We start from the raw sequence: 143,118 nt of genomic DNA, 5'->3' as shown, positions 1-143,118 counted from the left end.
ACACTAAACTCTACAGGGTAATCAATACAGAGGAGGACAATTTTATATTACAGGAGGATCTATGTAAACTAGAAGCTTTGGCTGATAAATGGCAAATGAGCTTTAATGGGGATAAATGTAAAGTAATGCACTTGGGCAGAGGAAATAAAATGTATACTTATATGCTTAATAGTAAAACACTGGGCAAAACTGTCACTGAAAAAGACCTGGGTGTATTGGTGGATGACACTCTCATTTGGTGGCCAGTGTCAGGCAGCTGCTGCAAAGGCAAATACAATAATGGGAAGCATTAAAAGAGGCATAGATGCTCATGAAGAGAACATAATTTTACCTCTATACAAGTCACTAGTGCGACCACACTTAGAATACTGTGTACAGTTCTGGTCTCCGGTGTATAAGAAAGACATAGCTGAACGAGAGTGGGTGCAGAGAAGAGTGACCAAGGTTATTAGAGGACTGGGGGGTCTGCAATATCAAGACAGGTTATTACACTTGGGGTTATTTAGTTTGGAAAAACGAAGGCTTAGGGGGGGATCTTATTACTATGTACAAGTATATGAGGGGACAGTACAAAGACCTTTCTACTGATCTTTTTACTCTGAGGCCTGAGACGGGGACAAGGGGGCATCTTCTACGTCTGGGGGAAAGAAGGTTTAATCATAATCATAGACGCGGATTCCTTACTGTAAGAGCAGTGAGACTATGGAACTCTCTGCCGCATGATGTTGTAATGAGTGATTCACTATTAAAATTTAAGAAGGGCCTGGATGCCTTTCTTGAAAAGTATAATAATACAGGTTATATATACTAGATTCCTTGTTAGGGCGTTGATCCAGGGAACTAGTCTGATTGCCGTATGGAGTCAGGAAGGATTTTTTTTCCCCAATGTGGAGCTTAGTGTTTGCCACATGTTTTTTTTTTATTGCCTTCCTCTGGATCAACATGTTAGGCTATGGGTTGAGCTAGATGGACTTAGTCTTCCTTCAACCATAAAAACTATATTACAAATACAAACCGCATAGTAAGCCATATAAAAGATCAAACGTGCTTACCAATATAAAGAGACAGATAAGGAACTGTTGCATGGAGTGTGGTGTCTAACCGCATGTGACATTTCCAATAGCCAGTGCCATACGGAAATGACGTCGTGCTCAATACTCATAGGACCGGATGTGTGGCAAGAAGAACGCTCAACACTGGACGGAAGTGGGGCAAGAGAAGCTGAGGTGATGTCATAATAGAAAACAAACTGGATGTGTGACAGAAGGAACATGCAATGCTAGACTGAAACAGGGCAGAGTGGGAGGACAGAAGTGGGGCACTAGGAAACACCAAGGTAGAATTATAAAAATAGGGGCAGAGTAAAGGATAATAAGGAAACCAAGGGAAGTAAGCACTTGGGGAAAAGAAGTACAACTTAAATATAACCTAAAGTAACGACAGAACTAAGTAAAAAAGAATCAAGCAACTTGTGTGATGAACGTGAGCAATGAAAACATGCTTGTGAAAAAACGGTATCTTTTTAATAGAGCCTGTCACGTCATAAACACATAGTGACATATAAACATGAAAATACATATAAAATGAACATAAAATTATATACATATTGCGGCTCACTCGGCTGCCCATAGAGGTAGACACAGGTTAACTGTCTCTTTAAATCTTCCGCTGGGTTTATTAAGAATACTGCATAAACCGTGGCAATGTTAGCAAAACAAACACGGCCTTCCCAGCCTAACTGGAAAAACAAAGCATAATGTATGGCACAGTCCTTGTTGCTACGAGAAACCGCCCGCTTCAGGAACAAACAACACAATACAGCTCCAGAGCTTTCACCTCCAGGCCCACCCCACACATACTGCTCTAGAAAGCTGAGTATTTATCCTCTGCACTCCTCCCACTCTACAACTGTTCAATCATCCTCGCACTAAACATGGCTGATTAACCCCTCTCAGCAATTTGTGTGCAGGATCATTTTTCCTAGGTTTATATTACTGAAGCTAACAACCTCAGTGCTACACATCTCCCCCCTACTACTTTGCTGTTGATTTTGTCACATATCCCACACACCTCTTCCCAAAGGGGATTTAGGCACCTTCATTCACCAAACAGGGAAGTCTAGACAGGGCTACAGGACTTCAACTTTCATGTGAAACACAGGCATTGGAAGCTGCACAGTAACGCAGATGTCCTGAGTTTCAACTCTTGGAGCGCCATCTCTGCTTCAAGAGACCATTTGGCCATTGACGTCTTTGTGCCCGTAAGAAGATCGGTCAGGGGTGCGGCTGTCATGGCGAAATTCAGGATACACCACTGATAGTATCCCACCATTCCTAGAAATGCCCAAACCTGTTTCTTGGAGACTGGTTTCGGCCAAATTTGGATTGCCTATTCACTTGTAACTTTACTTTGCCTCTTCCGACGATATAGCCCAAGTATTTTCCCTTCTTTTTCCCCATGGCACACTTCTTTTTGTTTATGGTAAATGCCCACTTCATCAGCTCATCCAGCATGGCCTGGACCTTCAGCAGATGACTTCCCTAATCCGAGCTGAATATTACAATGTCGTTGAGGTGAGCTGCTGCGTACTTTTTGTGAGGGGCTAAGATCCGATCCATGGTTCTGGAAGGTAGCTGGGGCTCCTTGCAGCTTAAACAGAATTCTGGTATACTGGAAGCAACCATCAGGTGTAGAGGAGGCCGTCTTCTCCTTTGCACCTTGAGAGGATTTGCCAGTAATCTTTTGTTAGGTTCAAGGTGGTGATGTATCTGCCTGTCCTTACCTTCTCTATGAGATCATTGATGTGGGGCATCGGATATACACCACATTTCGACACCACATTTAGTTTCCTGTGGTTGTTGCAGAAACGCGACTCTTCCCCAGGCTTCCGCACAAGGACAGTGGGGCTGGACCTGCTGCTCTTTGACTCCTCGATGACGCCTAGGTTCAACTGTTTCCTCACCTCCTTCAAAATCACCTTGTGGCGGGCTTCAGGATTTCTATATGGCTGTTGGTTCTTCTGCTCATGTGGTTTCGTCAGGATTTTATGTTCAACCACCTGCGTACACCCTGGCAACTCTGAAAACAGGTTCCGCCAGTGACAGTGTCTCTGCCACTGTGACATCCTCAGTGTCCCTTTGTGGTTTGTCCAGCCCACATGGAGGTTCAACGGGATCCCTCTGTTGCCCTGCCTAGATGGATATCGGCATGAAAGGATTTTGGAAGTGAAAGGCGGTAGCGGTTAACTGGCAGTTGGGACAGGACTTGCAATATCTTAGGATTTCCCAGTGACATCTGGGCAAATAGAACCTCCGCATGACCCGTTCATGAGTTTTGCCTACCCCCAAATGGTCTCCTAAGACATGTCAGTGGGCCATGTCCAACACCGTTTGTCTATAGGGTCCTGGTACCAACAATTGCTGCACTATCTCTTCCCTCACCTTGGTAACCCGGTACAATAAGTCCCCACTGAACATGAAATAGTGAAACCTGGTGTCAGCCCCCGACTCCTGTACTATGCCGTTTATGACAGTTTCCTTATTGAACACTTCTATTAGAGGTACAGTTGAAACCAGAAATGTACATACACTATATAAAAAGACATATGCATGTTTTTCTCAATATCTGACATGAAATCAGAATAAACCTTTCCCGTTTTAGGTCAATTAGGATTACCATAATTTTTCATATTTGCCAAATGCCAGAATAATGAGAGAGAGAGAGAGAGAGAAAGAGAATGTTTTAAGGCATTTTTATTACTTACTGAAAAAACAAAAGTTTACATACATTTAATTAGTATTTGGTACCATTGCCCTTAAACTGAATGACTTGGGTCAAACGTTTGGGATATACTTCCCAAAGCTTCTCACAATAGTTGGTCAGAATTTGGGCCCGTTCCTCCTGTCAAAACTGGTGTAGCTGATCCAGGTTTGTAGGTCACCTTGCTCGCACCTGCCTTTTCAGCTTTGCCCATACATTTTCAATAGGATTAAAATCAGGGCTTTGTGATGGCCACGTCAAAACATTGACTTCCTTAAGCCACTTTCTTACGATTTTGTCAGTATGCTTCGGGTCTTTGTCCATTTGGAAGACCTATTTCCGCCCAAGCTTTAACTTCCTGGCTGATGTCTTGAGATGTTGCTTCAGTATTGCCACATAATCTTCTTTTCTCATGATGACGTCTCTTTTGTAAATTGCTCCAGTCCCTCCTACAGCAAAACAGCCCCACAACATGATGCTGCCACCCCGTGTTTCACAGTTGGTATGGTGTTTTTAGGTTTCCAAGCTTCTCCCTTTTTTTCTCCAAATGTAACAATAGTCATTATGCCCAAAAACTTCAATTTTAGTTTCATCAGACCACAGGACAAGTCTCCAAAAATAAAGGTCTTTGTTCCTGTGTGCATTTGCAAACATTAATCTGGCTTTTTATATGTTTCTTTTGGGATAATGGCTTCTTCCTGGCAGAGTGGCCTTTCAGCCCATGTTGATACAGTACTCTTTTCACTGTGGATATTGACACAATCTTACCAGCTTCTGCCATCATCTTCACAAGGTCTTTTGCTTTTGTCCTTGTGTTGATATGCACATGTTAGACCAAAGCACGTTCATCTCTGTGACACCGAACCTGTCTCCTTTCTGAGCGGTATGATGGCTGGACATTTCCATCTTGTTTGTACTTGCAAATAATTGTTTGTACAGATGAATGAGGCACCTTCAGGTAGCTTGAAATTGTACCCAAGTATGAGCCAGACTTGTGCAAGTCCACAATTGTCTTCCTGATATCTTGGCTGATTTCTTTAGACTTTCCCATGATGCTACACAAAGAAGCAGTGTGTTTCAGGTGTACGTTAAAACACATTCACAGGCGTGTCTCTAATTAACTCAGATGTTGGCAAAAACCCTATCAGAAGCTTCCAAACACATGACAACATCATATGGGCAGTCTAGAATTATTTAAAAGCATAGTAATCTTAGTGTATGTAAACTTTTGACTTTGCAGTAAGTATCAAAATGCCTTAAAACATTCTCTTTATTCTGGCATTTGGCAAATATTAAAAATTATGGTAATCCTAATTGACCTAAAGCGGGAAAGGTTTATTCTGACTTCATGTCAGATATTGAGAAAAACACTATATAAAAAGACACATATGCATGTATGTAAACTTTTTGTTTCAAATGTAGGTCCCTATGTTGGGTGAACCCCAAATTTTCTCTGGTCACCCTTATCTCAGGAATGCCTGCCTCAGAGGATACTACTTTCTCCTCTTCTCCCATTACACAAAAGGGAAACCTGTCAGACTCTGTGGTTAGTGAGACTTTTTTACGACCAACCAGTTTCTTACCAGAGCAATTGAGGTCTCTGCTCCTCCCCCACAAATTCCAAATCAAAACAAAGTCCGAACCTATGATAATTGGGTGCAACAAATCTGGGGTCACGCCGACCTCATGGGACTCAGTACCTCGAGCCATCTCAATGAGCACTCTGGCCACCAGATGGTCTTTAGCATCCCCATGAATGCAGCGGACGCTAACTTTCTAACCAGAGATCAATTGGAGAGGGAGGCTAGTAGTCCAGTCATTTGCAGGCCATTCACTTACAGTACAAGCTTGGGGCCCCTTGCCAGTTGCGAGCTGGATATGCATAAAATTATTACTGGCATCCCCTGCAACTGTCCATTTGCTCGGTGGTCATGGGACAATGGCCAGCCAACATTGGGGGTTTCCTCCTTATTCATTTGTTTTGTTATATTTTTCTGAATCATAACAGCGACTTCATTTCAAATTGGGGCTTTTTAACCTATGGATCAGTTTTCACGTTTACTAACTCTCAAATTTGTTCTATGGAGGATACCCATGACAATCGATTAAATATGTCTCTTAATTTGTTCTGGGATCTGTAATAACTATTATTACAAAGATTACACACATGGTGGGATGCCACCACACTTCAGAAATATGTGGACCTTAACATCATCCCTAGAGGGAGGATTGAGGATAAAAAAGAACTGTACTACAACATTTAATGGTGATTTTAAAAAAGAATGGTTTGAAATTCTAAACACTTGCTCCTCGCAGCTTATTATTAAATATGAACAAATGAAACTGAAAGACTTAGAAATCACCATTTCCAAGCAACAGGAATGTGTCAATAAATTTGCTTTGCACTGTGACTTTTCTAAACTTAAGGCTAAACTGCAAAAAAGTTTAATTGAACATTAAGAGAATCACGACAATGAAAAAACAAAAATTCAACAGGGATTTACAAGAGTACAAAAATGACTCTGTTTATACTTTATACTTGGCAACAGGAACGCAAATCAAACACACCCAAATCTATCATCAAAACCCACTGTTGCCATAGGAGACAACACCCTTCCCATGTCAGCTTGAGTTGGCCTGAATTGGATCCTTCAGATGGAGCCTTTGACAAAACAGACACCAGCGGGTCTGAATTGGATCAATCTTCCAGCATGATTAAAAATAACAAAGTGTTTAATCCTGCTCTGCCCCATTACCTTCAACAATTACAGTCAAAAAACGACCAGGGCATAGAGCAGGTAAGAAACACAAAAAGACCCCATTCATACCACACAAAGAGAAAGAAATACTAAAATTTGAACACACCCTCTCTTGATGTGGATTACTTTCTGAGTTTGTCTGTTACCATCATTTCTGATTAACAGCTCAGTGTTCTGGCAAAAGGTCTAAGTTTTGTTCCAACGAAGGAAGCTGACTTATTTAATATGCTGCTGGACATAAACAAATTTATGAGACTACCTACAGTCAAGAGACATTTTTTTGATTCTCGCAATGTGTGTACATCTGATGTCTTGGTTCCTATGAATGAAACTGTCAATATCTCCACCATGTCTACTTCTACTTTTATTTTCAGCCAACAATGTGCTGTTTCTGCTTTGACTGATCTTTTGTCGGATAATATTTCGGATACTTCAAGACCCAAATCCTCGATTTTACCCTATGCAATCTAGGGTCCCTGATATGGAAAGAGACCTAACGAGATTATTGACTACAAAAAGGGCCCATCAACATAATATCACCTTCGAACAAAAATGGGCCATCACACAATTGAATGATAATTGTAATATAATCATCCGACAGTCGGATTAAGGTGGGTCTATAGTCCTTGGATAGGATGTTACACCACAAGCTGGTCATGGAAATCCTTTCTGATGAATCGACATACAAGAAAGTCAGGGGTGATCCCACTGGCCGAGTTATGGCTGAGATGTCATGTTTACTACAGGATGGTTTATCGGAAGGTTTTATATCTATTAAAGAAAAGGACTATCCCTTGGTTGACAATTCAGTAGTTTCTGTCTTACATTCCCTGCCTAAAACACACAAACGACAGTTTCCACCTCCTCTACGACCAATTGTGGCAGGAATACAATCCTTTACATGAAATCTTTCTTTGTGGCTGGACAATTTTCTCCAACCCCTGGTACTAACTACGTTGAGCGACATTGAGGACACAAAACACCATCATGGACCATCTCCATGGGAGACCTATTTATAACTGAGTAATGAGTGATATTGTAGCTCTGTACCCTAGTATTCCTCACAAGATGGCATTAGAGGCCATTTCTTATAATTTACAGCGTTAATCCTGGTTTGTTTAATGATTTTATTTTAAAGGTGGTTTCTTTTTTGTTCAAAAATATCTATTTTTCTTTTGATAACAAATTTTATTTCCAAACACTAGGTTACCCAATGGGTGCCAGCTTCTCTCCATTGCTTGCTAACCATTATATGACATGGTGGCAGGAAATGGTCCTATATCTACCTACCAACCCATTTATATCTAACATCATTTGGTATGGCAGATATATTGATGACCTGTTTATTTGGTCTAACAATGGAAATACACTTAATCAGTCAGATTTTCTTTCCTTCCTCAATAACAACACTTTAAATGTATGTTTTACTGTAGTCTTTTCTGGTTTGCACACGCAATTCCTCGACGTTTTCCTTACTGGTAACCCTGCCAATAATTCCATCCGCACAAAACTTTACATGAAACCGACAGGTGAGAATTCAGTCCTACACGCTACCAGTTACCATCCTCCGTCATGTAACAAAGAAAACCCTTGTGGGGTGAGTACGCCAGAGCCCGTCGTGCTTGTTCCGATGATTGTTCTTTCAGGGTGGAATGTGCAATCATAAGCAGAAGATTATCCGCGAGGGTCTATGGTAAGCCAATTCTAGCTAGGGCTAAGGGTATAGCCACATCAAAACCACGTAATGATTTGTTAAACCATTCACATTCCATCCACATAGTGAGACCTCTGAGACAGTCACCCTTGTAACTGCATATAGTACAGATTACCAGGCCATAACATTTATTTTTAATAAAAATCTGCCAATACTTTTTCAGGACAACAAATTGGCCACTATACTATCATCTGGGGTCAGAGATTTTGCACGTAGAGCTAAATCCCTGGGAGATATGCTGTACCCCAGCCTTTTTTGTCATCGTTCCTCTATTCAAAATACTTGGCTGTCTTTTAAACGCAATTTTAGATGTTGTGTGTCTAAACATGGAATATGTAAATATATGCTAAAAATATCATCCTTTTCATCTTATAACACTCTGGGTCATTATCGCATAAATTCCTTCATTAATTGCAATACAACACACGTTGTTTATTTGTCTGAATGTAAAATATGCACCAAACAATATGTGGGGTCAGACTGACAGAGCACATTTATGATGCCACACCCACCTCCCTCAAAATTAAACGATCATTGTCAGACATCTCCAGACATTTTTTAGATGTACATCAGGGCAATATGACGTCTTTGTCAGTGACAGGTATCGAGAGGGTTAGCCATCCATCAAAAAGGGGCGACGGGAAGAACGAGCTCCTAAAATGCAAAGCTCATTGAATTTTAAAACTCCATATAAGATACCCCAAGTGTTTAAACTATAAAACAAATCTTTTGTATTTACACTAAATGCTTCCTATTTGTCATTAGGATGCTGTTATTCTATCCTATGCTAATATGAACACAATCCTTGAATTTAATTTGCTTATGTGTGTTTGCTAGAAACCCATGAGTGTTTGTTTTTTTTCCATGCCTACTCTGTGCACATGCTCATTATTATGCAATTAATTCAAGGTCTGTGTCTAAACACATGACGTGTTTCATTTGTGTTTCTTTTTTCTCTTCCTGTTCCCTATATATTCTCCTGAATTGGACGCACACATTGTCACGATTAAGAACGTTCAGCTCGAAACGCGTAGACCTATGTCTACATAGACCTGTGTCCCCCCTCCTTTTTTCCCCCACTTCTCCCCCTCTTTTTGTCTCCCCGATTTTATTTAAATGTTTTGTTCTTACATATTTTAAATAATGCAATTAAAAGTCATCTTTTAACATTTCATACCATTGCGGATGCTGGAATTTTTCTTCTCTACGTTGCTCTCTGCCCAGAAGCCAGTCTGGAGTCCATGCACTGCAGTTTTTGAATGAGGCTTTCCTTCCACACTTGGTGAGCTGAACCACCTCTCCCCTTCTCCCAAATTTTCTTTGGATTCAGTGGAGCAATGTCCGCTTTCACCAGGGAATCCCTACGATTTTTGCTACGTTTGTAGCAGATTAAAGGGAATTTTTTTTTATTCAGAAACCTGTGGATATGACAGAGATAGGATAGGCCAATGTCCACGTAAAATGGCATTAATTCTGGGCATAAGAGGATGATAAGTGTTGACAAATTGTACTCTGGAAGAAGGAGAAAGTTGCTGGTGGTTTGGATTAGATGACCTATCTAGTAAATGATGTAATGTGGATAAACGGTAAGCATAATTCTGAAACAGAGTACTCATCTCATTAAGACATATTTTCTTAGTGGAGCAATCACTCACAATACGATCTACTCTAGAAAATTGGGACCTTGGTAATGAAAGTTTAGTTGCTTAAGGATGACTTGTTAAATATAAGTAGACTATTGTGATCAGTAGGTTTTCTGTAAAGCTCAGTTATCCAGGAGCCAGCCAACTTTTTAATCACTAGGACATCTAGAAAGTTAATCTATGTGGTGTCAATATTCTGAGTGAATTGTATATCGGGATCACACAAATTAATGAAGTTAAAAAATTAATTAAATAATTGTATATCACTGTCCCAGATGCTAAATACATCATCTATATAGCGGAGCCATACAATGGCATGATGAAACAAAGGATGGGTGTGGAGAGACGAGGGTCAGTGGGTGCTCTCGTCTGCTGGCTTGGCTGTGTTTAGAAAGACCACAAGGACCAGGGCTCATCTCACTGAATGCCCGCACTCCTTTCTCGTGGGCAGAATACTAGTCAGACAAAAGAGGGTGGGGGTAACACAATGCGGTGATACTTTATTGGATCACCAACAGTCATTAATATATAGTACAGTCCTAGCACGTACATAAGATGGTGCAAATGACAGAATCTCACCTGTCCGCTGGCTCACTGGGAATTAAAACATCTGCGACTTCGAGGCTTCCAGGGCCAACTACCCCAACCAGTGGCACCCCAATTTTGGCAGGCACCCACAGAGAGGAGGTAGCAGCAAGCTTAGGAACCTAACAGTTCATTGAGGTATGTGGCCAGGTGACCTGATTGTCCCTACCTGGGTTCTCTAAACGTCTCTGTGGGTTCAGTGATGGTCAGTGGATCAAATCTGTATTCCTCCAGTTTAAGACATGGTTCCTTGGCTGCTGTCCTCTAGAGTCTTTATGTAGAAGGATAGAGGTCCCTTTTTATACCCACAGCTGTCCTTGGGGCCATTATCCACAGGTTTGGGGGAGGTGGGAGGAGGTCATCTCTCATTGTTCAAGTGTTGAATTAACCTGCATATTTTGTCCTTCAATGTTTGCAGAACAACAAGCTGCATGGACTGATGCAATAGGTAGTCAGCAGGTATTCACCAAATTAACAAACATCAATTGTTCAATTAACTTGCACCTTTGTCCCTCAATGATAGTAGAATAATAAGCTGCAAGGACTGATACATTAGGTAGTTAACAACCATTCAACAAACATCAATTCAACCAATAACAAGAGTCAACGTTCAAACTCTTATGAACAATAGCTCATGTCCCTGGGCCTACTGAACAATATGTCTGGCGTAATTGAGAATAAAAGCTGTGTCATCACAATGGGTATAGACAAACTCATTTTCAAAATTAACCATAAAACAATTTGGATAGGACTTTAGATCTCATAGCTGTTCCCTTTTTTTGAAAATAGAATGCACATGTGGGTGAAGTGGTGCCAAGAAAAAAAATGAAAATTCAAAGAAAAGACAAAAATTCAAATTTTAAATACTGGAGTTTCAATCAATAATCATGAACTATTATTTTGATGGTACAACATATTTAGCCACGTTCACACGTTCAGTATTTAGTCAGTATTTTACGTCAGTTTTTGTAAGCCAAAATCAGAAGTGAGTGAAAAATGCAGAAGTGGTGCATGTGTTTCTATTATGCTTTTTCTCTGATAGTTCTACTCCTCATTTTGGCTTACAAATACCCATGTAAAATACATAAGTACTGAACGCATGAATGTGGCTTCATGGTGATACCTACAGACCTACAGATTGATGCCATGCTATTCCATGTGTTATGTTACTATTTTTTATTTTTGTTTGAGAAATGAGAATATTAATGCATTCATCTAAAATATAGATTTCTTTAATCTCTAAGAACAAAATGAAGCCTTTCTAATTTTAGTACATTTCTATGCAAAATAAGGAAAATATAGCTAAATCTTCTTAATACACCGAGAGGAGTATCATATAGCAATATTGTATTTGGTGGTCAGCAATGGTGCAGATTAAGCAAACTTCTCAAAAGGGTACATGTTATAATAAATTTAGTGCAACTTGGTTTATCAACCAAATGAGAGATAACCATCTGTAATAGGAATAACAAATTACAAGGAAAATAGCTTATTTTCATAGAAAATATAGTATATGCAAAAAATATATTAGTTAATCAAAATTAAGAACTTACCTATAGAACAAAGAACAGTACATCTTTTACTTTTGCCACTCAATTTTACCTTATGGGGAATACTTTGTGTCTTTAAAGGGGTTGTCCACTATTTTCGCATTGTTGCCCTATCCTAAGGATAGGGCATCAGTGTGAAAGTAGTGGACAACATCTTTAAACATCAAATAAGTCCCCTATTAACTGTTCTTCTGAAGTTTCATTACCTCATTGTTGCATGGCACTGCTGAGTGCTGTGAATATTGAGAAGGATGCCATTGCTACATTATTACCTTACATTAGGCCTGCACCACATATGACTCTTGGGCCGCAGGTGGCCCGCCAAAGGGTTTGTTGCGGCCCACAGAGCTGTCACAGAGACATTGGCTTCGCTCTCCCTCTGTTTACATGTATTTGCGTCTTTCAGGTGCCGGCACTAGGGCAGAGGAGCGCCAGTCAGTCCCTGATGTGCAGCAGCGTGATGAGGTCAGCACGATGCTGACCTCATCACACTGCTGTCGGTGCGGCAGAGGCAACGGACACTGCAGGGACTGGCAAGGAGGAGTTGAAGATTAAATGTGCTTTCATTTTTTTTTTTTTTTTTTAATATATAATTTTTATTAACTTTTTCAAAAAGAAACAAAACATACCAAATTAAGGTAATAATCAGATACCTGTTTGCAGACTGGGTATAAAGAGATAGTACTTACATATTTGATTGCTAAAGCAAAACAATATAATATAAGAACTTAATAACATTGTAACTTACATCAGTTTAATTAATATGCAATCCAGTTGACACTCTGATTTATTGAAGCCGTCTTGTTAGATTAGACTACCTATGTTAGTATTATAGACCATCACCAAATGATCCCTCCATTCCACTCTCTCACCCCCCTCCCCCCTCAATCCAGGTGTAATGGACCTAAGCTATCCCCAAGATCTTCCAGAATGTACCACACTGTGGAAGTGAAGGGTTCCACCATTTTCTTTTTTTCATTTAATGAGCAGCAATTTACAATAAACTGTTTCCATTTCGGAAGAAATTTGCCAGCTTTTGTTTCCTTATTGCTAAGGGCACCTTGTTGCTCTATTCCCATAAAATGTTTCATTTGAGCTGTTAACTCTTCAATGGAGGGGGGGGGTGTTGGCTTCTAGCCAATATTTAAGTAATTGTTTTTTGCCGGGATAAGTAGGGTGTGGAGCAATTTCGGAGGGTTTCCCCTCTTCCCCTCAGAGTTTTCTGTGTTGTTCCAAAAATGTAACAAGGCTAGATAAGGGGAAAGATAATAACTCAGACCCCTAATGGTGTAGATCATAGCTGATACTTGTCCCCAATATGAAACTGAAGCCGGGCATGACCATAGGCCGTGCATGAGTTCAGAGAGTGAAAGGTGGCATTTAGGGCAAGCTGTTAGCCTGTTTGAAAGCGGGTCTTTTTTAGGTATGTTAAATGCATAGATGGCGCCATGCATGATTTTATATTGTGTTTCTCTTCAAGCTTCATTTATAATGTGTTTTCTTAGTAAATTCCAGCCTGACCTGATCTTTTCAGAGATTTCCACATCTTCCATCTGTTGTCTCCAATATTTGAAGAAAGTATCTGGGTGAACTCCAAGTAGATTGGATCTCATTGCAGAATAAAGGACAGAAATTGAAGGGGTACCCATTGGAGACAACAGAATGACATCCAAGACATTTTGGGAGACCTCAAAGGTCACATGTTTTAAATTGGCCATAATGGATAGTTTGATTAGTTCATATTGGAAATAATGTTGGGGAGGTAGATTGTATCTGTCTAAACACTCAGTACATGTCATCCATCTTTGCTCACTTGAGTAGAGAAGATGGGATGCGTTGTCTACACCTGCCTGCCGCCATTTCAGAAATAGTTTATTTTCATTACCCTGGGGGAATTCTGGGTTTTGCCATATCGGGAGATGCTTTGAAATCCTGAAAGAAAGTCCGTATTTTGTTCTGACTGCCGTCCAAGTGGAAATAGTGTCCCTAAGGATTGTTGACTTTTTAACTGCCAAGGGAAGGGAGGTAAATCGAGAATGAAGGAGGGCAACCAGGTCAAGGGGGTATGCATAATCTGCTTCCAACGTTTAGTCAGAATATGTGCGTCTCTTATGGAACCAGTCTATTATATACCGGAAAAGGCAAGCAAGATTGTAATTTCTGATGCTTGGGAAATTAATGCCTCCGTCGTCTTTGTAAGCCATAAGTTTGCTCATACTAATCCTGGGACGTTTTCCATTCCAAATAAAGTGACTGAAGGCTCTACTGAGTGTAGTTACGTCCGTGTGTTTCAGGAGTAATGGTAAGGTTTGTAGTTGGTACATAATCCTGGCTGTACTGATCATTTTTACCAAATGTGCCCTACCCATAAAAGCCAGAGGCAAATCTTGCCATGACTTTAATTGGTTGATGATTTTTTTTTATAAGAGGAGGGTAGTTTAAGGTGTTTATAGATGAAGGCAAATGGCCTATTTTAATTCCCAGGTAGGTGATATGTGAGAGTGCTAGGGATATACCATTTAAAGACCCATCTGGGCAGAGTTTTGTTCCCTTTTCGGTTAATGGGAGTATTTCACATTTTTTAACATTGATTTTAAACCCTGAGTAAGAGCCAAAATTTTGAAGTAAGTCTAATACTATAGGTCGATGTTGGGTGGGGTCAGACATAAATAAAATGACATAGTCAGCAAAGAAAGCCGCCTGAATTGATTTCCTAGTAAACTGAATACCTGTGAAAGTGCTTGCACCAGACAAAATGCGGACTAAGGGCTCCATAGCTAAGTTGTAGAGGAGGGGGGACAACGAACAACCCTGCCTTGTTCCTTTTTCAAGGGGGAATGAAGTGGACAAGAAACCCGGAGTGTAAACCTGAGCCCTTGGAGATGAATATAGATTACGAATGTAGTTAAAGAAGGGGCCTGTTAGTGACATTTTTGTTAAGACCATATACAACCACTCCCAATTTATATTATCAAAGGCTTTTTCCGCGTCCAAGGAAACAATCACTGGGGGACCCTTTACATCTGGTAAGAAGTGAATTTCATCTAGTAACAGTAGTACTTTTCTGATACTTAGAGTGGCCGAGCGACCTTTTACAAAGCCCGCCTGGGCAGGAGAAATGAGATGGGGTAAGATGGAGGCCAGTCTGTCAGCCATAATTTTAGATATGATCTTAATATCAGTATTAATGAGAAAGATTGGTCTATATGAGCTAGGGAAAAGTGGGTCTTTTCTGGTTTTAGTAGTAATTTAATATACGCTGTGTTTGCAGAAGGAAAAATGGGGTCTCCTTGAGATAGTTTATTAAAAATGTATTCCAATAAAGGGGAAATTTCCTCTCTCAGAGATTTGAAAAATTCATTTGTGTAACCATCTGGGCCGGGTGCTTTGTTCGGTTTTAGGTTCTTAATTGTATTCGTGACCTCTTCCAAAGAGATAGGTTTGTTTAAAATAGCTTTTTGTTCCTCTGAGAAGATTGGTAGCTTAACTTTATCTAAAAGTGTAATTGAGGAGGAAGGGGTTTGCCTTGAATTTTTGTAGAGGTCTTTATAAAAAGAACCTAATATCTCGTTATTGTTTTAGGGTTGGTATGGATTTCCCCATTGGTACTTTTTAATTGAAAAATCCCCTGTGGTTTTCTCATCCCCTTAGCTAAATTAGCCAACATCCGCCCCAATTTATTTCCGAATCTATAAAAATAAGCTTCAGATTAGGATAAGTGAAATTTTTCCCTCAAGTCTGCATATTGATTGAATTCCACTTGTTTTTGCGATCAGTGTTTTTTATTTATGGTGGAGGGGTCAAGCAAGAATTTGGTGTAGGCTTGTTTTAAGTCAGTAGAGAGTTCCCCATATCTCTTTAGAACTTTTTTTTGTGGGAAAATGTATACGCCAAAATTTTCCCCCTGAGCACCGCTTTGGCCGACTCCCACAGTAATATTGGGTCGTTTTGGTGTTCCGCGTTGTCTGAAATAAATTCTTGCCACCATAATTTGAGGGAGAAGGTAAAATAGTCATCTTTATAGACGTAATTGGGAAATCTCCATAGAAAATCTGTGCCTCTGGAAAAAGACTGTGATAGTTCCAGAATTACTGGAGCATGGTCCGAAATAGCGATATTGTCTATGTGTACAGAGATCAATTTGGCCAACAGGGAAGGGGAGACAAACATTTATTGCTAGGATTAAGGAACCTCCACGAGTGACATGTGGACATGAGAGGTGATAGCATCTTATCATGTGTAGTTGTTGACTGTATGATGCCTGTAGTATTTTTCCTGTCTTCATGTACCGACACTACTGAATTGATGCCCCCCCCTACTATTTTATTGGAGTTGGGGTCTTGCAAAAGTCTAGTTTCCAACTGTTTGAAAAAGGATTTATTTCCTACATTAGGTGCATATACATTACAAATGAATAAAACCCCACAGGGCGTAGATATTGTTAAGTGAACCAATCTACCCTCACTATCTATTTGTTGGCTGAAGTGTTTGTTGATAAGAATTAGGACCCCAGCCTTTCTATTCACTGAAGAGGAACCATAAACGGCGCCCACCCATAACTTCTTCATCCGAGAGAAATCTTTCTCTGGAAGATGTGTTTCCTGAAGGAGGGCTATGTCGGGTTTTAGGCGTTTTAGATGTCTGAGGATTTTCATACATTTTTGGGGAGATCTCAAACCCTTAACGTTCCATGACACAATATACATAAATAGAAGTAATATGGTTAAATCAAATTGGTGGGGTGTTTGTAAAATAATGATGGCAGTGATGGCATTCAACTGGAATAAAGAAACGGAAATCATTCTCAACATTATATACCAAAATTGAACAATAAACATTCAAAACAGTAGAACATATTAGTCCTAGTATGAGCAGAGGCATTTCGTCCCAGCTCGCTAGGAGAACCTTTCCCCTGGGCTTCACTTCTGCCCGACCATGTGTATAAGATTTTCAAATAAAATCTCCCCTGTTTTGTTATTTTCATTTTTTTTGCTTTTTCCCCTCATTTGCTCCCAGTTCTATCCCTCCTCCCCCAATTAGTAAAACATGTCATTTACTGTATTAGGAGTCCAAAGAGAGAGAAGGAAGGGCGGGAGCTGCAATTTCCAATTGGCCACTCAAATCGAGGCGTCCCATGTGTAGAGAAGATAATTTACTGAATAATTAACTTTTTTTTGTTACGTTTTTGTTAGGTCTCCGTTCGCCTTTACCTGTTCGGCTTCCGAATCTCTCTGAGGTTCTTGGACATGAAGTCTCGTTGTCATCTTGAGGGGTCCGATCCGGGCTGACCCCTTGGGCACAGCAGGTTGTTGACAAAAGTTTTGGCTTTGTCCGGAGATATGAATTCACGAAAAGAGCCATTTGAGTCTTTCAATCGTAGAGTAGCTGGGTAGCGGAGTTGAAAGTGGACCTTTTCTTTATGGAGTCTAGTGCAGCTGGAGCTAAATGCTTTGCGTTTTCTGGTCACCTCAATGGAGTAATCCTCAAAGAGCAAAATTTTATGACCCTGAATGACCAGCGGATGATTGAGTTGTTTATAAGCTTTTATAATGTCTGCTTTATAGTTAAAATCCAGGAATTTCATGATAACCTGTCTAGGTCTGGATGTGTCGCGGTTCGAGGATGTTGAGGGTGGGGGGCCAATCCTGTGTACTCTTTCCACATTTCTGCCCTCAGGTAATTTTAGAGCCTTTAGGATATCGTTTTCACATAGTGGTTTCAGAACACTTTGGGGATATGATTCCAGTAGTCCCACCAGATGCAAGTTGCTCCGCCGGCAGCGACTCTCCAGGTCATCAATACGGTCTCTCAGGATCATGTTTTCACGAGCAATAGCTGTCACTTTTGCTTGGTCCTCTTTTGAGTCATCCTCAATGGTCGATACCCGCGATTCTAAATCAGTCAGCTGTTCAGCTTGTTCATCTTGCCTAACCTGTAAGTCCATCAGTGCAGAATTAAATGTAGATTGAATGATAGATTTAATTTCCGGTAGCAATTTAGCTGTAACCTCAGCTGCCAGTTCCGATGGGTCCATTTGTGTGTCCCCTTTCTTTACCGAAGAGGTGCGGGATGGTCTAAGGGAGTGGCATGCCTCCTCGTCACCATCTATTTGAGAGAGTTGTTTCTCTTGATCAAGAATTGAGGCCATCTTGGTATGATTAGAAATGTCAATATGATGAGAAGAGGTGGGCTGGTTTTGCCCACTACGAAGGAGGTAGCGGTCCATAAACCCAAAAGTTGGTATTTAAAGATAGCCTTCAGCTAGGTGACGATAACAAAGACCTTGAGGGTTCTGAATGTGGGGATCAGATGGTTAAATGGGAAACCATAGGGGAGAACATAAGCAGTTAATTAGAATTCACATGGTCGGCGCCTGAACCGGAAGACTTACAGATTCATATTTTACAGGTTGTTCTTATTTCATGGTCATCAGAGCAAACTGCCTATTGTCCATTTATAGATTTTATTCCACACCGTGGCTGGGTATTAGAAGGTAGCAGTAATAAATCTTGGATGCAGTACCAGGTTAAGACTGGTTATGGTGTTATTTTGCATATATCCACAAGATGCTGCCAGAGACTCTGCGATGGTGATATTAGAGAGCTTCTGTATATTAGGAAATGGAGAAAAGGAGCCCACTGCAGGATTTTCATGTGCACATGCTTTTTTTTCACCTATAGAGCAGTATCTATGTATCTATAGAGGTTTTATAGTGGAAAGGTGATGCCACATATAGTTCTATTGGATTGCCAAGTGTGGATTTATTGTGGCCCCAGTCAGAGTCTGTGCTGCTAATAACCAGCTTCTCCTCGGGTCTCACTCTCCCCAAGATGGCAGGCGCTTCTGTTGCGAGAAACCCCCTCAGGCAGCAGATGCGGCTCAGGGTCTTCCCCTACCTCCGCTTTGGATCTTACCGGACAGCGACTCTCTCCAAATCCTCCTCAAATGCTCAAAACTTGGTTCTGGTAATGTATTAATATACTGATGGTGTTTCTGGTAGTGTATTTATGTAAGTACCCCTTTATATTTTTTTGCTGCCCTTGAAATTGGCTCAGTATGGCAATGTGGCCCTTGGACCAAAAAAATGTTGTGCACCATTGCCTTACATGCTATGGTCAATAGCGACTGCAATATTGAAGTGGTTGACAGAGGCAGGAGGGTCTGTTTGACAACCTTTGGATGCCCAGCAATGGGGTATTGATTGTTGGCATGCCAGACGGGACTTTAGCAAAAGATCTTAGGCCTGCCATAGCTATTGTGCTATGCACAGTCTAATATACTGCCTGTCAGTTTTACACTGGCGAGCAATAAGGCTTTGACATACTGAAACACAGAATTCACTCAGCTCACCACACTCTGTTTACTACCAGATAAAATTCACCCAATTATAACAAAAGGTCAGCACATCCATATGGATAAAATAACTTTTTTATCTCCATGTAATTTTAAAAGACCAGTCCATATACTGATGCATTTCCAAAGCTCTCCGCGTTCTTAATCTTGACGTGACATTATAGCCGGCCGAGCACGTTTTGAAAAGGATAAAAAAAAAAAAAAAAAAAAAAAAAAAAAAAAGGGAACTGCCATTTTGTTTTGTTTTTTCTTTGTGTGTTTTTGGGCATGCACCTGTTTTTCTTTTCCTTTCTCCCTTGGGTATGGGTTCAGTTGCAGAGCTTGCAGAGAAGAACAAGGACAGGGTTATCTGATTGGTGCTCATATTCGTCCGGACCTTCAGTCGCTTGAAGGGTCTTGGTTTCCAGGTGACACTGTATAGGTGAATGGATGAACCCTATGGGTAGGGCAACATGGATGTGGAACAGCGGATTCATTTAGTGGGACCATATATGGGATCCTCAGCGTTTGGCAGGCGGTACCATCTATTGGACCACAAGAACACTAACTGACATTCACTTTTCCGACTTTTTTAAAACTTCTGATATATCTGTTGTTTGAATATTAATATTTTGTTTATTATGTTAAAGCACATGTCACTTTTTATGTATGGTAATATGTTTCACTTGCCTTACTTGCTATTGTACATTTGTTCGTAAATGCTATTTTGTTTAATCACAGGGATCACCATGTTTACCCTTATAGTTCCGCATCTCAGTGGGGACATATATATAGGGTTAATTGTATTTGAGCTATATAGCATAATCTTGAGCTGTATGTTCCTTTTCCATTTCTTACGCACATTCACTTTCCTACCTGGCGGTACGGTATCTTAGAGTAGATATACACACTCTTCCAGCATTTACCCTGCCCTGGACAGAGCGCATGCGTCACCTTCCAGCCTCCGGGGACTCCCTATGATGCACTGTTCCTCACACGCTTGCGTCCCACACTTGAGTGTCAGAGAGCGTCCCCAGGAAGTCCCGCGTACCGAAAAGGCGGGCGGAGATGACATGCACCAGTTACGTCATGGGTGGGCGTACCTTATGATTCACTGATGGCACCTATTAGACTCTCTATAAATTGGTCACTGCCCCTCACCTTGACACCCCCCCAGAAGAAGCTGGCGGCGAAACGTGCATCGGGTTGAGGGGCCATTGGAGAACACTCAGGACCGCGGCATCCCCTATCATTTGGCATCTCTTGTTGTTTGGTAAGCATTTATCTCCCATACATTTATGTTAGGGTGTATTCGTCCTGGGTATTTTGCCAGTTATAATATTATGTTGGGGTTACTTACCTTGAGCAGTCAGACACTGGTCTATTGGATTGAGGGGACTGTGTATTTCAGGTGCCTTACATTGGGGCTTATTATACATATTATTTAACACGTCTCCTATCTAATCGTTAGTGAGGTGTATAATTAATGATTGCACAGGTCACTTTATTTGGATCGCTGCTATATATTGTTATTATTCACTCTTAGCATGTTAGTATATTGTCCTGATAAATTATAATATATATATATATATATATATATATATATATATATATATATATATATATATATATATATATATGTTAAGGGAGGTCACAGCACCAATATTACCTTACTTGGTTTATTTCCCTAATTGATTATTTAAATATTTTGTTCCTATGTCCCCATTATGGTACTTTGCTTGTTTTATAATGATTTTAATAATTTTCAATAAGCATTGGTTATTTTAATGATGGATCTCTCCATGGCTCTTGCTTTAATATATTGAGTTTGAGCATTCTGTTGTTGGAATTTATGTTGGAGTGCCATTTTTCTTTACATACAGACAATGGAGTTTATTTACAGTCTAATATATTGCCTGTCAGTTTTACACTGACGAGCAATAAGGCTTTGACATACTGATACATAGAATTCACTCAGCTCACCACACTCCTCATTCTTTCATTGTCCATGAACGACATTTGCCAATCTTCTGTTTACTACCAGATACAATTCACCCAATTATAACAATAGGTCAGCACATCCATATGGATAAAATAACTTTTTTATCTCCATGTAATTTTAAAAGGCCAGTCCATATACGGATGCGTTTCCAAAGCTCTCCGCGTTCTTAATCACAGTCATCAATGGGAGTGTCAGAAAAACTTTTCAAAACCACATAAACCAATCACGTGTGAAAACATCATTGCAAACATGTTTAAGGATTATATATTGCATTGTTATGAAAAAAACTTTACAACCATCATTTCAATATACACAAAAGATTGTGCGTAAAATTAATTCTATTATCTATAGTGTGTAAGCCCAATATCCATTTAGCTTCTCTCAGATGCACATTCCTTTTCCAATCTCCACCACTTAATGGATGCTTAACTCTTTCTACAGGTAAGAAATGAAAACTGCCCACACTATTTCTGTGCACCTCCACAAAATGTTTCAATGCCCCTGGATATGGTTTATTACCACTGGCTATGTTGGACAAATGTTCTGCAATATTTTTTATGTCTCTAGTTGTAAAACCCACGTATTTTATACCACATATTTCACAATTATTTATTTTTTTATACCACATATTTCACAAAATTTATTTATAAATATATATAAATATATACAGTATACGTCTGAATAAAAGTAATATTTATTTTATGGTGCATAATAAAAGGTGATAATTTAAAGCACAGATAAACAATGACAAAATGCAGTCGTCGTCCCCCCAAGAAAAAGTAAGTAAAAGTCAAGAAATTACATGTATCCCAAAATAATGCCATTAAAGAGAACATATATTCTTTAAGAAAATAAAACATTTTTTTTATAGACCTAAGTTATCGCCCTAAGAATGTGGAGGCACAAAACATTCTGCCAAAGTGGGGTTGGTAAAGGGGGTGGGTAAAAACTCCAATATTGTAGTGGTTAAATGTGATGTCCACTGCTGGACGACCCCTGGTTAATCAATTCAGGACCCCAATTAAGATGAAAACAATGTATACTCACCTACTGCAGTGGCGCCTTTCTAGTAATGTCAGTGCCGCTGTTCTCTACGGCTGATATGAATTATGTAATGTGCCCGCTGCACTCAATGAGTGGCCACTGTTTGACTGCAGCCTTTGCTATTTTGTCCAAGCGGACGTCTGCGTTGATGGAATATTAATGAGCTGCAGCCAATCAGCGGCTGCTCTTTGGCTGTAGCGTGCGACTTCGCTGTAATGGTGCTGCTGTGGTAGGTGAGAATGCACTGCTTTTACTTTTATTTTGTCCCTCCGTTGATAAAGCAATGGTTGTGGACCACTCAGTTAAGGAAAAATGCTGAAGAGGTGGCTTTCAAGGTGTAACAGGGACAGTTCAAGTATTACAATATTTAAAAAAAAGTGCATTATTTGTGACTTCTGTTTCTTATGGCAAAGTATGAATTTTGCTGATGTACTCTATAGCATTGATAATGTTTTTTTTTTCTTCAGATTTTCATTACTTTTTAGACATAAACTTGCTTTTAAATAAGCAGTAAGGCTGTGTGCCCACGATGAGTTTTCTAAGCGTTTCCGCAGCGGAAAAAACGCTGCAGAAACGCTTAAAAAACGCTTGGTAGAAGGTCTGCCATGTTCCCCAATGATAACCCGCATGTGCTGTGCACATGCTGCGGAAATTTGCGCTGTGGGTTATCATTGTGGAAAAAATTCAGCATTACCAATTATTTTGCGGAAGCGCTGCGTTTTCGCCGCCATTGACTTGCATTGGAACGCATGGATTCCACATCACTGGATCTGTACATGCGGAATCCATGCATTTCAATGTGCGGATGGTACTCAGGTCTGGATGAGAGGAGACTCTCCTCCGGACCCGGGTACCATAGTACCTGTAAAAAAAAGAATAAAATAAAAAAGAATAAAATAAAAAATAAATATTATACTTACCTTCTGATGGCCCCCGGTCTACTTGTCTTCACTTGCCGGCAGATCACGGTAGACTGAAGGATCTGTGCTGACGTCATAGTCATGTGATGGCAGGTCCTTCAGTGTACCGCGAGCTGCCGGCAAGACAGGACGGATCGAATCAAGACTCCGGGGGCCATCAAAAGGTAAATATAGATTTATTTTTTTATTTTTTACCATTCTTTCGGTCACACTATATAAATCCATGCCGTTTGCATGGATTTATATAGTGTGACCAAGTTGTCAAGCACTTTCCAAGTGATGCTAAAATCTCTTGGAAAGCGCTTGTCAACCCGCATGCAGAAATGCAAGTGAAGAACGCTTCACTTCCGCATGTCCCTGGCAGGAAAACGCATGTACAATCTGCATGCATTTTTTCTACCAGGGAGATGCAGAAACGCTCAGGAAAAAATCCAGAGCATTTCTGTATCGTGGGCACATAGCCTAAGAGTTTTAGGGAGTAATCAAGTTTTACAGTTCTACAATCTTTTCTACTGCAGCTTTTATGCTATTCTATAAGAATATAATAGAGATTAACTACAGTTCATTTGGCAGAATTGATGCATGTAAAAAACATACACAAGGTCTCATTCAGGCATGTCCATATTCCAGATGCAATTCTCTACAGTTCTCTCGTATTAAATGTGCCACTCTATTGGAGAGTCTGAATGAGGTCTTACAATCATGAATTTCATTTCTCTAATATGACATTTTATATTTGTTGGATTTATTACACATAATTTTCCAAGGTGATTTGATATATTTTATTACTTCACTTGAGGCACATCTCTTGTTTGGGTCTGGTACGAGCAAATTTTTCAGCATTTCTAGAGCCTCTGTGCTAAAGGTATTCCACTGGTTTGGAAGCCGAAATATCTTGCTGCTTTTATGCCACTTGGTATATTGAACAAAATTTTTATCAGCTGAGACTGCTGAGGTCCATGGAAAATATCCTGTCAAAATGCAAAAGAGAAGTACCCCAAATCCCCAAGTATCCAAGCTTCCTTGCACATTAAGCTTGTCTGTTAATCCTAAACGGCACATCTCGGGAGCTGTATATGGCAAATTTTCAGACATTGATTCAACATATGTTCCTGCTGTGCATGAAAGACCAAAATCTGTCAGTTTAACCTTGCGACATTCTTGATCAAAGATTAGAACATTTTCAGGCTTTATGTCACGATGAACAAGGCCTTTCGTGTGCATATACTCTAGAGCACTGGAAAGTTGGATAGCACACCGTTTAACTGTATTTTCTGGCAATCCAATCTATGAATGACCAAAAAAGTAGAATATGTTACACAGTAAACAAAATGCAAATGAAAAAACATAGCATTTTTATGGCTATACTAAGCACTTCCTGAACATAAAATATTGCAGTTGGAGCCTTGCATAAGAAATCCATAATTTTAGCCTTGCATAAGAGATCCATAGTTCTAGTCTTATATAAGAGATCCATAGTTCTAGTCCTGCATAAGAGAGCCATAATTCTAGTCTTATATAAGAGATCCATAGTTCTAGTCCAGCATAAGAAATCCATAATTCTAGCCTTATATAAGAGATCCATAATTCTAGCCCTGCATAAGAGATCCATAGTTCTAGACTTATATAAGAGATCCATAGTTCTAGTCCTGCATAAGAGATCCATAATTCTAGCCTTATATAAGAGATCCATAGTTCTAGCCCTGCATAAGAGATCCATAATTCTAGCCTTATATAAGAGATCCATAATTCTAGCCCTGCATAAGAGATCCATAATTTTAGCCTTGCATAAGAGATCCATAGTTCTAGCCTTATATAAGAGATCCATAGTTCTAGTCCTGCATAAGAGATCCATAATTCTAGTCTTATATAAGAGATCCATAGTTTTAGTCCTGCATAAGAGATCCATAATTCTAGTCTTATATAAGAGATCTATAGTTCTAGTCCAGCATAAGAAATCCATAATTCTAGCGTTATATAAGAGATCCATAATTCTAGCCCTGCATAAGAGATCCATAGTTCTAGCCTTATATAAGAGATCCATAGTTCTAGTCCTGCATAAGAGATCCATAATTCTAGCCTTATATAAGAGATCCATAATTCTAGCCCTGCATAAGAGATCCATAGTTCTAGCCCTATATAAGAGATCCATAATTCTAGCCTTATATAAGAGATCTATATTTCTAGTCCTGCATAAGAGATCCATAGTTCTAGCCCTATGTAAGAGCCCATAATTCTAGCCTTGCATAAGAGATCCATAGTTCTAGCCTTATTTAAGAGAGCAACACAACACAGAAGCTAGGCCAAGTTCCAGGCTGGCTAGAAGCTTAGAGAGAGGGAGACACGAATCATGAGGCCTTAGGCTATGTGCCCACGTAGCCGATTTGATGCAGAGCTTTTTTGTCTTTCTCTGGCAGAAAAAAACGCATGCAGATTTACATGCGTTTTTTCTGCCAGAGAGAAGCGTTTTTTCAGCGTTTTTACATGCGTTTTCGCATGCGTTTTGTCAAGCAGTTTTCCAAGCGATTTTGAGCATCACTTGGAAAAGTGCTTGACAAGTTGGTCACACTATATAAATCCATGCAACTGGCATGGATTTATATAGTGTGACCAAGTAATAGTTAAAAAAAAGAATAAGAATGGTAAAAAATAAAAAAAAAAGATTATACTCACCTTCCGATGTCCTCCCGGTGTTTTGTCCACACCTTTCGGTCTCTTGCAATGCTCGCGGTGGTGTGAAGGACCTGCGGTGGCGTCATTGAGTCATGTGATGGGTCACATGACTCAGTGACGTCATGGCAGGTCCTTCACAACAGCGCGAGCATTGCAAGAGACCGGACGGCGTGGACAAAACACCGGGAGGACATCGGAAGGTGAGTATAAACTTTATTTTTTATTTTAAATTCTTTTTTTACAGATTCTATGGTACCCAGGTCTGGATGAGAGTCTCCTCTCCTCCAGACTTGGGTACCATCTGCAGATTAGAACGCGCCAATTACGCAAGTACAGATGCAGTCTTGCAGAATTGGCACGTTCTAATGCAACTCAATGGCGGCGATTACGCTGCGTGTCTGCAAAATTAATGGACATGCTGCATATTTTTGAGCGCAGCATAAACGCTGCGGAAAAATCCGCAGCATGGGCATTGAATGTGCGGAATTGCATTGGAGACCATGGGGGAAGGTTTACCAAGCGTTTCCCAAACGTTTACGCTGCGGAAATTCCGCAGCATAAATGCTTGGAAAATGCATCGTGAGCACACAGCCTTATACCCGCTCACTGAGGAGAAGTCCTGAAGTGCACCCTTCCTAGCAAGTACCCTGGACCATACCTGCCGTTACACCAGTAAAGGTACTGAAGTGAATCCCCTGTGTGCGTGTTCGTCATTCCCCCTGACCTGGCCATCTCTCACCTGCATCCCTTCCATCAACCCTGCCCCGGGGGCTCGCTCTGCCTGTGGGGAGCGGAAACATCCCAGCTGCCATCTCATCACCTACGGAGGTCTGCAGCAGCGCCGGTAACCATTACCGGAAACCACAGGTGGCATCACGAAGCAAACTGTTATTAACCAAAAACCTCTTTTTCAAGAGAGACCCCAGAGTACGGGCTCGGGAGCTGACTGCCGTGACATCCTAAGCAAGGTAAAAGGCCCGGGTACCGAGTCCCCTATATCCCCCTGGGTGAGACATCTCTCTTCCTGGCGTCACGAACAGGATTTCGTGCCCGTTGCCACCGGGTACTGTGTGCCGTATTTGAACTGTGTTTAAACTGTGGTCAACATTGCCGCCATTACCTTATACCATTCTTCGCCGCGCGGGAAGAAGAGGGGCGTAACCGCGGGAATCAGAGAGGCGTGACTGCTGGAAGCGTGCGAAGCTCAAGCCCCGCCTCGCGCTCTGACGCAGCACCAGGAAGCGTCAGGTCCTGGAAGGAGACCGTCGTCTGCGGAGCTGCGGCCTACCCGATTGAAGAAACAGGAGGTAGGCTACGGTTTACTAGGGGGGGCGCAACCATGGCCGACGACCAGCAAGACGCCAGAGCACCGGATAACGCTCTCGATGCTCAACTTGCGCCCAGCGCTGCTCAGGCCAGAGCGGCCGTCCCACCAGCAGTGGTCGTGACTCCATTGATACCCATGGCCCTGCCGTATATCCCTGGAGCGAAATGGCTTCCCCAGTATGACGGCAAACCAGACACCCTGTCTGGATTCAAAACGAAAATATGCGGTGTACTGGATATGTACTCAATGACTGGTAAGCAGAGAGCCGCTGTTGTGCTGGGACAATTGACTGGTGCCGCAGAGCGGGAAGTTGAAACCTGGCCAGCCGCAGACCAGGAATCAGTATCCATTATCTTTAAGAGACTGCAAACTGTCTTTGAAAACCGCACTGAGACAGATCTTCGGATGAGGTCCTATCACTGTACCCAGAAGCCTGAGGACAGTATCCGGGACTACGCCTGGCGCTTACAGGAAGCCTTGCGGGCACTGAAACAGGTTAGTCCAGCAAGCATACATGATGAGAACAAAATTCTGACAGAACAATTCATCCGGGGGTTAAGGTCCCAGGAGGAGAGCAGAACTGTACGGTAGTGGGCCTTAGATCATCCAGATGCCACCTTTGACGCCCTGAAGGACATGGCTATTAAGGGTCTGCAGCCCCTGGAACCATCAGATACTGCTATCCAGCATTACCAGGGTGGGGCCACCCCAGTGCCCGCAGCACCCAATGCTCCTTCATTAGCGGCTGAGACAAAAGTGCAAACAGCGCCCCCTAGCGAGCTGGACAGCCTGCGCTCTGAAGTGCGTCAGCTAAGTAAAACCCTGACCACTGTTTTGAGCGCCCTGCAGCTACGGATGGAGCCCGAGCCGGAAGGAAGGATCTTACTCGCCGACATTCCTGAGGATGTCCCCTGGATGAGGAGAAGGAGGACAACGCCACCCCGTAGGAGGACAACGCCACCCCGTGGGAGGACCAACGACCAACGTCACCCTCCAGGAGAATTCATCTGCTACCGTTGCCACAAGGCAGGCCACACCGCGCGGAACTGTCCTTTAAACGGGCAAACCTGGGGCAAAGGGCCGACACCCAGGAGTAGATCAACCAGGCCCATCAAGCTGGTACGACTGGTTTGTAGGAGGAAGGCCTTTCCTGTCCATCGTGCTGGACGGCATAGCAACACCTGCATTACTGGACACCGGCTCACAGGTAACTATCATACCTGATGTCCTCTACAAAAGGTACTGGTCCATAGATGAACTCCACCCGCCAACCCGAACCTCTCTGTGTATGCCTCTAACGGCCTTCCTCTTAACCTAGTAGGGGTTAAGGATGTGACAGTGAAGGTGGCGAGAGTGGAACTAAAGGACCAAGGATTAATTGTCATAGAATCTAACCCTGGTGATACCAATCCGTATATGATACTTGGTACAAATATTGTTGGTAACTGTTTGGGAGAAGTGTTGTTTTTACTCCAACAGATTGCTGACACTGCCAAACCAGGGCAGAGGAAGGTGCTCCAGAAAGAAATTCGAGCCCTACTGTACCAGCAACAGGTAAAGCTAACAGGTGGTGAGATTGGTAATGTACGGGTGACCCGATACCCATTGTTATTCCGCCAATGAGTGAGATGCTGATTTGGCGTAGGGCAGCAATAGGTCTCAAGGGACAGAACTACCAGGCGGTAATGAAGCCCATTAGCTCAGAGCACAGACCTACACTTCTAACTGCTAGAGGGGTAGTTGATGTACGCAATGGGAGGGTACCTGTACGTCTCCTAAATTGTGGGGAGGAGGAAGTTAAATTGCCACGATACGTCACTGTTGCCAGATTGTATACTGTGAATAATGATGCCATACACACAGTGGAATCCTTGACCCCACCAGATACAGTGGAGGACAATGGCTCTGAACCTCAGCCAGAGGAATGGTGTCAACAGCTCCATGTTGGGACTAACGCCACCCCTGTCCATCAGAAACACGGAGTTTACAGAGTGGTTCAGGAATATGAACAGGTGTTTAGTAAACACCCACTTGGTTTTGGAAGGGTTAAAGGGGTACAACACCACATACCCACCGGTAACCATCCACCCATTAAGGAGCATTACAGACCCATACCACCAGCACATTACCAAAAAGCCAAAGAAATGTTGCATAACATGAAAAAGGCGGGGGTAGTAAGGGATAGCTGTAGCCCCTGGGCAGCTCGCCTAGTCCTAGTCAGAAAGAAGGACGGTAGCATGAGGATGTGTGTAGATTATAGACAAATGAATCGAATAACACATAAAGATGCATACCCTTTGCCCCGTATAGAGGAATCCCTGGCTGCACTAAAATCTGCCAATTACTTCTCTACATTGGATCTCACTAGCGGGTACTGGCAAGTCTCTGTTGCTCAGGAAGACCGGGAGAAGACAGCCTTCACCACCCCGATGGGACTGTGCGAATTCAACAGCATGCCGTTTGGACTCTGCAACGCACCCGGAACCTTTCAGAGGTTGATGGAGTGTTGCTTGGGACACCGGAACTTTGAGACAGTGCTACTATACCTGGATGACGTTATCGTGTACTCGAGGACGTATAAAGACCATCTAAAGCACCTGGCGGAGGTATTTGAGGCATTGTCCCTGTATGGGATGAAACTAAAACCTTCTAAGTGCCACCTGCTCAAACAGAAGGTTCAGTACCTGGGACACGTAGTCAGCTCAGAGGGAGTAGCACCAGACCCGGAGAAGGTCACTGCCATCCAGAAGTGGCCTGAACCAAGAAACATCAAAGAAGTATGGCAATTCCTGGGACTGGTCGAGTACTACAGGAGGTTCATAAAGGACTATACCAAAAAGGTAGCACCTCTACAAGATCTCCTGGTAGGACAGTCCAAAAGAGGAAAAAGTCCCCCATTCCAGTGGGGCAAAGAGCAGACAGAGTCCTTTGCATCAATGAAGGAAGTCCTAACCGGTGACGAAACCCTGGCTTACCCTGACTACAGCCAGCCTTTCCTGTTGTACACCGACGCCAGCAACGAGGGACTGGGAGCTGTGTTGTCCCAGAAGCAAAATGGCAGAGAAAAGGTAATTGCGTATGCCAGTAGGAAGCTTCGCCCTACTGAGAGGAACCCGGAGAATTACAGTTCCTTCAAGCTGGAGTTTCTGGCCTTGGTCTGGGCTATCACTGAAAGATTCAAGCATTACCTTGCCTCAACTAAATTCACAGCCTTTACTGACAATAATCCCTTGACACACCTGGAGACAGCCAGGTTGGGAGCCATGGAACAGTGTTGGGTGGCCAGGTTGTCGAATTATCAGTTCACAATCAAGTACTGGGCAGGTCACAAGAACACCAATGTCGATGCCCTGTCAAGAATGCCCCACCAGTCAGACACCGAGGATGAAGTGGATGACCTAGAAGAAGTTGAATTACCTGCTTTCAACAGAAGTGGAGTGGTCCACGAGCAACACGCCTCTAGAAGACGTCATGGTAGGACACAGAATCCTTTACCTCATCACAGTTGGAAGGAGACCCAGGACAGTGACCCGGTTGTCAGCCTCATCAAAGGACTGATAACCCAAGAAAGTTCTCACCTGGAGAAGGATGCTCCTCCGCAAGCCAAACACCTGTGGAATGAGTGAAGCTGGCTGTTCATCTACAGAGAGAAGCTGTGCAGAAGGTATGTCAACCCCAAGACCCATGAAATGGTGTGGCAGATTGTTGTACCCAGGACGGATATCCAGATGGTGTTGGAGGCCTACCACGATCAAGCAGGTCATTTTGGCTGGAAGAAGCTGGAAACCTTGTTGAAGGACCGATTCTATTTGGTTGGAATGCGGAGTTCCATAGAAAGGTGGTGCCGGAATTGTGGGCCCTGTAGCCTCCGAAGGAAAGACTACGGCAGCCAGAAAGCACCCTTGCAGTCCATCAAAACAACCCAACCCCTGGAGATTGTCGCTCTGGATCACGTCAAACTGTCGCCCAGCAGATCAGGTTATTCCTATGCCTTGAACATGGTGGATCACTATTACCAGTTCCTGGTGGTAGCCCCTGTCAAGGACCTGACACCAGGAACTGCAGAAAGAACGTTCCAAGCCTACTTCTGCAGACCCCATGGATATCTGGAAAAGGTGCTCACAGATCAAGGCCTTGCTTTCGAAGCTGAGCTATTCAAGGAATTCTGCCACCTGTATGGGTGCAAGAAGATCCGGACTACGCCATATCATCCGCAAACCAACGGTATGTGCGAGAAAATGAATAACATCGTTATAGACTTGCTAAAAACCCTACCTTTGGAAGAGAGGAACCAGTGGCCAGAAAAGCTACCTGACCTAGTGGACCTGTATAAACACATACCTGTGAGTTCTACTAATTGTGCCCCAGCGTACCTCATGAGAGCAAGACCTGGAAAATTGCCAATGGACTTGGAGCTCGGAGTGGTAGAACCTGCTGCAGATACGTCCACTGAAGATTGGGACACAAGTCTGCAAGAGCAGTACAGGAAGGTACAGGCCTGTGTCGAAGACAGTCTAAACAAGGTGAGGGAAAGACAGGAAGAGCAGTATAACAAATATGCACCAGCAGAACCCTTGGCACCTGGAGAGATAGTGCTAAAGCGGAAAAGAAGAGGTCACAAGCTCAATGACCAGTGGGAAAGAGAGCCGTACACCGTGTTAAACTCCAGATTTGACAACAGTAAAACCTGCCTGATCAGTAAGGATGGAGGTAAGACAACCGCAACAGTCTCAAGAGACCACTTGAAAGTGTGCCCAGGTCTACTGAAGACAACGGAAGAAGAAGTACCTCTTATAGCACCGGAAGAACCCAAGGAAGATGTGCTTCACACAGTTCTAGGAGATTTCCCTGCGGATTGGCCTCAACTTGATGGAGCAGTTATTATACCAGTAATACACTTCTATCAACCACAAGAAGAACCTATGAGCGCTCCTAGAAGAACCTGCTCAGGAACAGGAAGAGTCCCTAGTCAGAGGAGGATCACCCGTTGAGGCAGAGCCTGAAGGCCCAGTAACCAGTGCACTTGCCAGTCCCATAGAGAGATTGAGGCAGTTTTATAATCTACCAGCACGTACACCTGATAGGTTAACAGAGAGTGCATGCACAGACACCAGTATCACCACAGTGCTACGAAGGTCCACACGCAGCACACAAGATCAAATCCCTGCCAGGTATAGGGAATAAGTACAAAGGGCCTACATTGTAAATAGTTACCCAGTTGGGAATTGCCTACTGCTATTTATTATGTGAACTGAAAATAATATGTGCCTTTAGTTACCCGTAAGGGTATAAAGACTTGTAGGCTGAGGACTGTGAGCAGCCAAAAACTGTCCTTGTAAATAGTTGCACTCATCAAAAGTGCCCCCTTATTTGACCATTGAACAAAAACCCGTTTGGCGTGGCCGAAGACGTGGTCCAACACCTGGATCACTTATGCCCTGTAGCCACGCCCAAGGCCTACATTGAGGGTTTTCAGGCGGGTCCCTCATGTTACTCCTTTTGCACTTTCATCGGTGAAATGAACACTGGGTTATGGGACTTACTGTAACTTTATTATTGTTATTGTTATTATAATTATTGTTACTTGTTGTTATTTTAATTAATTATTATTGTTACTTGTTGTTACCTGTTTAAATGCTTCAGTCCAGGAGTACTAAATTGTACTAGGGAGGAATGTGGCACCCTGCTACCACAGGTACTACAGGACCCAAAAGGGTGCATGGACGGACTTCTCCACAAGAGGCCCTCACTACAAACAGACACCTCCACCCTTCCACCTCATACCACCAGAGGGAGCCCGTTAGGGATATATATATATGGAGGGTGGAGCCAGGTAGTCAGTTAGTTGTTCAGAGAGTGTGCTGCCACTGAGAGCAGTGAAGACGCAGCACGTCTGCTGCTGAGTTGAGGGCCCCGAGTGTGGCCGGAGGCAAAGAGGAGAGAGGAGTTGAGGGGGCAGAGGAGCATCTGAGGCTCAACCCAAGATACAAACCGGACACCGGGTCCGCGCCTACAGGGTCCTCTAAACCCAGTAGGGACTACCGGCTTACCAGGAGGCTTCCAGACCCCGGGTCATCCTGAAGCTACCAGCAATAACAGGACTAGGAACCACGAAGGCCCTGGCATCCAGGGATAGTGGTTGCCAAAGAAAGGTCCTACTACCAAGCGGTCAGGTGAGACAGCAACACAACACAGAAGCTAGGCCAAGTTCCAGGCTGGCTAGTATCTTAGAGAGAGGGAAACACGGATCAGGAGGCCTTATACCCGCTCACTGGGGAGAAGTCCTGAAGTGCACCCTTCCTAACAAGTACCCTGGACCATACCTGCCGTTACACCAGTAAAGGTACTGAAGTGAATCCCCTGTGTGCGTGTCCGTCATTCCCCCTGACCTGGCCATCTCTCACCTGTATCCCTTCCATCAACCCTGCCCCGGGGGCTCACTCCACCTGTGGGGAGTAGAAACATCCCAGCTGCCATCTCATCACCCCCGGAGGTCTGCAGCAGCGCCGGTAACCATTACCGGAAACCACAGGTGGCGTCACGAAACAAACTGTTATTAACTAAAAACCCCTTTTTCAAGAGAGACCCCAGAGTACGGGCCCGGGAGCCAACTGCCATGACATCCTAAGCAAGGTAAAAGGCCCGGGTACCGAGTCCCCTATATCCCCCTGGGTGAGACAGTATGTCTACTGATGCTAGCTGATGTTTTAAATGTGTCTTGGTACCACGGATGTTGTAGCAAGCAAGCTTTTCAACCATCGGCAAATGTGAGTTTTTTGTTCAACTAATATTGGATCTCCGATTCTCCACTCTATTCAACATCAGTGGGTGCACCACACAGCAGCATCCAACCATAAGGGAAACACTACAGCCAAGTATCTCCCCTACACATTTATTGTGTCTACCTGTCACTACTCTTTTAGGATATCCCAGGGCCAGGGGCTCCTCCCCTGTCCCTGACGCTAGGGGCACCCTAGCTATTCCTGCTCCCCGGATTACTTTGGCGAAGATATCGGGGCCACAAACCTTGCTGGGCTTCTGAATCGACCCTTAGTCTGTTCCCTCCCCCACCCAGGGCAGATGGGAGTAGTAGTGTATGGCAATACAACAACCAGACTTACAAGTTAATACGTACGAAACACCGTGTCTGCAAATTGAGATTCTGATTTGGCTTTTATCCTAAGTCATATTGCACGACTCGTTAAAGGGTTGATTGTGACTTGTAGGATTGATACTTCACAATAGGTGGCGCTATAGAGTACAAGTCCTCTTTTTCTCTGAAGAGGCAATTTGCATATTAAATTTCCCAGAGGAGCATTGCATGGCGAATAAGCCTACTTACCTTGACATGCGAGAGCTGATGTGTCACTCTCCATGAGGAGAAACGCTACCCCTTAGACCTCAGTCCAGAGCCTCTCACCTAGCCAAATCAGTTCTCATACTTTGCACTGACGAGGGCCAACAGCCTGAAACACCGTATCTGCAAATTGAGATTCTGATTTGGCTTTTATCCTAACTCATATTGCACGACTCGTTAAAGGGTTGATTGTGACTTGTAGGATTGCTACTTCCAATAGGTGGCGCTATAGAGTACAAGTCCTCTTTTTCTCTGAAGAGGCAATTTGCATACGTACAGAGATAAAGGAAAATACCAATCGTACAAATATTCTCTCACAAACAGAGGGGAACACCGAGGAGTGAATGAAGGGAAAAATCAAAGTAGGAGAACATGAGGCTTTGCACACAACCAAAACCAAGCAACAGTCTTTAGATAAATCCACCAAATGCCTCCTCAAATAACAAAACTCGACCTACTCCTGAACCATGCAGCATGATGCTAGCTCTGGCAATGCCTGCTTGCCAGAGGCGAGTATATATAGGAGAGGGGAGTGGCCAACACTGAACAGCTGAGAGCATCAAGCAGGTATGCTTCCAGGAGCTCTCAACTGAACAGATTAACCCCTGCATTGCTAGAAGAAACCTACAATGTTTAGTATGAAGGTGAAGTGCTTCTAATTAGTGCAGGAGTAGGAGAAATCAGACAGTGCGGTCTTCAGGCTCCTCTCTGTTGCCGTAAACCTGTGACAGTACCACTGCCTCAGTTAGCTAGGTATTGGTAGAGGTGAGTTATGTGGGCAGCCAGACCCACCCATCTCTTACAGCTGCTCGTAACCCGGCCCCAGGTGCACCAAACAGTCCCCTTAGTGCTTAGGCGCACTAGAATAATTTTCCGGGTTACATCACAGAGGTCAGCCATCTCTGTGATGCATACATCCTATCAACTATGTGTCCGTTAGCCACTTTACATACCTTCCTCTCTGTCTAGTGGTAGGGCTTCGCACCTACTACTAGACAGGGGATTCTCAAGAGGGCATCGGCATTACCATGTAGCTTCCCTGCTCTATGTTCTACATGGAAGTTGAAATCCTGTAGGGCTAAAAACCAGCGGGTGACCCTAGAATTTCTTCCCTTTTTCCCTCATCCATCTGAGTGGGGCATGGTCTGATACCAATTTAAACTTTCATCCCAATAGATAGTACCTTAGTGTGTCCACCGCCCACTTTACGGCCAAGCATTTCTTTTCTATGACAGCATAATTCTTTTCACACGAAGACCGGCTCTTACTCAGGTAGAGAACAGGGTGCTCCTCCCTGTGTATCTCCTGGGAAAGGACTGCTCCTAAACCAACATCTGAGGCATCTATCTGGAGTATAAACTCTTTGTTGAAGTCGGGGGCAACCAGAATCGGTTGCTTACACAGAGCCCCTTTCATTTCTTGAAAGGTCGTCACCCCCTCTTCAGACCATTTGGCCATTGCTAATTTTGTCCCCTTAAGGAGGTCAGTCAGGGGTGCGGCCATCATGGTGAGGTTTGGGATGAACCTCCTGTAGTATCCCACGATCCTTAGAAAGGCTCTAACTTGCTTCATCGAACGTGGTCTACTTTACTGATTTGGGGTTTGATCTCACCTCTACCCTCTACATATCACAGGTATTTGGCTTCTTAACCCATGGCACATTTTTTTGGGTTTATAGAAAACCCCGCCTTTCTTAGGGCATCAAACACTGCATGGACCTTTTCCAAATGACTTCCCCAGTCTGGGCTGAAGATTACAATATCGTCCAGGTATGCTGCGGCATATTCCTTATGGAGTGCAAGGATCGGCCCATGGCCCTGTGGAAGGTGGCCAGGGGCCTTGCAATCCAAATGGCATCTGGACATATTGGAAGCATCCGTCCGGCATAGAAAACGCAGTCTTCTCCTTGGCTACCGGTGACAAGGGGATCTGCCAATATCCCTTTGTTAAATCCAAGGTGGTTATGTAACTTGCTGGCCCAAGTCTCTGAATCAGCTCATAGACATGCGGCATCGGATATGGGTCGAATTTGGAGATCTCATTCAACTTCCAATAGTCATTGCAGAATCTCCATTCGCCATGAGGGTTTGGGACCAGGACAATCGGGCTCGACCAACCGCTCTTGGATTCTTCAATAACCCCGAGTTTAAACGTATGCTCCACCTCCTTGGAGTTCAATTCTCGTCGGGCCTCCGGAATTTGATAAGCCTTCAAGTGTACGCGCACATGTGGCTCCGTCAGAACTTTGTGTTCTATGACTTTTGTGCACCCCGGCAATTCCGAGAACAGGTCCCTGTTCTTCTGCAGCAACTCCTGACACTGCTGTTTTTGGACCTTCGACAGTGTCTCCGCTTTGGTGACATCTCCAACCTCGCCTTCTGGTTTGCCCAGCAAGCACGGAGTTTCAGCCGGCTCTCTGTCTTGTCATGGCTTGATGAGGTTGATGTAGTAGATCTGGTAAGGTTTCTGTCTTCCTGGTTGATGAAACTTATAGTTCACATCACCAAGCTTCTCCACCACCTCATACGGCCCTCGCCATTTGGCCAAGAATTTCCTCTCCACAGTAGGAGTTAGCACAAGGGCTTGGTCTCCCAGATTGAACTGCCTCACTATGGCTGACCGGTTGTAGACCCTGGCCTGAGCTTCTTGTGCCTGCAGGAGATGTCCTTTTACAATGGGCATCATCTACGCAATCCTCTGCTGCATCAGTGCAACGTGCTCGATGACACTTCTGTGGGGCGTGACTTCAGCTTCCTGCTATATCAAGGAGACCCTTGTTGGCCATACAGGAGTTCAAACAGCAAAAACCCCATAGTGGCCTGTGGAACCTCTTGGATAGAGAACAACAGATACTATAGGAGACAGTCCCAGTCTCTACCGTCCTTTTTTATGGCTTTCCTAGCATACTTTTCAGCGTTTTATTAAAACCTTTCTACAAGGCCATCTGTCTGAGGATGCATAACTCCCTCATCACCTTACTCATAAAAGGTGTTCCCTGGTCGGTCAGGATCTCCTTTGGTAAACCTGTCCGGGAAAAAACGTGGACCAATTCACAGGTTATACTCTTTGCGGAGAAGTTTCTTAAGGGGGGGATTGCTTCAGGATAGCGAGTGGCATAGTTCAGGATGACCAATATATAATATATGCCCACGAGCAGATTTAACCAGGGGACCGACCAAGTCCATAGCAATTCTCTCGAACGGCACTTCACTAATGGGCAATGGCATGAGGGGACTTAGAAAGTGAGAGGTGGGGGCGGTTAACTGGCACGTAGGCAAGGACCTGCAATACTTTAATATTTCCTGGTGACATCCAAGCCAATAGAACCTCTGCATGATCCATTCCTATGTTTTTTCACGTGAATGGGCCATGTCCAACACCCTCCGTCTAAAGGGACCCGGCACTATTAACTGTTCCACAAGCTCCTCCCTCACTTTCGTAACCTGGTACAACCACTCCCCACTCAACATAAAATAGGGAACTCTGGTGTCAGCTCCCGGTTCCTGTGCAATCCCATTTATGAAGGTGACATTGTTATAGGCTTCCCTCAGAGTTAGGTCCCTATGTTGGGCGGTCCTAAAATTCTCGCTGGTCACCCCTAACTCCGGAATGTCAGACTCAGGGGACACTACCTCCTCATCACCCACCAGAACACAAAAGGGAATCCCTTCCAACTCTGGGTGTGGTGATACCTCTTCAGTGTTAACTGGTTTCTTAACCGAGCCAGCAAACCTTGAACTCTTCCCCCACATATCCAAAAACAACCAAAAGTCCCGGCCTATAATAATGGGGTGCAACAAGTCCTGGATGACGCCGACCTCATGGGACTCAGAACCGTGGGCCATTTCAATGTCAACTCTGGCCATGGGGTAGTCCTTAGCATCACCATGAATGCACCGTACGAAAACCTTTTTCCCTGGGATCAGTTGGAGAGGGAGTGTGGCCCTCCCAGAGTCTAGCAGTCCCATTACCTGCCAACCGTTCACCTTCACGGGACATGCTTGTGGCCCCTTGCTAGGTGGACAGTTCTCACTGCAGGCCGGATACACAAAGTATGAACAGCGGCGTCCCATGCTGCAGTCCATCTGCTCAGGAGTCAGGGGATAATGGGCGGCTATATGGCCTGGGCCGTGGCACTTCCAACAAATGACATCACCTTAGGGACCTTGGGCATTACCTCTCCCGCCCCTTTGGACCTTGGACGTCCCACCAGCTTTTGGTCCCACCATTGTTAGGACCCCCAGTATGGCGGTCAATCACCACCCGCTCTACCATCTGTGCAGGCATAGAGGGCTCCGGCTGCAGCCATTTTTGGATCAGGTGCAAAAGGTCAAACATTTGGGAGCGAGGGGGTTTGTCCCGGTGATACGCCCAATGGTGGACCCGCTGTGCCCTGACAGACATCGTCATCCCCAAGTGCACCAGAAATTTGGTTTTGAGTTTGCAATACTCCTCAGCATCCTGCAAAGCTAAGTCATAGTAAGCTTTCTGGGGCTCCCCCGTCAGGTATGGCGCCAGCACCTGTGCCCACTGCTCTGGCGGAAGTTTCTCCCTCTCAGCAATCCTTTCAAATACAGTCAAAAATGCTTCCACATCATCCCCAGGGGTCATCTTCTTCAAGGCCCGTCTTACCGCCTTCTGGACGGGGGAGTCATCAGCCGGACTCTGGGTTGGGGCGCTCGTCCTGTCCTGGATGGCGGTTGCCAGAAGCTGCATCTGCTGCTGCTCCTGCTGGTTCTTCTGGATCTGCTGTAACAACAGCCTGTTGGTCTCCTGCTGGTGCTGCTGCCACTGGACCAGGTGTTTCAGTAGGTCCTCCATTTTGTCTGGCGTCGCTTGCTGGGTGAAGTCTGCTTGCTAGTCTGGCAGACTTTACCCAGGACATGCAGTCCTTCCTGTAGCAGTCACACGTATCTGCTGGGAACGCTGCCCACACCGCTAATACCAATTGTGGGGGTTCTACTCACTCAGGTGCGTCAAGAGGCAAACAGGAGGCATGTTCCTTTAAATGTCCATGTCGGTTTATTACTTCATAAACCCAGGAAAAAACAAAAGGAAAACAAACAGCCTTCTGTTCAGGCAAACAAAGTAAAGAGTCCTTTAGGCAAAGTGTCTGGTTAGCCAGTCCTGTGGACACACAGGCTAGGTAGCATCCAGTACACTGGCTCAGTCTGGAGACAACAACACAAAGGATGCCTTCTCCCTCCAAACACAGACCATGTGCCAAACATTGGCCTCCATTTTATATTTTAACCACACCCAGAGGTGAGGTATGTGGGCTGCCAGACCCGCCCATCTCTCACAGCTGCCCGTAACCCAGCCCCAGGTGCACCAGTCCTCTTCGTATATAGGTGCACTAGAGCAACATCACAGAGGTCAGCCTTCTCTGATACATATCTCCCATCGACTGTGTCCGTTAGCCACCTTACAGAGCATTGAAGATGGGTCATGGCTGGGTCTTCTAGCATGACAATGACCAAAACACACAGCCAGGGCAACTAAGGAGTGGCTCCTTAAGAAGCATTTCAAGGTCCTGGAGTGGCCTAGCCAGTCTCCAGACCTGAACCCAATAGAAAATCTTTGGAGGGAGCTGAAACTAAATTAAAATCCTGTATGGCTTGCAACGTCCCCTTGCTCATGCCAGCTGAAACTCAATGTTGCCCAGCGACAGCCCCAAAACCTGAAAGATCTGGAGAAGATCTGTATGAAGGAGTGGGCCAAAATCCCTGCTGCAGTGTGTGCAAACTTGGTCAAGAACTACAGGAAACATCTGACCTCTGTAATTGCAAACAAAGCTTTCTGTACCAAATATTAAGTTCAGTTTTTTCTGTTGTATCAAATACTTATTTCATGCAATGAAATGTAAATTAATTATGTAAAAATCATACAATGTGATTTTCTGTAAGAGTCCTACTTCATATTTCAGGTTTTGTTTAGGTTTTTTTAGTTCTCATCTTTTAAGCCAAAACAAGCCATGGATTCAAAAAGACAAGAAAATATACATGTATTTGCCTTTTATGATTCATACCTGGTTTTAACCTAGTTAAAACCTGATCAAAACTTAAAATTTGTATTAGAGCCCTTAGAGTATATTCACACTGAGTCTTTTTGCAGTTTTTTGTAGTGGAAATTTAGCCCATACTCCCAGTTTAGTAATGAATTTTTCAGGAGGATTTTGAAGAGTTTCCGCTCAGTTTCTGGTCTAAAAAGTCTTAAAAAAACCTTAGTGTGAACATACCCTTATTGAGTCAACAAAATAACAGCAAATTGTACATTTGCTGTTGCTGGCGCTGTTGATGCATACAGTTTGCCACTGGTTGGCAGCTTGCACTTGGCATTCCCATTGTTTCAAATTGCAAGTACTGTACAGGTGCAGCTCAACAATCAAGATTAAACTGTGTGGATGCTACATATAATAGAACTATAAGGGTATGTTCACAGTGTCGTTTTTTTTTTTGACATTTTTTTTCTGCATTAAAAATGCTGCATTTTACCAGCAAAGTGAATAAGATTTCAAAATCTCAATCACATTCTGCATTTATTTTCTTTGCGTTTTTTGAGCTGCTGGGCATTTTTTTCAAATCTGAAGCATGTCGATCCAATTTATTTCACCCAATCAAATAACTGGAGAAAATACGCAAGTTAAAACACTGAAAAATGCACATAAAAAAGCGGCAAAAATGCAGCGCAAACACACATATTGTACTCAATGTATTTCCTGTTTACCACTCTGGAATTGGTGCAGAAAAAAATACTGGAAAAAAAAATAAACCCTATCTAAATTACAATGATGAATTTTTGGTGAGATTTTGCCCCCGCATATTTTTGCTATGCAAAAAATGCAGCGACTTACAGCTCCAGCACCGCAGATGGGATTTATAGAAATTTCATTTCTACTGTGGCTTTTTATGCTACATAAACTGACCTGCGGTGCGTGTGCTAAATCTGCATCTTGTCAATTTCTCTTGCAGGTACGCTGAGTTGTATGTGCAAATTTTCTTCATAAAATTGCATCAAATGTGGAAAATCCACAGGGAAAAACGCATAAGAATTTAAGTGTGTTTCCGCTGTGGAAAAAATGCATTTAATGTGTACATAACGATCAATAAAGTTTTATCAAAGCCAAATTCCAGGAGGTATCAAAAACAAAACCGCTTTATTTAAAAGATGATACATCAAAAAGAGAAAAAACGCAGCATCAAAAACATGTAAAAAAAACGCACTAAAAAAAGCAAATAATCTTAGCTAATAGGTGCAGAAATGCTGCCGAAACTCTGCAACAATGGAAACGCACCAAATACTAATGATGGAAACATGACCTAAAACATCTTAAAACTTTTGCAACCACTTTTTTTTAATACATACCTGAGGTTTCAAAATAGAGAAAAGATTATCATGTGCTATTTCTTGTGCAAATATGTAATGTCTCTCTGTCTGAAAGGCAATTCCAAAAGTATTGATAATGCATGGATGAATTGATAAGCATAGTGAAACACAATACTCAATGAGGAACATGTGAAGATCTGTCTTGTTCTTTTGCATGAACTTCAGAGCCATTAAATTCCCTAAAAGTGTAAAAAAAAATTCATTATTTCTTTCTTAGGCTATGTACGGTATGTAAAATAATATTCAATGTTATTAATACTATTAAGCACAAAACATTACAGAGAAGACAATTAAATGTATATCGCCATCTTTTTCATGCCCATATTTTCTTTTTTCATGCACTTTAAGCCTTATTCACACGTCCACATTTAAACAAGCAGGTAAAAAAATGGTACCATTGTTAACAGCGTGTGGTCAATGTGTCAGTTTTTACTATGAGTGCGTCAGTGATTTTCACTGATGGATAAATAAATTACCAAGCTTCTTCTATCCTTTGCTGTGTTAAAGGGGTTGGCCACTACTTGGACAACCCCATCTTGAACTTAAAGTTTGGCCGCAATAAAATAAAAAACCTATACTGACCTCCTGTTCCAGCGGTGTTGGCACTCGTGGTCCAGGGTCTGTGATGCGGTGGACTGACATGTGATGCAAGGAGCCCAATCAGCGCTGGCGCCACTGTCCCCGCCTCCTGTCGAAATAAATATGAAGAGGAAGTCAGCTGCAGCCCTGGCTGCTTCTTCACGTTCGATTTGTCCAAAGATGGGGACAGGGACGCCGGCGCTGATTGGGCTCTGGGCATCACGTGTCATTCCACCACATCACAGCCCCAGGACCGACAGTGCTGACACTGCTGGAATGGAGTCGGCACGGGAGAGGAGTATAGTTTGTTTTATTTTATGATGGCCGAACATTAAGTTCAAGAAGGGGTTGGCCTAGATTGTGAGAAGCTTGTGGAAGGATATCCCAAACGTTTGACCCAAGTCATTCAGTTTAAGAGCAATGGTACCAAATATTAATGAAATGTATATAAACTTTTGACTTTGCAGTAAGTAATAAAAATGCCTTACAACATTCTCTCTCTCTCATTATTCTGGCATTTGGCAAATATTACAAATTATGGTAATCCTAATTGACCTAAAAAGGGAAAGGTTTATTCTGATTTCATGTCAGATATTGAGAAAAACATGGATATGTGTCTTTTTATATAGTGTAGTAAACTTCTGGTTTCAACTGTATGTATCAGAATATGATGACTGAAAAATAATTTTTCTTTTTAAAGTCATTTCCTGTGCAAAAGTAGCAAAATATGATTGAAAACCTAAATAAATTTGGTATTACTGTGATCAAATAAACCCAAAGTATAAAGCTAATGTGAGAAATATGGTGAATGGTATTTACAAAAGATGAACAAACATAGAATTGCTGTTTTTTGTTCTTTTTACCTCCCAAAGAGTAAATAAAAAGTTATCAAAAAAGTGACCTGTATGACAAAATGGCACTAATGAAAACTACAGGCAATCATACAAAAAATAAGCCCACATTCAGCTCCACTGGCAGAAAATAGTGACCCTTATGGCTTTCATATAACAAAATTGTTGTTTTGTTTATATTCCTTTCCATACAGAGTTAATAAAAGTATAGTTATATGTACCTCAACATGGTTATGCCTTTGATAAATACTTCTCATTACGGAAAAAGCAACATCTGATATATCTGCCTCCAAAAACATAAAAAGTTATTGATCCTAGAACGTGAAAATAGAAAAGTGAAAAAAAAATGGTCTGGAATAAAGGTAAAAAACTGGCTCTGACGCCAAGGGGTTATAATAAGAACAGAGTCCAAAAACAAATAAATATTTCTAAAATATTGCTTACAGTGTGTAAAAATAGCAAAGCATACAAAAACAATATAAATCTGGTATCGCTGTTTTCTACTGAGTGGATGAACAAATTGGTCTTATCACTTTTACCGCACGGTGAACCCTGCAAAAAAAAAACTGAAAACAATAATTGAATTGCTGGGTTTTGTTCATTCTGCGTCTAAAAATTCTGAAAAAGTGATCAAAAAACATTATGTTCCCCACAATGGTATCAAAAAAGTCTCCAACTCGTCGCGCAAAAAATAAGCCCTCATACAGTTCTGTTCCCCAAAAAATAAAAAAGTTGCTGCTCTCAGAATATGGGGACAATAAATCCATTTTTCTTTAAAAAAAGCATTTTTACTGTGTGACAGCAACAAAACCGAAAAAAAAACTATATAAATCTGGTATCGTTGTAATCGCACTGACCCGGAGAATAAATCTGCCTTATCACTTATACCGTATGGTGAACCGCGCAAAAATAAAAATAAGAACTATTCGTGTACTGTTTTCTATTTGTTTATTCTACCTCCCAAAAATTGGAACAAGGGTCAGGTCACATTAACCCTGCGCTCTCCGTTGAGTGCTTACATTTGAGTTTCCATGTAGATCATAAAAAACACAACTCAGACAAAACCCTGGATGGAACCTCTCACTTGTGAGACAGATGGAGCTACTTTGGACTGGTCTGTGTTCCGGCGGTGTCCCATCATTTTAGGTGTCTTTTTAGCGCACAAGTGTGGACCACCACAATTCTGTGAACACCTTAAAAGATGGATACCATCAGAACCGGACGGCAAACAGGAGTCCAAAGCATCTCTATTTGTCTCATAATAATGAGTGGTTCCCACGGGGTTTTCGTCTTAATCACATTTTTGTGGGATTTACGCGGAAACCCCCTCATAAGTGCTCAGCACAGAACACAAGAATCTGATCCCAGCCTTATACTGGAAGCGATCAAAAAATGTTATGTTACCAATAAAATCTTAATTTATCCCACACAAAACCAGCTCCCACTCAGGTGCGTCATCTGTCACTGAAAATATTGGGGATTCCACGTTACTGGTAGAACAAAGACTCTGGAAAAGCGATACAGCTCCCATTCCCCCCCCCCCCAATAAAATCCAGTGCAATTTGTGCTCCCAAATCCCCCTCCTCCTGAGCCCCACTGTGCCTAAACTGCAGTAAGAGGCCACGTGTTTGGCATTATTGTAGCTGGGAAAGCACACTTAAAGGGAACCTGTCACCAGTTTTTTAGTATCCCAACAAATACCACGATCTTTTTCTGCTGTTGTTATGCATTCCACAAATGATTACATAGCCTCTTGACTCCCCCTGTACACCTCAAAAGTACTACTGCAGGCACATGCATTGATGTGCTTTGCGCTGCCTGCAGTAGGTAAGAGCAAAGTGCGCCTGCGCGGCCGGCGAAGCTACTGCGCAGGTGCAAGACTTCGTTCAGCTATGTGGATGATGCAGGACATGTCATCCACATCAATCAGTGCCGGAGGATGGCTTTTACTAGCAGAAAGGAGGAACAGGCGCCGCAAGAAGGATGCCCATCTGACTGGACCAGCCTCATTTAAATACAAAGCGGGACAAAATCAAATTGCATTTTTGAAGTGTACAGGGGGAGTCAGGAGACAATGTAATCATTTGTGAAACACATATGACTCGCCCCCTGGGCCGTGGGGCACTCGGAACCGGGCTTCAGTGCAATGATGGGGGTAGTAGTGGCAACCCGATCCCGTGGCTCAGGGTGGTCAGACCAATTGCTGTGGCAGTCTATTTGTAGGGTTCTGAATGTCTGACTATGCCACCCGTGGATTGCGGTCAGGGAGGACCGCCGCTGCAAGGCAGACCGCTGATGTATATATGCAGCACAGGGATAGGATAACTCCCCACGGGAAGAGTGTAGCCTCAGGGCAGTGTAATAGGATGCTGGGGGTGATGGTGCAGGCGCAACAGAAATCACACAGAGTCCAATAATGCAGTCCAGGGTCTTTTACTGCAGATGTTATCACTGACCCACCAGGAGTACAGTGTAGGAATGGGCCTGGGTGTCTGAGGGCATTCGGGTGAGCCCCACTGGTCAGGGTGAGTGGGTAGGCCTACCGTTCCCTCTCTGCCCTTGCTGACTATCCCCCTTTTCATGGTGTGATAGCCCACGTCCCTGAGCTGGCCGTGTACTACGCCTGTATAGCTTGCGACTCGGGCCTTAGGTACCTGTGGATTCTCCGTGCTGTACCGGTCCCTCTGTGTGGCGGAGCCTCCAGGCTACTCAGGCCAAGGGACCTGAAATCCCTCGCGGGTTGGTGATCTTTTGCCGGGCTTGCAACCCTGTCAGCCTCGGACCCCAGTGTCTGGTTGTGTAGTTCTCTCTCTCAGCCAGGACCGGCTCTCGTTGCCTCAGTCCCTGGCTTGCTGTTCCTCCTATGCCTCCCGGACTCCTCAGCTGCGGCTGACCTGTCCCTCTCCTCTGGGAACCCTTCTGGATGCTTCAGAAGTGGGTCCTGGTCTCCCTAAGCCTGCCCTCAGTTCCAGCTTTTATAGGGGAAGCCTGCTCCCCCTACTCACCTGGGACAGGAGGTGCTGCATGCTAATGGTCCCTGACCAGGGAACCTCCCTCCTGCTCTCAGACACAGCCTTTAATGTTTGTGGCATCCAGACCTGGGGTGACACACATAACAACAGCAGAAAAAGGTGGTGGTATTTGTTGGGATACTAAAAAACTGGTGACAGATTTCCTTTAACAATTCACGGGGTGCGTGTCTCCAGAAGCACAAGCTGGGCATAATGTACGGGGGCGCTACAATAGATGGGGTACACTACACTGTATGGGCACACAATGTATGGGCACTAAACTGGCATATTTGCAATTCTCTAGAAAAAAAGTGTGGATATTACAAAATAGTTGCTGCAGCCATAGATGAATTCAAGGGACACCTTTTGTGGTTTTTCTGCTGTTCTGACACATTAAGGGCCCCGCAAACGTCGCCTACAAACTATTCTAGGGCTCTAAAAGCCAAATAGTGCTCCTGCCTTCTCAGCCCTGATGTGTGGCCTAACTGTAGTTTCTGATGACATATGGGGCATCGCAGCACTTGGGAGTAATTGTGCAATAAATTGTGGGGTCCATTTTTGCCTATTAACCCTTCTGTAAGTGACAAATTTGCAGCAAGTAAAAAAAAATACTTTTTACCACTAAAATGTTATATTTCCACTTCTCAATGCTATAAAACTATGTGAGGCACATGTGCGTTCAAAATATTCACTATTCCCCTAGATGAATTCCTTGAACGGTGAAGTTTCCAATATGGAGCCACTTGTGGTGGTTTTTGCTGTTCTGGCACCTCAGGGGTTCAGCTATTGGCGCCCACAATCTATTCAAACAGTATCTGTGTTCTATAAGCCAAGTAGCGCTCTTTCCCATCCGATCCCTGCCGCCGTGTGCTCAAACAGTAGTGTACAACCACACATGGGGTAATGCTACGTTCAGTAAAAATTATCTAAGAAATTTTGGGTTCATTTTCTCCTATTACTCATGGAAATTATAAATTTGGTGCTAAAACAGTATTTTAGTGGAAAAAATAAGATTTTTTTTTCACATTTAAATGTTATAAAGTTCTGTGAATCACCTGTAGGTTAAAAATGCTGAGTACACCCTAGAAGAATTCCTTGATGGGTCTAGTTTCCAAAATGGTGTCGCTCATGGGGAGTTTCAGCTGTTTTGGCATGTCAGTGGCTCTGCAAATGCGACATGGCATTCACAATCTATTCCAGACAAATTTATGCTCCAAAAATCTAATAGCGCCCTTTCCTTTCCAATCCCTGTCATGCGCCCAAACAGCAGTTTTTGTCCACACATAGGGTATTATTGCAGTTGGGAGAAATTGTGTAACAAATTTGGGGGCTAAAACAACATTTTAGCAGAAAAAAATACATTTTCATTTCCACATCCACATTTTAAAATGTTCTGTGAAGCACCTCCGGGTTCAACTAGTTCAGCACATCCCTACATCAATTCCTTGATGGGTCTAGTTTACAAAATAGCTTCATTTGTAGGGTTTTTGCTGTTTTGACACCTCAGGGCCTCTGCAAAATGAGACATGGTGTTTGCAATCTATTCTAGCCAAATTAACATTCCAAATACCAAATGTCGCTTCTTCCCTCCCAAGCCCTACTATTTGTCTAAACAGTACTTTTTGACTGCAAGTGAGGTATCGAAACGCTTAGAAGAAAGTGGGTAACAAACTGTGGGGTCCACTTTTTCATGTTACCTCTTGCACAAGTGAAAAATTTAGGACTAAAGCAACATTTAAAAAAAATGAAATAAAAGTTTTCAATATGATGACCTACAATTTCTGTGTAGTACCTGTGAGTTCAAATTGCTCACTTTACCCCCGGATCAAATCCTGGAGGGGTGTTGTTTCCAAAATGGGGTCACTGCTATTTGTGTGCCTTATGGGGCCGTGCAAACGCGACATGGTGCCTGCAATCTATTTCAACCAAATTTGTGTTACAAAATTCAAATGGTGCTCCTTTCCTTCCGAGCCCTGACGTGTGTTCAAACGGAGGTTTATGACCACATGTAGGGTATCAACACGCTCAGAAGAAACTAGGTAATAGTGTTGAGCCACCCCCGTAGTGTTCGAGTTCGGTTCGTCGAACACCTTCGAACACCGTTAAAACCAATGGCAGGCAAACAAAAACACATAGAAACACATAGAAAACACCTTCAAAGGTGTCCAAAAGCTGACAAACTGCTCAGAAGACACAACTAACACATGGAAAAGTGACAAGTACATATAGTCATGCGAAAAGAAAAGAGGTGGAGGAGTAAAAGGAGGGGGAGACACAGATATAGGCATGTCATGCCCTTCTAAAATCCAAAAAGTGAGAAGCCGACACGTTCAGTCCGCTCCTGCCCGTGCCACCTCCGCGTCGCCGGGTTTGTGCCAGAGCCGCGGTGAACCCTGACGGCCAGCCCCCCTCTCCCAATACTGGTGCCTGTCCGCTGGTGGGTCGAGCGAGCCCCCCTGTGGTGGAGGCAGCTCTAAGCTTTTTAATTTAAATTGTCTCTCTAATTTGAATGAATACACTTTAAATCCATTTACAAGGATCTATTGGAGGGCAAGTCTCATGCCAGCAGCCGCGTAATTCCAGCTCCAGTAGCGTCCACTAAAGCTGCTGCAGTTAAAAAGCTTTTATAAGGATCGAGCTCGGCTGTCCACCGCAAGGCATCCTACTGCCAGTCCCAGCCCCTATGCCTTGGGGTGCCTCCTGATGCTCTTCACTGAGTATCCCGTGGTCCCGAAGCATTTCCTTTGAAAAAATTAAGTGTCCAAACTACAGGTGGTGTAGCTTGGTTAACAGCCGGGATAATCCGCTGACTAGCAGACACTGCTACTAGGCACAAAGTATTTCCTGGGCTAGATGCAGTTAAAAATTTGTAATTAGATACTCTCGTTGGATGCTGAGAAAGCATTCCATAGAGTCTCCTGGCACGCCATATATGATTCTCTTAAAAAGCTTGGGGTAGGGGTCTAGGGGACCCTTTTATAGCCAAAATCACGGCCCTGTATCGCAATACGTCACCTAGGCTGAAGATAAATGGAACTGTAGCACCCTGAGGGCTCGGTTGCTACAGAGGTATTGCACCTCACCCAGAGGTGTGATATCTCACTCTCAGGTAAGGATGTAGTGTGGATCAGGACCCGACACCTGCATGCATTACACCACATTGCCGTGGGGCAGGGCGACCAATATGCCCCTGAGATGGGCACGACAGTCCCTGTCCCTGGCTGGAGTGGGGGGAGGGAACACTGAGGAAGGGGAACCCTGTAGTGCAGGAGCAGGGAGGAAGCAGTTCCTGGGTGCATTGAGAAGGGAGTATAAAAGGTGGGCACCATCTTAGTTCAGTGCAGAGAAGTCTGAGCAGAAGTGGCAGGGAGCAGGGGCTCTGCATGAGCTCTGCTCCGGAGGCGGGCCTAGTAACAGAGACCCAGGCCTGGAAGAGGGAGAAGGAAGGAAGAGGAGCGGAGAAGGCTCCAGGAACGAGGAACGAAGGGATCTCAGGGGTGCGGACGGGCGAGTCGCCACCGCACGCCCGAATCCACCTGCGTGGAGGGGTCAGGCCAAAGGGGGAGACCGGTCCCCGAAACTAGTGGAGGCAGGAAACGACCCTCAGCTAGAAACAGGAGGCTGTGACATTTTATGTGGCGCAGCCCCTCGCTACACCCGCTAGGAAGGCACCACATAGGGTCAGGGAAACTGGCGCCAAGTTTACCAAGAGGAGGCCCGAGGCAGCCGGACAGAAGGGTTGGTAAGAAAGGCCAGACAAAGGACACACAAAGGGGGTCCTGTGAAGCACTCCAAAGTTATCTGGGAGTTGTCTGAGCCCCTCACCTGGTGAGCACAGTACGACGTGGGCAGCCGTTACCTGCAGACGTGGTCTGGATAATAAGAACTGTGAGTAAAGGCCCTGGACTGCATCACTGACTCCGTGTCATTACTGCTGCTGCCCTGCACCATCACCCCCATCCTCCGCATACACTGCCCTGAGGCTATACTCCTCCCGTGGGGAGTTATGCTACGCTCTGCTGCACCCACAACACCAGCCTCAGCGGTCTGCCCTGGAGCGGCGGTTCACTCTGACCGCAATCCACGGGTGGCGTAGTCGGACATTTAAACATCAAAACCACATAAATAGTTCCGCCACTGGTTTGACTGCCCTGAGCCACGGAACCGGGTTGCCGCCACGAAGACTACAACCACCAGCATCCACCAAAAAGGGTCCGGCTCCGGGTGTCCCAAGGCCCAGGGGGCGCGTCAGAACATTTTCATCACCTTTCACAATCACCAATGGGACAAGGCAGGGATGTTCTCTGTCCCCTCTCTTATACATCCTAGTGACGGAGCACCTGCTCTCATCAATTCGCCATAACCCCAATATTAGGTGGATTGAGGTGGGAGGCACCGAGTACAAGTGCTCTCTATTTGCTGATGATGTCCTAGTATATATCACTCAATCACATATATCCATCCATGCTGTTATGGCTGAAATAGATCACTTTGTTACATGGTCAAATTTTAAAATCAATGCAGCGAAGTCTGAGGCCCTCGATGTCTCCCTCCCCAAATCCATATAGGATTCCATCCAGTCCAACTTTCCCTTTGCCTGGCCCTCACAGGGTATCAAATACTTAGGAATTCCTATTCATAGAGACCTCTCCCATCTATGTTATCTTAATTTTGGGCCCTTTATTGAACAACTCCATACAGACCACGGTTGGCAAGTTAGAACTGTAAGATTCACTACGTGAACCACTGGTGTTTTGTGGAAAAGCACATGTACACTGTGTTCCAAATTATTATGCAAAAAGTGTTTAGGAGTGATAAGGGAAGAATTTGTTTGTTTGTCAGTTAAACTCATTGATGGTGATGTGTGTCAGGGCTCTTTATATCACTGTAAGCAATTGCAGACACCTGTGCTAATTAGTTTGGCAGGTGTGTCCAATGAAAGGCAAGACTACTTAAGAAGGCTGTCTCACATTATTAAGCAGCCTACATTTTCTGCCAAAATGGGAAAGAAAAAGGATGTGTCGGCTGCTGAGAAGCAACAAATTGTGGAGTGTTTAGGTCAAGGCATGACTACAATCAACATTGTGCGATGATCAGGATGAAGTGTCTTGGCAATCAAGAAGTATGTAGCTGATTCACAGTACACACGTGTGCGTGCTGATAAGGGCAAATTGAGGACTCTTTCCTACAGGCAATTACGTCATGTTGAAAGAGCAGCGGCAAAAAAGCCTTGTCATAGCAGCAGACAAGTTTTTGAAGCTGCTTGTGCCTCCAACGTCCCCCGAACAACAAGATGCAGGGTCCTTCAGAGGTTTGCAGCTGTGCATACGCCATCCTGTCGACCTCCTCTATCCACTTCACACAAGCAGAAACGTCTCCAGTGGGCCAAACATTACATGAAGACTGATTTCAAAACTGTTTTGTTCACGGATGAGTGCCGTGCAGCGCTCGATGGTCCAGATGGATGGAGTGGAGGATGGCTGGTTGATGGACATCCCACGCAAACACGGCTACAGCGCCAACAAGGAGGAGGTGGAGTAATGTTTTGGGCTGGAATCATGGGGAGAGAGATTGTCGGCCCCTTTAGGATCCCTGAAGGCGCTAAAGATGAACTCCATAATGTATGTGGATTTTCTCAAACAGCACTTCCTGCCATGGTTCAAGAAGAAGAACCGTGTATTTCACAGCAAGATCATTTTTCTGCATGATAATGCACCATCTCATGCTGCACATAAAACATCTGCATCTCTGGCTGATATGGGCATAAAAGGGGACAAACTTATGGTGTGACCCCCATGCTCCCCTGACCTCTACCCCATTCAGAACCTTTGGAGCATCATTAAAAGGAGTGTCTATGATGGCGGGAGGCAGTTCACATCTAAGAAACAGCTCTGGGAGGGTATTCTGTCCTCATGCAAAACAATTGAAGCAGAAACCATCCAAAACCTGACAAATTCAATGGACGAGAGAGTTCAGAAGCTCCTTTCGAACAAGGGGTCCTATGTGAAAATGTAACATCACCTAGAATAAAGTTTTGAGTTGAAAACTGATTGATTTCAGTTTCTAACAACCTGCTAATGCTTATAATTTCAAAAATGACCATTTTTTTGGTCTTTATTAAAATGAAAAGGTTGATCGAAAAGTTTGGGGGATCTAAGAGTGTGGCAACCCAGTAGTCATGATTACTTCGAATTCTGACAATATGAGGGTCATGCTGCAGGTAGTGCAGCAAGAAGGCACTTATGTGTCTTGCGCATCTCGGAGCCCCAAAATTATTTTCCGGGCTAGATGCAGCTAAAAATTATTATTAATTTTAAATCTGGTGAAGCTTTAGTATAGATGGCCTAATAGGATCAGTGCTGCACACTGCTACAAAGCCCAAATTATTTTCCAGTCAAGATACAGATAAACATGATTAGTAATTTTAAATCTGGTGGAGCTTATTATAGATGGCCTAATAGAATCAGTGCTGCACACTGCTAGAAAGCCCAAATTATTTTCCAGCCAAGATACAGATAAACATGATTAGTAATTTGAAAGCTTAAAACGGTTGGTAGGGTGATTTTAACCAATCATCAAGCTTTTACTCTCCCCAGGATGACACAGGGGTAGAAAAGTCGTTTCGGATCCATGATTTGTTCATCTTTATGAACGTGAGTCTGTCTACATTATCAGTGGAGAGCCGCGTGCGCTTATCTGTCAGCACACCACCAGCAGCGCTGAACACACGTTCAGACAGAACGCTGGCTGCGGGGCATGACAAGATCTCCAAGGCGTAAGTGGCTAGCTCCGGCCATTTATCCAGATTGGAAGCCCAAAAAGAGCAAGGGTCCAGTGACACAGTCGTGGCTTCAATGTTTACTTGGAGATACTCCTGTACCATCGTCTCTAGGCGTTGACTATGTGTCAGACTTCTTGTCTCCTGTGGCCTTGCAAAGGATGGGCTAAAAAAGTGGTGAAATGATTCCGCAAAATTGATGTTACCAGCAGATACTGTGGTTCTGTTACGGTTTGAGTGCTGAACACTTGACGGTCCCACGGTTGGCAAGTTGGAACTGTGAGATTCACTACGTGCACCACTGGTATTTTGTGGAAAAGCACATGTAAGATTCTGCAACAGTCTCTGCTGATACTCCTGCATGCGTGCATCCCTTTCTATGGCAGGAATAATTTCTGCAAATTTACTTTTGTACCAGGGATCTAACAGTGTGGCAACCCAGTAGTCAGGATTATTTCTAATTCTCACAATTCGAGGGTCATGTTGCAGGTAGTGCAGCAAGAAGGCACTCATGTGTGTTGCGCATCCAGGAGCACCAAGTCCCTGTTGTGTTGGTGGCGAGGTAACAATCATGCTTCCTTCCTCTGTCCTCTCCCCCCAACCTCGCACAACAGAAATGTGATCAAGGTCTCCCTCATCTGATGAGAAGGGTGCATAGGTCCCTGATCTGAGACCACTCCTCCAGCGTGATTTGCCCCACCTCTGGATCTCGTTGGCCCAGGCTATACGTCAGAACGTATTGCACCAGGGCTTGTCGGTGCTGCCACAGTCGCTGCAACATGTGCAGAGTTGAATTCCACCGGGTAGGCACATCGCATTTTAGCCGGTGAAGTGGCAGGCCCAACGACTTCTGTAGAGATGTAAGTCGCTGAGCTGCGGGATGCGAACGGCGAAAGTGAGCACACAGCGACCGTGCCCTCTGCAGAAGGCCATCTAGTCTGGGATAGTGGGCTAAAAATTACTGGACAACCAGGTTCAACACGTGAGCCATACAAGGCACGTGTGTGACATTGCCCCGGCGAAGGGCCGCACCCAGGTTTGCAGCATTGTCGCACACGGCCTTCCCTGGTTTCAGGTCCAGTGGAGACAACCATTCATGAAATTGGTTCTCCAGAGCTGACCACAACTCCTCAGCTGTGTGACTCACATTTCCCAGACATTTCAATGTAAAAACCGCCTGATGACGTTGAGCCCTACTGCCAGCATAGTAAGGAGGTGTGCAGGATCCCTTCTGCGCAGTTAGAAAGCTTGTGGCATGACCAGACAGGCTTTGGGTGCAGGTGGAAGACCGAGAGGAGGTTGAGGAGGCAGAAGCAGTGGAGGAACTTTGACATAAAGAGGATTGACGCACAACTCGTGGGGACGGCAAGACTTGGACAGCAGCCCCTTGTCCTGCTGTCACCATAGTTACCCAGTGCCCAGTCAGCGACATGTAACGCCCCTGTCCATGCCTACTCGTCCAAGTGTCTGTGGTGAAATGCACCCTGTCACACACAGAGTTTCTCAAAGAAGCGGTGATGTTGTGTGCGACATGCTGGTGGAGCGCAGGCACACCTTTCTTTGAGAAGTAGTGCCGACTGGGCATCTGGTACTGGGGCACTGCGACGGACATAAGGTCTCGAAAATCCTCTGTGTCCACTAGGCGGAAAGGCAGCATTTCTGTAGCCAAGAACTTGCAGATGGTGAAATTCAACCTCTTAGCTTTCTCATGGCTAGGAGGAAATGGTCTTTTACTTGTCCACATCTGAGGGACCGAGGGCTGGCTATTGTGCTTAGACGGGGTTGATAAGGGAGTCCCCGGCAAACTGCCGGTCTGTGAGGAAGATGCAGGCGGACATGTTAGGTTGCCTTGATCCAAAGGTGGTGCTATCGATGTCGGACAGCGCTCAACACCAGCTGGTGTTACCACCTCCAAAGAAAACGATGACCTGCCAATCACGCTGGCTGTTGCGGGTAAAGAGGTGGCAGGTCTGCGCCCCAAAACAGGTGTGACTGCTGTCCCCCCAGTCACAGAGGATGAAGAGGCCGCGGATGCACAAGATATGGCAGACGGTGGTTGGCCCGGCCGGCTAGGCCGCATTGTAGCACACTGAGCTTCCCACTGCAACTTATGCTTCATGTCCATGTGCCGGTTCATGCATGAAGTACTCAAACTATGTATTTTTTGGCCTCTACTTAGCTTTTGCTGACAAATGTTACAGATAACACGAGTTGGGTCATCTTTATCGATCTGAAAAAATGCCCAGGCTATGCAAGGCTTAGATGCAGAAAAAAATATATTCAGTTTGCAACCTGATGGAGGTCAGTATAGATGGACTAATACAACAAGTCCCACACACAGCTAGAAGCCCAATATTTTTTCAGAGGTAGATGCAGAAAAAAATATATTCAGTTTGCAACCTGATGGAGGTCTGTATAGATGGATTAATAGAACAAGTCCCACACACAGCTAGAAGCCCAATATTTTTTCAGAGGTAGATGCAGAAAAAAATATATTCAGTTTGCAACCTGATGGAGGTCAGTATAGATGGACTAATACAACAAGTCCCACACACAGCTAGAAGCCCAATATTTTTTCAGAGGTAGATGCAGAAAAAAATATATTCAGTTTGCAACCTGATGGAGGTCAGTATAGATGGACTAATACAACAAGTCCCACACACAGCTAGAAGCCCAATATTTTTTCAGAGGTAGATGCAGAAAAAAATATATTCAGTTTGCAACCTGATGGAGGTCTGTATAGATGGATTAATAGAACAAGTCCCACACACAGCTAGAAGCCCAATATTTTTTCAGAGGTAGATGCAGAAAAAAATATATTCAGTTTGCAACCTGATGGAGGTCAGTATAGATGGACTAATACAACAAGTCCCACACACAGCTAGAAGCCCAATATTTTTTCAGAGGTAGATGCAGAAAAAAATATATTCAGTTTGCAACCTGATGGAGGTCTGTATAGATGGACTAATAGAACAAGTCCCACACACAGCTAGAAGCCCAATATTTTTTCAGAGGTAGATGCAGAAAAAAATATATTCAGTTTGCAACCTGATGGAGGTCAGTATAGATGGACTAATACAACAAGTCCCACACACAGCTAGAAGCCCAATATTTTTTCAGAGGTAGATGCAGAAAAAAATATATTCAGTTTGCAACCTGATGGAGGTCAGTATAGATGGACTAATACAACAAGTCCCACACACAGCTAGAAGCCCAATATTTTTTCAGAGGTAGATGCAGAAAAAAATATATTCAGTTTGCAACCTGATGGAGGTCTGTATAGATGGATTAATAGAACAAGTCCCACACACAGCTAGAAGCCCAATATTTTTTCAGAGGTAGATGAAGAAAAAAATATATGCAGTTTGCAACCTGATGGAGGTCAGTATAGATGGACTAATACAATAAGTCCCACACACAGCTAGAAGCCCAATATTTTTTCAGAGCTAGATGCAGAAAAAAATTATATTCAATTTGCAACCTGATGGAGGTCAGTATAGATGGACTAATAGAATGATGCTATGCCCAAAAGATTTTACTTCACTAGGTGCAGTAAAAAAATTGGTATTCTATATACAAGTGGTATATGTTGCAACACAGATAGGCTACTCCACTGACTAACACACTCTGCAATAGGCCAAAAAGGATTAGCTTTGCTAGATTCAGCCAAATGCTGTGAAAAAAACTTGCACAGCACTGGCACAGACCTGCCTGGCAAAAACTGATAGGAACTGATGTAACCTAGTCCTGAAAAGGACTCCAATTACAATTAGTCTTTACTCCCACAATCTATCTATTTAAGAGCACAGACCTGCCTGATAAAAGTCGTAGGAAATGCTGTAACCTAGTCCTTAAAAGGACTGCAATCACAACTATTCCCTACTCCCAAGCTATCTGTAGATTTGTGCGAAAAATTGGCTTGAAATTAACAAGGTATAGCGCACACAGCAACAGCGGTGCCGTCTAACACGCAGCTGCAGCAGTGAGAAAATGGTGGCGATGGGGAAAATGGCTTGGTCTTATAGGGCAAGGACATGTGACATACACTGCCAATGACACATGCCCTTGCTTGTGTGAAAAAAAGCACTTCGCTCCGTGTGTGCGCTGCTGATAGGCTGACAGATTGCACCTCCCCACTGTAAATGCGGGAAAGAGAAAAAAAAAATGGAGATCTTCATTGTTCCTGCAGAGATCCATCCCCTGCCCCTCCCCCCCACCCCGCTGTACACTCAAACTGCGTATTAACATTAATTTTCATCATTACTGAGAAAAAATCCAGTTATGATTTTGGTGCACGAACAGTTATCGAACATAACCTCGAACAGCCGAATTTTTCTCAAATTGTTCGTGTTCGCCGAACGGCTCGAACATCGCCCAAAACAGCTCGAATTTGAGATTGGCGAACAGTTCGAGTAGAACAACGCTCATCTCTACTAGGTAACAAATAGTAGGATACATTTTCTTGTGCTATGCCTTGTAAAAGTGAAAAAAATATTGGGCTACAGAAACATTTTTAGAGTAAAAATTCGATTTTTTTTTTCATTTGACATTTTAGTAATTCCTGTGTAGCATCTGAAGGGTTAAAAAGATTCCCGACAGCAGTTTTGAAGTATTTGAGGGGTGTGTTTTTAAAATGGTATCCCTTTTTAGGAAGTTTCCAATATATAGGCCTCTCAAAGTTCATTTAAATCTGAATAGATCATTAAAGAAACAGGTTGGTACATTTCTTGAAAAAATGAGAAATTGTTGCTAAACTTTTAACCCTTCTAGCATCATAACAAAATAAAATTATGTTTTGAAAAGGATGCAGATTAAAGTAGACATATGGGAAATGTTATTTATTAATTATTTCGTACAACATGACAAACTGGTTTAAGGATATAAAGATTGAAAGTTTGAACATTGCAAATTTTTCATTATTTTCACCAAAATTCTAATATTTTCACAAATAAATGTAAAACACATCAACCTCAATTTACCATGAATATAAGTACAATATGTAATGAAACAACATTCTCAGAATCACGGGGATACGTTGAAGCATTCCAGAGTTATTACCACATGAAGTGACACTTGTCAGATTTTAAAGATTTGGCCAGGTTGTTAAAGTTAAAAAATTGGCTTGGTCACTAAGGGTTTAATTCCCGCCGGCCAAAGGGGACCATGTAAATCAAATGGAGATAGGAACACTGCCTAAAATTGCTGTAACAGACCGACCATATTATAGTTAGTTGTGTGATGTACCCATTGCCAAACTGGAATATTAAAATAGGAATGCAAAAAGTAAACTATTAGTATCTGTTTATAATTTTTTGCATTTTTTTTATATATTTTTATTTAAAATTCTCTGCACTTAACCAAAATTACTTAACCCTAAAAAGCTAGGTTGCTACATAGGTCCATACACAGAAAGTAATTTACGGAAAAAGCTAGCATTATTGTTGTGGTTCCTAGCAATTTTAAATGCGACTAACAAGACAGTTGAAAAACCTTAATCCTTGTATTTTTTATATATACACCCCCCTTTAATAAAAATGCAATGTAACTTATGTAACCCTAAAATGCTACAATACAATGCAACTATACTTAGGTTCACAACATTCAAAAGCATGCAGTGTGTCGTGTGGTGTACAGTTGATACATTGGACAATTAAATCAGGTGTTCAAAAGCTAAATTGTGATCTTTCTTTAAAGCATTTCTAAAAAAAAAAAAAAAAAAACAACCCTTGCCCACATTCCTTAACAAAATAGGATGCAACAAGAAAAACTAGGTAGATTAATGTCCTAAAAGCAAGCACCTGCAATAGGCCGATGAATTTAGGTAGCGCGTGTATGGGTCTAATACCGTACTATTAAAACAATGAAGTGTAAAAAACACACACTTTGTGAGGTAGACAGTGGTTTAGATTATGGAGAGTTTTCCTTAGGATGTAAAAAAAATAATAAAGGATTGTCTGTCTTACAATTTCAGAAAAAAACACTTTCTGTGATACCCATGCCTTGGATTCAGGATTTTGTTATAGTAGCAAAATAGCAATAAGGGGATTAATACTTTCTCCTTGTCTGCAGTAGAGATGAGTGAACATGTTCGAAAACGTTTGTTTTTTTCAAATTCGGCACGAACATTGCACATTCAGATTCATGATCGGACACCCAAGCGTTTTTACTGAAAATCGGTCCAATTCGGCAAAAGACAGATGACTGACAGGTCTGGGTATAAGAGTGTGAAGACCCGGGGTCTTCCTTAGGCGTAACGCTACTCAGACAACACAGGGTGAGGGTAAAACAGCGTGGCAATACTTTATTGAACCACAAAGTGGATAATAAACACATAGAACACTGCCGACGAAAATACCCAAGATGGTACAAAATTACACAGTCTCGCCCTTCCTTCTCCACCCAACTTGGGATAGAACAGCTGCGACTTTGCAGACTTCCAGAGCCGACTACCTCAACCAGTGGCCCCTCACTTCTGGCGGGCCCCCACGAGAGAAGGTAGCAGCAAGTTTAGGAAGCTAACAGTCCATCGAGGTACAAGGCCAGAAGACCTGAGGGTCCCAACGTGGCCTCTCCGAGAGTTTTCGTGGGGCCAGATGACCGGTGGGTCCCACGAGTTCCAGGCAACCGGTGGGTTTCTCCTGGCAACTCCAAATAACATATCCATGGGGCTAGGTGACTTCCTCATCCCACCCTAGTATCCCCAAAGTGTAACCATGGTCTCTCTGATGGTTAATGGAGCAAATCCATATCTTTCCAGTCAGGGCTATATACCCTTAGGCTAGAATCATATAGAATCTAAATGTGTGTATCTCTAGATGGAGCTGCCTTGCAATCCATCTACTTTCCTAAAGGCTGTCTCTCATTCTCATTGTAAAGTCTTTCTGATGCTCTTTGATTCTCCTTGCAGCACTACTGACATCCTTATTTATATTTATATCTGTGTAAGGTCATCAGTCACAGGTAAGAGGTAAAGGTGCAGGGCTCAGCTATCATTGTTTGAGCTAATCTATTTATATAGTTGGTATCACAGAGGGTGTTGTAAATAAACATCTAGCTGACTCTTAGTACAATTTTTCATTAGCATAGTAAACATGATTGTTTCCAAAGTAATAGAATTCAACATTCAGGGTTATACAAATACTGGTCTGTTTTTATTGACCAGACACAAATGCACAAAGATAATAGGGTATTTCTCTTGGATTAACAAATCTAAACATCTGGCTTATTAAGATTTTAGGCTGTATCGTCACAAATAGGTTTGCTAAACAGCTGGTTTAATGAGGGGAAGGGTACATCCAATATGAGTGGGAAAAAGCAATGTCATGTGGAAGGGGGAATAGGCTTGGTGCTCAAGGTGTACGTGTGGTAGGTGGTAATGTTATTGAAAGCTCTACCGAACCACCATCGTCACGTCCTATCCAAAGACAACTGACAACTTCTCTTACTGGACGGGCTTCTCCACTCCCTTTCTTTGGCAGCCGCACAGCGGTATGCCTTGTAGATTAGGGCCAGAAAGAGCAAGTGCTCCAGTGGATGGCAAGCACTGCATCAAGTGACTTCTTCTTCTCTTCCTCCACATCAACATCACACACAGTACAGTCCTAAGAGGTGGCACCCCAATTATCCTTGTTTCTTCCCCACATCACAACTCTCCAACCACCAAACTGACTGTAAGGAACCACAGTTGGGCGAGTCTGCAGAGCTGTTCACACATTCTATGCAATGGGCATCAGAGGTCTGCTCCAAGATTCACAGACTCAAGGGGAGTAAAGCATCTGTACTGATGCCCAAATTGTTTTTCTGTTGGATCTGAGGCAGGACGAAGTAGGGTCCGAACAGAATCCTGACCCTGGTCACCAGATGTTAACCCACTGGGGGAAAGTGATCTTGATGAGACTCAGATACCTGAGGTGCACGCGGACTGTACTGTGCTGTTAGGGCAGGAAGAAGAGGGTGACTCTCAGGGTGAGGAATGGGAGAACAGAGAGGATCATGATGAGGTTTTAGATCCCACTTGGTGTGAACTCAGAGGCAGTCAGCTGAGTAGCTCAGCAAAGGAAATAGAGGAGGAGGAAGACAAGGAGGTTACGTTGCGCCCTACGGCACAGACACGGAGTGATGCGACCACGCCGAGAACTGCATCCTCAGCCATAATTGTGGCTGTGGCGAGCAGCGGTTTCGGGTCTGCAGCTCACAGGGGTGGTAAGGGTTGCCGAGCCTGGGCCTTTTTTAAGACCGCAAAGGATGAGCCAACTCACGTTATCTGCTAACTTTGCAAAAAACGACTCAGTAGAGGGAAAAATTGCAATAATTTGATTGCTACATGCATGAACCATCACATGCGTGATCAACATGCGTTAGTCTGGGAACCTCACTGCGATAAAATGTGGATCAGTGGGCCCCACCAGCCATTGACTGCCCCATCCACCGCATCTGCTGCTTCTTCCTCCTCCTTCACCGTGCCAAGTGTTGTCACACAGGTCTCCAGCCGCAGAACCTCCACTTGTTTACCCACTCCAGTCAGACCGAGTGAGAGCCCCTCAGCTGTAATGGAAGTGGACATTCCTGCTGTTTTTGCTTCACCGACCACACTACATCTTTCTCAATCCACCGTAACATCTCTGCCTGCACCTCACTCACGGTCCAACAGTTTGTCGTGTTCACCCTACTCCACCCTCTCTCAGAACAGCAACCAGCCTTCGGCCCTGCAGTTGTGGTCACGTGAAAAGATTGTTTAATCCTACACATGCCAAAGCTAAGAGCTTGAACTCCACCATCTCCAATCTGTAGGCCACGGAAATGCTGCCTTTCAGCCAGGTGGATACAGACAATTTCCGAAAGCTGATGGCCGTCGCAGTCCCCCAGTACCAGTTGCCCAGTCGCAATTACTTCTCAAAAAAAAGCTGTCTGTTCTACACCAGCATGTCACAGACAACATCACCTGTTCCATTACTAAATCTATGTCTGCCAGGGAGCATTTCACCACAGACACCTGGATGAGTAAGTGTGACACCCCAGGGGTCTGGTTGCCACAGTGATAGAGATATTACGTCTGAGAGCAGGTGGGAGGTCTCTTGGTCAGGGATCCTATGCATGCCACACCTCCTGCCCAGTCCTGGGAGGGGAAGAACTTCCCCTATATAAACCTAGGGCTGAGGCAGGGTTAGTGTGTAGAGAAGAAGTAGAGACAGAGAAGAGCAGCAGATATAGGAGAAGAACATCAGGAGCTCTGTGGGAGCAGTGCTATAAGGAGTCAGGGGCTGGCAGCTGCAGAGCTCGCCCTGACTGAGAAGCTATCACCGGACCCGGAGTCCGAGGCTGTGGGGACTAATCTTTACCCAGCAGCAGAAACCGCCCGGCAGGGGATTTCAGGTCCTCTGGCCAAGAAACCCGAAGGCACGGTCACATGCGTGGGACCAGCACCGACGTCGTGGAGCGGACGCCACTAGAAGGCCCCGAGTCACCGGCCATACGGGTGAGCACCACACGGTACACTCAGGGACGTGGGATACTTATACCCGCCTCTAGCAAGGTAGCCAGAAGAGTACAGTCAGTTTGGGAGGCCTACAACTCCGCCTGGCCAGGGGAGATCCCATCTGCTCAAGGACTGACCAGGCCCCGATCGCTAGCCAGTACTCCGGGAGGGTCTATCTTTATCACCAGTAAAGACCCCGAACTACACCGCATCGTCTCTGAGTGATTCCTGCTACCCCCATCATCCACGTCGGCTGCCCTGAGGCCATACCCCTCCCATTGGGGGTGATACTACCACGCTGCACAATCCTACCACCGGCCTCAGCGGTCTGCCCTGCAGCGGCAGCTCCTTTAGCTGCATTCAACGGGTGGCGTAGTCGTCCAACATCTACCGCTAATACAACGCCACTTAGTCTGACTACCTGGGCACGGACCGGGTCACCGCCACGAGACTACAACCCTCAACAGATCCGGCTCCGGGTAAGCTCCTGCATGCGCAACGCTGTGCGACACAGGCCCAGGGGTGCGTCAACTTTTGGCGTAGTCGGCAGGATTTCGTGCCCGCAACCACCGGGTACTGCGTGCCTGAGAAAGACTGTTCAAACTTACCAGTGGTGAAGATTCCCACCATCCGTGGAGGTTTCCCGCCATCCGGCGCCATCTTCTACCTTCTTCCCGCCATCCGCGAAGTTTTCCCGCCATCCGGCGCCATCTTCTGCCTTCCTCCCGCCATCCGTGGGGTTTTCCCGCCGTTGGACGCCATCTTGAAGACGCCGCGCGGGAAGAAGAGGGGCGTGGACTCCGAAAGCGCGCGAGAACTGAATCCCCGCCTCACGTCCGGTCGTTGCGTAAGGTCCTGGAAGGAGCCCAGCAGACGCCGACGTCACAGGAGCGCGACGGAAGGTCCTCAACCCTGACGATCCACTGCGGAGCCGCGGCCTACGGAAGAGGATCATCGCAAGGTAGGCCACGGTCCACTAGGGGGGAGGAAGATGTCGGATACGGAGGAGAGCTTCACTGCCTCAACCCCCGCCAGCGCCACCGCTGCTGCAGTCATGCCTTTCACCATGCCCTATATCCCGGGAGCGGCCTGGCTACCCCAGTACTCAGGGGAGTCACATACCCTGCATGACTTTATAGAAAAGCTGGATAGCCTCTTCCAGGTGTATCCCCTCACAGAAGAGCAAAAAGTGAGCATCTTGGTGGCCCAATTAACCGGGGCAGCCCAAAGGGAGGTAAAGTCCTGGCCACCTGGGGGGAGGACTGTTGCAGGGATACTAACCCGGCTGAGGGACACCTTTGATACCCGCACCTCAGCCGAGATCAAGCTTAGATTCTACGGGTGCAAGCAGCGAGCACACGAGAGTATAAGGGACTATGCCCTGAACCTACAAGAGGCCCTGAGAGCCATTAAGCAGACCGACCCTGACGGCGTGGGAGACGAGGACAGGCTGTTGACTGAACAATTTATAGAGGGTTTATATTGCAATGCCCACTGAACCCAGTTGCGGGCAATGGCCTTACAGGACCCTCATCTGGGATTTGCACAGTTCAAGGACAGAGCCATCCGGGTGCTCCGAGAACCGGCACCAGGTGGCGTTGTGACCCACAGACGCCCCACTACCACTTACCACCAGGAGGCGGCGCCCTTGTCGGCAGGGCCTGTGGGAGCTGATGCGCAGGCTTTGAACAATGACCCGGCTCCAGACCTGCACCATCAGGTCCAAGAGCTAGCTAAAAGCGTTGCCGCGCTAACCCGAACTGTGCAGTCTTTACAGGTTTCCACTCCAGGGAAGATCCAGCTGGCATCCGGACCGGAGGACATCCCGTGGCGTCGACCAAGGAGGACCCCACCGGCCAGAGGAAGACCCAGCGACCGATACAACGAGAACGGACAACCCATCTGCCGCCGCTGCAATCAACCCGGACATATGGCAAGGTACTGTCCTTTAAACTGGCACAACCTGGGGTAGAGGGCCAAACCCCAGGAAAAAGATCATCAGGCCCATCGAACTGGCGCGACAAATATGTGGGAGGACGTCCAGTCTTGCCTGTGGTACTGGATGGCATCCCTATGAGTGCCCTACTGGACACCGGGTCACAGGTTACCACTATCCCGTACGTGCTCTTCAAGCAGTACTGGAATGACTCGGATATCACCCGCTACCCTGACGACGATTTGAGTATCATCGCCAGCAATGGTCAGCCCGTGCCACAGATTGGATTTAAAGAGGTGACCATTAAAATCGGTAGAGTTGAACTGGCGGCACAGGGACTGATCATTGTAGACATTGACAAGCACGAGAGTCACCCAAAGATAACTCTAGGAACTAATGTAATTGAAAATTGTCTTGCAGAGGTGATTTTCCTTTTACAGCAGGTTGCCAAGAACGCCAGCTCCGGCCAGCAGCGAGTGCTCCAGAAAGAGATCCGGGCACTGATGCGACGGCAACAGATAGAACTCTCCGGTGGTGAGATTGGTAGCGTAAGAATGTGTGACCCTTTCCCTATTGCCATGCCCCCAAAAAGTGAAATGATGATTTGGTGCCGGGCAGCTATTGGTCTGAGAGGTAGAGATTACCAGGCAATGGTAGAACCAGTTTACTCAGACAGTAGGCCCACCATTTTGACAGCACGGGGGGTGGTCAATGTACGCCATGGGAGGGTGCCCGTTCGCATAATAAATATCGGGAAGAGGGACGTGTACCTGCCCCGGTATGCCACGCTAGCCAAATTGTATACCATCAATCAAAATTCCATACAGTCCGTAGAACCCTTGCCTCCATCTTCCCCGGAGGAAAGTAACGGCTCTAAGGAAACAATGGAGGACTGGTGTCAGCAACTACATTTGGGTACTGACTCCACTCCCTCACACCAGAGACAGGGAGTCTATCGGGTGGTTCAAGAGTACGAGAGAGTGTTTAGTAAACATCCGTTAGACTTCGGGCGAGTCAAGGGGGTAGAACACCACATCCCCACGGGAGACCATCTTCCCATAAAAGAGAGGTATCGACCCGTACCCCCTGCACACTACCAACACGCCAAGGGGATGCTTAGGGACATGAAGGAGGCTGGGGTGATCAGGGATAGCTGTAGCCCCTGGGCAGCTCCACTAGTCTTAGTCAAAAAGAAAGACAACACCATGAGGATGTGTGTAGATTACCGGAAAATCAACCGTATCACACACAAGGATGCGTACCCCTTACCAAGGATAGAGGAGTCTTTGGCTGCTTTAAGATCTGCTAACTTCTTCTCTACCTTGGATCTCACTAGCGGGTACTGGCAGGTTCCTGTAGCAGAGGCGGACCGGGAGAAGACCGCATTCACCACCCCGATGGGACTTAGCGAGTTTACCTGCATGCCGTTCGGACTCTGTAACGCACCAGGAACCTTTCAACGATTAATGGAGTGCTGTCTGGGCCACAGAAACTTCGAGACGGTCCTGTTGTACCTGGACGATGTCATCGTATATTCCAAGACTTATGAGGACCACCTGAAACACCTGGCGGAAGTGTTCGAAGCTCTGGCAAACTACGGCCTAAAGGTAAAACCCTCCAAGTGTCACCTCCTAAAACCAAAGGTGCAGTACCTGGGACACGTGGTGAGCGCTGACGGAGTGGCTCCCGACCCTGATAAGATCACCGCAATTAAGGAATGGCCAAGTCCCTCCAGTGTAAAGGAAGTGCGGCAGTTCCTCGGGTTGGTAGGCTATTACCGCAGATTCATCCCCGGTTTCACCAAAAAGGCAGCTCCTATGCAGGACCTCCTGATAGGCCAGTCCCGGAAGGCCAAGAACCAGAAGCCGCCCTTCAAATGGGAGAAGTTAGAAGAAGAGTCCTTCCGCCAGCTGAAGATGGCCCTCACGGGGGATGAAATCCTGGCGTACCCTGATTACAGCCAGCCCTTTATCCTCTACACCGACGCAAGTAACATCGGGCTAGGAGCCGTACTGTCCCAGATCCAGCAGGGGAAAGAACGAGTAATCGCTTACGCCAGTCGAAAACTGCGACCCACCGAAAGAAACCCTGAGAATTACAGCTCATTTAAGCTAGAGTTCCTGGCAGTGGTGTGGGCAGTCACCGAACGCTTTAAGCACTACCTCGCTTCTTCCCGGTTCACCGTGTACACGGATAACAACCCGTTGACACACCTGGACACGGCAAGACTCGGTGCCCTAGAGCAGAGATGGATGGCCCGTCTGTCCAACTACGAGTTCACAATCAAATACCGGGCAGGACGCTCCAATACCAACGCGGACGCCCTGTCCAGGATGCCAAACCTACCGGACGTAGGAGAAGATCCAGAGGGACTGGAAGAAGTCGAACTCCCCGCGTTCCACCGTCATGGGACTATCCAGTATTCCCATCGGGTAAGGAGTAAGCAAGCCGCTACGTTTAACCCCTTGACTCACTACAACTGGGAGGAAACGCAAGACAGTGACCCTGCCGTTCGACTGGTGAAGGAGATGCTGACTCGGCCAGAGGCTCGCCTTGACCCAGACGCTCCGGAGGAAGCCAAACAACTGTGGGCTGAGAAGAGTCGACTGTTCCTTTACAAGGGGAAGTTGTGCCGCAGAATGGTTAACTCCCGGACGCATGAACTAATCTGGCAAGTAGTGGTGCCACGAAGAGACGCAGCCATGGTGATGGAGGCATACCACGACGGGGCTGGACACTTCGGATGGAAGAAGCTGGAGTTCCTGCTGCGCGGGCGGTTCCACTGGGTAGGCATGAGGGGAACCATCGAGAGGTGGTGCAGAGACTGTGGCCCGTGCAACCTGAGAAGGAAGGACCGTGCCAGCCAGAAGACCCCCCTTCAGTCCATCGTCACCAAGCAGCCGTTGGAACTGGTAGCCTTGGATCATGTAAAACTGACCCCAAGCAGAAGTGGCTACGTCTACGCGTTAACCATTGTGGATCATTACTCCCGGTTCTTGGTTGTCGTCCCCGTTAAGGACTTAACAGCTCAAACAGCAGCTAGAGCCTTCCAGCAGCACTTCTGCCGTCCACACGGGTACCCGGACCAAGTGCTGACGGACCAGGGACCTGCCTTTGAAGCGGAGGTCTTCCAGGAATTCTGTAATCTGTATGGCTGCCGGAAGATAAGGACGACACCCTATCATCCGCAAACTAATGGACTTTGTGAGAAAATGAACCAGGTGGTAATGGATCTTCTGAAAACGTTGCCCCTGGAAGAACGCAGTCTGTGGCCTGAGAAGCTGCCCGACCTGGTGGACCTATACAACTACATCCCTGTAGGTTCCACCAACTGTACCCCGGCTTACCTAATGAGGGCAAGGCCTGGTAAGCTACCTGTTGACCTGGAGATGGGAGTCCTGACACCTGAGGACACTTCACCGGAAGCAGACTGGGACACAGAGAGGCAGCAGCAGTACCGGAAAGTACAGGAGAGCGTGGAGCGAAGTCTCTGTCAAGCTAGGGAAAGACAAGAGAAAACTTACAACCAGTATGCTCCCGCTGTTCCCCTGGTACCCGGAGAGCAGGTCTTGAAGAGGAAGAGACGGCTCCACAAGTTGGACGACCAGTGGGAGAAGGACCCGTACACCGTATTGCCCTCAAGCCACGACAACCCAAAGGTCTGTACCATCAGTAAAGACGGAGGGGAAACCACAGCCATTGTATCCCGGGATCACCTAAAGAAGTGTCCCGAGCAGCTACGGAACCCAGAAGGAGAGCAAGAAGACCCTCGAACCGTAGAGGAAAGGGAAGATATGGTTAGTACTGTGCTCGGAGACTTCCCTCGGTCCTGGACTCAAGTCAATGGTGCAGTTGTGGTACCCGTCCTCACGTTCCTCCAACCAGCATCCCAAGTGCCTACGGAGCAACAGGTGGAGCTGGAAGAGCAGCCGGTCCAGGAGGCAGAAGACCCCACACAAGCAGACCAGGAGAATCAACCCTCTGCTTATAGTGAGCCTGCCGTACCCCTAGTGAGCCAAAGAGCCTGTAGACAGCTGCCCAGTTTACCCTTGACAGCTCCTACACCCTGTAGTTCAGGGCCAGACAGTCAGCTCCGTAGGTCCACTAGGGCCACTAGAGGCCAGTTACCCGCACGTTAGAGGATTTGAAGTGTTTAAATTGTTTTATTTGTGGTCACCTGTCTGTTACTTGTAAATAATTATGTGTTTCTAGTTATTTTTAGGAGTCCTTGGTGGATTTACCGGGAATCCTTGTACAATTAGTTGGAGCGTAACCCAGGATGGACTAAAAGACTGTTAAGGACTCGGGGCAGGACAGACCCCTACCTGGTTACGTCTCCCTGTTTTGGTGAAATGGACACCTTTGTTTTCTTCAAAAACTGCACCCGGTTGCGGACATGCCGTGACCATCCTAATGTCTTCCTTTATTGTACTGTTTTTGTTTATACCTCGTTATGTTTTTCTAAAAATATGTTTAGTCCCGGAGTACTAAATTTCACTAGGGGGGAATGTGACACCCCAGGGGTCTGGTTGCCACAGTGATAGAGATATTACGTCTGAGAGCAGGTGGGAGGTCTCTTGGTCAGGGATCCTATGCATGCCACACCTCCTGCCCAGTCCTGGGAGGGGAAGAACTTCCCCTATATAAACCTAGGGCTGAGGCAGGGTTAGTGTGTAGAGAAGAAGTAGAGACAGAGAAGAGCAGCAGATATAGGAGAAGAACATCAGGAGCTCTGTGGGAGCAGTGCTATAAGGAGTCAGGGGCTGGCAGCTGCAGAGCTCGCCCTGACTGAGAAGCTATCACCGGACCCGGAGTCCGAGGCTGTGGGGACTAATCTTTACCCAGCAGCAGAAACCGCCCGGCAGGGGATTTCAGGTCCTCTGGCCAAGAAACCCGAAGGCACGGTCACATGCGTGGGACCAGCACCGCCGTCGTGGAGCGGACGCCACTAGAAGGCCCCGAGTCACCGGCCATACGGGTGAGCACCACACGGTACACTCAGGGACGTGGGCTACTTATACCCGCCTCTAGCAAGGTAGCCAGAAGAGTACAGTCAGTTTGGGAGGCCTACAACTCCGCCTGGCCAGGGGAGATCCCATCTGCTCAAGGACTGACCAGGCCCCGATCGCTAGCCAGTACTCCGGGAGGGTCTATCTTTATCACCAGTAAAGACCCCGAACTACACCGCATCGTCTCTGAGTGATTCCTGCTACCCCCATCATCCACGTCGGCTGCCCTGAGGCCATACCCCTCCCGTTGGGGGTGATACTACCACGCTGCACAATCCTACCACCGGCCTCAGCGGTCTGCCCTGCAGCGGCAGCTCCTTCGCTGCATTCAACGGGTGGCGTAGTCGTCCAACATCTACCGCTAATACAACGCCACTTAGTCTGACTCCCTGGGCACGGACCGGGTCACCGCCACGAGACTACAACCCTCAACAGATCTGGCTCCGGGTAAGCTCCTGCATGCGCAACGCTGTGCGACACAGGCCCAGGGGTGCGTCATAAGCATGGCCAGGGGCATTACATCTCGCTGACTGGGCACTGGGTGACTCTAGTGGCTGTGAGGGAAGGCGGGAAAGGGATTGCTCCCCAAGTCTTGGAATCCCCAAGGCTTGTGGGACAAACCTCTGTATCTAACACTTCCTTCACTGCTTCTGCCTCCTCCACCTGCTCCCTCAATCTCTGCCTTAATGAGACACACGCTCCAACAGTGCAGAGCGAGTCCCCACCACCTCTGTACTGTGAGGAAGGGATAACAATGTCTCTAAGCTTCACACTGTTGTCACACAGGCACGGTGTGTGACAGCGATTAAGGGGGCTCGTGGTAGCAGACAAACTGTTAGTGAATGTTCAGGATGCAAGGAACAAATGGAGGAGGACGAGGAGGAAGAGGTGGTGGGCGAGCAACAGTCAGGACATGAAAAGGATAATGATCTCCTCTCTGTTGTCTGTGGTTGCCGGGAGGGGATGGAGGAAGCAAACATCAGTGTTAACTAACCACCAACAGACCATGGGCTTGGACCTCATGGAAGAGCCTGACACGAGTGCCTTCTTGCTGCATTATCTGCAACATGATCTCCGTATTGTTAGGATTCGAAATAGTGCTGACTACTGGGTTGCCACTCTGTTAGATCCATGGTACAAGAGTACATTTTGCCAGATATTTCCCCCTCAGAAAGGGACACGCAAATGCTGGAGTATCGAAACACGCGTTTTGACAACCTAAAAAGAGGTTTTCGTTTTCCCCAAGACAGCAGTGAGGCACACAGTGTGCATCACAGCTCTAGACTTCCAACCCCAGGAACGTCAATTTGTCAATGCAAAAACATTAGCAGCAGCAGTGTGTCAGAAGCAATTTCTGTGAGTTGTTTCACACATTTTTTTAGACCAGCATGAGTACAAGTCTGACACGTGGGGTGAACGACTGGAGAGGATGGTGCTGGAGTATCTTGAGCTCAATATCAATACCATCAGGGAGGGATGGACCCTTTTAGATTTTGGTGTTCAAAAATGGAAGAGTGGCCTGAACTCGCCTGTCATGCCTTGGTGGTTTTATCATGCTCAGCAGCCAGCGTTCTCTCAGAATGTGTCTTCATCGCTGCTGGTGGTGTCCTGATGGATAAGAACATCCGGCTGTCCCATGAAAGTGTAGACCGCCTAACTTAAGATAAACAAGTCTCCAAGGACTTTTGCACCCTAATTGCAGACTGTGCAGACTAGGCGATGGTGTAGTTTTTAGGGTGATGCATTGATTAAGTGTTATTGCAGTTTGTGATTTCTTTGTCATGGCTTCTGTGCCTGTTGTTGCTGCTGCTGATGCTATTAACAATAATTTTTTGAAATGTGGAGACTCCTGATTGGGTCTCCATCTGCTGGGTTGGCTGTAGTGGAAGGGGTGTCAGTTCCCCATTATACCAGTTCTACTCTGGTCACTTTGGTGGTGTCTGCCCCTAATTTTTGGAAATGTGGAGACTCGTGGTTGGGTCTCCTTCATGTGTGTTGCCTATAGCAGTAGGGCTCACAGACCGGCAGGTCTGCACTTACTTTCAGTCAACTACCTGTATTAATATCCTTACATTTTTCTACCAATAATTGTGTATGAAACTGATATTTGTGCCACCTGAGTGTGGCTGAGCAGAAAAGCATCTTTAGCTGTTGCACATGGTATCAGGGCTCCCAGCACAGCTGGCCTACACCGATCCCTCACCCACCTGGTTTTAATTTAAACTTAAATGCAAAGCTGTAAATGGTGGCCCAGATCCTGATATCTCATGCATGGCCCATGCCTGACTGCTGCTGCGCCATTATAAAATGTGCACTGTGGATCAATTGATGACACTTTTCCTGGTGTCTGACCCTAATCTGAGCTGTTTTGTTAGCTTTTGGGCCCCTTTGAAGGAGTTGTGTATGCGTTTGGTTTTGCCTCCCATTGAATGCAATGGGATTCGGATATAAGCAAATTGTTCGGAAGTTCGCAAATCTGAAATTAATCAAACCTTTAAAAGGTTCGCTCATCTCTAGTCTGCAGTGTATGACGAATAATAACATGCTGTTAAAGTGCTGTTACTGCAGTATAACACAGATCAATCAATTCACAGTCACCCTGACTGACTCTTTACATACAAAGTAGCACTCTGTAACACTCAGTATATAATCAGAAAAAACTGACAGCACTTCTAATACAAGAAATAGGTGTGAACAGGTGCTTACTAGGGGGAGCTACCTCCATATACAATTTACAAACAAAGTAGCACTCTATAATGCTCAGTATATGAGTGGCTGTACAGCAACAGCGCTTCCCTATTTATCACTTAATCATTGAATTTGTATTCACAGAGTGACATTAGCACTCCCATTTTTAATCTGTTTCAACACTGAAATAGCACACCACAATCACATTAGGCCTATTTCTATCTCTAGGTGGAATTACGTGTTTTCTCTGACCTTATTTTACTACACTGTGCAAGCACAAAATGTTGCTTAATCTCTTGTGATAACCATTCTGATTGGCTGCACTATAATATGTGATCTAAGGCCACAGCCCCACTATCAGTATTTGGTCAGTATTAGGTCAGTATTTTTTCACATTAGTGGGAGCCAAAACCAAGAGTGTGTGATAAATGCAGATTTGAGCACTTGTTTTTATTATACCTTTTCTCTGATTGTTCCTCACCTGGTTTTGGCTCCCACTCCTGAGACAAAATACTGACTGAATACTGGCCAAATACTGATAGTGGGGCTGTGGCCTTATAGTTGCAGAGCAACATGGAAAAGGCCATACCTGACCTCATTAGCCCGCTGAGTCTTCAGCAGTGTGTGAAATGGCATTGGGCATTTTTTGGGTCTGATCTTCGCCTTTTTTTGGCCAACCGGATTGCAAAGTGTTCTAATTCACAGGGACCGGCGAATTTCAGGAAATTCTACTTGAAGTCAATCTGCTCATTTATAGTCTCAAATGTGAAGCAAACGTGAAAATAAGACAAAAGTGATCTCTAATTTTGAGTTATTTCAAATCATTGTTTCAGTGGTTGGAGTCCCGCACCTGGCAACCCCACAGATCAGCTGTTATCAGTGCCAGCCTCTGCCGGCAAGAAGTACTTACTTGCGGTGCTTGGCCGTCTTGCTGTAGTGGCCGCCGCGTGGTACGCGTGGTACTACACATCCGCCTCCCATTGAATTAAATACGAGGCGGATGTGCAGTACCCTGCAGCGGCCACTACAGCTAGACGGCCAAGCACCACAAGTACGTATTTCCGTCCGGCGGCTGCTGCCGATAATAGCTGATTGACGTGGGTGCCGGGTGCGAGACCCCGGCCGATCAAACATCCTACGGATAGGACATCAAGGAAAAGTAGTGAAGAACTTCTTTAAGTATTACATCTTATCACAAATACCTTGCCATATATCTTGTACCTTTTGTTTGGTTTAAAGCAAGCAGAACATGTCCATAAGATCCACTGCCCAACTCTTTGACAATAACATAGTTATCTTCTACCTTGATCATGGGAAGATTTTGGGAAGTAAGAATAAGCATTTCTTCTAGATAGTTCCCATTCCACATTTTCTCATTGAGGTTCATTTTTCTCAGGTAGTACACTTCTTTCTGTATTCAGTTAAAATTATATAATGAGATAATTATTCCTGATTATCTTGTACTCATCACATTTAGTATTATTATACATTCTTATATCATTGTTATTACAATATCTATAATACGTTTTAATATGATCTCTTAAAGGAAATCTGTCATCAAGTTTTTGCCACCTAACCTGTGAGAAGCATAATGTAGAGATAGAGTCCCTGATTCCAGCAATGTGTCACTTACTGGGCTGCTTTAGTTTTTATAAAATCACTGTTCATTCAGCAGGAAATTGTCACTAGACATCAAGTAAACCTGTTTCCAAGTAGTCCTCCATATTCATGAGCTCTAAATAACCCTGATCTGACCACTGACTAGCATCTTACTGCCAATGCGCAGACAGCTGTCAATCAGTAGTGTCGGCTGAGTTATATAGAGCTCAACAATCAAAGAACTGATTGATCTCTGTTAGATAAAACAGTGATTTTTAGCCAAACTGCAACAAGCAGCCCACTAAGTGATACATAGCTAGAATCAGGGTTTCTGCCCCTACTTCATGCTCTTCTCCGATGGGGTAGCAAAAACATGGTGACAGATTACCTTCAAAAACAGACATTGTATATAGTTTTGTACATACTGTAGCATGGTTCAGGAAGGCAGCTATATGCCAACAATATAGTTATTATGTAACAAATCATGAGGTTAAAGCCCTGCCCAAATCACCTCTCCATCTAAATTTGGGATTGAGAAATACAATGAATGCTGTTATAGTAATAGTTTTTGCTAGTTTCTTATGTATTCGTAACTTCTAGAATATATTATACATTGCTGTATAGTTGAAAGCAGGAGTGAAGCTATTTGGGGTACAGAGGTAGAAGTCACACCTCCATCATGGTGCCTAAAACGAGGAGCGGGATTTTAGAAACCTTTCTGCCACAGTATTATACTATAAATGGCACATTGCAGTAGAATGATCCTCTTCATGTAACCCTTCTGATAGATAAGTGATAGTTATGAAGAGGAGTGTTTTAGTAACAGTTCAAAAGTGAGGTATTTCTAACTGGACACGGGAGAGAACTTTCACAATATGCGGTCTGAATTCAGGCTTGGACTGGCCCACAGGACAACAGGAGAATCCTCCGGTGGGCCACCACCCTCTTATATGAGCAGTACTTGGCACAATGTACTTGAATCACTATGAACAGACAGAGGCAGCATCTTATTCATGTAACAATCTACTCAGTTCATTGTTACATACATTTGTGATTTAGGATAATGTCACATTTGCATGCAGTTGAAAAGTGGGGCCCTGGAGTTGGTTACTGGTGGGCCCTTGGCACCCCAGTCTAACACTAGGTCTGATTGTGTGAAATCCTATGGCAATGCATGGGAAAAAGTAGTGAAAGAAGATGAATCAAACTGCGTGGTACTTTACAAGCAAGACAAAAAGCCTCTTACATACAGTGCTGGCCAAAAGTATTGGCACCCCTGCAATTCTGTCAGATAATACTCAGTTTCTTCCTGAAAATGATTTCAATTACAAATTCTTTGGTATTATTCTCTTAATTTAATTGGCTTGCAAGGAAAAAACACAAAAGAGAATGAAGCAAAAATCAAATCATTGATCATTTCACACAAAACTCCAAAAAAGGGCCGGACAAAAGTATTGGCACCCTCAGCCTAATACTTGGTTGCACAACCTTTAGCCAAAATAACTGCGAACAACCGCTTCCGGTAACCATCAATGAGTTTCTTACAATGCTCTGCTGGAATTGTAGACCATTCTTCTTTGGCAAACTGCTCCAGGTCCCTGATATTTGAAGGGTGCCTTCTCCAAACTGCCATTTTGAGATCTCTCCACAGGTGTTCTATGTGATTCAGGTCTGGACTCATTGCTGGCCACCTTAGAAGTCTCCAGTGCTTTCTCTAAAACCATTTTATAGTGTTTTGGGTCATTGTCCTGCTGGAAGACCCATGACCTCTGAGGGAGACCCAGCTTTCTCACACTGGGCCCTACATTATACTGCAAAATTTGTTGGTAGTCTTCAGACTTCATAATGCCATGCACACGGTCAAGCAGTCCAGTGCCAGAGGCAGCAAAGCAACCCCAAAACATCAGGGAACCTCCACCATGTTTGACTGTAGGGACCGTGTTCTTTTCTTTGAATGCCTCTTTTTTTTTTCCTGTACACTCTATGTTGATGCTTTTTCCCAAAAAGCTCTACTTTTGTCTCATCTGACCAGAGAACATTCTTCCAAAACGTTTTAGGCTTTCTCAGGTAAGTTTTGGCAAACTTCAGCCTGGCTCTTTTATGTCTCGGGGTAAGAAGTGGGGTCTTCCTGGGTATCCTACCATACAGTCCCTTTTCATTCAGACGCCGACGGATAGTACGGGTTGACACTGTTGTACCCTCGGACTGCAGGGCAGCTTGAACTTGTTTGGATGTTAGTCGATGTTCTTTATCCACCATCCGCACAATCTTGCGTTGAAATCTCTCGTCAATTTTTCTTTTCCGTCCACATCTAGGGAGGTTAGCCACAGTGCCATGGGCTTTAAACTTCTTGATGACACTGTGCACGGAAGACACAGGAACATTCAGGTCTTTGGAGATGGACTTGTAGCCTTGAGATTGCTCATGCTTCCTCACAATTTGGTTTCTCAAGTCCTCAGACAGTTCTTTGGTCTTCTTTCTTTTCTCCATGCTCAATGTGGTACACACAAGGACACAGGAAAGAGGTTGAGTCAACTTTAATCCATGTTAACTGGCTGCAAGTGTGATTTAGTTATTGCCAACGCCTGTTAGGTGCCACAGGTAAGTTACAGGTGCTGTTAATTACACGAATTAGAGAAGCATCACATGATTTTTCAAACAGTGCCAATACTTTTGTCCACCCCCTTTTTTAGGTTTGGTGTGGAATTGTATCCAATTTGGCTTTAGGACAATTCTTTTTGTGTTTTTTTCATTGATGACAAATTAAATGAAGATAATAATACCAAAGAATTTGTGATTGCAATCATTTTCAGGAAGAAACTGAGTATTACAGAATTGCAGGGGTGCCAATACTTTTGGACAGCACTGTAAGTGTATTTGTCATCCATACTTATTCCGTTTCTTTCACCTAAACCCATAGGACTATTCATATGGCTGTTTTTATCCATGTCTATCTTTGAGCATGTGCTATTTTGTTTTGTTTTACAGATGGAATACACCCATTAAAGTATATGGAGATAAAATATTGATTCATTATTCCATTAGTATTTCATTAGATTTTGCACCTGTATTTGCATTCATTGATATTATTTTGAATTGGACAAACACAGATCTGTTTTTGCTCAGTAGAAAAAAATAGCAATGATTGCAAATACGGAATCAAAAACTGATCAAATATTGATAAAATACCGCTGGAATAATGATACATCCACTTATACGTCCATACTGTGGACCTGTTTTCAAGGAAGGCAGTCAGCTGCTCATTCTTGCTGCCCAAACACAGAGCATTTCAGGGAAAATATACCTGGCTGCAGTCATGCAGCCGAGATTCATGGTGCCCATGGTTTGGGTAGTATGAATCAGGTTACAGGTTTCCTTTAAGGGTACATAAAAAGCAATATAATTAGAATGGTTGAGATGCAGAGGGACAACTGATAGACATAAAGGACTTTGATAGTTGAGGAATATTCCATATCAGACAAAAGAAATATTATAATTTGGAGACAAAAAGTTAATTTAAAAGTAACTACATTTTCTTTTTTACAGGACCAGCAAACCTACCGTATTAAAATGTGTTGGATTTCAAAACAAAAAATGATTGTGTTTGACTTTATATTGACAAAAGGCCTGTATACATCTATATAATCTTTTGTTCTTTTTTGGTAACATTTTGGTATTGAGACTTGCCAGGATGCGCAATTCCAGTCGTAGTGAATAACAATCGCTGCATTTAAAATTTGACAGAGGAAGGGAGCTCCCTCTGTCACTCCATTACCCACCTAGAAAAAGAATCATGAAATACAGATACGTTTCCATGGCAATCAAAAGACTAAAAATGGCCTCCAGGTCTGCCAAGTAGTGGTGTGATGAGGTTCTGCCACAGGTAGGGTCTAATGGGACATCTGTTCGTGTGACAATGACAGGCAGTGATATTGCTCTGCTCTATAAATGTAATAAATGTAGTGTAGTTTGTTATGTAAGTGATCAAATGGTCACATGTTCAAATGCCCCTTGTGAGACTAATAAAAAATAAAATTAAGAAAAACACAAAAAAATATTTATTTTTAAAATTAACAATGTTTTAATATAAAATAAAAATCAACCAAAAACAAATAACACATATTTAAAATTCCTCTATGTGATTAATCAAAGCTTTCAAGCCTAATTTCTGGCATACAGTATATAGCTTTGAAAAGTTTAGAATTTTTATTTTGTTTGCTCAACACCAGGCTGCACAAATGTTTAACAACTTTTAGCATTTTCACGTCACATTTGCCTAGCGCAAGTAGGCGGCGCTGGGGAGGGATTGGAGAGCTATCGGGTATGGCAAACACCTTTCGTCAAATTCATAATGAGCGGCGGAGTTCCTAATGTCACAATTGTTACTCTAGTCACTGATTCTCCGCACGACTATGATTACAAAGATACCAAACTTGTCCAGTTTTTTTTTGTTTCTTTAGTGGTGAAAAAAAAAATTCTGAAATTTGTAGAAAAAAAACATTTTGGATTATGTCGCTATATTCCAAACAGAATAACGTTTTCATTTTTCAGTCGATGGAGCTGTGTAAGGGCTTTTTTTTGCAGGGTTATCAAAAGGATGTTATTGCCTGTGGATAAATGTCATGGAAAGAGCAAGCTGTGATAAGCTATGGTTTCCCGGAAACCAGGAGGAGGAAACCATAGCTCATCACAGCTTACTCCTTCCATGAAAATTATCCACAAGCAATGACATCCTTTTAATTATCTTTAACAATCATTTGTAGCCTCCCGATGAACCAAACAAAAGAATGGGGAAACGCGTTGAGGCGATCTCCGAAATACAATAAGTGTTTCATTTCTTTTATATTAGTTATGTGATGTTGAAAATAACCTAACTCTGTACTGCTTATTCATTTAATTATTTGTCTGTATACATCTGATAGGCTGTGTTCAGCTTAATAAAGCGAATCAGATCTGATAAATATATATATATTTACCCTCGTGTCATAAATATTGTATCTAATTGAGATTTATCATATACTTTTCCTCCCTGTTGTTTCCATACTACCAGAAATTAAGGGGAAGAGGGTGCAGATAAGAAAGACACAGTGTCTATGATTTTCATGCAACTGCTATAATTATCAGGAGGGGAATGGAGCAGATACTGATGAATATATTCAGAACTATAACTAGAATATAAACCTTCTATTTATCTGTATACCCTTTCTATCAAAATACTAGATCAGAAGTGGAAGTGGACCCTACTAGGGATAAAAGGGTGAGCCGCGGTGGAGCGGGGGCACCATTCTCGTGATCTAGGGTGCCAACCTCCGCTGGTAGACAGGACAAGCAATAAGTACAGATTAAGGATATATTGAGGTCCTCTCTGGTTTTCCTTTTCCTTGTGACATTGGAGATATCATATCTATTTTTTAAAACTTTTTCCACATATGGGGTTTTATGTTGGTGAGATTTTAATCATATTTAATGAATAACCTAGTTTTAAAAAAATATATGTTCACTTGTTTTTGACTCCTTTTTGAACAATACTTTTTGGTGACGTGCTTAAGGATACACGTTGTCAAGCTAATTGTAATTAGTTTTTCTGAAAAGGTGAGCAGAAACTTGTACATAGGGGAAGCAATGGATTTGGTGTTTTTCGAGTTTGCAAAGGCATTTGACTCTGTCCTATAAAGACGTCTAATGGGTTATAGGCTTGAAAAGTAAGGTTTATAATTGGATTGAAAACTGGATCAAAGACCACACTCAAAAGAGTTGATCGATCCTATACCTTGGTTGCTCTTCTCTGTACCTGCTCATGTTTAGCTACAGTGGTGTGAAAAAGTGTTTGCCCCTTCCTGATTTCTTATTCTTTTGCATGTTTGTTACACTTAAATGTTTCAGATCACAAAACAAATTTAAATATTAGACAAAGATAACACAAGTAAACACAAAATACAATTTTTAAATAAAGGTCTTTATTATTAAGGGAAAAAAAAGAAATCCAAACCTACAGGGCCCGGTGTGGAAAAGTGATTGCCCCCTAAACCTAATAACTGGTTGAGCCACCCTTAGCAGCAACAACTGCAATCAAGCATTTGATAACCGGCAATGAGTCTTTTACAACGCTCTGTAGGAATTTTGTCCCACTCATCTTTGCAAAATTGTCGCAATTCAGCCACATTGAAGGGTTTCCGAGCATGAAGTGCCTTTTAAGGTCATGCCACAGCATCTCAATCGGATTAAGGTCAGGACTATGACTAGGACACTCCAAAGTCTTAATTTTGTTTTTCTTAAGCCTTCAAAGGTGGACTTGCTGGTATGTTTTGGATCATTATCCTGCTGCATAACCCAAGTGCGCTTCTGCTGGAGGTCACGAACAGATGACATTCTCCTTCAGGATTTTTTGGTAGACAGCAGAATTCATGGTTGCATTTACCGCAGCAAGTCTGCCAGGACCTGAAGCAGCAAAACAGCCCCAGACCATCACACTACCACCACCATATTTTACTGTTGGTATGATGTTCCTTTTCTGAAATGCGGTGTTAATTCTAGATGTAATGGGGCATACACCTTCCAAAAAGTTCTCCCAAAGTCTTGGCGATCATCAAGATGTTTTTCTGGCAAAACTGAGACGAGCCTTTATTTTTTTTTTGCTCACCACTGGTTTTCATCTTGGCCCTCTGACATGGATGCCATTTTTACCCAGTCTCTTTCTTATGATGGAATCACGAACACTAACCTTAACTGAGGCAAGTGAGGCCTGCAGTTTTTTGGATGCTGTTGTGAGGTCTTTTGTGACCTTTTGGATGAGTCGTCGCTGCGCTCTTTGGGTAATTTTGGTCGGCCGGCCGCTCCTGGGAAGGTTCAACACTATTCCATGTTTTCGCCATTTGTGGATAATGGCTCTCACTGTGGTTCTCTGGAGTCCCAAAGCTTTGGAAATGGCTTTATAACCTTTTCCAGACTGATAGATTTCAATTACTATGTTTATCATTTGTTCCTGACCTTCTTTGGATCGCTTCATGAAGTCTAGCTTTTGAGGATCTTTTGGTCTACTTCAGTTTGTCAGGCAGGCCTATTTAAGTGATTTCTTGATTGAGAACAGGTGAGGCAGTAATCAGGCCTGTGTGTAGCTAGGGAAATTGAACTCAGCTTCCCAAAGATGTGATAAACCACAGTTAATTTATGTTTTAAGGGGCAAGGGGGCAATCCATTTTCACCCAGGGCCCTGTAGGATTGGATTTCTTTTTCCCTCAATAATAAAGACCTTCATTTAAAAACTACATTTTGTGTTTATATTTGTCTAATATTTAAATTAGCTTTATGATCTGAAAGATTTAAGTGTGACAAACATGCAAAAGAATAAGAAATCAGACAGGGGGCAAACACTTTTTCACACCACTGTATATCCTGCTTATAAACCAGAGACCAAAATTGTACACAGTTTTCTAAGAGTGGCCACACTAGTGACTTGTATACAGGCAAAACTATGTTATTGTGGTGAGCATCTATGCCTCTTAATGCATCCCATCATTTTATTTCCCTTGGTAGCAGCTGCCTGGCAGTAGTCACTAAAATTGAGTTTGCCATCCACCCATAATCCTAAGTCTTTTTCAGTGACAGTTTTACCAAGTGTTTTACAATTTAGCAAATAACTGTGTATTTAGTTTCCTCGGCCCAAATGCATAATCCTACATATATCTAAATTAAACTTCAATTGCCATTTGTCAGCCCAAGCCTTCAGGTAACATACAGTAAATCCCTCTGTAACATTAAATTATCCTTCTTTGTGTTGATTACTATGCAGAGTTTAGTATCATCTGCAAATATTACAATTCTTCTCTTTATGTCATCTACAAAGTATATAATACATTTGTTAAAAAGAAGAGGGCCCAATAATAACCACCATTTGTTTATTTTCACTGATCCAGTTGTTAACCCATTTATACATATTTTCCCCTAGTCCCATTTTTCTCATTTTATGTACCAACCTTTTTGTGTGGCACCGTATCAAATACCTTTGAAAAGTCCATATAGATAACATCCACTGAGTTTCCCTGGTTCAGTATATAACTTACCGCCTCCTAGAAGCTGATCGGATTAGTGTGACAGGACCAATCCCTCATGTTGATGCCTGGTCAATGCCTTTTTGGACAATTTTACAATTTTACATTTAGGTGAACCCCCCCCCCCCCTCGCTTATTTGTACAGCCATTCCTGAACCGACTATAACCCTGTAAACTAACAACCCAGTCATAGCTCTCATCCAGTCATGTCTCCGCTATCCTCACAATATATCCTCATAATTTTCTTTCAGCAATATTCTACTTCCTCCATATTGTTGGTGAGACTTCTGGCATTAGTGTACATGCACTTTATGTATTTTTCTGTACCTCTATTCCTGTTTAGTGTATGGACTGTCCTAACCCCTCCCCCCATGCAACCCCACTTTCATTATTTAGGCGCAGGTCACTATGTACACTATCTTCCCCTCCTGTACAGTAATTGCCCCTCTTCCCCTCCAGTCCTTGGTTTAAACCAGGGGTCTCAAACACGCGGCCCGCGGGCCGCATGCGGCCCCTGAGGCTGCTTTATGCGGCCCGCAGGCACAGACCCCTTGATGATCCCGACCAGGTCCAGGAGGAGCCGCCGACAGCAGCGCTGCATTGCCGCACAGAGACTGTTTCCCAGCACGGCATTTCCAATGCCAGCCGCCGGCCAATCAGAGGCCAGCAGCTGATATCTGCGTGTCGGCGCAGCGAGTATGACGTCATTGCCATATGCAGATGTCAGCTGCTGGCCTCTGATTGGCCGGCGGCTGACATTGAAAATGCTGTGCTGGGAGACAGTCTCTGTGCGGCAATGCAGCGCTGCTGTCGGCGGCTCCTCCTGGACCAGGTCGGGATCGTCAAGGGGTCGGACTCTGTGGTGCCTGCGGGCCACATCGCCAGGAAGGCCGCCGAGGGAACGGAGGACAGGTGAGAATCATCTTTTTTTTTTTTTTATGTGTGTGAAGAACAGCACAGGGGGCACATAGCCACAAGAGGGGACCTGGATGGGGCACATAGCCACAGGATGGGGACCTGGATGGGGCACATAGCCACAGGATGGGGACCTGGATGGGGCACATAGCCACAAGAGGGGACCTGGATGGGGCACAGAGCCACAGGATGGGGACCTGGATGGGGCACATAGCCACAAGAGGGGACCTAGATGGGGTACATAGCCACAAGAGGGGACCTGGATGGGACACATAGCCACAAGATGGGGACCTGGATGGGGCACATAGCCACAAGAGGGGACCTGGATGGGGCACATAGCCACAAGAGGGGACCTGGATGGGGCACATAGCCACAAGAGGGGACCTGGATGGGACACATAGCCACAAGAGGGGACCTGGATGGGGCACATAGCCTCAAGATGGGGACCTGGATGGGGCACATAGCCACAAGAGGGGACCTGGATGGGGCACATAGCCACAGGATGGGGACCTGGATGGGGCACATAGCCACAAGAGGGGACCTGGATGGGGCACAGAGCCACAGGATGGGGACCTGGATGGGGCACATAGCCACAAAAGGGGACCTGGATGGGGTACATAGCCACAAGAGGGGACCTGGATGGGACACATAGCCACAAGAGGGGACCTGGATGGGGCACATAGCCTCAAGATGGGGACCTGGATGGGGCACATAGCCACAAGAGGGGACCTGGATGGGGCACATAGCCACAGGATGGGGACCTGGATGGGGCACATAGCCACAAGAGGGGACCTGGATGGGGCACATAGCCACAAGAGGGGACCTGGATGGGGCACATAGCCACAAGAGGGGACCTGGATGGGGCACATAGCCTCAAGATGGGGACCTGGATGGGGCACATAGCCACAGGATGGGGACCTGGATGGGGCACATAGCCACAAGAGGGGACCTGGATGGGGCACATAGCCACAAGAGGGGACCTGGATGGGACACATAGCCACAAGAGGGGACCTGGATGGGGCACATAGCCTCAAGATGGGGACCTGGATGGGGCACATAGCTACAAGAGGGGACCTGGATGGGGCACATAGCCACAGGATGGGGACCTGGATGGGGCACATAGCCACAAGAGGGGACCTGGATGGGGCACATAGCCACAAGAGGGGACCTGGATGGGGCACATAGCCACAAGAGGGGACCTGGATGGGGCACATAGCCACAAGAGGGGACCTGGATGGGGCACATAGCCTCAAGATGGGGACCTGGATGGGGCACATAGCCACAAGATGGGGACCTGGATGGGGAACATAGCCACAGGATGGGGTCCTGGATGGGGCACATAGCCACAAGATGGGGACCTGGATGGGGCACATAGCCACAAGATGGGGACCTGGATGGGGCACATAGCCACAAGATGGGGATCTGGATGGGGCACATAGCCACAAGATGGAGACCTGGATGGGGCACATAGCCACAAGATGGGGACCTGGATGGGGCACATAGCCACAAGATGGGGACCTGGATGGGGCACATAGCCACAAGATGGGGATCTGGATGGGGCACATAGCCACAAGATGGAGACCTGGATGGGGCACATAGCCACAAGATGGGGACCTGGATGAGGCACATAGCCACAGGATGGGGACCTGGATGGGGCACATTAGTACAAGATGGGGACTTGGATGGGGAACATTACTACAAGATGTTTGCCATTATTACTATATGATGCTAATTGTAAGACAATATTACTGAATGTGGCCAATTGGGGGAAACAAAATTGTAAAAATCAAAAAAATAAAAATAAAGCATGAAAAAATATTGGGCACTAAAAATGCTGTTTTATATGTAAACTAAAGTAAACACAAAAAAGTGCACGTTTATTATCGCCACATCCATAACGACCCAAGCCATAAAAAAATAAACACGGAAAAAATGTTCAAAAGGTGCATACAAAAAAAAATGGTATCACTAAAAATGTCACATTGAACAAAGAATGCGGCCCCCCAAATTCAAATTTTTTCCATGTGCGGCCCATATACCCAGCCGAGTTTGAGACCCCTGGTTTAAACACTCCTCCAACCTTCTAGCCATTTTCCCCCAGCAAAGCTGCAACCTCCCCATTCAGGTGCAGCTTATTGCTAGCATAGAGCCTATGGCCAACAGAGAAGTCAGCCCAGTTGTCCAGAAACCCAAAACCCTCCTTCCTGCACCAATTCCTGAGCCACTTATTCACCTCCCTAATCTCCTGCTGCCTTTCTAGTGTGTCATGTAGTACCGGCAGTATTTCAGAAAACACTACTTTCAAGGTCTTTGCTTTAAATTTACAGCCTAATTCCCTGAAATTATCTTTAAGGACCTTCCACATACTTTTAGCTTTTTCAGTGGTGCTGATGTGCACCAGGATCGCCGGGTCCTCCCCAGCCCCTCCCAATACTCTATTAACCTGATCAGCGATGTGCTGAACTTGAGCACCAGGAAGACAACAAACTGATTGGTGATCTGTGTCTTTGTGACAGATTTCCCTATCTGCTCCCCTAATAGTTGAATTCCCCCACTTCCAGCACCTGTCAGGCCTGCCCTGTGCTCCTAATCCCCTCATAACTGGAGCAGACACTCCCCCGACTTTTAGACAAAGTCTTTCTGCAGTAGTGCTACTCCTGTACTGACATTCCCCTCATATGCCAATTCAGAAATCTTGTTGGGGTATGTCAGATCAGGACTAGCCTCCCTGGCACTCTTCCTTCTACTCAGCCTTCTAACTGTCACCCAGCTAGCTCCCTCACTGTCCTGAAGCTCCATACTATGATCCTCCCCCAGCACCAACGCCAGCAAGCACCTGCTCAATGAGCAGCAAACTCCTTTCCATATTGTCTATGGATCTCAGTGTGGCCAGCTGTTCATTTAGATCCAATACCTTTCAAGTGCACACTGTGCTCACATCTTGCAGAGCAGTATCCACCCTCAAACGGCTGGTCAAGGATTGCATACAATGACAAGATGTACACTGGATGGCATTGTCAATAGTAGAGTACATTTTATTAATGGAAATTGCACAAACAGCGGAATATAAACAAGTAAATATAAACAGTGAATTAGTTCAAGTTCCTCCCTTCTAAACTCCCAGAATCCAAAGTCACTGGATCATAAATCACACACTTAAAGGGGTTGTCCAGTCCAAATTGATAAGTCTGTAGTCAAGAGGATATGTATGAGTTATACATACTCCCGGCCAGTGGGTATGGCCTCACGCCATACACTTGTATAGAGCGAGGCCATGCTCAGTCTAGTGACACGGCTGCCCAGTGGGCGTGGGCCGGGAGTATGTATAACTCATACATATCCTCCGGTCGTGGCTCAGAAACCAAAGAATTCCTGCAGCACACACTGCATGTGCTAGGGGAATTCAGAAGTCTGACTTATAAGTCAGACTTATCGATTTGGACCAGACAACCCATTTAAGCAAAATCATTCACAAGCTGTTTCACTCACTATAACAGATGCTTTAACCCCTTTCTGACGTGGGGCGTATTAATACGTATCTGCGCCCTGGGCCTATTGGACCAGATATTTTTTAATACGCCCTGGCGATCGCACCCGTACAGAGGCTGTGCTGGCGCAATCGCCGCTGGGTGTCAGCTGATTGTCGTAGTCGATCGCAGCATTTCCGGTGCAGGCAGCGGTAAGAGTGCGCCACTTACCTTCTATCCGGCATCCCGCGCTATGTATGCCGGGTCCAGATAGTTGCTGTGGTGACCCGATGTCGTCATGACAACATCCAGGTCACCAGGCATCAGCATGTTAGATAGATTGTGCTTAGTGCACAATCTACCTAACTTGTGTGGTGTGTGCAGGGGCTGCAGTCTGCACAGCATAGAGGATGATGCTTCATCTTTATGCTGTGCAAGCGATCAACCTGCGAAAAATGAAAGTCCCATAGTGGGATAAAGTGTAAAAGTTAAAAAAAAGTGTCAGAAAGTGAAAAAAATAGAAAAAAAAATTGTAAAAATATTTAAAAAAAATGAAAAAATAATCCAAAAAAATAAAAATATACTGTACCCATAAATAAATATTCTAATGGAAAAAAACAATAAAAGTACACGTTTTTTGTATCGCCGCACCCGTAACGACCTGACCTATAAAACTGTCCCACTAATTAACCCTTTTAGTGAACACCGTAAAAAAAAAAAAAACGAAGCTAAAAACAATGCTTTATCATCATACCACCAAACAAAAAATGGAATAAAACGTGATAAAAAAGATGAATGTAAATAAAAATGGTACCCCTGAAAACGTCATCTTGTCCCGCATAAACACGAAGCCATGCAGCTCCAACAGCTGAAAAATAAAAAAAGCGATGCCAAAAAAATTATTTTATTTTATTGTGTAAAAGCGCCAAAACATAAAACAACTATATGAATGTGGTACCACTGTAAACGTGCTGACTCAAAGAATAACGCTGCCTTATCAATTTCACCACACGCGGAATGGCAAAAAAACAAACAAAAAACAATTCCTGAATTGTTGGTTTTTGATTCTTCTGCCTCCCAAAAATCAGAATAGAAAGCAATCTAAAAATGTCACATGCTCGAAAATGGTACCAAGAAAAATGGCAACTTGTCCTGCAAAAAACAAGCCCTTACATGACTTTGTTGGCTGAAATATGGAAAAATTATAGCTCTTAAAAAATGACGACAATACGGCGACTAGTGTTGAAAGTCCTTGCTACTTGAATTTGCATCAGGGTATTGCGGGTGCTCGAGTGACATGCTCGAGTCTCCACCCCATATGTTTCGTGGCTGTTATACAGCCAAAAATACCACACGGGGATTGCCTGCCATGCGCGGGCAATCCCCGCATGTTTTTTTTGGGTGTCACATGCCCGAAAATGGTACCAAGAAAAACGGCAACTTGTCCCACGAAAAACAAGCCCTTACATGACTCTGTCGGCCGAAATATGAAAAAATTATAGCTCTCAAAATATGGGGATGCAAAACCTAGTCTTTGCAAAAAAAAAGTTTTTTTAGTGTGTGACAGCTGTCAATCATAAAAACCCAATATAAACCTGGTATCGCTGTAATCGCACCGACCCGAAGAATAAAGTTGTCTAATCACTTATACCGCATGAGGAACGGCGTAAAAAATAAATGCTAGGGTTAGGGTTGTGCTAGGGTTAGGGTTGTGCTAGGGTTAGGGTTGAGCTAGGGTTAGGGTTGTGCTAGGGTTAGGGTTTTGCTAAGGATAGGGTTGTGCTAAGGTTAGGGTTGTGTTAGGGTTACGGTTAGGGTTGTATTAGGGTTGTGTTGGAGGTTGGGATTTTTTCAAAAGTAATGAAAAAAAATGACGACAATATGGCGACTAGTGTTGAGCACAAGTCCTCGCTTGAGTTTGTATCGGGTGCTCGAGTGACATACTCGAGTCTCTGCCCGATATATTTCGTGCCTGCCATGCATGAGCAATCCCCACATGTTTTTTTTTTGGGTGTCTAACAACCGTAAAACATGCAGGGCGGAGACTCGAGCATGTCACTCGAGCACCTGCGATACTTGGTGCATACCCGAGTACCCGATGCAAACTCAAGCAGCAAGGACTTGCACTCAAGACTAATGACAACTTATTCAATGTGATGACCTAATGTTATCAAATTCTGTGTCGTGCATCTGGTTTCAAAATGTTCACTATACCCCTTGATAAAATCCTTGAGGGGTCTAGTTTCCAAAATGGGGTCACTTGTGGGGGGTTTCCACTGTTTAGGCACATCAGGGGCTCCCCAAACGCGACATGGCATCCGCTAATTATTCAAGCTCCTTCCCTTCTGAACCCTACCGTGCACCCAAACAGTGGTTTTCCCCCACATATGGGGTATCGGCTTACTCAGGAGAAATTGCACAATAAATTTTGGGGTCCATTTTTTTCATTTACCGTTGCAAAAATAAATAAATTTGGGTCTAAAGTAACATTTTTGTGAAAAAAGTTAAATGTTCATTTTTCTCTTCCATATTCCAAAAATTCCTGTGAAGCACCTGAAGGGTTAATAAAGTTCTTGAATGTGGTTTTGAGCATCTTGAGGGGTGCGGTTTTTAGAATGGTATCACTTTGGGGTATTTTCTGGCCTAAAGGCCCCTCAAAGTCACTTCAAATATGATGTGGTCCCTAAAAAAATGGTTTTGTAAATTTTGCTGGAAAAATGAGAAATTGCTGGTCAACTTTTAACCCTTATAACTTCCTAACCCCAAAAAATTTTGCTTCCAAAATTGTGCTGATGTAAAGTAGACATGTTGGAAATGTTATTTTATTAAATGTTTTGTGTCACATATCAATCCCTGACGAAGGAGGCCGTGACCTCGGAAATGCGTCGGATAAGCGCTTGACTTTTTTCCCTCAGTGGAATCCCTCAGCTGTTGTGACGTCACACAGATACTAAGCGCTCACATCCTTGATCATCAGCTGTCCTGCAGGTGTGACCGGCCAGCACACCTATCAGATGGTCTGCAGTTCTTCTCACCCATGATCTTCATCCCTGTATCCACCTAGTGCAACGGCTGCATATACAGTGCCTTGTGAAAGTATTTGGCCCCCTTGAACTTTTCTACCTTTTGCCACATTTCTGGCTTCAAACATAAAGATATAAAAACCTAATTATTTTGGGAAGAATTAGCAACAAGTGGGACACAATCGTCAAGTGGAAAGAAATTTATTGGATATTTTAAACTTTTTAAAAAAATTAAAAACTGAAAAGTGGGGCGTGCAATATTATTCGGCCCCTTTACTTTCATTGCAGCAAACTCACTCAAGAAGTTCAGTGAGGATCTCTGAATGATCCAATGTTGTCCCAAATGACTGGTAATGATAAATAGAATCCACCTGTGTGTAATCAAATCTCCATATAAATGCACCTGCTCTGTGATAGTCTCAGGGTTCTGTTTCAAGTGCATAGAGCCACATGAAGACCAAGGAACACACCAGGCAGGTCCGAGATACTGTTGTGGCGAAGTTTAAAGCCGGATTTGGATACAAAAAGATTTCCCAAGTTTTAAACATCTCAAGGAGCGCTGTGCAAGCGATCATATTGAAATGGAAGGAGTATCAGACCACTGCAAATCTACCAAAACCCGGCCGTCCCTCTAAACTTTCATCTTGAACAAGGAGAAGACTGATCAGAGATGCAGCCAAAAGGCCCATGATCACTCTGGATGAACTGCAGAGATCTACAGCTGAGGTGGGAGAGTCTGTCCATAGGACAATAATCAGTCGTACACTGCACAAATCTGGCCTTTATGGAAGAGTGGCAATAAGAAAACCATTTCTCAAAGTTATCCATAAAAAGTCTCGTTTGAAGCTTGCCACAAGCCACCTAGGAGACACACCAAACATGTGGAATAAGGTGATCTGGTCAGATGAAACCAAAATCGAACTTTTTGGCCACAATGCAAAACGATATGTTTGGCGTAAAAGCAACACAGCTCATCACCCTCAAAACACCATCCCCGCTGTCAAACATAGTGGTGGCAGCATCATGGTTTTGGCCTGCTTTTCTTCAGCAGGGACAGTGAAGATGGTTAAAATTGATGGGAAGATGGACGGAGCCAAATACAGGACCATTCTGGAAGAAAACCTGTTGGAGTCTGCAAAAGACCTGAGACTGGGACGGAGATTTATCTTCCAACAAGACAATGATCCCAAACAAAGCAAAATCTACAATGGAATGGTTCAAAAATAAATGTATCCAGGTGTTAGAATGGCCAAGTCAAAGTCCAGACCTGAATCCAATCGAGAATCTGTGGAAAGAGCTGAAAACTGCTGTTCACAAACGCTCTCCATCCAACCTCACTGAGCTCGAGCTGTTTTGCAAAGAAGAATGGGCAAGAATTTCAGCCTCTCGATGTGCAAAACTAATAGAGACATAACCCAAGCGACTTGCAGTTGTAATCCCAGCAAAAGGTGGAGCTACAACGTATTAACTCAAGGGGGCCGAATAATATTGCACACCCCACTTTTCAGTTTTTAATTTTTTAAAAAGGTTTAAAATATCCAATAAATTTCGTGGGTCCCACTTGTTGATTCTTCTCAAAAAAAATTATAATTTTATATCTTTATGTTTGAAGCCAGAAATGTGGCAAAGGGTAGAAAAGTTCAAGGGGGCCAAATACTTTCACAAGGCACTGTACCTGAAAGCCCGAGTCTCTGAGAGTCTCTGCAGCCCTCTGTATCCGGCGTTAATACGCCATTTGTACCCATTTTCTGAAACACTCACGGCTTGTTCTGCAGACTCCGGCACTTGTCCATCACCTCTAGTTGCAGTTTTGACTTCTTCAAAGGACCCCTGGAAGCTGCACGCGTATATCTTCATTTGGACTATCATTTTCTCTAAGACAGGTAGGAATCACTCTTTTGGTATTTTATGAGTGGTTTGCAGCGCATCTCTTTTCTTTTTATCATTTCATTATTATTTGCACCAGGTCATACGCTGCTTTGTGATTGCGGCTCTTTGCCTATCTGATCTTACTATAGCAGCAGCGCTACTGCGCTTTTTTACATTTTACTATATCTCTGATTTAAGACCATGAAAATTCAAATTTTGAAAATTGCAAAATTTTAGAAATTTTTCACCAACTCTCCGATTTTTTCACAAATAAACGCAAGTCATATCGAAGAAATTTTACCACTATCATGAAGTACAATATTTCACGAAAAAGTAATCTCAGAATCAGTGGGATCCGTTGAAGCGTTCCAGAGTTATTACCTCAATGTGACAGTTGTCAAAATTGTAAAAAATTGGCCTGGTCGTTAACTTGCAAACCACCTTCGGGGGTAAAGGGGTTAAATACAGTTGCTGAAATACAACCTGTAACTCATTGCAAGGTCTTCAAAAGACCATTCAAAGTGGAGGAATGTAAATTTATGCACATGGGCACTAATAATATGCGGGAAGCTTATGTTCTAGGAGAAGTAAAACTAGGAGAGTCAGTTGGTGAGAAGGATCTGGGTGTACTTGTAGATGACAGACCAGATAACAACATGCAATGTCAATCATTGGCTTCAAAGGCCAGCAGCATATTGTCATGAATTAAAAGAGGTATGAACTCAAGAGACAGGGATATAATACTACCACTTTACAAAGTGTGGTAGGACGACTCGCTCGGCCACTTCCAGAAGTAGTCTCAGGAACCCGGGTTTTCTTCACAGGCTTTACTAAGCAGCATAAAGCTCTGCACTGCAGCAAAATAAACACAGCTTTACTTGGCAAAACAACAAAACAAAAGATAAACCGTAGCACAGTCCATATATGTGTGTGTGCGGGTCGCTCACACAGGTTATGTCCAGTCTTGAGCTCCCTCCTTAGCTATGGCTGTCCAGTCTGGAGACCTTGCCTCTCCAAACACAACACAGGGAGAAAAAAAACAGGGCTGACATTTAAACGTTGCTCAGACACACCCTGAGGTAGAGGTATGGGGAATGACGTACCTCCCATCTCTATGTCATTCCCCTAAAACCACGCCCTTTAAGTGAGTTAACCCTCCAGCATATAACATGCTGGCAGAAAGTTTATTGGCTTCAGTTCACACAGGCTAGCAACCTGTGTGACACATACCTCCCCTCATAAATCATACCAGTGAAAGTGAAATACTACTCTTTATTGTGACTACATCTGAAATATACAGCTCAGTTCTGGGCACCAGTTCAGAAAAGGATGCTGTGGAACTAGAAAAGGTACAAAGAAGAGCCACCAAACTGTTAACAGGTATAGAATATATTATGTGTAAGGAAAAATTAAAAGGATTCCGTTTGTTTAGTCTTGAGAAGGCTGTGCATTTGCACAAATGGCCGATACAAAAAGAATGATCAAAAGCCATTTAATGTAAAAACCCCTAAAGACAAGGGAGTACGCCCTCTGTATGGGGAAAGACCGGTTAATTCTCCAAAAGAGACAGTGCTTCTTTACCATGAGAACTGTTAATCTGTGGAATAGTCCACATCAGGAGTTGGTCACAGTGGGAACCATTGATGCTTTTCACGGCCGGACTGGGTCAAAAAAAGCAGCTCTGCCACACAAACCCCACTAGCCCACATTCTATAAGGGTATGTGCACACGGTCGGTATTGGCAGCACTTTGAACGCAGTATACTTTATGCTGCATCCAAAGCTCTGCACGCAGGTGAATCCGTATGTGTTCATTGAGCCATGTGGATTTACCGCATCCTATACTTTGCACTGATATAATTTCTCTTGCGGAGACTAGTGTTTCCACAAGAGAAGTTGACATGCTGCGGTCTGGAAAGACGCGCCACATATCCGTGTCCACAGGTGATCCTCAGGAGCACGGAGATGCATAGTGGACATGGGATTTCTACAAAAACTATCCTCTATGCTGTAACATCTGGCCACTGTGGATTGCACCTAGTGCAAGTGCGCTGCATGCAATCCGCAGCAATTCCTGATCGTGTGCAAGTAACCTAACACTCATTAACCCCGATCAGTGAATTTTGCTTTACGTTGTTGTGCCCCTCACTCTCCTAAAAGGAGTTATTTGAAGAGCCGAATGTGAATGGCGCCACAGTGCTTATGATCGGCCACAGCTCCATTTACATGGTGCTCTACAGAGCTCCGATTCTCGGGATCATGGGGGTCCCAACAGTCGGATCTCCAGCATTTGGACAGTTATCCCCTTTCCAGAGGAGAGGGGATTACTTGGGATAATCAATTTAAACAGGTTTTCCAATATTTATTTGTATTTGGCCATAGTAATATTGAAAATACTAAACCAATATTGACACCAGGAGAAGTGGTACTGCGCAGTGTATATATACAGGACAGGAGAAGTGGTACTGTGCAGTGTATATATACAGGATAGGAGAAGTGGTACTGTGCAGTGTATATATACAGGACAGGAGGAGTGGTACTGTGCAGTGTATATGTACAGGACAGGAGAAGCGGTACTGTGCAGAGTATATGTACAGGAGAGGAGAAGTTGTACTGTTCAGTGTATATATACAGGACAGGAGAAGTGGTACTGTGCAGTGCATATATACAGGACAGTAGAAGTGGTACTGTGCAGTGACAAACTCTTCAGGGCAAACTCTGCAGTTTTTGGCATTAGAAGCTATTAATTAGTGCACAATATACAAGACCAGCTTTTCAAAGTCAAATCTGTGTCTGGATTGCCCATGCTAAACTCTTAGAACTCTGAGTTGTCCAGTCATTTGTTTATTTACCTACCATAAAGATAAGTAGATAAGCAGATAACCTCAGATGCCACACAGAATGCATGACTCACTGATACACAATGGTACACTGACAACAGTAGCCACACAGCCCATTTTATGACCTAACAGACCAGCCCACCAGGCATCTGCCCGATAAGGCAGATTAGCAGTCCAGGCCTGATGCTTTTAGATGTTTTTTTCAAAGAAAATTACGCACATAATTATGTCAATGTGCAAAGTTGTTGTCTAAAACTTTGGCCCAGTGGATCAACAATTGGGAACAGGAAGGAAAAATTGTCTCTTAGGCTCAAACTAGATGATGCATTATGGTTGTACATATACCCCATTCCTTTTATAATTTCCCATCCAGTGGTAGAACTTGATGATCGTGTCTTTTTTCACCATATTAATTGTGTAAATATAAGAAACAGAAGAAATAATGTTACATTCTGTCACTATCTCAGGACTCATCCATTTTTTCCATATAAAGGAGTCCATTATGTAACAATTACCTGAACCACATGATGAAGTACACCTCCATATGGATTTCTCTCAAGGGTCGATTCAAGCAAGAAAAAAAAATTTGCCCAGGTCAGAGCTATCTTCATCCAAGATAACTTACCAATGGGGCATCCTCACAAAACTTTTGATTCACAAAGATGGCAACTACTAGATGAGCTATTGGAGTGAAAAGTGTCCATGTATTGCTTTTGCACTGGGGCCCTCTTCTGTCTGTGTCCAAGCCTGTGTACATTACCGTATATCCAAAATTATTATCCATTTTATATTTATATATTCATGTGAAAAATATATAAATACAGTAGTTGCAGATGCTAAACAGATCATGAACATGATGACACAAATCTTTTCCACTATATGTTTAAAGTATTGCACTATTGCACACTTTCTATAATAGAAAATAGGAATTTTCCATAATATGCGTTAAAAAACTGCATCCTTCCATCAAGTGCTATCATATTCAAGATCTATATCTATGTGCCTCCCATCAGTTCATAAACGACCTTTTGGCGACATTTTAACATATTAATACATTGTTATTATTATTATTATTTTTAAGGCACCATTAATTCCAGGGTGCCATACTTGTAAAAAAGTTACATACAAGTAACATATATAAAACAATATAAAATATAGTAAATGAACTGACGAGGAGCAGAGGACTTTACTTTCATGGGCTTACAGTCTACATAGTGAGGCCACGTGCGCACGTTGCGTATTTTACCTCACTATTTGAAAGCCAAAACCAGGAGTGGAACAATCAGAGGAAAAGTATAATAGAAACACGTCACCACTTCTGTATTTATCACCCACTCCTGGTTTTGGCTTACAAATACTGAAATAAGAAACTCACCGAATACTCAATGTGTGAACGTGGCCTAATGGGGGGATGATAAGGTAGGTGTGGGTTTGGAACAACTCAGATGGTAGACTTTTTTTTTTGCTGATTTTCTCTGTAACTGGGGCTGGTTTATAAGCCCCAGTTACAGGGAAAATTCAGCCTCCTGGATGCATAGCAGAGCTGAATGGATGACGTAGGACGCAGTTTATGCTCTTGCACTACACCTGGTGATCACATGATCACTGCTTCCTAATCTGCATACACAATGCTGGTTCAACATTGTTTATAGAATGATCAAGAAGGCAGAGATGGTAATAAACCAAGTTTGCCTTCTCTGTGGGGAGTCTTGCTGTGTCTGACAGCCAGTTCCTTGCCGCAGCAGCTGCACAATTTCCTGCAAGCTACTTACTTTGCATTGATATTTTAAAATGTCAGTGCAAAGTAAAATGTTGAATGCCCCAACATATAAAGTCTATGGGCATTCCAGAAATAGTTAATTATTGAATATAACATTTAACCTTTGGTATTCAAGTAGCGCATCTAAATGCGGAATGGAGACTAATACTCACATGCAACTAGAACCTGATGAAGACCCTAGCCCAGGATCGATATCATGTTTGGTCTTTATAAACCTTATGTATTGTTTTAGCTTATTTATTTAATTTTCACAATAACCTAAGTGCAGATCTGTTTTGCAATTAGATAGCGCCAAACAACACTCCTGATTTTACATTGTTTACTGGAATGACATTGAGACAGTATGCACCCAGTATGTCCCCTTAAAACACATGCTGACTGAAAAGCAGATTGGCTGGATTATTTGTTCCATGCACGATTAGACAATATGTCACATGTTACTGTGTATGCTCCTAATTTTATTGCTCACCTCTACTGAATGAAAAATTTCTCAACATTTGCCTATTGCTGACACCGAAAAGAGCTGCAGCAAAATAATATCGGCCATAATAAATTACAGGACAACGCTGGACATGGCCAAAAAGCTTGGAACCGTCCTGCTTATATCCACTTGGAGGGAAGGTAGGTGGCGTACATATAAGTAGGATGGTTTCACGCGTTTGCACAATCTCAGAGCCGTCATCTCATTCACTTTTATATGCAACTAATGCATGTTTCCATGAATAGAGGCCAGAGGATCCAAAACAGTGAATGCATGCACAACCACCAGATAGAGTACTACCAATGGGGCAGCTTATGAGAAAATAATAATAATAATAGAAGATATAGTGGGTGGTGTACATAGAAGCTATCTTATTAACTTTTATATATCTCTGTATAATGGACAAACAAGAAGCTACTGCCAATGAGCACATATTGGTTATAAATTCAGGTCAGATGCAGCAGGGAAGTATGGAGCATAGATGCACAGTCGCTGGACAGAACACTGCTAGTGGACATGTCTAATGGATATCAGAAACACTAATAGCCTACCACTAGATCTTGCTAAAAATTGATCCAGATATAAAGGAGTTTTGAAAATGTGATTCTTAGTGATGGAAATGCAGTATGCAGAATTGCACTAAACTATAATATCACGATCAATCTTTTTTTCCCCTTGTATTAGACATTTGTTGTAAAGTATTAATGCATTTGATAGAGACTCCTGCATAGTGGATGTGGAAGCACATTTCAAATGTGAAATATGATAAACTGCTAAAATCTTTAGAAAGATGGGCAAAGTGCTATTTACATGCACAATATTTTCCATGTTTAAAATGAAACACATAAAAAAACGACTCATATAACAAATATTTCTCATTGCATACCTTAGTGTGGAGAAGTTTGATGCTATCCTCCTAACTTCAAAATGTCTCCTTGCCCACAATGTAACAGTAGCGATAGCCCACTGTGAAAAAACTTTTTTTCCTTTTCTTCCTTTTCTACAATTTATTTTGGATGGACTCAAACCTTATAACTGTGAAGCTGTAGTAACTGCCACTGTTTATTCATGCCGTTACAACAAAATAGAGCTAGAGGTGAATCTGGATGTGTGTCATTTATAAAGCACTTTCCAGAATGTGCTTCTAAATTTAGTAGACACCCTCCTCATACTTGAACTTGTTATTAACATCATTGAACTAGTCTGAACCAGCACCTTTCTAGCATACATGTTACCCACTGTTTTCTGTTATCAGTAGTTCTATTAATAATTCCTGTTTCCATATCAATATTGTGGGACTCTGCACAAAAAAACAGAAGCATAGCATTTATAATACCCATTTTCATTCAATGAAGCTGAAGCCATTTTTCGATTGCGCACAATAACGTTAACAACATAACATTGAGCCTATATAAGCATAAAAAAACGACTGTCGTGGCCACAAGTTTTGAGACTGATAGAAATTGTGTTTTTTTTTACAATGTTTGCTGCATTAGTGTTTTTAGATCTTTTTAATTGCAGAGTTGACCCTTATTTTTAATGAGTTCTGCAATTTGCCCATGCAGCTGGATATCAGCTTCTGGGCCAAATCCTAACTGATGGCAATCCTTTGTCTATTTAGTGCTCCGCACTTATCACAATTTCTGTGTTTTTGTTTGTCCACCCGCTTTGAGGATATAGGTTCTGAAAGGGATTGAGATCTGAGGAGTTACCTGGTCATGGACCCAAAATTTCAATACATTCTTCACCAAGCCACTTGGTTATCACTTTTGACTTGTGACATGGTGCTCCATGATGCTTGAAAAAGCATTGCTCATCACCAAATTGCTCCTAGATTGTTGGGAGAAGTTGCTCTTGGACAATGTTTAGATGCCATTCTTTATTCATAGCAGTGTTCTAGGAAAAATTGTGAGTGAGCTCATTACCTTGAATGAAAAGCAACCGCATACATAAATGATCTCAGAATCCTTTACTGTTGGATTGAGACAGGAATCATGGTAGCGCTCATATTTTATTCTCTAGACAATCATTCTTCCAGATGTCCCAAATAGTGTTGCACGAACGTGCTCAGATAAGATGTTATCCAAGCACGCTTGAGTCCTAAGCGAGTATCTTCGATGTGTAATGCAGGTGCCGGAATGCAACGCACAGAGACACAAGGCGAGAACAGTCAGAGATGTTTGTAAACAGTTTTATACAACAAGTATACTGAAACAAGGGATTAGCAACAAGGGTAATGAACAGTGGTTTGAAATATCAGAAAAATACGAAATTTCTCAAAATAAGGCACAGTCTCTTAAAATAAGGCGCAGTCTCTTAAAGTAAGGTGATGCCCTCAGGCATGAGAGACACCACACAAGTTCTTTAACCGTGAATTTGGCCCTAGCGGGGGTCACCGGTTATTCCCGCTAGGCCGTGAGTCTCTTTCCGGATAAATTCAATTAAATCACGTTGTGCTACTTTAGCCCCAACCGTTCCCCTCCCAACCTGAGTACTTAAACCCAATTGTCACCGGTACCGTGGGTGAGCAGTGGAAGTGACGGCCCTGCTCACGTATGCAGCTCCTCTCTGCTTGGCCGTTGGAGGCAGTCTCTCGAGCCTTGGATAGGGGGGTCCAGGCCTCGTCTGTCGGCGAGCGACGTCGGGTTCCGCAAACTCACTCAGCACCGCGATCAGGTTCCTAGTATCCTAAGCAGGCACAGCATTCGGGTCACAACTGTGAGGGATCCGGAGCTCTTTTATCGGTGCTCGGCTGGATCACCTCTCAGGCCTCTGGATTTGGCCTGCCATGGGGGGTTTCTCAGGACGCAGGGAGCACATCTGCTCCTCTCTGCTGCTTGGTGCCAAAGACCCCTCAGGTTTGGCGCGCTGGCCTCTTATCTCTCTGAACTCCTTCCTGGAAGCCACCTGACCGGGTCCAGCGTCTGAACCTGCTCCCCCTGCAACTTCCTTTGTATATTTTGGTTCCGCTTGACTGTATCTGGCCAGTAGATGGCAGTCTCGCTCCATCCTTGAAACGTCATGTTGAAGTTCTTTTACAAGCTTTCTTGCCCGTTCTACAGATGTGCTAGCAAAATATGTTTGTGTGGCACCCCGAGGGCTCGGTTGCTACAGAGGTATCGCATCTCAGTTAGAGGTGTGGTATCTCACTTCCAGGTAAGGATAGAGTGTGGATCAGGACCCTGACAGCTGCATGCATTACACCACATTTCCGGGGGACAGCTCGATGGTGCTCCCAGCAGCGAGCACGACAGACCATGTCCCTGGCTGGAGTGGGAGGGAGGGAACACCCAGAACAGGGGGAACCCAGTAGTGCAGGAGCAGAGAGGAAGCAGTTCCTCGATGCACAGAGAGAGGAGTATAAAAAGGTGGGGGCCATCTTAGGAGGGAGTTCTGTGAGAGGAGAAGTCAGGGAGCAGAGCTGCTGCATGGCTCTGCTCCCCAGGCAGGCCCTGTCAGGAGGCCTAAGCCTGGAGAAAGAGAAAGAGAGGAAGGAGAGGGGAGCGGAGGAGGCTCCAGGAACAGAGGAACGAAGGGATCCCAGGGGTGCAGACCGGCCAGTCGCCACTGCACGCCCGTATCTACCTGCGTAGAGGGGTCAGGCCAAGAGAGGGTACCGGATCCCTTACTAGTGGAGGCGCGAAACTACCCTCAGCTAGGAACCGGAGGCTGCGACATTTCAAGTGGCGCAGCCCCTCGCTACACCCACTAAGAAGGCACGACATAGGGTCCAGGGAAACGGAATGCACGTTTGCCTGCCAAGGCCTGAGGCAGCTGGACAGAAGGGTGGTCACTGGTGGGGTATGACAGGCCAGAGGAAGGACACACAAAGGGGGTCCTGTGACGCACTTCAGAGATACCTGGGAGTCGGCCGAGCCCCTCACCTGGTGAGCACAGTGCGACGTCGGCAGCTGGTACCTGTAGAAGTGGTCTGGAGTATAAGAACTGTGAGTAAAGGCCCTGGACTGCATCACTGACTCTGTGTCGTCACTGCTACTCCTGCACCATCACCCCCATCCTCCCTACACACTGCCCTGAGGCTATACTCCTCCCGTGGGGAGTTATACCACACTCTGCTGCACCCACAACACCAGCCTCAGTGGTCTGCCCTGCAGTGGCGGTTCGCCCTGACCGCAATCCATGGGTGGCATATTCGGACAATACCAGTAAATCCGCCACTGGTCTGACCACCCTGAGCCACGGGACTGGGTCATCGCCACGCAAGGACTACAACCCCCAGCATTCATCCTAAAAGGCCCAGTTCCGGGTTCCCCATGGCCCAGGGGGCGAGTCATTTGCATCGCCGCGGTTGCATGATTCGCGGCTGTTTGACAATCAGGCAAGCCCTGCATGTGTTGCGGCTGTCTAACAGCCTAGAGACATGCAGCTGCGGCGACACAAACATATTTTGCAAGCACGCTGAAGAAACTCGGTTTGGACTTGAGCGTGATTGGATAACGCCTTATCCAAGCACGTTCGCGCAACACTAGTCCCAAACAGTCTGGAGAAGAAAATAAGAGAAAATAACTGTACTTCAGTCCTCTGCAGTCCAATCTCTGTACTTCCTGCAGAATGTCACTCTGTCCTTGATTTTTTTCTTGTGGCCTTTTTTGCTGTTCCTCTGCTTAACAGGCCAGCCTCCAAAAGTGTTCAACTCACTGTGCATGCAGATGCATTGACACCTGTCTGCTGCCATTCCTGAGAAAGCTCTGCACTGGTGTTGATCAGTTCCTGTAACTGAATCTTCTTTAAGAGTTGGTTCCATCACTCGCTGGGTTTTCTTTGGCACCCTAATGCTTCTTAATAGAAATTGAACCTCTGTCTATGAAGTTTTTGATTATTCGATAAATGGTTGATTTAGGGGCAATCCTTCAAGCAGTACTGTCCTCACATATAAAGCCCCTTTGAAGCAAAGCAATGATAACTGCTTGTTTTTCCTTGGAAGTAAGCATGGTTAACTGAAGAAGACAATGATTTCAAGCACCAGTCCCCTTTTAAAGCAACATGCCTGCATTTTTAATTCAATTAGCATGACAAAGGGAAATCAGCAGCCTTATACTTGTTATCCTTGTCTTGAGCTAACGAGAACATCAGTTAAATGATGTAACCAGGTTATATTGTGACAGATATGAAATTCAATGCAAATATAGTTTTTGTAATTTAAGATGTTTGGGACTTTCTATTAGCCTAAGCACTTATCAGCAGGTAGTTGCTAACTTGCCTGCCTCTTTAGCCATACAACGATCTCTCCCGGCTCAGAGCAGTCACGGGCCGCTCATGGTGGTGATTTTCCTGCTTTCTGTGATGTCACTTCGACAGTATTATTACTTATTATTATAGCGCCATTTACACTCCCTGGCAGAAGTTATGTCGCTTATCCATGTTATGTAAATAAAAGCTTATAACCTGACGTTAAATTCATCCATTGGTTTTGTAAATTACTCTCTTGTAAGCTGAAACCCTCCCAAATTTGGTATAGGTTAAGAAAATAAATTGGCATCAATGCTGAAATATTGATCATTTAATGAAAACAGAATGGTCAGATTTTGGCAAGATAAAAGATTTGTCGCCTGGTCATATAATGCACCCAATCCTAGTTTACATCCTCACCAGTGCTCAGTAAATGATTGGTTAATTAGTGGGTGTGTATGAAAAGAAACCCAGCACCCCAGACCTTCACTTGAACTGCAACTTGAGCTCTGACAACAAGCCAAACATCCACCCTGCGACCAAAGCCTTGATTATCAAGAGGCTGAAGACCAGATCCACTGCAGAGGTGGCTGGCACCTTTAATGTGTCTCAGCATCAAGTACAAAGAATTAAAAAAAGATTTGAAGAGACTGGAGATGTGTTTGACAAGCCCAGGTCCGGCAGACCCCGCAAGACAACTGCTCAGGAGGAACGTTTGTTGGTTAGAAAATCCAAAGCAAGCCCCTCTTCCACTGCAGCAGAGCTCCAACAGGCCTGGTCACCTCAAGTCCCTGTGTCAACTAGAACAGTTTGTAGGATTCTGTCTCGAAATGGCCTCCATGGTGGAATCAGTGCCCAGAAGCCAACACTAAACAAAAGGCAAATAAAAAAACGTGTGGCATTTGCAAAGTCCCACAGCCTGCTAAACAGATGGACGCTGGAAAAGTGGCAGAAGGTGGACTTCTCTGATGAATCTTCAGTAGAATTACACCACAGTCGCTGGAAATACTGCAGGAGACCTACTGGACCCCGTATGGTTCCAAAATACACCCAGAAAAGAATTAAATTTGGTGGTGGAAATTTCATGGTCTGGGGTTACATTCAGTAAGGGAGTGTGCGAAACATTTGCAATGTGGAATGCAATATCAATAGCCTAAAATATCAAGAAGTATTAGCTACCTCTTACATTGCAAATCATAAAAGGGGTCAAATTCTGCAGCAGGATGGTGCTCCATCTCATACATCCATCTCTACAACAAAGTTCCTCCAGGCAAAAAAGATCAAGGAGCTCAAGGACTGGCTAGCCCAGTCACCAGACATGAAATTCATTGAGCATGTTTGGGGTAGGATGAAAGAGGAAGCTTGGAAGACAAAACCAAAGAATCTAGATGAACTCTGGGAGGCATGTAAGACTGCATTCTTTGCTATTCTGAAGACTTCATTAATAAATTGTATGAATGATTGTTGAACCGCATGGATGCAGTCCTTCAAGCTCAGGGAAGTCACACAAAATATTAAATATGACTCTAATAGCACCACAACTTCATTCACCAATGTTATGCAACATATATTTGTATTTTAAGATAATTATTTGTTTGAATATCACATTACTTTCTGTGGGCGACAAAACTTTTGTCTTGCCAAAATCTGACCATTCTGTGTTCATTAAATGTTCAATATTTCAACATTGATGCCAATTTATTTTCTTACCCTAAACCAAATTTGGGAGGGTTTCAGCTTTTGAAAGAGTAATTTATAAAACCAATGGATGAATTTAACGTCAGGTTATAAGCTTTTATTTACATAACATGGATAAGCAACATAACTTCTGTCAGGGAGTGTATTCCATGGTGCTTTACATGTGAAAAGGGGTATACATAGCAAAAACACAATAATTTTGAACAAAACGAGTCAGAGACTGGTACAGGAGGAGAGAGGACCCTGCCCACGAGGGCTCACAATCTACAAGGGATGGGTGAGGATACAGTAGGTGGGGATAGAGCTGGTCATGCAGCGGTATGGTGGAGCGGTGGTTACTGCAGGTTGTACGCTTGTCGGAAGAGGTGGGTCTTCAGGTTCCTTTTGTAGGTTTCCACGGTACGCGAGAGTCTGATATGTTGGAGTAGAGAGTTCCAGATTAGGGGGGATGCACGGGAGAAATCTTGTATGCGATTGTGGGAAGAGGAGATAAGAGGGGAGTAGACAAGGAGATCTTGTGAGGATCGGAGGTTGCGTGCAGGTAAGTACCGGGAGACTAGATCACAGATGTATGGAGGAGACAGGTTGTGTATTTCTTTGTATGCCAAGGTTAGGGTCTTGAACTTGAGTCTCTGAGTAATGGGGAGCCAGTGAAGGGATTGACAGAGAGGAGAGGCCGGGGAATAGCGAGGGGACAGGTCGATTAGTCGGACAGCATAGTTTAGGATAGATTGGAGGGGTGTGAGAATGTTAGAAGGGAGGCCACAGAGCAGGAGGTTGCAGTAGTCGAGGCGGGAGATGATGAGGGCATGCACTAATGTTTTTGCAGAGTCTTGCTGAGGAATGTGCGGATCCGGGAGATATTCCTGAGTTGGAGTCGGCAGGAAGTGGAGAGGGCTTGGATATGTGGTTTGAAGAAGAGATCAGAGTCCAGCGTTACACCGAGGCAGCGCCCTTGTGTTACTGGGGAGAGTGGGCAGTCATTAACTTTGATGGATAGGTCAGATGGGGGGGGTTGAGTGAGGTGGGAGAAAGATGATGAATTTAGGTTTGTCCATGTTAAGCTTTAAAAATGTGGTGGAGAAGAAAGATGAAATAGTGGACAGACATTGTAGGATTCTAGTTAGTAAGGAGGAGATATCGGGTCCAGAGAGGTAGATCTGTGTATCATCAGCATAGAGGTGATACTGAAAGCCGTGAGACTGTATGAGCTGGCCCAGGCAAAAGGTGTAGATAGAGAAGAGCAGGGGCCCCCAGGACTGAACCTTGGGGGACACTGACAGATAGGGGGCGAGATGAGGAGGTGGTGTGTGAGGTGGAGACGCTGAATGCCCAGTCTAATAGGTATGAAGAGATGCAAGATAGGGCCAAGTCTGTGATGCCAAGAGAATACAGAGTCTGTAGTAAGAAGGAATGGTCTGTGACGCCTACTTCGCTGCTCGCTAGCCCACCCTGAGAGATGGAGGTACTCGGAACCGGGCCTCTAGGTGGAAGGTGGATGCAGTCGTGGCCTAGGCCCGGCCCGTGCCCAGGGTCCTCACATCAAAATAAGGTCTAGGAGTGACGGTGGTAATCGAGTGGATTAAATGACTACGCCACCTGTGGAGTCTGGTGATTCGCCACCAGCGCTGCGGCATTCCTCTGAGGCGGGATGTAGTGGCAGCAGAAGATGGTACTACTCCCCACAGGCGGAGCAGGGCCTCAGGGCAGAGAAGACGGATGAGGTGGGTCATAGTGGGTGGTGCGGTGTGGTGTCGCGCTGAAATAAGGGACCGGAGGCAATGGATGCAGTCTTCCAAGCTTTACTCACGTTGTTAGGTGTCAGCTGCAAGACCTCTCCTTGCTCCTCTCGGTGTGCTGCGGCCACCAGGAAGGGGTTCAGCACACTCCGGGTGGTTCGGGTGCATCAATCAGGATCCCCTGCACCAGAGTGTTCCTAGACTTTCCCACTAGGTCCTCTCCTGTCCGTATGTGGTGCGTGTTACAATGCTGGGTCTCCCTCTGGCTATACACAGAACAAGGGTACGGGTGGCGACTCCACTCCGTCTGTTACCCGGTGGGATCCACTGAGCCTCTGGGCTTCTCTGACTAGGACGTGAAGTAGCAGAGTCAGATATCGGGGGCCGGTACCGCTCTTACGGAGCTTTTCTCTTCTGCTCCCTGCCTACGGAGCTTCCTCCTCTGCTCCCCGCCTATGGAGCTTCCTCCTCCGCTCCCCGCCTACGGAGCTTCCTCCTCTGCTACCCGCCTTGACCTTCTTGCTTCTGGGACCCTGGCCGGGGTGGAGGCGCCAATACTCCACCGCCAATCACTCCACCCCGCTACTCGTCTCGAGGCCTGAGACCGAGGACCGTAAGCCTCCAGCCAGTTGAGGCCCTGCGCTGCCTTCCAGCCGAAGACCCACAACCAAAGACCCTGAACTTAAGATGGCCGCTGGTTAAATATGAATTGGATGAGTGTAACCTAAAGTGCGTCCTCCACCCTCACCCACTACATGGTTCCCCCTATCTTTTGGTTCCCCCCATCTCCCCTATCCCGGCTGGGGCAGCACTATGGTGCCTTAAAGCCCCCCTCAGGACAGGAGTGGTGTAGTGTTGAATGGATGGCTGAGTCCTGAGAGGTGCTCCTTCCTTACCTCGGAGAGGAGATACCACACCTCGGTCTGAGGTGCAGTATCCCTGTGGCGACTGAACCCTCAGGGGCGCCACAGGTCCACTGTGTCGAAGGCAGATGACAGGTCCAGAAAGAGGAGGACAGAGTAGTGACGCTTGGATTTGGCGGTTAGTAGGTTGTTGGTGACTTAAGTCAGGGCAGTTTCAGTGGAGTGGTGCGGTCGGAAGCCTGATTGTAAATTGTCAAAGAGGGAACAAGAGGAGAGGTGGGAGGACAGTTCAAGGTGGACGTGTTGTTCCAGTAGTTTTGAGGCCTAGGGGAGGAGTGATATGGGGCGATAGCGAGGGGTCGAGGGAGGGCTTTTTGAGGATGGGTGTGATTGAGGCATGTTTGAAACATGAGGGGAAGACACCAGTTGTTAGTGTCAGGTGGAAGAGGAGGGTTAGGGTTGGGATAAAGACTGTGGAAAGGTTAGGGATTAGGTGAGATGGGATTGGGTCGAGTTCACAGGTGGTGAGGTGTGATTTGGAGAGTAAAGAGGAAACTTGATCTTCTGTAATGGTGGAGAAGTTGGTTTTGGAGGAGAAATGTTGGGTAGAGGGGCTGTGGGGACTTAAGGCACACGCTTTGTCTGATGGTGTCAATCTTCTGCTTGAAGAATGAGGCAAAGTCTTCGGCTGAGATGAGAGGAGAGGGAGGAGGCTCTGGGGGATGGAGGAGAGAATTGAAAGTGTTGAATAGCTGTTTAGGGTTGTGAGACAGGGAGGATATGAGAGATAAGAAGTAAGTTTGTTTTGCTGCAGTGAGTGTGGACTTGAAAATGATGAGGATTGTTTGAATGCGATGAAGTGCTCGTTGGAGCGAGATCTTTTCCATCTCTGCTCAGCTACCCTGGAGGCCCATCGCTGTTCTTTAGTCTGGTTGGTGTGCCAGGGTTGCCTATTGATTGTCTGAGCTTTGGTGTGTGTGAGAGGCAACTGAATCGAGAGCTGCAGCTGCTGGGGTGTTATATAAAGCAGCAGCAACGTCTGCATCATGTAAGGAACTTATTTCTGTAAGAGGGAGGAGAGATTCAGAGAGTGAGTGTAGGTCAAGGTGTTTTGAGATTTCTGCGAGGATGTGTAAGTTTGTGGAGTGGGGTTTGTGGACCTGGAGAAGAGAGGGAAGAGAATGTTAGTAGGTTGTGGTCAGATAGAGGGAGAGGTGCGTTAGAGAGGTTAAATAGGGAACAGAGGCAGTTGAAGATGAGGTCCAGTGTGTGGCTATCTAGGTGAGTGGCTGTGGAAGACCACTAAGCAAGGCCGAGGGAGGAAGTGAGGGATAGAAGCTCAGAGACAGATGAGTGGGAAGTGTCAATGGGGATGTTGAAGTCACCCATGATGATAGTGGGGATGTCAGTGGAAAGGAAGTGTAGTAGCCAGTTGGTGAAATGGTCAAGAAAGGTGGTGGCTGACCCTGGGGGATGGTAAATGACAGCCAGTTGGAGGTTAGAGTCAGAGTAGATGCTCACACAGTGAACCTCAAAAAAGAGGAGAGTAATGGAGGGCGGTAGTGGCATTTGGGTGAAGACACAGGAATCAGACAGGAGAAAGCCTACTCCTCCACCATGTTTGCTGCTGGGGCGGGGTGTGTGGGAAAGGTGGAATCCACCATATGAGAGTGCAGCTGAAGAAGCTGTGTCAGAAGGGGTGAGCCAGGTTTCATGATGGCGAGGAAGGAAAGTTTGTTGATAATGAAAAGATCATGAATGTAGGAAAGTTTGTTACAGACTGAGCGAGCGTTCCATAGAGCTCCTGTTAGTGCAACTGGGGAAGTGGGGGCTGGGCGAATGTTAATGAGGTTAGAGAGTTTGTGACAGATCGTGGATAGGAGGTGGAAGTCACTGTGGGAATGTGGTGAGGAGGACCAGGATTTGGAGAGCTATCACCAGCAGTGAGGAGGAGCAGAGAAAGTGTTAGCAAGTGGGAGCAGGAGAGAGCGTGAGGTGGCTGTCTGTGCTTAGAGACACAAGACTGAATGTTGAGGAATAGATCTGAGGAGGAGGTTAAGTGGATGGGGAGGATGGAGGGAGAGATGAAGAGTTCATTACTAGGTGTAGGGATTAGGGGGGTTTGTAGAAAGTGAATGATTATGGGGGTGAGAGTGAAAACAAACAAAAACTTGGTTAAAAGAGAGTAAGCAAAGAGTGAGTTACCTGACTCCTGCCCTGACTAACTGCCTCTCATGTAACTGCCCACATTTGGCGACGAAGACACACTTTGCGGAAGAAGACGTGTGCAACTACCCCGCATGCGTGCACCCCTTAAGGAGTTTTTAAACATATACGGCACACTAAACCATCAGGTGAGGGGCATTGTGGGAGCTGCTTGTGGCTAAATTAGCAGCTGCTCACCTCACCAGGAGATGGCTGGGTGATCAAAGACAGAGCTAGGACTCTGTAGGCTCTGCAGTTTAGCACCTCTAAATAACAGATAAAGTCTGCAGTGGGGAAAGGGCAGACATATGCGAGTATTGGAATGTGACAGATAACGCAGAAATATCAGACAGAGATATTATACCATTAGATTGTTTCAAGGGGGGAATAGCAGCACGTGACAGACAGCAAGAAGAGATATTGTACCATTAGATTGTTTCAAGGGGGGAATAGCAGCACATGACAGACAGCAAGCAGAGATATTGTACCTGTGTGAAAAGAGCAGACAGATCAATTCCTCCTCTACTGCTGTGCTCTCTTGACAGTATGTCAATGCCGACATAATGTTTATTGGACAGCCGACTCCCCTCAGTTATTAATTAGGCAGTGGGAGCCACATGTCAATCAACATGATGTTGGCAATGACGCTCCATAGACAAAACAGAGTGCAAGAGAAGGAACTGCTCTGTTGGCGTGACGTTACTGGAAGCAGGAGAATCGCTGCCAGGGAGCCGTCTGTGGCCACTCTAAGCCAAATGAGATTGTTGCATGGCATAGCACGCAGTTAGTTAGCAACTACCTACTGATAAGTGCTAATTTGGTGCCCTGCTGCGCATTGGTGCCACAGATCCTAGAGGGGTGCATTGACGGATTCCTCCACAAGAGGCCCTCATAGCATTCACACACCTCCACCTTCCACCTCAGACCAGGACAGGGAGCCTGCTAGGGATATAAAAAGGGAAGGTGGAGCTAGGCAGTCAGTCTGGAGTAAGTCTAAGTCTGGAATCTACAGCCTGGAGACACAGTCTAAAGTCAGTCTGCTGCAGCCAGAGAGGTTGTGAGTCAAGCCCAGACTCAAGGAGCTCAGGTTAGTGAGCCTAAGGCGTGCCGATGCCATAAGAGCGGTGAAGAGTAGCGAGGCCTACTGCCAGTGTAATGCCTAGCGAGGGCCCCGAGCACGGCCGAAGGCAAGTGGAGTAAGCGAGCTACATAGGAGGCAGAGGAACTTAGCCAGCTCACCCCAAGACCATTTACCGGACACAGGGTCCGTGTCTGCAAGGATCTCTAGGACCAGCAGAAACAACCGGAACTATATGTCCCAGGAACACCAGAAGCTGACCGTTATCCCAGGGTCAGGAATCACAGAGGCCCAAGAGACCAGGGAGTGTGATCTCCAACAGAAGGCCCTACCACCAGGTCAGCAGGTGCAAGACAGAGACCAAGTTAGGCCTAGCTCCAGGCAGGTCATAAACTTATCAGGAAAAGGCAAGAAACAGGAGGCCCCACACCCGCTCACTGGGGAGAGTCCTGAAATGCACCCTTCACCCTACAGTGCCCTGGATCGTGCCTGAAACACCACCAGTAAAGGTACAGATGTGAACTGTTGTGAGTGTGCCTATTCTTCTCCTGACCCGGTTGGGTCCCCTCTGTCCTGCTGCATCCCTTCTCCTACGCTGCCCTGGGGCCCCGCTCCACCTGTGGGGAGCCGCACCAACTAAGCTGCCGGACCACCGGCCTCAGAGGACTGTAGCAGCATTGGTGATCCTCACCAGATACCACGGGTGGCGTCATGAACTTTCCCTATCCTATACACCTTTCTCCCAATTCCTTGCTTTTAAGAGTGACCCCAGGGTACGGGCCCGGGAGCCGGCCACCGCGACATCCCGTTCCCCAAAACTAACAGCAAGGCCCGGGCGCCGAGTAGTCATCCCCATCCCCTTGGCGCGTCACTAAGCCCCAAAGAAAAAAAAGTTCCTGATAACCCCTTTAATTTAATTTTCATGGCAAGGATTAACTTTGCAATGTTGTGCAATTCATATGATCACTCTTCATAATAATCTCCAGTTAATGCAAATTGCCAATATAAAAACTAAAGCAGCAAACTTTGTGAAAAGCTAAACTTTTGTCAGTCTCAAAACTTTTGGCCATGACTGTATGCTAATAATACATGTCAATAAAATGCTGAAAAAAATAGGTCCATAATGTAAAGCGCTATGGCCTTGATTCATTTAAGAGTTTTCGCCAGTTTGTTGGGGGTAAAACACCTTCAAATGCCTCAAAATGTTTATGTTACTCAAAGTTGCTCAAAAATTGTGTGACTTTTTGGCATTTTAAAGCCAGTCCTGGCCAGTTTTTCCAAAATGGGTGAAGCATAGGCAGGCTAGGACGTGGCGAAGCCTGACTGGCAATTTAATCATAATTTATGCCAGAAATGTACTCCAGTCCAGTACTGGAATAAGATTTCTGGCTAGCCGTACACCATTTGTAAGATGGGGCTAATTCATTAAATGTTGTGTACCCCTTACAGTATGGGGCTCATCTTACTACAGGAATCCCTTGATTAAGACTGGCATACACAACACCAGTCTTGATGAATTGGGCCTAAAAGTCTAAAGAGTAAGAACAATAAAAGCAAACAAAAATCTGACTGATATATTACATGATCATATTTGTTTTATTTAAATTTGAAGAGAACCTGTCACTAGGTTTTCCCATTATAAACTACGCCCATCGCTTTAATGCCCCTTTTACAGGAGTCTAGCAGGCTGTATATAAGTCCCGCACCCCCTCTGCAAAGCCCAAAAATACCTTTATTGTCACCCATACAGCAATAAATAGCAAATATAGCGATTGTGTTACTTTTAATATTGAAACTCCATATATACAGTTTATATTGGAACTTGTGGATCATTTTTGTATATTTTCAGTAGCTTCCCTAACAATCATACTTTTTGCAGTAGTCTGAAATCGCTTTCCTAATTCTACAGGCAATAGAAATGCACTCAGCATCAAATGTCTGAAAATTCCAGTTAATTAATAGGTTGAACACAACATGTCAAAATGTACCCAACTGTAAGGTACACCTAATATTAGCACTGCTACTAGCAATAGTAAGTCTAGAAGTGTCTGTTAAGGGATTACTGTAAGTGGGGTTAGCTATTCTGTTCTGTCATTCCGTTCCTCACACTTTCTTACAAACTATCAGCAGCGATACAAATTTAAACTTTCCTGTAGCTGAATTCATGTCTAATTTGGCATGTCTAAGAAAATAATTGAAATGAATAAGAAATTGCTTGGCTTGCTGAGTCCAAAGCTGCTATCAAACAGCATATTGGGAATTATGTAAACTGTGCCTAAAATTAGTACTGCTACTGGCAATGGTCAATCTAGAGGAGCCTATTGGAGGTTTACAGTAAGTGAGGTTAGCTATTTTGTTATGTCTTTCCATTCCTTACAAAGCACCAGCCGTACACAATTCAGTTTGCTTGTTGTTGAATTCCTTTTTAATTTCACAAATCTAAGAAAATTATAATTATGAGAAAGAGTGCATTTGCGCGTTCAGATTACCTGATTTACTGTCTTTCTATCCTATCAGACCAAAATTGTTGTGTCAAAGGCCATTTGATCTCAAAATCAGTCTCATTTTCCCGAAAGATGATCTCTTTTGCTTAAAATTTTGTCTACCAAACATATGACTTTTTAAGCGTTTAAACCAGAAAAGTGGAGTAAAAGCTTTCAAAAGTCTAAAAATGTTTGAGCAATGGGCAGTTGCTCAACATTTTTACATTTTTGGCATTTTTACCCCAGTTTCAATTAGCTCTGTCAAAATGGATAGTTTTGGGAGGTGGGGAAGGAAGGGGGGGGGGGGGGGGCCGGGACGAGACGAGACATGGAGGCTTCCACCCTTTCAATTCATCAAATGTACCAGTGTTTTGTATGCCAGATGTGTTTTGTATGCTACTTTAGTCCCTGACTGGAGTAGCATTTCTGGTGTGGAACACAGACTCACACTACTCAGGAGACAAGCCAAATTCATTAAATGGCATGCATCTCCCATGAATTTATTGCCTTCAACTGCAGCAAGACTGGCGTAGTGTGAGCATGCACTATGCCAGTCTTGATGAATCAGCCCTGCCAAAGGATTTTTTTGCGGCCCGCAGGAATCGGGAGACGTGAATACGTTTGAACACTTGGGCGCTGGGACTAGGGCAGGGGAGTGCTTCTCATCTCTGGCCCTAATGTGCAGTATTGTGATGAGGTCAGCATGCTGGTGACCTCATTACACTGCTGCCGGTGTTGCAGAAGCAGCTGACATGGTGGGCCCTGGTAAGCCCTCCATGGAGGAGCTGAAGATTAAATGTGCTATTGTTTTAGATGAGGGGCCAGGGTGAAAGGAGGGTTGGTGTAACTGCGGGGGTACATTATGGGGCAATAGGGGACATTATAGAGCAATTGGGCAACTGTGAAAGGGGGCATAATATAGCAAGAGGCAGTGGGGTGGGGGGGCTTTATCCCGAGAGACAGTGTTGGGGAGATATGGAAAGGGACAGTTTGGGGTGAAAATTTGGAGAGGGACCGTGCGAGAAGAATATTATGGAGAAAGGCAGTGTGGGGTGCTATTTTGGAGAGGGGCAGTGTATGGGGGGAATATTATGGAGAGGGGCTATGTGGGGTGACAATTTAGAACGGGGCAGTGTGGTGAGATATTATGGAGAGGGGCTGTATGGGTGATATTACAGAAAAGGGCAATATGGGGGGATATTATAGAGAGGGGCAGTGTGGGGGGATATTTTGTGCAGGAAGCATAGTGAGGGGCAATTATTTATTATGGGGCACAGCATGGGAAATATTTATATTCATGGGGCACTATATTGATACTTTTATTTTTAAGGGCATCATGTCAGGAAGTGCTGCTAAAGACAGAGAAAAGGGAAGTCTGGAGAGACGAGTTTTAGGCATGAAATCTCATCATGGTATCTGTACTACATGAAGACAAAAGGAATGGGAACAACTTCAATGAGAGAAAATGTCAACTATAAGGTACCTGGATGACAAATGTTTATTTGTAATATTGACTAGGTTTCATCAGTATTGTGGTTCCTGTATAGTCCACAGTCTGATAATGACTGGTAACAGCAACTCCCAGCATCTTCTTACCATTGTTAAGGAAACATTGTGAGCTGTAGGCTATTGTGATACAATTGTATATGGGGCTGACCTGACATTGCAATTGATAATTGTACTAAGCTTGGTGCTGTATACATGTACTGAAGGTGGTTATGAGCTGTATTCCTGTACTCATGGTGGTTCTGAAGCTGCATTCATGTACAGATGGTGGTTCTGGTGCTACATTCATGCAATGGTTGATCTGGCGCTGCACTCATGTGCTGACGTTGGTTCTGATCATGTACTCATGTAGCAATCCATAATATTCTTATTGCAAATATTAAAACTTAAAAATCCTCGAAACTTAAATTTCTGAGATTATGAGGAGAATTTGGCGAGTGTCGGCTCCAAAAACTTGGTTTAAATTAGCGTGTGATTTTTTTTGGAGCTGAAACTGAGCAGAAACTCTCCAAATCCTCCTCAATTACTCAAAACTTGGTTCTGGTGATATATTAGTGTACTGATGGTGGTACTGTTGATGTATTCACGTAAGTACCCCTTTACATTACAAAAAATGTTGTGCACCCCTGTTGTAGAGTGTAGACAGATATCCGAGAGACATCTCCTCCATTATAAGGAAAAAGAAGACTAAATTATAGGATGAGAATATTAGTTGGTGTAAATAGCTAACTCCGATCAATTTCATCATCAGCAAGTTTGGTTTAAGTGATCAGAAATCTGCATGTTTAAACACAGCTTAAGAAGTTGCCTGGTTTGCTGTACTCAAAACTCTTATCTGGTGGCCTATTACAGTTCTTTAATCTGGGATGTTGCCAGCACAACTTGTCCACATGTCAGTTGTTAAGTGGATAGCAGGAGCAATGGAATGTGGAATAGATAAAAGCTTTTTTTCTCATGATGTCCTTGTATATCTAGGGTAAGAGCAAACAGGGCACAAAGGAAATGCGTGAAGGAATATGATAGTATGGACGTATGACTGTTTCAGAGTTAGTTGTTTGTGTCGTCTTAGTGACAATGGTGCGATCCTCCTTGAAAGAATTTCACTTTCAGCGTCTCTTTTCTCCTAGCTGCCAAAGGATTCCTGGAAATGTAAATAGCAAAGAAGGACGGTTTACATTTTTGTCTAAAATTTGATTCAGATTTGAGGATGGTTTTGACAGATGCCACTATGTGTCAATGCTCCTGCCAGAAACATTTCCACATATAAAAAGCAAACCAAAGAACTAACTTGGAATTCTTAGTACCTAAAAATATAACATAGATTCTTTAATAAACATATTATTAGGTAAAATTTGCATGAAATACAGCAGTTATCAGCACACAGTACTATGTAATAGCAACAGGCACGAGTTCCATTTATTTCCACATGAAATAAACAATAATAGCAAATGTTGACCTGACTAGCTAAATGAAACTATGTACATCTAATATACGGTTACGATTATATGGTTAAATGTATAAATGGTCCAATCAGAATTAAATAAAATCAATAAGAATAATTTCCCTAGTCCAGATTTGCTGCATCCAAGAGTTCTTAAGGAACTCAGTTCAGTTATTGCTGTGCCTCTATACATAATTTTTAGAAACTCTATAGTGATTAGTTCTGTACTAAGAGACTGGTGCAAAGCTAATGTGGTGCCCATTTTCAAAGCGGCTACAGGTGTTTCCTAAGTATTTATAAACCAGTAAGTTTTACATTTATTGTGGAAAAATGAGACTTACATTATGTTTATCATGCTGGCACAAGAGCAGTACCTACACGATCGCTGCTGGGAGCTCGGTGAAAGTAATAGCCGAGCTCCGCTAATCAATAGCGATCATACCGTTTAGGAGGCTGGGAGAGTTCCCTTCAAATCGGCACCCCTACGACGTCATCGCAAGGACATCGTCAGACCTCCGGGTCAGCAGGCATGGTAGCCTGTTTAGACCATGCCAGGCTCTTGGTTTAAGAGGCTTCTGTTAGTGTAGCACTGACAGGTATAATGCATTACAATGCTGGTGCATTGCAATGCATTATACCAACGATCAGAGTAATAAAAGTTAAAAGTCCCAAAAAGGGACTAAGTAAAAAAAGTGAAAAAAAAAAAGTAAAAATATTTTTTAAAAAATATCACAAGATAAAATGGAAAAAATTTTAAAAAATTGGAAATGGTGAGCGGACAGCAAGCTATGTCTTACGAGGAATGGTTAAAGGATTTGAGAATGTTTAGCTTGCAAAAAGGAAGACTATGAGGAGACCTGTCACCAGGTTTGTCCCAAATGAGATACCGCACCACCTTTTTATTTTTTACTCACTTATATAGCACCATTAATTCCACAGCGCTTTACAGACATTATGGGCACTGTCCCCATTGGGGCTCACAATCTAAATTCCCTATCAGTATGTCTTTGGAGTGTGGGAGGAAACCGGAGAACCCGGAGGAAACCCACGCAAACACGGAGAGAACATGCAAAACTCCTTGCAGATGTTGTCCTTGGTAAGATTTGAATGGGCCCCACACTGCAAGGCTGCAGTGCTAACCACTGAGCCACCGTGCTGCCACCTTTCAGCCCTCATATACAGCATTTTGATATGCTGTGTATATGCCCTCAATCCGGCCTCCAAGACAAGAAAAAAACCTTTTATTATACTTACCTAGGGGCGGTCTGGTTCGATGGGCGTCGCTGTCTTGATCCAGCGCCTCCTCTCTTCTTGCGATGCCGTCCTTCTGTGCTTTGTGTGGATGATGCTTTCTATGTCATCCACACAGTGTCCCCGACATCGCGCTCCTCCTGCGCAGGCATACTTCTCTCTGTCCTGACCTGGTGTCATGTCATGCCAGGTGTGAATGTAATACAGGGGGGAAAGGTAAAGGGAGCCCAGATACTAGGGAAAGGGGAAATGGTGACCTCCTAAACTGGACTAGCGTCACCCTATCTTCCCCTACCGTCCCTATACAGCCTCCGCAGCTGTCGCCGATCACGTGCCTCGCCCTACTATCCCTTGCTTAAGGCTACAACTGGGGGTAGAAGGAGATGAGCACTAGTCAACCTCCACTACCACTCTAAAGACAAAAGGGGAAGACAATACAGGGGAATTACAACTTAGCTTTAGAAGAAACTCCAACAGGGCACACTGCCTCAAGACTCCAACGAGGACGTGATGCTACTTCAGCCAAGCTCCAAGTAGGATTGAGTATAACCGGAAACGCCCACCTAGAGAGACCAGGTATATATACACCCAGGCCTGAGGGAGTTAGTCGCTGGGTCCTAAAGACAACCTCCTATCTAGGAATCTGTCTGCAATGCCAAACGTGGAGATCTCCTACAGGCCACTGCAGGGCGACTGTCGGTCACCTCCGACACACCCGTGACACCTAGGCAGAGTAAAGTGCTGCAGTGAGCATGCGCCAGGTCTCTTTCTCCTTTTCCTGTGTGTGCACTGCAGTACTTTTCTCTGCCCTCAACAGGGTAGAGAGAATTATGACTGCCCAGGAGTGCGATGCTGGGGACACTGAAGAAAGGAGGTGCTGGATTAAGGCAGTGATGCCTATCGGACCGGACCACCTCGTAGGGGAGTATTATAAAAGGTCTTTTTCTTGTCTTGCAGGCCAGATTGGGGGCATATATACAGCATATTAAAATTCTGTATATCAGGGCTGAAAGGTGGCGGGCTTGCCTCATTTGAGACAAACCTGGTGACAGGTTCCCTTTAATAGTTACAACACTATTCCCAAATGGAAAACATCACTGTAAAGGATACCCCACAAACTGAATATACTATAAGTTCCACCAACCATTAAGTTTTGAGGAAGACAGAGTATTTTGCCCAAAAATGTAATCTTTATTGAATAAAATTAAAATAATAAACACACACAAGAGAAGTGCATACCATAAAAGCGAGACAAATACAGCCATAGATCAAAAAATTTCAGTCACATAATTTAGGTCCCAACTAAATGATGTCACATGGGATCATCCAAATACAATGATAAGATCATCCAAAGTGCAGTGCAGTGCAGTAAAAAGTGCTCTTGTGCAAAAAAGTCTCTCAAGATAGCCACTACTTCCACTTCGTTGCAGAAAAAACCTTCCTCACAATATAGTACAGCTCCTAAGGTGTGCTCAGTGAACAAGTAGTTGGATCCAGTTATTAGATTAAAGCATTAAAGCATTACCTGCTGTTGGATGAAATCTCTAGTAAACGCTGTATAGTCTCGCTGCCCTAACGCGCGTTTCGCCCATATCGTCACCTCCCTGATGAATATATGGGCGAAACGCGCGTTGGGGCTGCGAGACTCTGTCTTCCTCTAAACTTAATGATTGGTGGAACTTGATAGTATATTCCCTTTAATAGTTGTCTGCAAATCTCTGAAGGGATGTCACAGTGTAGAGGGATCATCCTTATTTTCATTTCCACATGGAAACACGAGAAGCAATGGAATGAAACTGAAAGGGAGAAGATACAGATTAGATATTAGAAAAAACTTTTTGACAGTGATGGTGATCAACGAGTGGAACAAGCTGCCACGAGGGGTGGTGGTGACTGAGTTCTCCTTGAATGGAAGTCTTCAAACAGAGGCTGGACAGACATCTGTCTGAGATGGTTTAGTGAGTCCTGCAGGGGTTTGACACGATGACCCTGGAGGTCCCTTCCAACTCTAACATTCTATGATTCTATGAATATACCAATAAATAAGTATATATATGAAAAGCAAAAATAAACAAAAAAAGTACACATATTTGGTATTGCCTAGTCCAGAATGACCTGATCTATAAAACAGTAACACTAGTTAACCCCTTCAGTGAACACTGTAAAAAAAATAATTCTGTGAAGCCCCTTTGGGTTCAAGTTGTTCACCACACCTCTAGATAAGTTACTTGAGGGGTGTAGTTTCCAAAATGGGGTCACTTGTGGGCGGGTTTCCCATTGTTTAGGCACATCAGAGGCTCTGCAAACTCAACATATGGTCCGCTATCTATTCCAGCCAATATTTCTGTGATAAAAAGTAAAACTATCATTGTTTCCTTCCACATTGCTTTAATTCCTATGAAGCCCCGACAGGGTTAGTAAACTTCTTGAATGTGGTTTTGAGCACTTTGAGGTGTGTCATTTTTAAAATGATGTCACTTTTGAGTATTTCTACCACATAGGCCCATCAAAGTCACTTCAAATATGATGGGGTCCCAAAAACAAAATTGGTTTTGTAAATTTTGTTGAAAAATGATAAAATTGCTGATAACATTTAACCCTTCTAACTTACTAGAAAAAAAAATGTTTAAAAAATGATTATGACTAGTGATTAGTGTTGAGCCACCCCCGTAGTGTTCGAGTTCGGTTTGTTTCGTCGAACACCCGTAGGTTCGCCGAACTGTTCGTCGAACACCTTCAAACACCGTTAAAACCAATGGCAGGCAAACAAAAACACATAGAAACACATAGAAAACACATAGAAAACACTTCAAAGGTGTCCAAAAGCTGAAAAACTGCTCAGAAGACACAACTAACATATGGAAAAGTGACAAGTACATATAGTCATGCGAAAAGAAAAGAGGTGGAGGAGTAAAAGGAGGGGGAGACACAGATATAGGCATGTCATGCCCTTCTAAAATCAAGAAAGGCTGGAGTAAAAATCTAAAATCAGCCGACCAACACCCAGACGTCGTGACAAGAAAATTAAAAAAAGAAATATCTTTAGGTAGAATGGCGGTTCCATTCAGAGCACTTTCCTTACAAGACGTAGTGGTATCCCTGTTGTGAGTTGTGCCAAAAACGGAACCCAATACATTCGGACTAATCCACCATTTGTCATATCCAAGGGGCAGGTCCGTAAACGACAACATCGACGCGGAACCAAGTACAGTAGTATATACTGTACATCCTTTGACAAGGCAATCAGGCAGATCAAGAAGTTGGGAAGGGTCACCCTAATGGCCAAAACAGACATTGATGCGGCGTTCCGGTTACTTACTACCTGTGCCTCCGAATAGTGTCCACCTATTGGGCTGCTTCTGGGAAGGAGCATTCTATATAGATCGCTGTTTGCCCATGGGGTGGTCCAGATCCTGGTCACTATTTGAGGCGTTTAGATGCTTCCTCGAATGGGTTGTAATGGACGTTTCTAAGGGGGCACATATTATCCATTACCTCGACAACTTCTTATGCCTGGGCCCAAAAGATTCGCCACAGTGTGAATACATGCGGTAGTCCACCTGTGAGAAGGAGAGAGCTGGAGGGAGAGCGGACACCACAGAGCCGAGGGGTTAGATGGAGAACGAAAGAAGGAAAGAGGGCGAGGGAGGTAAGGGAGTACAGTGGAAGGTCGACCTGAGCTCCCCCACGTTCCTGCTGGTCGGAGAACAGCCCTGGGAAGAAAAGCCGCTTGCACATCACTTTGAGGTTACGGGTGCGAGCGGGCAGAGGGACTATGCTGGAGTGTGAAGCCAACACGGCCAGTCCGTTTCTGCCCATGCGACCTCCGTGTCGTCGAGTTTGTGCCAGAGCAGCTGTGGACTCTGACGGCCAACCCTCCTCTCCCAATACTGGTGCCTGTCCGCTGGTGGGTCGAGCCCCCCCGCAGTGGGGGGGAGTAACATCTGCAGAAGAAAGACCATCTTCCATCCAAACTAAGATGTCTACTTCTTTTCGTGGACAATGTGATACGATCCCTTTCTTATGGACACGCCCATCGCTACAAATTCCAGATGAGGCACAAAAACAGCAGGTGCTTCAACGGATATCAAGTGCTCCTTCAAGTGGGCTCTCCTCCACCTCAACTTCAACATCACAAATACTCCAGTCCTCAGAGGTGTCACCCCAATCACACTTGCTTCCTCACAGCTCCCAAGTCTCCAGCTGCCCGTCTGAGTATGGGGTAACACAGATGGTTGAGTCTGCACAGCTGTTTACTCATACTATAGCCTGGGAGGTCTGCTCCAGAGCTTCTGTTAATCCAGATGAGGAAATGATCTGCACTGATGCCCAGAATCTTTATAAGTCGGATCCAGGACCAGATGAAGAAGGTTCTGAGCATAATGTAGACCCTCGTTCCCAAACTGTAACTCCTGTTGGTGCAGACAATGATGAAGACGATGATGAGACTCAAATACCTGATTGGAGCGACAACTTGACTTTTCGGTCAGGGCAGGAAGAGGTTGGCTTTGAGGACGACGGGTGTGAGACACACAGGGTGATGATGACAAGGTTGGAGATCCCACTTACTGTCAACCCACAGTCAGCCAGTCGATGAGGTCAGCAGAGGAGGTGGAGGAGGATGTGACTAGCCCAGGGGATGGGGATGACTCGGTACCCGGGCCTTTGCCTGGCCTTGGGGATGTCGCAGTGGTCGGCTCCCGGGCCCGTACCTTGGGGTCACTCTTTAAAATGGTGGATAATTGATAATTTTATAAGAGTTCGTGACGCCACCTGTGGTATCTGGTGAGAAACACCAGCGCTGCAGCAGTCCACTGAGGCCGGTGATAAGGCAGCTCGATGGTATAGCCCCCCACAGGTGGAGCTAGGCCTCAGAAAAGCGTATGCAGGGGGAATGCAGGACAGGCGAGACCCAGCTGGGTCAGAGCAAGAACAGGAACGGACACGGTAGTCACTTCAGTACCTTTTACTGGTGGAAATTCAGGCACATCCCGGAGCACTGTAGGGTGAATGGTGCATATCAGGATCCTCCCCAATGAGCGGGTGTAAGGCCTCCTTTTTCTTGCCTCTGCGTAGTAAGTTTCTGACCTGCCTGGAGCTAGGCCTAACTTTGCCTCTGTCCTGCGCTGGCTGACCTTGTGGTAGGGCCTTGTCTTGGAGTTCACGCTCCCAGTATGTGGGGCCTAAGCGTCTCCTGGCTCTGTTACGTATCAGCACCTTAGCGATCCTGGGACTTGTAGTTCTCCAGGGATTCCGGTTATGCCTTACTGGGTCATAGAGATCCCGGTAAGCTCGGATCCGGTGTCCGGTAAATGCTTCGGGGTGAGCTGGTTAATCTCCTCTGCCCCCTATGTAATAACTCTCCACTCGCCTTCGGCCTACTCGGGCCCTCACTAGGCTATACACACTAACGGCAGCTTGCCGCGCTTCACCGATCTTATGGCGCCGGCACACCTTAAGCTCTAACTGGGCTCCCTGAATCTAGCTAGCAGGAGCCTCGTGCTCCACTGCTGAACTATTAACTGAGTTCTGTAGACTAGACTGAGCTCCACTGCAGACTGACCTCCCTTAGGCTTCTCTACTGCAGGAACTCTTCAGAAGAACTGAACTGCCTAGCTCCACCTTCCCTATTTATATCCCTAACGGGTTCCCTATGCTGGTCTGAGGTGGAAGGTGGAGATGTGTGAATGTTTATGGGGGCCTCTTGTGGAGGATTCCATCAATGCACTCTTCTAGGATATGTGATACCAAGCGCAGCTGGGCGTCACAGATGCTGTCAGGCAAAAGGTATTTTTTCCCTAATTTTAAAAATGAGAGATGTTTTAAAAAAGAAAACCCCCCACCCCCTATCAGTTTGTAAGAAGACATAGAACTGCAGTGCTGGCCCCCACCCTAAGAATTTTTATTATCGTCGTAAAGCCTCAGTGCAGAGCAGCTTCTAGTTCAAAATAGTTATTCCCTCCAAAATTCTATTGTTTAGCTGGACAAACAGTTAATGTAGAATTTAAAAACGCACATGACGGTCACTAACCCAGGGACCAGAGTTTTGGAATGTTCACATTTTCCTGGTTACAATGATATATTTTTCATAACTGGGATACCCACAGAAATCGAGGAATTGGTTTCTTAGCTTCTGAGCATCATAGAGAGGTCCTGTTTAATATCCATCTGCATGAAAATTAGTGACGGCCAACATGATGTCTCCATCTTGGATGTGGGACCCCCCCACACCAAGATATGAAATCTGAAGGTTTCTATGTTCTATGCAGCTGGGTGGTTTCACAAAACCGAGCCCCCGTGTGAGGTAGACAAAATGGGCGGTTCCTAATAATTTGGCCCTGTTACTAAAAAGCAAATCGGCCATTTTCAGGTCATTCTTCTCAGGGACGCCAGACGCACGCACATCACGTTGCGCGGAAGAATCACGTCTAATTTCCGGGGAGCCGTCCCCCCCACAGAATCTGAGACCATCACCTAGTGGCGCAGGTTTTGCTATTACTTATCCCTTTTATTTTAAATAACTGTTTTATGCATACATGTAAATTGTCTCCTTTATAATATCTTGTATATATTTTGTAAACACTGCCCCCCTTTGGGAGTAAATCATAATTATTTACCAGTTTCGTCTTCTTGTCCTATGTCGAGCAAACACGTTCCTAACCCGCTATTTCACGTTACCTACCAGGTACCCGATCCACCTGTTAAGCGATCGGTGGTGGCAGTATACCAGTATTTATGTGATATTGTGGTATGAGGGTGGCTGGTCGGAGGTATATATACGTTCCTGGAAGGAACTGGTGGTATATATACGTCCTGTCACATCACGTGCCGCAATAGTCGACATAAACTAGAGCAGCTGCACCCGTGCTTATCCTCGGTCAATACCGTGTTTGACCAGCAGGATAAGGGGGCGCCAGAGAGCTGCAAGGTCTGACCCAAGAGTGGGTGGCGTTTTCCTGACAAATTGGTGGCAAGCGGTGGGATCATAGGACATTAGTGATCGGGTTTGAGCAATCATTCCTCTCACTAAAAACTTGCACAAAAGTTTTGGAAGATCGAACTCAGTGTTTATTAGTTCTGAGACAATACTGTATGTGTAGCAGTTGCCCCTACCCTTCTTCATTTTTTTCTTTTCTATTTTTATTTTGGTGATCATGGTCGTAGTTGGGGAGTCCTGGTACAGCCAGCAGAAAAAGGACACTCTTATTGGAATATGTATAACCAAAGGCATTGACCCCCATGGCAAAAGCAGAGAACAAATGATTGCTGAACTGTTACAAGATGCTGCAGAGCCCGTCCGACAGCAGAGCCCTGATGATGGGGCGGCCAGCCAAGGCCCGGATGGCGCTGCTGCAGGGGTCCAACCTGTGATTGCCAGCCATACCCGCAACCAGGGTAGTGTGGACCCCCACCTGCAGATGGCCTTGGAGGAGCTCTCCGCAGACGATTGTGATGGACGACTGCAGCTGATCCTGAAATTCCAGGAGCGAGCAGAGCAACAGGCCCAAGCTGACCGAGAGGCTGCTGAGCGACAAGCTGACCGAGAGGCTGCTGAGCGACAAGCCCAAGCTGACCGAGAGGCTGCTGAGCGACAAGCTGACCGACGACACCAGCTGGAGCTAGCCCGGATTCAGAAGGAGTCGCCCTCTACGCAGACCCGTGAGTCCAACGGTGCCAGCTGCTTTAAACCCCGTCCTGAGCACTTCCCTGTGATGGAAAAGGATGGGGACTTGGACACATTTCTGCGAGGCTTTGTAAAGGCCTGCAGGCAGTATCAGCTGCCCACCGACCAATGGGCCAGATATTTAACTCCAGGGCTCCGAGGAAAAGCCTTGGAGGTGTTCGCTTCCCTCCCTCGAGAACAAGATGGAGACTATGAGGCCGTCAAGCAGGCCCTGATAAAAAAGTACCAGCTGACACCGGAGGTTTACCGGAAAAAGTTCAGAGCCCTCCAACGTGGACCACATGACACCTACAGCGATGTGGTAGACGGGCTCAGAACCAACTTTGAGCAGTGGATCCAAGGACTGTCAGCGACCACCTTTGAGCAGCTAAAGGATCTGATGGTGAAAGACCAGTTCCTGCATCTGTGTCCGACTGAGGTACAGCAGTTCGTGATGGATCGGGAGCCACCAGATGCCAATAAAGCAGCGCAGATCGCAGACACCTTCGAGGCCAACCGGAGACCAGAGGTGCGGAAGCCAGTCGTCACCAGCTGGAAAGGGGGTAAGCCATCAACCACCATCCCTGCCCCTGCCAGCCGACCTTCCGGAGGCCTTTTTCCCGTTACCAATGCCCGGCCTGCATCTGATGCCCGCAGGTGTTATTCCTGCAACCAGACTGGTCATCTCAGCGCCACTTGCCCAGAGAAGCAGAGGAAGAACCCCCCATCCAAGGCCCCAGGGCCTAATGCCTCAGTTCTTTTGGTGGGTGGGCCGGTTGGGAGGGCCTGTGAAAACTTTCAGTCTGTCAGGGTGGGGGACACTCTCACTGTAGGCCTCAAGGACACTGGGGCCGAACGAACCCTCATCCGACCTGAACTGGTGTCCACTGAAGAGCTTATTCCGGGAAAGACCCTGACTGTCACCGGGATTGGGTGCGTCCGATGCCCCTTGCCCATGGCCCGGGTTTTTATTGATTGGGGTGCGGGGAGTGGGGTGAAGGAAGTGGGAGTATCCAAAAACCTACCTGCAAATGTTTTGTTGGGAACTGATTTGGGGAGGATGCTTGCTTATTATGTCCCTAACACCCCTCCCAGATCTGATACGGTTGGTAAGGTTAATGCTGAGACTGTGAATGTCAATGCTTTACATGATGATGATGATGATGATGATGATGATGATGATTTGGAAGGTGCAGGAGAACTCAGCCATGTCACTCTGCGGGGTGATGTTGCTGAGGATCTCCTAGCAGGAGCAAAGGTCAGTGCCAAGGGTAACGGGGAGAGGCACGAGGACCATGAAGCAGGTGGTGCTGTGCCAGAGACCAGTGTCACAACAGAAGGTGACCTGGCTGATAGTCGCTGCCCCATACATAGCCCTGTGCCTGAGGTAATGGAGGATGATGGAGAAGTAGTTCTCATGGCCTCGCAGGCTAATGAGACGGTGTTATTGCCCGGGGAGACGGCCTATATAGCCGCTGTTACCCGCAGTCAGACTGCCCAGAACGCAAGTAACGCCCTGCCTTCTGGACCCTCCTCGGACAGAGGAATAACAGGATCAGGTATGGACCCAGAGCCGGTCCCAGAGGGTCCCAGTGAGGACGTGGCCTTAACCTCACTTCTGGCTTCCTCCAGCCAGGAGTTTCAGGCAGCTCTGCACTCAGATGCTAGCCTGGAGACGTTAAGGAGCCTCGCTGAGAAACCCACCTCCGAGTCGGATAAGGAGAGGGTATTCTGGGACCAAGGGAGGTTGTACCGGGAGACAGTTCCCTGTACACCCCAACAGGAGTGGCTGAGGGAAAGACAGCTGGTCGTCCCCTACCAATTCAGGGATGAGTTGTTGCGGATCGCCCACGAAATTCCACTCGCTGGACACTTGGGGGTCAGCAAAACCAAGGCCCGGCTGTCTCATCACTTTTATTGGCCCAAAATGAGGACAGATGTGGTGAACTACTGTCGCTCCTGTACCACGTGTCAAAGAGTGGGAAAGTCAGGGCCGGCCCCCAAAGCCCCCCTGATCTCTTTGCCAGTGATAGAGGAGCCTTTCCAGAGGATTGCTGTGGACCTTGTGGGACCACTGGCCATGCCCAGCAGCTCTGGAAAACGTTTCATCCTTGCTGTGGTAGACTATGCTACCCGGTATCCGGAGGCAGTAGCCCTGTCCTCAATTAGGGCGGATAAGGTGGCGGACGCCCTCTTGGCCATCTTTTCGCGAGTAGGATTTCCCAGGGAGATGCTTACCGACCAGGGGACTCAGTTCATGTCACGCTTAATGGAGGCTCTATGTAAGAAAATGCAGGTGCAGCATTTGGTATCGAGCGCGTATCACCCACAGACCAATGGTTTGTGTGAGCGATTCAGCGGTACCCTCAAACAGATGTTAAAAATGCTGGTTGAAACCCAGGGTCGCGACTGGGAGCGTTACCTCCCACACCTGCTATTTGCTTACAGAGAGGTTCCACAGGCCTCGACGGGGTTCTCCCCCTTTGAGCTCCTGTATGGCAGGCGTGTCCGAGGACCCCTTGGGTTGATAAGGGAATTCTGGGAAGAAGAGCCGAGCTCCCCAGGAGTGTCCATCGTGGAGTATGTCATGCGCTTCCGTGACAAGATGCAGACCTTGACGCAGTTGGTGCATGACAACATGGCGCAAGCCCAGGCTGACCAGAAGCATTGGTACGACCAGAACGCCCGAGAACGGACCTACCAGGTGGGTCAGAAGGTGTGGGTGCTGGTCCCCGTGCCAAAGGACAAGCTTCAGGCGGCCTGGGAAGGCCCGTACGTCATTCACCAACAGCTCAACCCGGTCACCTACTTGATCACACTTGACCACGAGCGGGGTAGGCGGAAGGCGTTTCACGTTAATATGATGAAGGCTCATCAAGAACGTGGAACCTGCGTCCTACCGGTCTGCAACCTGCCCGAGGATGGGGAGGATGACCCCCTCTTGGACATGCTCGCCCAAGCGAAGGCCAGCGGGTCCCTAGAGGATGTAGAGCTAAGCGACTTGCTATCCGCAGACCAGAGGTCTCAGATGCAAGCAGTGCTGAAACCCTTCCAAGCAGTGTTCACCAACCTGCCTGGCAGGACTGAAGTGGCGGTCCATGAAGTGGACACCGGGAATCATGCCCCACTCCGGCGGACAGCCTATCGAATCTCCGACGAGGTGCAGCATGTCATGCGCCAGGAGGTCGAGGAGATGCTGCAGTTGGGGGTGATTAAACGGTCCAAGAGCGCGTGGGCCTCACCTGTAGTCCTGGTGCCAAAGAAGGACCGAACCACCCGGTTCTGTGTGGACTACAGGGGGCTCAACGCTATCACAGCCTCTGATGCACAACCAATGCCACGCATAGAGGAGGTGCTGGAGCGGTTAGCCAGTGCGAGCTATCTCTCCATTATGGATTTGAGTCGGGGATATTGGCAGATTCCCTTGAGCCCCGGGGCCCAGGAGAAGTCCGCCTTTATCACCCCCTTCGGATTGTATGAATCCACGGTCATGCCCTTCGGCATGAAAAATGCCCCTGCCACGTTCCAGCGAATGGTCAACCACCTGCTCCAGGGACTGGAGAGGTACGCAGTGGCGTACCTGGATGACATTGCCATCTTCAGTCCCACCTGGGAGGATCACCTCGAGCATCTGCAGCAGGTGCTCGGGCGCATTCACCAGGCGGGCTTGACCATCAAGCCGGGAAAGTGCCAGATGGGCATGAACGAGGTCCACTACCTGGGGCACCGGGTAGGTGGGGGTACTCTGAAGCCAGAGCCTGGAAAGGTGGACGCTATCGTGTCCTGGCCCACCCCCAGGACCAAGAAGCAGGTGCAGTCCTTCTTGGGCACCGCAGGGTACTATAGACGCTTTGTACAGGACTATAGTAGCCTTGCGAAGCCCTTGACAGACCTCACCAGGAAGAGCCTACCCCATTCCGTCAAATGGACAGATGAATGTGAGGTGGCCTTTAGGGCGTTGAAGACTGCCTTGAGCAGATCCCCTGTGCTAAAGGCGGTTGACGGCACACGGCCACTCTTAGTACAGACCGACGCCAGTGAGTTTGGCCTCGGTGCTGTACTCAGCCAGGTCGACGCGGGGAACCAAGAACACCCCGTGTTGTACCTAAGCCGGAAACTGCTGCCGAGGGAAGTGGCCTATTCCACCATAGAGAAGGAGTGCCTGGCCATTGTATGGGCCCTCAACCGCTTACAGCCTTACTTGTACGGGCGCCCCTTCACTGTCGTGACTGACCACAACCCCCTGAGTTGGCTGCACACCATGTCAGGTGCCAAAGGAAGGTTGTTACGCTGGAGCCTCACCCTCCAGCAGTACGACTTTACCGTTCAACACCGCAAGGGCAGCGAGCATGGCAATGCCGATGGGTTGTCCCGGCGAGGGGAGCCTCCAGACTTACGCTTGGAGGAGTACCAGAAGGTCCTACCTCCATGGCGCAGTCTAAAAGGGGGAGGTGTCAGGCAAAAGGTATTTTTTCCCTAATTTTAAAAATGAGAGATGTTTTAAAAAAGAAAACCCCCCACCCCCTATCCGTTTGTAAGAAGACATAGAACTGCAGTGCTGGCCCCCACCCTAAGAATTTTTATTATCGTCGTAAAGCCTCAGTGCAGAGCAGCTTCTAGTTCAAAATAGTTATTCCCTCCAAAATTCTATTGTTTAGCTGGACAAACAGTTAATGTAGAATTTAAAAACGCACATGACGGTCACTAACCCAGGGACCAGAGTTTTGGAATGTTCACATTTTCCTGGTTACAAAGATATATTTTTCATAACTGGGATACCCCCAGAAATCGAGGAATTGGTTTCTTAGCTTCTGAGCATCATAGAGAGGTCCTGTTTAATATCCATCTGCATGAAAATTAGTGACAGCCAACATGATGTCTCCATCTTGGATGAGGAACCCCCCACACCAAGATATGAAATCTGAAGGTTTCTATGTTCTATGCAGCTGGGTGGTTTCACAAAACCGAGCCCCCGTGTGAGGTATACAAAATGGGCGGTTCCTAATAATTTGGCCCTGTTACTAAAAAGCAAATCGGCCATTTTCAGGTCATTCTTCTCAGGGACGCCAGACGCACGCACATCAAGCTGCGTGGAAGAATCACGTCTAATTTCCGGGGAGCCGTCCCCCCCACAGAATCTGAGACCATCACCTCGTGGCGCAGGTTTTGCTATTACTTATCCCTTTTATTTTAAATAACTGTTTTATGCATACATGTAAATTGTCTCCTTTATAATATCTTGTATATATTTTGTAAACACTGCCCCCCTTTGGGAGTAAATCATAATTATTTACCAGTTTCGTCTTCTTGTCCTATGTCGAGCAAACACGTTCCTCACCCGCTATTTCACGTTACCTACCAGGTACCCGATCCACCTGTTAAGCGATCGGTGGTGGCAGTATACCAGTATTTATGTGATATTGTGGTTTGAGGGTGGCTGGTCGGAGGTATATATACGTTCCTGGAAGGAACTGGTGGTATATATACGTCCTGTCACATCACGTGCCGCAATAGTCGACATAAACTAGAGCAGCTGCACCCGTGCTTATCCTCGGTCAATACCGTGTTTGACCAGCAGGATAAGGGGGCGCCAGAGAGCTGCAAGGTCTGACCCAAGAGTGGGTGTCGTTTTCCTGACAGATGCTATTGACTACGAGGTTAGGTTGCGCCTTTCTGCACAGAGACGGAGTACTGGAAGCACGTCAACAACTGCATCCTCAACCACAACTCTGCCTCTGACCACAAGTCATAGTGGCTCTTCAGGTCGCATAGGCTCTAAGCCTTGCATAGCCTGGGCATTTTTTCAGATCGATAAGGATGACCCAACTCGTGTTATCTGTAATATTTGTCACCAAAAGCTAAGTAGAGGCCAAAAAATCCATAGTTTGAGTACTTCATGCATGAACCGTCATGTGGATATGAAGCATAAGTTGAAGTGGGAAGCTCACTGTGCTACAATGCGGCCGGGCCAACCACCATCTGCCCCATCTTGTGCATCTGCGGCCTCTTCATCCTCTGTGACTGGGGGGACAGCAGTCACATATGTTTTTGGACGCAGACCTGCCACCTCTTTACCCGCAACAGCCAGTGTGATTGGCAGGTCATCATTTCATTTGGAAGTGGAAACACCAGCTGGTGTTGAGCGCTCTCCGACATCGAGAGCACCACCTTTGGATCAAGGCAACCTAACTTTTCCGCCTGCATCTTCCTCCTAGACTGGCAGTTTGCTGGGGACACCCTACTCAACCCCATCTAAGCACAACAGCCAGCCCTCGGTCCCTTAGATGTGGACAAGTAAAAGACCATTTCCTCCTAGCCATGACAAAGCTAAGAGGTTGAATTTCACCATCTGCAAGCTGTTGGCTACAGAAATGCTGCCTTTCCGCGGGTGGACACAGGATTTTCGAGACCTTATGTCCGTCGCAGTGCCCCAGTACCAGATGCCCAGTCGGCACTACTTCTCAAAGAAAGGTGTGCCTGCGCTACACCAGCATGTCGCACACAACATCACCGCTTCTTTGAGAAACTCTGTGTGTGACAGGGTGCATTTCACCACAGACACTTGGACGAGTAGGCATGGACAGGGGCGTTACAAGGGGCTGCTGTCCAAGTCTTGCCGTCCCCACGAGTTGTATGTCAATGATCTTTATCTAGAAGTTCCTCCACTGCTTCTGCCTCCTCAACCTCCTCTCGGTCCTCCACCTGCACCCAAAGCCTGTCTGGTAATGCCACCCGCTTTCTAACTGCGCAGAAGGAATCCTGCACACCTCCTTACTATGCTGGCAGCAGGGCTCAACGGCATCAGGTGGTGTTTACTTTGAAATGTCTGGGAAATGTGAGTCACACAGCTGAGGAGTTGTGGTCAGCTCTGTAGACCCAGTTTCATGAATGGTTGTCTCCACTGGACCTGCAACCAGGGAAGGCCGTGTGCGACAATGCTGCAAACCTGGGTGCGGCCCTTCGCCGAGGCAATGTCACACACGTGCCTTGTATGGCTCACGTGTTGAACATGGTTGTTCAGCAATTTTTAGGCCACTATCCCGGACTAGATGGCCTTCTGCAGAGGGCACGGTTGCTGTGTGCTCACTTTCGCCGTTCGCATCCCGCAGCTCAACGACTTACATCTCTACAGAAGTCGTTGGGCCTGCCAGTTCACCGGCTGAAATGCGATGTGCCGACACGGTGGAATTCAACTCCGCACATGTTGCAGCGACTGTGGCAGCACCGACAAGCCCTGGTGCAATACGTTCTGACGTATAGCCTGGGCCAAGAAATCCAGAGGTGGGGCAAATCACGCTGCAGGAGTGGTCTCAGATCAGGGACCTATGAAGTTGACGCGCCCCCTGGGCCGTGGGGTACCCGGAGCCGGGCCTGTAGAAGCTGGGGGTTGTAGTCACTGTGGTGGTGACCCGGTCCGTGACCCAGGGCGGTCAATGCAAGGGTAATTTGTATATATGGGTTTTATAATGTCCGACGACGCCACCTGTGGAGTGCGGCCAAAGGGGCCGCCGCTGCGGAACAGTCCTCTAAAGCTGGTGGTTTTGCAGCAATGGTATTATTACTCCCCACAGGAAGAGTGTAGCTTCAGGGCAGTGTGGGTGAATGATGGTGGTTGTAGTGCAGGGAGTCAGTAACGAACACAGAGTCCGTGTGATGCAGACCCAAGATCTTTACTCACAGTTGTTGCAGTCCAGATTACAGGTACCAGAGCAATCTCCCTCTTCGTGCTGTGCATACTCAGTGAGGGGCTCAGTCCACCCTCAGATAGCTCCGGAGTACTTAGCAGGACCCCCTTTGGTGTGTCCTTTCTCTGGCCTTCTCCCTGCACCTCACACCCAGTGACACTTCTATCCGGTATCCTCGGGCCTTGGCGGGCGACGTGTGTTCCGTCCCCTGGGTCCTATGTGGCTACCTTCTTAGTGAGACTGGTGTGGACTTTGGCCTGCAGTACATGAAATGCTGCAGCCTCCGGTTTCTAGTTGAGCCTTGCTGTTTCTCCGCTAGTTGAGGGACCGGTTCCCCTTATCTGGCCTGACCCCTCTACCTCCTGGTAGCAGCGGGCATACGGGTGGCCTTCTGCACGGCCCATACCCCTAGAGTCCCTTCGGTTCTTGGAGCCTTCCTGCTCCCACTCCTTTCTTCTCTCCTTCAGTCCTGGGCCTCCCAGGCTAGGCCCGCCTCCGGAGCAGAGCTCATGCAGAGCCTCTGCTCCTGTCACTTCTCCTCCTCTGACTGGCTTGCTCTTTCTACGATGGTTTCCTATTTATACTCTCCCTGTCATGTGCTCCCCTAAGCTGCTTTCTCCACCCACACCCACTACATAGGACCCTCCCGCCAGCTAGGGACCTGGGACTGTGCTCTCCCTTATGAGCAATCTCGCCCTACCCCCACTGCGGGTATGTGTTGGATGCAGGTGTTAGGGTCCCGAGCCATACTCCTTCCTTACCTGAGGGTGAGATACCACACCTCTGGGTGAGATGCAGTACCTCTGTGGCGACTGAACCCTCAGGGGCGCCACACACCCTTCTGCACAGTTTTGAAATGGCGACGAAGATGTTTAGTGCTGACGATGCCATTATCAGCATGACTATTCCGGTGATTTACATGCTGGAGCACACGTTAAACAGAATTCAGAGTCAGGTGGTGGGACAAGAGGAGGTGGAGGAAGTAGAGGAGGAGTCGTATGCGGAAGGGATAACATCTCCAAGGTCCAGACGGTCGGCAGCACCAAGGCGGCAGGCATGGGAGGGTGGGGGAGAGGGATTAACCAGGGCACATGGTAGCAGCCAAACTGTTGAGGAAGGTGCAGGAGCCGAGTAAGAAGTAGAGGACGAACTGGCGAGCATGTAAGACTCATCAGATGAGGGAGACCTTGATCACATTTCTGTTGTGTGAGGTTGGGGGGAGAGGGCAGAGGAAGGAAGCATGATTCTTACCTCGCTACCAACACAACAAGGACTTGGTCCTCCTGGATGCGCAAGACACATGAGTGCCTTCTTGCTGCACTACCTGCAACATGACCCTTGGATTGTCAGAATTCGAAGTAATACCGACTACTGGGTTGCCACACTCTTAGATCCCCGGTACAAAAGTAAATTTGCCGAAATAATTCCTGCCATAGAAAGGGATTCACGCATACAGGAGTATCAGCAGAGGCTGTTGCAGAATCTTACAAGTGCTTTTCCACAAAACACCAGTGGTGCACGTAGTGAATCTCACAGTTCTAACTTGCAAACCGTGGGACTGTCGAGTCTTCATCACTCAAACCGTAACAGTAACACAGTATCTGCTGGTAACAGCAATTTTGTGGAATCGTTTCACCACTTTTTTAGATCATCCTTTGCAAGGCCACAGGAGACAAGAAGTCTGACACATAGTCAACGCCTAGAGAGGATGGTACAGGAGTATCTCCAAGTAAACATTGAAACCATGACTGTGTCACTGGACCCTTGCTCATTTTGGGATTCCAATCTGGAAAAATGTCCGGAGCTCGCCACTCACGCCTTGGAGATCTTGTCATGCCCTGCAGCCAGCGTTGTCTCTGAATGTGTGTTCGGCGCTGCTGGTGGTGTGCTGATAGATAAGCGCACGCGGCTGTCCACTGAGAATGTAGACAGACTCACGTTCATAAAGATGAACAAATCATGGATCCGCAAGGACTTTTCTACCCCTGTGTCATCCTGGGGAGACTAAAAGCTTGAGGATTTGGTAAAATCACCTCACCAACCGTTTTAAGCAACTCTGGGGCAATTGATGCCACTTAAGTGGTGTCCGTGCCACAATTTTTGGAAAAAATGGAGACTCTTTTTGGAGTCCCCTTGCTGTGCTTTACGTGATGTTGGCATCGTCATTTCCAGGTGGGTTGGGTCGCCCCCCCCCCCCCTTTTAAGTGTAAGAAACTACATACACTATGGCTTGGGGTAACACAGATGGTTGAGTCTGAAGAGCTGTTTACTCAGAGGTCTGCTCCAAAGCTTCAGTGTCTGCTAGTTAGCGTAGAATTTTTATCTGCATCTAGCCTAGGCAATACTTTGGGTGTAGTAGCCCAGCTGCAAAGCAAGCTGCACCGCCTGTGTATCTAATAAGAATTTTTAAATGCATCTAGCCTAGGCAGACTGTGGGGACCCCCAACCAAACCCAGACATTCAGCCCCCCTACCGCCCCCCTTTCCTTGACAATATAATAATGTAACTCTTACAACTGGATGGGTGAGGATCGGTCACAGCTTTATTAACTCTTTATACTCATTCCATTAGAAAGGCATTTTATTTGTAAAATAATTCAGCTTGGTGCAGCATGCCCTGGGTCTCCACACCGGCAAGTTGGCCAACAAGTGTCACTCTCCAACATGTCCTTTCTATTTCCAGGCCACGGAGGATCCTGAGTACTCGTATGCAGGACTCTGACCCCCATCCATCACTCTTAACACTTGTTCCACTCTGTCCTGGAGTCCTGACAGTAATATGTCCAGTCCAATATCCATTAAGTGAACACCGTCGGGCCGTATGAGGCCTACTTTATCTCCTTCCAGTTGTTGGTATTGTATCACTACACCACCTCTGTCTCTTCTAAATGTTGCCATCCGAATATTTATTAGAATCATAGAATCATAGAATGGTAGAGTTGGAAGGGACCTCCTGGGTCATCTGGTCCAACCCCCTGCTCAAAGCAGGATTCACTAGATCATCTCAGACAGATGTCTGTCCAGCCTCTGTTTGAAGACGTCCATTGAAGGGGAACTCACCACCTCTCGTGGCAGCCTGTTCCACTCATTAATCACCCTAACTGTCAAAAAGTTTTTTCTAATATCTAATCTGTGACTCCTCCCATTTAGTTTCATCCCATTGCTTCTAGTCTTTCCTTGTGCAAATGAGAATAAAGATGATCCTTCTACAATGTGACAGCCCTTGACATATTTGTAGACAGCTATTAAGTCTCCTCTCAGTCTTCTTTTTTGCAAGCTAAACATTCCCAAATCCTGCAACCGTTCCTCATAGGACATGGTTTGCAGACCAGTCACCATTCTGGTCGCTCTTCTCTGAACTTGCTCCAGTTTGTCTATGTCTTTTTTAAAATGTGGTGCCCAAAACTGTACACAGTATTCCAGATGAGGTCTGACCAAAGAGGAGTAAAGACTGATAATGACTTCACGTGATCTAGACTGTATGCTTCTGTTAATACATCCCAGAATTGTATTTGCCTTTTTTGCTGCTGCATCACACTGTTGACTCATGTTCAGTCTATGATCTATTAGTATACCTGAGTCTTTTTCACATGTACTGTTGCTTAGCTCTATTCCTCCAATTCTGTATATGCTTTTTTCATTTTTATTGCCCAGATGTAGTACTTTGCATTTTTCCCTGTTAAAAACCATTCTGTTGGTTGCTGCCCACTGCTCCAGTTTATTTAGGTCTTTTTGAATCCTCTCTCTCTCTTCTCTAGTATTAGCTATCCCTCCTAGCTTTGTGTCATCAGCAAATTTAATCAGTTTACCCTCAATTCCTTCATCTAAATCATTGATAAAGATGTTGAACAATACAGGTCCCAGGACGGAGCCCTGTGGTACCCCACTTGAGACATTCATCCAGCTGGATGTGAAGCCATTTACAACCACCCTTTGAGTCCGATCACTAAGCCAGTTATGAATCCACCTAACAGTTGCCTGGTCCATTGCATACTTGGTCATTTTTCCAATAAGGATGGTGTGAGATACTTTGTCAAATGCTTTGCTGAAGTCAAGATATACTATATCTACAGCATTTCCCTGATCCACCCAGTCAGTGATTCTGTCATAGAAGGAAATTAAGTTAGTCTGACATGACTTGTTAGTTACAAACCCATGCTGACTCTGGTTAATCACTTCATTCTTATCCATGTACTTACATACATGTTGTTTAATAATTTGTTCAAAGATCTTTCCTGGTATAGAAGTCAGACTCACCGGCCTATAGTTCCCTGGGTCCACCTTCTTCCCCTTTTTGAAGATAGGAACAACATTTGCACTTCTCCAGTCTTCTGGGACTTCTCCTGTTCTCCAAGAATTTTCAAAGATTATGGAGAGTGGTTCTAAAATTTCTTCTACGATCTCCTTCAGTACTCTGGGGTGTAATTCATCTGGACCTGGAGACTTGAACTCATTTATGTTAGCTAAATATTCCCTCACAATCTTTCTGTTTACAGATAACTTGGATTCCTCTATTCCTTTAAAAGGACAGTGAAGATCAGTTGATGTTACATTTTCTTTCTGAGAGAAAACAGATGCAAAATAGGAATTAAAAAGTTCGGCCTTTTCAACATCCTCTCTTACCATTTCTCCATTTTCATCCTGTAAAAATCCTATAGCATCTTTGACTTTTCTTTTACTTTTGACATACCCCCAAAATCCTTTTTTATTGCTTTTGACATCTCTTGCAAGCCTTAATTCATTGTCAGCTTTAGCTAACCTGATACGTGCCCTGCAGGATCTGCAGACTGCATTATAATCTTCTTTAGATATGCCTCCCTCTTTCCATTTAATAAACATTTCTTTCTTTCTTTTTAGCATGTGTTTAAGTTCTATGTTCATCCATCCTGGTTTCCTTAAATGCTTCCCATTCTTCCTACTTTTCGGGATTGTTAACGATTGTGCTTTGAGAATCTCATTTTTAAAAATTTCCCATCCTTCCTGGACATTTTTGTCCTTAAGGACATCCAGCCATTGGATCCCTCCTATTCTCTTTCCGAGTCTCTTAAAATCTGCCTTTCTAAAATCTAACCTTGAAGTTTGAGTCTTCATATGTCTTCCTCCTCTAGTTATCCAAAATTCTATAATAGCATGATCGCTGCCTCCTAGGGTCCCAGCCACCTTTACCTCCTCAACCATTTCCTCCCTGTTTATAAGGATTAGATCCAAAGTAGCAGATCCCCTTGTTTTCTCCCCTACCTTTTGGAAGATAAAGTTGTCAGCAAGAGAGGATAAGAATTTGCTTGACCTGTTAGTTTTACTTGAGAGAGATTCCCAACAAATGTCTGGATAGTTGAAATCTCCCATGACCACTACGTCATATTTTTTGGAGAACTTGGTCATTTGATACATAAAGAGTTCATCCATATCTTCAGCTTGCCCAGGTGGCCTGTAGTAAATGCCTACAATGGTGTCCTTTCCGTTGTTCTCTCCTTGTATTCTTACCCAGTTTCCACAGAACTCCCAGTCTCTGAAGCTTCAATCTCTGTGCAGATATACGCTTTTCTAACATACAATGCAACACCTCCTCCTCGTTTATCAAGTCTGTTTCTTGCAAATAAGTTGTATCCTTTTAGCCTTTTATTCCAGTCATGTGTATCGTCCCACCAAGTTTCAGTGATTCCAATGACATCATATTCCTTTTCCTGCATTAGTAGTTCCAATTCTCCTTGTTTGTTGCCCATGCTTTGTGCATTTGTATAAAAACATTTTAGTTTGTGATTGGCTTCTCTTCCTCCCATATTTTTATTATTTAAATTGTTTTGTCTTTGTTCTTCCTTTCCACTTCCAGTAGCAGAGATCTCAATAGTATTTGTCAGCTGTATGGCTTTTTCTGGCCTTTTGCTTCCCTTCCCACATTGTTCTAGTTTAAAACTCTTCTGATGAGTGTAGCAAGGCGACTTCCAAATACATGTTTTCCAGTCTTCGTAAGGTGCACCCCATCTCTAGCAAGTAGTCCATCATATAGGTAATTCATTCCGTGATCCAGAAATCCAAATCCTTGTTGACGGCACTATCGACGTAGCCAGTTGTTCACCTGTAGAATCTTATTCCACATCATTGTTCCATGGCCATCCACTGGGAGGATGGATGAGAAGACCACCTGCGCTCCCAATTCTTTCACTTTCTTGCCTAAGTCTTCAAAGTCACTGCAGATGGTTTCCAGGTCCTTTCTTGCGGTGTCATTTGTCCCCACATGTATTAGCAGGAATGGGTAGTGATCTGTAGGTCTGAAGAGTTTTGATATCCTGTCAGACACATCTTTAATTTTTGCTCCTGGAAGACAGCACATTTCTCTTGAGGTTATGTCTGGTCTGCAGATAGCGGCCTCTGTTCCTCTTAACAGGGAATCCCCCATGATCACCACTCTCCGTTTTTTCTTCACAACATTCTTCTTTCTCAATCCAGGAGGATTCTGAGGGCTTACAAGGTTATTCATTGCTGGCAAAGTCTTATTTTGCTGTATTTCTTCATGGTTCTCCTGCGTGAGAGCCTGGTACTGGTTCCTGAGCAGTATGGGTGCTGACTGCCTCTCGATCCTCCTGCTTCTGTGGGTCACATGCTTCCATTCCTCTGTTTCGTCAGGTGCAGTTCGAATTTCTTCTCTTTCTGAATCATGAAGAGATAATTCTGCTCTGTCTAAGAACTCTTCACCTTCCTTAATGATTTTCAAGGTAGTTAACCTCTCTTCTAGATTTCGCAACTTTTCCTCCAACAGGGACACAAGCTTGCATTTCTGGCATGTGAAGTTTGGCTTTTCCACTGGCAAGTCTGTGAACATGTAGCAGGATATGCAGCTCACCAAATGGCTCCTGGACTCTTCCATGTTCTTATTGTTAATGTTCTGAAAACAGTGAAAAAAGCTTAAAAAAAAGCTTCAAAATGCGCGCGCCGGCAGGCACGCGGTTTACCGATGTCCTCTTTTCAGCTCCAACAGCCAAAATCCAGTGTTCTTTGAGCTCGCGGAGACTCTTCACTTACCCCAAAATGCAGTGGGAATATGCAAATTATCTCCTCAGGACTCCTCCCCTGGTTTACCGATGTCCTCTTTTCAGCTCCAACAGCCAAAATCCAGTGTTCTTTGAGCTCGCGGAGACTCTTCACTTACCCCAAAATGCAGTGGGAATATGCAAATTATCTCCTCAGGACTCCTCCCCTGGTTTACCGATGTCCTCTTTTCAGCTCCAACAGCCAAAATCCAGTGTTCTTTGAGCTCGCGGAGACTCTTCACTTACCCCAAAATGCAGTGGGAATATGCAAATTATCTCCTCAGGACTCCTCCCCTGGTTTACCGATGTCCTCTTTTCAGCTCCAACAGCCAAAATCCAGTGTTCTTTGAGCTCGCGGAGACTCTTCACTTACCCCAAAATGCAGTGGGAATATGCAAATTATCTCCTCAGGACTCCTCCCCCCGCCTTGTCCATTCGATGGCCGTGATGTCTCGCGCACCTTGCCATACCGCTATCGGCACAATCTCTGACCATACTATAGTTAGTTTTGTGAAAAATTCTCTGAAGCGCTCAGTGTCTAGTTTCATTATTGCCATTAGTTATGCGCTCTTGTGATGACCTAGGTCGTTTCCCCAGACCTGTATAACTAAGATGACCGGACCTCTTGCCTGTCTGCCTACCTTGATTACCTCCATTAGTACCTGTGGCCATAGCAGGCCTCTAATACCTCTCCAGTTGAAATATGTGTTATGAAACTCTAATTTCCTCCCGCCTGGGCGGACTTTCGCCCTTTTTTCTGCCCAATATATATATGAGTGGCCTATCACCCACACTGTTGGCTTAGCGTCACCTGTAAAAGAAACAAACCATGTTAGGATAACAAGTCCGGTCTTATGTATCTCGCCAAACACGTGGATCGCCATCTCCCTATCCTCTGAACTTCCGTTTCTGACAGTCCTGCTCTTACTGCTTCCGTGGCCACGCCTATGCGGAATGAGTGTGTCCCATAATCTTTGGGGTGGTTCCCTGCCGATGTTATGCATTTATTAAATATAGCTTGGAACTGGTATCTTGATAATGGCATTCCATCAATCTGTAATATGAAGAAATTACTTTGTGATCTGATGGTTATATATGTTTTTACTATTGTTACCCGACTCAGTGTACCGTTTGTGGGTTGTAGAAGTACCCAAGTGCCCCTGCCCGCTGGAACCGTTTTCGATTGGCGTATGCGTAGACGTATTGCATTATTGGCTATGACTACGTCCTGGTGTAATAAGCCTCCACTGGTGGTAATTTTTGATTGAGGGACTAATTCGCTTATGCATAGCGCCCCGAAGAAGGTGATCGCAAATGCAGTAGACAGTAGTGTTGCTTCAAATTGTGAGTGTCATGTTAATGGTGTTAGGGATATTATGTGAGAAATCAGTTTTAGTGACACGGGACGGGACGTCTACACTCCTGACTTGGCTGACCCCTTTTCCACCCTTTTATGGATTGTCTGATGATGAATCTCTTTGTCACATCTCCCCAATTCAGTAGTTGGAAGTGAAATGCTACTCCGGTCAGACACCGCTGCGCTGACGCCCCTGATATGCCCCTCATCCTTAACTGGTGGAGAAATTCTACGGTGACTTGTAATCTGGCTTGTTCACATTGGTCAACCCATCTGCCTGCTACTAGTCTTGTCAACTCTTCCCATGCCTTACCGTATGCTTGCCACGTCGACGGGGCAACTGACGCTCTGATTAATGGCATCAACTATTCGCCACTAGATCCCATAGGGAGGGTGGGCAACTGTTGCCCGATGGGTTGACATTGGGGAGGAGGTCTGTGAAAATCTGCCAATTGAATTGTGATAAAGCGTTAGCAGCAGCTTTAGACCCCTCAGCATCGTGGCTAGCGCGGACCCATACATTGTGTTTTAGGCACAGGAATGCTAGCCGGCGTAGTAGGCCTAGCACTGGGACAGACGATGATGCCATCTTATTAATGCAGTGCGCTAGGCTGGTGTTTTTTGTTATGAAGCGTATATTTTTGTTAGCCAGGCGCGCGCCCCATATTTCTATTGCTACCACTATTGGGAAGAAAAAATATTTTCCGGGCTAGATGCAGCTAAAAATTATTATTAATTTCAAAGCTGGTGGAGCTTGGTATAGATGGCCTAATACAATGAGTACCACACACTGCTAATATGCCCAAAATTATTTTCCAGGCAAGATGCAGCTAAAAATTATTAGTAATGTGAAAGCTGGTGGAGCTTAGTATAGATGGCCTAATAGAATGAGTACCACACACTGCTAATATGCCCAAAATTATTTTACAGGCAAGATGCAGCTACAAATTATTATTAATTTCAAAGCTGGTGGAGCTTGGTATAGATGGCCTAATACAATGAGTACCACACACTACTACTATGCCCAAAATTATTTTCCAGGCAAGATGCAGCTAAAAATTATTAGTAATTTGAAAGCTGATGGAGCTTAGTATAGATGGCCTAATAGAATGAGTACCACACACTGCTAATATGCCCAAAATTATTTTACAGGCAAGATGCAGCTAAAAATTATTATTAATTTCAAAGGTGGTGGAGCTTGGTATAGATGGCCTAATACAATGAGTACCACACACTGCTACTATGCCCAAAATTATTTTCCAGGCAAGATGCAGCTAAAAATTATTAGTAATTTGAAAGCTGGTGGAGCTTAGTATAGATGGCCTAATAGAATGAGTACCACACACTGCTAATATGCCCAAAATTATTTTACAGGCAAGATGCAGCTAAAAATTATTATTAATTTCAAAGCTGGTGGAGCTTGGTATAGATGGCCTTATACAATGAGTACCACACACTGCTACTATGCCCAAAATTATTTTCCAGGCAAGATGCAGCTAAAAATTATTAGTAATTTGAAAGCTGGTGGAGCTTAGTATAGATGGCCTAATAGAATGAGTACCACACACTGTTAATATGTCCAAAATTATTTTCCAGGCAAGATGCAGCTAAAAATTATTAGTAATGTGAAAGCTGGTGGAGCTTAGTATGGATGGCCTAATAGAATGAGTACCACACACTGCTAATATGCCCAAAATTATTTTACAGGCAAGATGCAGCTAAAAATTATTATTAATTTCAAAGCTGGTGGAGCTTGGTATAGATGGCCTAATACAATGAGTACCACACACTGCTACTATGCCCAAAATTATTTTACAGGCAAGATGCAGCTAAAAATTATTAGTAATTTGAAAGCTGGTGGAGCTTAGTATAGATGGCCTAATAGAATGAGTACCACACACTGCTAATATGCCCAAAATTATTTTACAGGCAAGATGCAGCTAAAAAGTATTAATTTCAAAGCTGGGGGAGCTTAGTATAGATGGCCTAATAGAATGAGTACCACACACTGCTACTATGCCCAAAATTATTTTCCGAGCTAGATGCAGATAAAAATTATTTGTAATTTGCAAGCTGGTGGAGCTTAGTATAGATGGACTAATAGAATAAGTCCCACACACTGCTACAAGCCCAAAATTATTTTCCGAGCTAGATGCAGATAAAAATTATTTATAATTTGCAAGCTGGTGGAGCTTAGTATAGATGGACTAATAGAATAAGTCCCACACACTGCTACAAGCCCAAAATTATTTTCCGAGCTAGATGCAGCTAAAAATTATTAGTAATTTGAAAGCTGGTGGAGCTTAGTATAGATGGCCTAATAGAATAAGTACCACACACTGCTAATATGCCCAAAATTATTTTACAGGCAAGATGCAGCTACAAATTATTATTAATTTCAAAGCTGGTGGAGCTTGGTATAGATGGCCTAATACAATGAGTACCACACACTACTACTATGCCCAAAATTATTTTCCAGTCAAGATACAGCTAAAAATCTTTATTAATTTCTAAACTGGTGGAGCTTGGTATAGATGGCTTAATACAATGAGTACCACACACTGCTACTATGCCCAAAATTATTTTCCAGGCAAGATGCAGCTAAAAATTATTAGTAATTTGGAAGCTGGTGGAGCTTAGTATAGATGGCCTAATAGAATGAGTACCACACACTGCTAATATGCCCAAAATTATTTTACAGGCAAGATGCAGCTAAAAAGTATTAATTTCAAAGCTGGGGGAGCTTAGTATAGATGGCCTAATAGAATGAGTACCACACACTGCTACTATGCCCAAAACTATTTTCCGAGCTAGATGCAGATAAAAATTATTTGTAATTTGCAAGCTGGTGGAGCTTAGTATAGATGGACTAATAGAATAAGTCCCACACACTGCTACAAGCCCAAAATTATTTTCCGAGCTAGATGCAGATAAAAATTATTTATAATTTGCAAGCTGGTAGAGCTTAGTATAGATGGACTAATAGAATAAGTCCCACACACTGCTACAAGCCCAAAATTATTTTCCGAGCTAGATGCAGCTAAAAATTATTAGTAATTTGAAAGCTGGTGGAGCTTAGTATAGATGGCCTAATAGAATGAGTACCACACACTGCTAATATGCCCAAAATTATTTTACAGGCAAGATGCAGCTACAAATTATTATTAATTTCAAAGCTGGTGGAGCTTGGTAAAGATGGCCTAATACAATGAGTACCACACACTGCTACTATGCCCAAAATTATTTTACAGGCAAGATGCAGCTAAAAATTATTAGTAATTTGAAAGCTGGTGTAGCTTAGTATAGATGGCCTAATAGAATGAGTACCACACACTGCTAATATGCCCAAAATTATTTTACAGGCAAGATGCAGCTAAAAATGATTATTAATTTCAAAGCTGGTGGAGCTTGGTATAGATGGCCTAATACAATGAGTACCACACACTACTACTATGCCCAAAATTATTTTCCAGTCAAGATACAGCTAAAAATCTTTATTAATTTCTAAACTGGTGGAGCTTGGTATAGATGGC

General features: G+C 45.0%; 1 protein-coding gene across 4 annotated transcripts; it reads right to left on the bottom strand.

Annotated features, from left to right (window-relative positions):
- Positions 1-21,438: 21,438 nt before the first annotated feature.
- Positions 21,439-97,556, bottom strand: LOC141172392 (serine/threonine-protein kinase SBK1-like). Of its 4 annotated transcripts, none has more exons than XM_073656544.1 (4): positions 73,600-73,718; positions 42,634-42,739; positions 42,031-42,230; positions 21,439-24,595 (listed from the first exon to the last, which is right to left on the bottom strand). In XM_073656544.1, the coding sequence occupies exons 3-4, from the start codon at positions 42,220-42,222 to the stop codon at positions 24,026-24,028; spliced, it is 762 nt and encodes a 253-aa protein (XP_073512645.1). In that variant the 5' UTR covers positions 42,223-42,230; positions 42,634-42,739; positions 73,600-73,718; the 3' UTR covers positions 21,439-24,025. The 4 variants fall into 4 exon arrangements, with proteins under 4 accessions (XP_073512645.1, XP_073512646.1, XP_073512644.1 ...); XM_073656542.1 differs by lacking the exon at positions 42,634-42,739 and adding an exon at positions 97,286-97,550 and having other exon boundaries at positions 21,442-24,595; positions 73,600-73,789; XM_073656545.1 differs by lacking the exons at positions 42,634-42,739; positions 73,600-73,718 and adding an exon at positions 97,286-97,556.
- Between the last annotated feature and the right edge of the window lie 45,562 nt (positions 97,557-143,118).

The sequence above is a fragment of the Phyllobates terribilis genome, unplaced genomic scaffold, assembly GCF_046119375.1.
Source record: "Phyllobates terribilis strain yellow unplaced genomic scaffold, ASM4611937v1 Scaffold_12__6_contigs__length_324123572, whole genome shotgun sequence".
Lineage (NCBI taxonomy): Eukaryota > Metazoa > Chordata > Amphibia > Anura > Dendrobatidae > Phyllobates > Phyllobates terribilis.
The sequence above is the reverse complement of the archived record's forward strand: the minus strand, read 5'-3'. Positions and strand labels throughout refer to the sequence as shown.

Bases quoted from the DNA above. Each gene is read 5' to 3' on its own strand.
- LOC141172392 (XM_073656542.1), bottom strand. From the start codon at position 73,765: ATGAACCTCAATGAGAAAATGTGGAATGGGAACTATCTAGAAGAAATG. The intron at 42,231-73,599 runs GTACAAGATATA...TTACACTTTTAG, and splicing joins TGCTTTAAACCAAACAAAAG to GGAATTTAATGGCTCTGAAG. The intron at 24,596-42,030 runs GTATGTATTAAA...GGTCATTCATAG, and splicing joins TCTCTATTTTGAAACCTCAG to ATTGGATTGCCAGAAAATAC.